At 41.7% G+C, this 133,640-nt stretch overlaps 1 protein-coding gene and 1 long non-coding RNA gene across 9 annotated transcripts in view; both read left to right on the forward strand.

Moving 5' to 3' along the window:
• The first annotated feature begins 50,032 nt into the window (after positions 1–50,032).
• On the forward strand, positions 50,033–121,239 carry mef2cb (myocyte enhancer factor 2cb). 8 transcript variants are annotated; one of them, XM_034090171.1, is made up of 12 exons: positions 50,033–50,288; positions 57,926–58,055; positions 81,355–81,569; positions 91,526–91,729; positions 105,690–105,833; positions 106,014–106,151; positions 108,861–109,041; positions 109,851–109,898; positions 115,105–115,277; positions 116,605–116,734; positions 117,110–117,245; positions 117,516–121,239. In XM_034090171.1, exons 3-12 carry the CDS (start codon positions 81,516–81,518, stop codon positions 117,856–117,858), a joined length of 1,551 nt encoding a protein of 516 aa, XP_033946062.1. In that variant the 5' UTR covers positions 50,033–50,288; positions 57,926–58,055; positions 81,355–81,515; the 3' UTR covers positions 117,859–121,239. The 8 variants fall into 8 exon arrangements, with proteins under 8 accessions (XP_033946062.1, XP_033946065.1, XP_033946064.1 ...); XM_034090174.1 differs by having other exon boundaries at positions 116,605–116,728; XM_034090173.1 differs by having other exon boundaries at positions 108,864–109,041.
• A 6,264-nt stretch (positions 121,240–127,503) lies between these two features.
• The window catches only part of LOC117452873 (uncharacterized), a 36,624-nt gene continuing 30,487 nt past the window's right edge, over positions 127,504–133,640 (forward strand). Inside the window, exon 1 of the long non-coding RNA XR_004552802.2 lies at positions 127,504–127,732. This is a non-coding gene — a long non-coding RNA (uncharacterized lncRNA). The remainder of the gene's footprint in view (positions 127,733–133,640) is intronic.

Consider the following 133,640-nt stretch of genomic DNA (forward strand, 5'->3'; position numbering starts at 1 on the left):
ACTTTATTAGAAAAACTACTGAGAGTAACTAGAGCTTTATGATCGGGCAAAATCTAGAAGTTAATGGAGTTAGGCAATAAGCCACAAGAGGCAGTGATTTACTCCACTCTGCTCTGCGTTTTGCCTCACAACGTCCCTTAGCTGTTTTAAAACCTCCGTAAATCACAAACTCGGGTGGTTTACTGCTTTCATATTACAGTTTCTACATATACCTGGCAAGAAAATAAACATAAAGCATAAAATAAAGATACAAAATGGTCAGAAAAGATTTGGCAACACCGGTAAGGTACTGATGCAGTATGTAGGATAACAACTTAAAAATATTATTATCTTAATTACATTTGACTATATTTACCCCTTCAATCTGACCTGCATATTCTTTGATTTAGCTTTATCCACAAATCACCGTCAAATGCAGGACTTTGCTACAGTACAGTTTCTCTGGTAGTGTTTCTTTAGTGCGTTAGGAGAAGGAACACTTTTGACAAAGCAGTAAAGTTACTTTTAAGTAGATATTTACACTTTTTGGAAAAAACATATCTTGTCTACTTCAGCTGACATATTTACAATGTAAATATTGAATGTGCTAAGCCTTCATTTTGTAGACATTCATATTTATTAGTGTAAGCCACACGGGTTGAGTCTTAAGTATTTGTTCAATGCTGCATTTTGGCTACTGTGCACTTTAAACTAAATAGAAGCTTGGCCATCATTCTTTTTTTCTTATAAACAGTCAGATAATGGCTGCCTGACTCTACGACTGCAGCTTTCAACTTCACTTGTATATTTTGGACTCTTTTCTTCCAAACATCTTGTATGCCAAATTCTAGGAAGAATAAAGGCACATTTTATTAACTGACTGGGAAGTCTGAGCAGCTAACCCAAATCAGAGAAATAGGAAAATATTGCTTGATTGTCTGAACATTTGTCAGCTTAGTGTTCACAATTAATTTACAGTCCATCCACTTACAAAACCAAACCCCGTCCTCTTTTGTCATCCACAGAAATCAATTTAGGAACCACAGAATGGCCTCTCTTGCCCACTCATTATCCTAGCATACGATGTTGCATTTGTAATTCTCATGTAATCAAAATTGTCATTGATGTGTGCTCTCGTCCCTCTGGCAAGGCAATTCATGAAACATAGAGGTAATCACAATAACTGTGTAGTGACAGAATATGCTGATTATGTGATTAAGTGTGCATGTAATTGGCATTATTGTTATTTTTAGCTAGAAGTTAATTGCTAATGGAGATCCTAGTAATTGGATCACCGAATGGCAACACTGCAAATCTATTAGCTCCTAATAATTGCTGCAAAGTGAGAACAGAAAGAGGGGGTGGAAGGTGTTTATGGGGGGATAAGTAGCTGTCTCTGTGCCGTAGAAGGGATACAAATAGCATATTTGTCAAATTTTGAATATACATCATTACACTTAAAATGGGTAAGGTCTAATGGTGGATCAGTTGGTAAGATGGTATCCAAATAAAGTTTTCATTTTTTTTGTATTTAGTGTTTATGAATATGATGTGTGTTCAACAGAAGGACATCAGGGGAACGCATTTGTGTTGAAGACTAATACTGTACATGAGCTGGAAAAAAGAAAAGAAGAAAGAACCGAATAGAAAGAGAAACACAGAGAGAGAAAGAGAAAGACAGGAGCCTGTACTGTATCATTTGACAGGGGACCTCTCCAGTGCTATCAGATGGAGGCGACAGAATGATCAGTCTCACACACATACACACACTCTCTCTCCCTTTCTCTGTCTGCCCAGCTTTCCCCTTGTCTCCTTCCAGAGCGGGGACCAGTCGTTCGCTGATAGAACAGGCCCATTAGGATCCTGCTATCGCCCTCCACAGCGGAGAGATTGAAAGGCCCTGATAGCTGCTCTGCGATCCCCACAGTCCCGGGAAAATCACTCCGTATCAGTCATTGGATCCCTTGCCTGAGACAGAGGGAAGGAGGGAGCAGACAGAAAGGATGAATGAAAGGCAGGTTAGACACCTAGTGAGAGTTAAAGAGGGAAAACACTAAGAGGCAAAAGCTGAGAGGAAATGACAGAGACTGTCAAAGAGAGAGACAAAAGGAAAATAAGTGTGTGAGTCTTTGTCTTACTGCCTACATGCAGTTTACCAAAAGGAGACAGCAGCAGATATCGGGAACGGCACTTGAGCTCTTTCTGAAGTCATACCGTGCGACAGAGAAGAATCGTATCTACCAACACAAAGTGTCATGATTGTATGCATCTCACAGTGACAACAACTAAAGGTTTCAGACAACCTTGTGCTTTCCTGTAGTGCAGATATCCTTGCTTGCAGGCTCTTACTTCGCCTTCTCCTCACTGCCAACAGGGACTGCTGGTCATTTAGGCTGCGGGGCAAAGGTCTGCAGGTCAGGCCGGGGCAGGGTGGAGGACAGGACAGTTGGACAGGGTACAAAGGCATGTCCTTGTATGGGTAGACACTTGACTGGCATGGCAGAGGCCAGCTCAGTGGTGCTAAGCTGTATGGCCTCCTATCTGTGGGGACACAGAAGCAGCCAGATCCAGGGCACTTAGTGGATGACTTCCAGAGAACAGACCATGATAAACTTTGTGTCTGTCTGTGCTGTGTGTAAAAGCTATTGTGCACATTTTGTGAGTGACAAACAAACGCGCGTATATTCATAAACCTTTGTGTTTTTGCAAAAGGGGGTTGCTGAAATGATCTGAGTCACATTTATGACGACAAGAAATTGACTCACTGAATGACTATGAAAACCACAGTTGTCTGGACGCTCCAAAGCAACGTTTTAAATTACTGTGTATGCATAAACTGTGTGTGTGTGTGTTAGTTTGTACTATGTGTGTGTGAGGCAATGTAATGTAACAGACAAAAAACTGTGAGTCTGGGATTTTGGCGGCTCTAATAACATCTTGCCATTGAGAGGTAAATGTAGCATGGCTGCTTTCTTCATCCTGATAGAGAATGAGGGCATACACACACACACACACACACACACACACACACACACACACACACACACACACACACACACACACACACACACACACACACACACACACACACACACACACACACACACACACACACACACACACACACACACACACACACACACACACACACACACACACACACACACACACACACACACACACACACACACACACACACACACACACACACACACACACACACGATGCAGAACAAGAGCTCTCTGGAGGTCACTATAGCGTATGTGACTTCAAATATCTTCTGTACATCTGCAATTGTAAGGAAGAATGAGAGGGGAATCTAGCAGGGGTGACAGTTTCCCAGCGGTTTGCCTTGCTTCGACTGTAAGGGTCGGTGGGTTTGCGCTGCTTAGACCTCAGGATGCCTCCTGTACTGCCCGGGGGGCCTGTTTGAAGAGCAGGAGCTGATGAGGCTTCACTATGAAGCCACATAGTGGTTTAACGGTGCAACTAATACGCCCGACTCCCGGAGTCGACCCAGCCAAAGTAGCAATTCCACGGAACGGTAGATTTCTATTAATTAAATCATAATTGGGTTTTATATATTTATTTGGTGGAGACATTGGCAGGGAGAGGAGTAAGATTAGGCAGAGATTTGCATGTAAAATGTACGAGCTTCATTACACTACCTTGGCAAAGACGGAATAATTCGCCTGCCTGCGGGGCACACAGATGGCTCTGTATGTTTGCTAATTTGCTCTCCTTTCAAGGTCATTAGTTCTGTTTGGGGAACTATCGAAAAGTTTATTTGAGGTGGGTAAGTTCCTGAAATATTTGCGATGGGATCCTTTGTTGTGGGACTTACTTACAAGATTACAGGAAAATTGTTATCATCATCAAGTATCAGAACAATGCAAGTCTCCAAGATTTAAAAAAACCAAAATGTAATACAATTTAAATCCAAATGAATTGACATTTATAATCAAATGCATAAAAAGTACATTTAGAATCCCAATAAAAGGAAAAAATGTGTCTTTGCAATACTGTCTATATAACGCATCAGCATATGTATTATTTTGTTTTCTTCACATTTTCTCCTCACCAACCATAATGAGTACTGTACAGACATAGTGTACTACCTTTATGTTATCTAAGCAGCAGCCAGCCACGTCTCTCACAAGCTCATTACTCAGTGGAGGTCTGGACAGCTGAATCAATTTTTCAAAGTGCAATATTCACCATTTTCTCTTTTCTCTTTAGACAGGTCCTGCTTAGTTTTCTTATGCAGGAAATTAGTTTTGACATAATGGATTTTTGCCCAGCATCACATAAACACTGCCAGCACTGGCGCTGTGTGCCGCGCAGGTTGCTAAGGCTTTGTTTGCCCAAAAGCCTACTGGCCCTCCTGTCACTCAAATACGGTTGTAAATTATCTACAGTACTTTTTTTCAACATTTATTACAAACAAAATATTTGCCTGTCAGAGAGCTAGACAAGTTTTTGGCAAATACAAACCTGAACGCAACGGTTTGAATGTGCAGAACTGTAAATTCCATTGGCTGCTACAGTATGTATTAAAAACATATGAGCGAAACTGTAAAGTAAATCATGAGCTGTGAACCACCCAGCATGTTGTTGCTTTTCCTTTTCTTTGTAGTTTTAAGTCTGAATCATTGATGAGCTGAGTTTGATGACAGCTATCATTGCCAATATTGTCTTTGACATTTGACGGACTACTTTCAACAAAGACCTGGGTAAAACTTGCACAAAAAAATCTGAATCCACGAAAATCAAAGCCATGTCAGCATCTTGTGCAGTTTAAATGGAAATATATACATATATGGCTCTAGATTGGTCACGTCTTGTCAGTGGAATTGATTTAAAAACCCAAGAACACAATAGGATTTGTTAACTAGAGAATAAAAGAGATAGTTGTGGGCATATCTTTTTTGTATGGCGCTACTGTAAGTGTGATAATTCAAAATTAGCATGTCGAATTCTCTCTCTTCTGAGATAGGCAATAGCAGTGTGTCTTATAGGGCTATGTTTCATTTAATAATGAAATAGACGAGGGAAAAGTTTAATCAGCCGGGGTATTATTGAGGATATAGTGCAGACACTCTTGCCTAGTAGACATAGAATAAAAAAGAATCACTTTTATTACTATCTAACTGCAATTAGTTTAACCCTTTTATCTCTCACCATTTGTAACGCTATTTGGACCATTTCACAGAGCCTGGAAATTTGGGCAGTAACAGTGAAATTGATATAGTGAGGGAGATATCATCAGCCCAGAGGGAAGGGTCGGGTGGGGAGTGGGGGGCCCTGCTTATTTCACAGTCTGTCCCTATGGTTTAAATCCAGCCAGCTACTAGCCACGGAAGAGTCTCTTTTATACAGTAACACATCATGTTGTAAATCTAGAGTTTATCCATCTTTATTTGTCTCTATTTAAAATAATGATTTGAAATCCTCAAGCATAGATGGTCATGAGGAAATGCACTGGTGTCACCTCAGTACATGTAACCCCACAAATCCTTACAGAGCTTTACAACCCACCCTTGACCTTACAAATAGGTCTGTGCTTGACATGTCTTAATCCAAACAAATCCTCTGTTCTTTTTCACAAGATTTAGGAGATGGAAATTAAAATATTCTTTTCCCAAATAATAATATGACTAAGACATCTAATTAGCATACAGTGCAGGGAAGAAGTCTTTAATGAAGGTATCAGAAGGATCTTATTGTCTGGGGATTAACACTTTCTTTTTCTTAAAAGCCATTATTCAACATTGACTAATGAACGTATTGTATTTATTTGTGTTATTTTTGGTCTTTTCTTCATGTTAATTGGCTGTTTTCACATTTCTTCTTTTTGTTTTTTTTCAAAATAGGGCATTGCAATTATTTCATTTTTCGCTGTATAATTAGAGGTTAGATGTATTTGTTTATCTCAGTGCAACTTTAAACTGGAGATTGACAACAACTGAAAAATTATATCGGAGGCGTAGCTATTGACATTTTTAGACCCTTGCAAAACGAACAATGAATATGAGTGGATTTAGAGTAAACAGTTGAGGTTGTGCGTGAGGAAAAATAACCCAAAACCAAATAATATATAAACGTTGTGTATTTTGGTGCATTAAGCCTTTAGTGCACCACAGAATGAATGCAATTTAAGTCAAATATGTTGAAATCAACACAATTATTCTTTGCAACTGAAAGCATAGGGTGAAAATCTTATGGTGCTCGGGCAGAGATTGTGAGTCATTTAAAATCTGCCTGTTTTCTTGCTGTTCATTAGTAACTCTACACACAAGTGTACAACATCTCGTTTTGTTAACCTTAACAAAAGCTAAATAGATGAGTAATACAATCTAACAAAAAATATGATCATTTTAACCCATGCCTATATCTGTTTTACATGTGTCAGAGATATTACCCACAATGCTCATAAAGGTGTCCTTATGTAAAAAAAGATATTGGCAGATGAAAGGTGGTGTGACTGTCCACACTAGGGATTAATCAACACAACATTTGCAACTTTGAAGCAAAAATGGCTGAAAGTAATTTAGTCTTTTTTGCCTCTTACTGAACACACAGGAAGTGTGGCAAGATGCTAACACTGCCCTTGCAAAAAATGACCAGTTTACATTTCTCCAGACCTCTACTGTTCACGCAGAAGGTGTGAGATTGGACGTTCGGGAGTGTAAAACAAATGACAAGATTTGCAACTCTTTCACCAAGTGAGGAGAATGTGTCGCGATCATTGGCAGGGGAAATGAGCAAGGCACCGTGCCACATGACCAAAGACTGTGAGCCCACTATTGGCAGCTTCGGAGGGGATGGCTACCTTCCAGTCGTCACTCAGGGCAGGGTGGCACAATAAGCCTGCAACTACAATGTGAATTAAAAATGAAAAACAAAAATCAAGAAAATTACGAATTTCTAAAAACTGATCTTGAAATTGCCCCCCCCCCCCCCCCCCCCACAAATTAAATTAATAATGTTATCATTACGAAGCACAGCATTTAATTTTATGTCGTGCCATAAAAATTCAGTGTCTGAAACAATTCAACGAATCTTCTGGTTAATGGTCCTGGTTTCAGTGGTTCAGTGGTGCATTGCACATTTAAATTTACACAATTCAAATGTCATTTCTGCTGTGTTCTCTCTCTTTATCTCTCTCACTTTTTCTCCCTATACATACATAATAATAATAATAATACACAATGTAGCAATAATGTGGAGTATTTGTATCCAACTAGTTAAAGAATAGAATGCAAATACAAATGCCCTCTTTTCTTCTTTGCCCGACCATCACCATTCTAAAAAAAACACATAATGATGATTCAGTTTTTCATTAGACTTATCAATGCTCAGATGTCAGAGTTCAATCTGAAATGGCAAAAACGACCCAATCATATTACATTCAAAATGGGAGTTGTTATCCTTTTGCTTCCTAAAAAAAATGTTAATTTTCCGTTTTGGAAACTCCCCTGACTCCCTGTCACTGGGAAATATATAGTACATAGGGATTTATTCTTGTCTCAGGTCAGATGTTAAAGACTGCACAAACTTCCTGGTTTGTGAGTGATCCAAAAAAAACGCTCTCACAAGCTTGTTTCCTCCACAATGTTTGTGTGTAAATGTTTTTAGACGCTCCTGATTAGTTAAACGTTAATTAGTTATACTTTTACATAATGTTGGTACACTGCATGGTGATACTCAATATTACCTTCGACATTATATTTTTATTTCAATGCAAATGGGTTTTTGGTATATGTGATCATTTGTGGGAATGTGTGTTGTGTCTGTGTGTATGTGTGTGAGTTTGTGTGTGTGACCAGCCGAGCTCTAATGGCTTTGTGTGTGAGATAGGCCAGACTGTACTGCTCTGACAGTGAAGAGGATAACAGGAAGATGAGGAGCAGAGAGAGAAATACAGAGAAAGGGAGAGAGAAAGAGAGCGGCACTCAGATACTCATTAGCCACCAGACGCTATCTGGAGTGTGTCAATAGAGTCATGTTAGTGGGGTGTTAAAGCATTGACCAAGATACGCAGAGAGAGGCAGAGAAAGACAGAGGGTGGGGGGGGGGGTGAGGGGGGGATAGCGAGCGCTCCCCCACCATTGCAGCACCTGTCACACCTTGAGATAATCATCCATCATGCCTCGCCAGTGACTGGAGAGTGTGTGGTCCTTTTTAATGGCCGCCATTGACACGATTCGTCTTCCCCTCCGCCCACAGCCTGTCACCAAATTGCTGCTCTTGCAGCAGGGATTCATTTTATTGCACCTGTGCTAAGATGAGATGTGTGCATTCTTGGCTCTAAGAACTTTTGCTGAAAAAGACGAGATTCCTATGTGCTGATAGAAGGTAAATAAAGTAGTCATTTCGATTGTCAAACTATGGCAACTTGGGAGCTCATCAACTGACAATGTATGACAAAAAAAGTTCCGTATTCAATCTGCAATAGCAAAACTGACATTGAACCATCTGAATGATTACTTTCCAACTAAAAGGAGCTCTTAAGCTAAAAGTTACAAGTATATGATCAAATAAATCTGGCTCTGATGAGCTAAAGGAGCTGGGCAGACAGGTGGTAAAGCCATGACACCATGTGAATGAATAGGCACAATGTCCCTCCTTTGCAGTTGATAACTGGCCTTCACACAAAGACACCGTTGTTTCTTAAGGGTGCATTCACACCTGATAGTCCGTTTTCTGGTGCGAACCAGAGGACAGTTTGTTACATTGTTTCATTTTTCAGAAGGTTCAGTTTGCGTTCACACGGGCAAAACTCAAACGGACTATAAACTTTAAACACAAGTCATGAGCACGGAAATGCTGTTCATTAATGGGGTAAAAACGCAAATGCAAAGGAGGGGCGTTTCACCGACCACAGGTGTTCTTACTTTTATGTAGCTGACGGAGAATTTTTACATTACACGACACTGTTCAAAACTTCATTCTGCTTCACTCTTTAACTAAACAACCGCGGATGTCTTGAAAGACTCTTTCGCTAAAGATTTTTGAAGATATCCGCATTCTTGTGACACGTAAATACTACGCTTCCTATGTTTTGGTGCGGACTGCGTTCAAACCAGCAATTAACCGCTCCAGAGTTCGCAAGCAAGCACTCCGAGACCACCTATTTTAGCGGACCAGAGTCCGGTTGTTTAGTTCACTTGAGAGTTCTCGGATTGTGTTCACACCGACCCAAATGAACCGCACCAAGCGGCTAAACGCACCAGGGTTTCAACCGGACTATACAAGGCAGGTGTGAACGCACCCTAAGTAGCATGCATGAGAATAACCTGCCGAAAGTGCCGATGCTCCATGGCGGAGGCTCCGGTAGAAATTGCCGGGATTTGCGTTTTTACCCCCTTAATGTCTGACCAATGGTTGAATAGCATTTCCGTGCACATGACTTGTGTTTAAAGTTTATAGTCCGTTTGAGTTTTGCCCGTGTGAACGCAAATCGAACCTTCTGGAAAATGAAACAATGTAACAAACTGTCGTCTGGTGCGCACCAGAAAACGGACTATTAGGTGTGAATGCACCCTTAGAGACCGGCCTCCAACTTAGCATAGGTCTAGCTCAGCACCACAACAGATGTGTATGCAGTGTTTCCCACAGATCTGAAATATACTTGGGGGGGGGGGGGGGTTGAGGTGACGTGGAACAACATTAACCTGTCTGTTGGTTGCTTGTTAGCAGACCCTTCACGCGATGGCAGAGCGAACAGGTACAGGCAGGGCCCATAGTGATAGCCCTATAGTTTCAATCTACTACCCACAAAAAAACATATGGTCATGGATTACTATTTTTTTTTTAAAATGGTAAATGTATTTAGGAACCTATCAATGTGATTTTAAGTGGGGGTAGACCTCAAATCCTCTAGGGGAGTCCGGGGGCATGCTCCCCCGGTAAGATTTGTTTTTAAATGTTGGAGTTAAATGCATCAATCTGGTGCACTTTGAGGGGAAAATAAAGAGAATAGATCTATGGAAACACCTATATGAAACATAACTTAAACATTTCAATAATCATAAAATCATAATAACATCCCATTTCCAATATGAAAAAAACACTGAAACTTGTTTATTTATTTATTTTTGGTTCATTTATAGTTGTGAGTGTGTGTGTGCATGGCCGTATCCACCATTGAGGTCACCGAGGTCCGGACCTCGGTAATCTTTTCCGGGCTGTGTATAACAAAACTTGTGAAATAATTGCACTAAACGGGATTCTTTGTAGTACTTCCATTTACTGACGATGGGGGCGCTGCATAACTACGTAGCCTCGATTAAAGCAAACAGAAGAAGACGACATGTATCAGAGGGTATCAACCGGTATCAACAAACCACCGCAGCCCGTACTTGAACCGGAGCAGCGAAGGAGTGATGAGGTATCTAGAGATCTGAGTCCAGCGGGCTGCTTGTGTTTCTGTTCCTCAGGACATCATATGAGCAGCAGATCCTGTGTGAACGCTCTACGTTAGTCAGTGGACGTCCGACAACATGCACACTAACTTATATTGCAGCTATAGGCTATACTTTGGTTTATATTGCGTGAATAAATTAGCTAGAGAGATAAAGTTAATTACGTTCATCCAATGTCAGAAGGATTACCTTTTTAACAAACGTTGTAATGCTTTTCTTTCATTTCAATTTGAGTAAAACATTGAAGATATAACATTGTATTGTTTTCTTTTTACACTGACTCAGATATAATGAAAAGACTACGTCAGTCGAAGCTCAGCTTTGGTAAGAGAGAGAGAGAGAGAGAGAGAGAGAGAGAGAGAGAGAGAGAGAGAGAGAGGTCAGGGAGGAACTGCAGGTACAGTCACACAAAAGAATGTAGGCTTAATAACCCCATCTATCTATCCATCCATCTATCTATAACAATAGTCTTCATTTACAATATAGACAATAGGCATAATTGTAAAACAACATACATCTATTGCAGTTATGATGTCATAATAACATACAATTGTATAAAACACAATTTGCTTACATCTTTGTTCTCTTTTGAGAATCAAACAAAATAGATTTAAATAAAACAAAAAGTGCAAACAAACAAGGGAAATTAACTAAATGGCTGAATTGCTTTTGATTCACTGGCAGGAGCAACAAGTGAGGAGGAGCAAAAGGTGAATAATGAGGGAGAGATTGAACAAAGAGAAAGAGTAGAGGACAGAGAGAGTAATGAACAGGAAGAAGACAGAGAGACTAAAGAAGATGGAAGAGAGGGGGCCGGTTATGGAAAGGAGAGAGACATGGAAAATGAATGTTGACAATGTGTTGTGATCATTTTAGCCTCTTCTGCATGTCCAGATCATTAATAGTAATCAACTGATTCTTATGCATTACACTTTCAAAAATAATTGATGCTGACATTGTCAGCCCACTGACATAGTTTGAAATCAATATATTATCCAATGTGTGACCCCCCACAGGACTTAAAAAGCACCTAAGTAGATCATGAAAATCCCCAAAATCTCGGGGGGTATCCCCCGAACCCCCTTAGTATGTTTGGACCTCGGTATTTAGGAAATCCTGGATACGGCCCTGTGTGCTCCTGAATCAGCCTCTCCTGTCTCCCTCCTCTCCTCCCGTCTCCTTTGAAGCAGCAGCAAAGACTAGTTTTAGCTCTCAACAAGTTTTAAAAGTGTATCTACATGACAGTGGCCATGTCGGCAGGCCACATCATGTAGACAGCCAGTCACCCTGTGTGAGGCAGGCCACTTAACAAAAAAAAAGAAAACCTAAATGGGTCGCGAAATATACTTGGGCGGCCGTTAATATACCTGGGCGGCCCGCCCAAGTATAGTCTATGTGTGGGAAACCCTGGTGTATGTTGTCTAGAGCAGAGTTGGGTGTAACGCGTTATAAGTCATATCACACTGACAGACAAGAGGGGTTTCCGCCGCAGGTTTATATGTACGTAATCTGCACGTCCACATCTCCATGTGCAGTGCTGCATAAACATGGCTGAGTCAGCGATAACTTTCGAGGGGTGGAGGTATGCCCATTATTTTGAGTTCGTCCGAAGAATAGACAGGAATGTGACGGTGAGGTGCAAACTGTGTCCAGGCCAGAAGCTGTTATCCACTGCTGTGAACACCACGTCAAACCTCAACAAACACCTGCAAAGAACACATGCTAAGGTGAGGCTAATAACTAAGGACCCCGAACCCAGAGTGAGGATGTTGTGAGTGCGCCGCTGCCGACTGTGAAGCAGCAACAATTAGAATTTGGAGGACCGGTAACCAAAGCAGAAATGGACAGGCTTGTAGCATCCTTCATAGTAGAGGAAATGTTGCCCATTTGCACAGTGGAATCACCATCGTTCAGAGATATATTGCACAAAATACAGATAGCAGGAGACAGAGGACAGCCATGGTCAGATAGGAAAACATTCAGGAGCTATCTGGATCAGTCTTATGCGACAATGGAAACTGAACTAAAGAGAACACTTTAAACTAGCAGCCTGCGTCAGTGGCATAAAAAGGTTGTGATTGGCCCCGGTGCAAATATTGTTTTGGGGCCCCAAACATAATCGCACGCTGATGCGCTCACACACGCACGGACTTACACAACCACTCAGAAGCGCCACATGTATAGGCTATCAACAACAGCCTGTCTCTGGGGAATGGGCCTACATAGACCGGTTGCTATGATATAGCTTTTGATCTTGGCGTCGGGGGTCTCAATAGCACCATAGAGTCCCCTATTGGTTGGGGCCCTTGGGCGAACTGTTGGACCACCCCTGGGCACAGCCAAATCCAGCCTCTCCTCCTGGCTGGCTGGAGAAGAAGGTTGCACAGCCACGGATACAGCTTCACTTGTGGAGCTAGATGGCAATGATGGTGGTGAGCTATCGTTAGCCTCCGGCTCCGGCTGCCGCTGCACGTCAACATTGCTAACGTTAGCGCTCGATTTCGAGGACGATGTATGACAAAAAAAACGGTCTAATTTTGTCAGTTTAGCTGTTACATCTCCTTGTTCTCTCTTGTCTTTTCTCTTTGAGCGCTGCTCTTGTGCTTTGGTTTGCTGTACATTATAAATGCAAGCTATTACATTTTTTATAATGCTGCCGAACTTGCTGCTGCTAGCTACAGTACAGTACAGGTTGATTAAACGGTTCGCTCGTCACGCAAGGTATCACAGGACATGAAAGGGAGCAAGGTCATTGGACAGACAAATAAAAAATTAATTTAGGTTGCTTAGTTACTTTGAAGACTGCGTGAACCGGCAATGCCATTGGGGCATATATATATATATATATATATATAAATATATATAAAAAAAGAATATTAAAATACTTTTTTCTTTTTTTTGTTGCATTTGCCCTATGCCGGCTCCAACGACCCCATCTCTGGTCTAGAGGCACGAACGTCTAAATGTGAGACTGCTAATGTGAGGAATTTTTAAGTGTATAGGTAAAAGTCTCCCATGTGTTAATATGCTCTTGTATGCACATTACTTTAAATCTGTAGTGTGAATATGAGGATATGTAACTCACCGGGATCCTACCAGGTTTTCTACTCCGCATGATTGCTCTTCCTGGGGAAACTGTGGTAAGGTGAGCTCAGACATTGGAACAGGCGTTAATAGCGCATCTAACATAACTAGATGTCCCATGGTGCAGCTGGGCACGCGAACGGAAGAGGCCTTGCTAATGGTAGGACCCCGGTGGGAGGGTGGCACGCACCCAGGGCCTCTGGCGGTCCTTTAATAGAGGACCATGGAGATGCCTGCCTGCTGTGGTTTCTGGGATTTAGATGATTCTAGTTTCAGGTGACATGCCTCATGCTCTATTAGCAGACTCTTCCGACCACAGTTTTCTTTGGCAGCCTCACAGTTTCAGACTGCAGCAGCTCCTAGCGAGACTAGTTTTCCACACGCCACCTTTCTCCTGCTCCGTCAGATACACACAAATAAACGTATGCAGACACATACCCACACACACACGCGTGGGCATACCAACACATACAAATCAAAATCTCTATTTCATTAATATATACAGTTGGAGACACATAATCAAACATAATCATGCACAGACACTGACAGACAAGCCCCACCATTAGTCTCCCTGGTAAATAGAGGTCTGTTGATGTACATAGACAGGTAGGGAGTCCAGCACACAGACATCCATATATTTTGTCTGAGCCAATACTGTAAGTCGGCCTTGACATGGTGGCAGTAGAGGATTTAGGCTCCAGTGGTGTTTGTGAAGTACAGAGCTGTGTCCAAACATCCTGCTCATTCCTGTGAAGTGGTCGGATGCTGGTCCCTCTCTCTCTGCCCTTTTTCAGCACTCTGGCATGCGTTCTGGGTGGCATCAGGTCTCAGGCTTCAGTCAAAGGGCCGTCTCCTTGCCTCCTGCTATGCTTCATTCTCTCCTCTCACCTTCTCTGACCGTTTCTCTGTCTGACTCTCAGTAAAAAAGCTCAGACTTTATAATTTGGTTCTCTATTTCAAAGAATACTGTGAGACTCTATAATGCTCAAATCAAGCCAATGTGTAATTTCTGCAGATTGCATTGAAATCTACAGAGAAATGTGAAAATTAGTTTTATGTTCTGCTGACTTTTTGTCTTTTGTCATTGTGACAAGTGTATGATAGCACCATATTTTACACACACAAAGGCGTTCTTTGTACTGTTCAAATCACAGTTCCTTACGTTTTTGTTCAGTGATATTGTTTGGTGATCTATACGAGTTTTTTACTAGTGATGTCTCAGTTATCATCTCAGTTGGATATTGGCTTTCAAGTGAATTTCCATCTTCTGTATTGTGAAGCCATTCTAGTCATTCACAATTGTGCTTTTGTCAAAAAACTTTCCATGTATTTCAGTTTTGAAAAGAGCAACTTTATTAATGAAATAAATGGCACACTGTGTGACAGTTGCACAGTGGTTTCTCTTTGGCATGTGATGTATGTCTGGACATCCAAAGATTTGCTGATTCAACTAATTAAACCAAGAGGACAGCTGCCATTGGTAGAAACTCCTCTTGGCTTTTAAAATGATTTGGACACTTTTTGTCACAGGCTACATCGAGTGTCTGTTTACACATGTCAAAACCTCTGCTTGTTTTTTCAGGCAGTGCGTAACGGCAAACAGTAAATATTCCAAAACCAAATGGCTGTGAGTGAAGAAGGCATTTGGTCAAGTAAAAGCTCCCTAGCAGCTATTCCTGAGGCTAAACGAAAGAAGATGTTATGCCCTAGCAAGCGCTCAATGCACGCTTAGCTGCTGAATGCTTTATTTCCTAAAGTATAAAAATAATTTAGTATTGGTTTCATATTTCCAAACCTTTTACTGATGTTAAGTTCTTTGAATAGGACCTAGGCAGTAAATCCATGTCAATCACTTGTAAAGACATTCATAATGAATGTTGGCATGTTGTGTATTGAAACCATTTATCTCAAAAGCTGATGAGAGACATCGGTGTAGGTTCTTTGATGTAAAGAGAGATCATTTTGACAACAATGCGGGTGTTCATGAATCAGTGCACTGATATGTGTTTATGTCTGTTTGCTGTATATTTGCTGTATAATCCGCATGGAATCGCGATTTTCTACGGAGGATATTTTCATCCGGGATGATCTGATTTTAATAAAGGCCTCTGTCACTCATATGGATAACCTGTGAAATTTGCTATGTACTTTGGCCTGAGGGAAAATGGCTGGCGAAAAGGCCTATAATGTTCAGGTGAGACCACGCACTCAGAGGAAGAAAAACGTATACATACAAACAGGAATTGCATGGTTATTATTTTTAGTTGCGTACATGATATACCTGTTACACCATTTCATAACGATACATACCTTACATAAAAATAAATACAAGCAGTGTCCCTCTAATTTATAATGACCCGCTAATATGCAATTTAAACATGTCACCTCATCACAAAAATAGCTCCACATTTGCACACAAAATTACCACTTCAACTATAAACAAGCGCGTTTCCTTTGAACGTGGCCAGTGTGATGGCTCAGTTGACCAAAGAGGAGCCCGACCAGCTGGCTCACGTGACCGACATGGACCGTGCTATTTACACTCAGCCCATGGCGAGCTGTTTGCTGAGAGGGATAATTTGACAGTCAGATAAACAGACAGACAGACAGACGGATAAACAGAGTGTTGGCTACTGACAGAGATCTCACTGTCAGTCTCACTGCCACTCTGTTCCTCTCTCAAGCCCAACAGCCACGGGGCAATATTTGAGCAGACAGTCACCAAGTCTTCCAAATATTGAACAACATGCAGTAGCTGTTTTTTTTCCAAGTGATTTTTGGACTCGCTGTCTCTGTTTGCTTCTTCTTCTTCTTCTTGTGGTGCAATGTTGGCAGGACACGGGGGGCTTTAACAAGTCTCTCCTTTTTTATTTCTCTCTGTCATCCCTCTTTCTAGCTTTATTTATCTTTTCATTTTAATGTTAGATTTAAAATAATCTAAAAACTCCTTATAATATTGTTTTTTACTTCACATTATTTAATTTTTTTAATTGTATTAGAGTATTAAAGTGACACAAGGTACATGTTTGCAAAGAGATTTTCTTGCTGTAAACACATAGTTAAATACATTTTCACAATATATACATTTTTGATCTACTGTTTTTCCAAGTAACCTTAATGCCCAGATATGATAAGTCATGACAGATATATGTCTTACAGTATTTGAGCGTCTGTTTTGTAGGCGTGATAGTTTTGCAATATTAGATGGTGTGGGCGCTTGTCTTTGTGTCTCCCTTCGGAGTGTCTGTATGTGTGCATGCATATATGTATCAATTGTGTGGCCATGTGTACTGTGTGTGTCTGCGTGTGTGTGTGTGTGTGTGTGTGTGTGTGTGTGTGTGTGTGTGTGTGTGTGTGTGTGTGTGTGTGTGTGTGTGTGTGTGTGTGCGTGCTCACATGTGTGTTCAGTGTTCTGCGCCTGCTGTATCCAGTGACGTTGTCACACCTCTCTTGGTGTCCTGCTGTGTTTCCCGCGGCGTCCTGAGGTCCTGGATGCTGTCTCAGTATCGCTGCTGAGGATGGTGGGCGTCTGGCACAGATAACTCTCTGATAGCGCACTGATGGACAGCAGGGAAACTTTTCCCTTTACTCTCCTTTCCCCATCCCCCTCTGAACGCTATGACAACCTGCTGTAAATGGAGCTCAGAGGTGTGTGTGTGTGTGTGTGTGTGTGTGTGTGTGTGTGTGTGTGTGTGTGTGTGTGTGTGTGTGTGTGTGTGTGTGTGTGTGTGTGTGTGTGTGTGTGTGTGTGTGTGTGTGTGTGTGTGTGTGTGTGTGTGTGTGTGTGTGCACTTACACTTATGATTGCAGGATTAGGTGGGGGTGGGCTTTATTTGATAGTACATTATAAATTGAAATCATGTCTTGAAAAAAAAACCTTGGAATTAAGAAAAACAGTCTCCCTGAAACTCGAAACAGCGGGATAAGAAAAAAAAAACGGCCATACATAAAACAAAGATCTTTTAATAAGAAATGCGAATACATTTTCCTTTTTATTCCTCTTTCTTTTTCCTTTGTATTAGCAGTTTTTTTCCTTTCTCAATTACGTAAAAAACTGCAGCTTAACTTGCTAGTAGGTTTTCAGTGGTTGTTTGGTTATTCACAAATGTCATTGGCATCCTTTTTTTCTCCCCTTGTGGTGGCCTGTGGGGGAAAGGCTAATATCTTGTGTGTCAATTCGCAGCAGGAAACTTTTAGATCTATATAAGGTTACACAGAACTTATTTTCTAAGAGAGAAAAGAAATCCATTATTTATGAACATATTCCCAGTCCATGGCTAATTGTTTATTTTCTTCACAATTGCTTTGATGTAACCAGCTAGACACTTATAGAAGTCTGTCGAAAGCTGAATATTTTCTATTACACTAATGTATGATTATTATGTGTCATTCCAATAAAAGTTTATTTTAGTTCACTGTTTCCCACATGAGGGTTTGAGTAAATGTAATAGATATGCTCTGTCCTGCTCTAAAAGGTGTCAGTATGATTTTATGTTCAAACATTTGTAGTTTCCTTTCCCTGCCACAAGACTATTGTCTTTTATCTACATTGTGGTAGGAACCCATTAACTTCCTTTGGTTGTGCTTGTAAATCAAAATAGAGAAATCACTCGCCTGGCACTGAGTAAAATAACGGAAACTGCTTTTTGAGTGAGCTGGGCGGAAGGCGCTGTGTTCTCCACGGGTCTTTCTGTAATTAAGCGGGCTGTACATTCCTCAGTTAACATTACGTCTGAAGTTGCCTGATCAGCACTCTGCAGTATTTAGAGAAGTTTAGGGTGGGAGCGGACGCCCTGGCCGCAGAAGAAATCAAACAGTCGTAACATTTGTTTAAACTACAAAAAGAAAATGGCCCCTGTAATTAGATTAGAGAAACATAAAACATAAAAAGAAAGCAGGGTTGTGTTTATGCAATCTGCCAATCAAACGTCTATACAATACTCTGGAGCTGGGCTATTGGATAGTTAGGGGAACAATAGAAGTCATCCCAAAGTGGTTTTACAATAGTTTGTTATTGTTTTGGATCCCAGCAAACAGTATTGAAAAGAGGATAATTATGCATCACTGTTTCTCCCATGCCAGTGATGCTATTTTCTTTGCTAAATATGTCTTTTATATCAGTTTCAGCAAATGCATTGCTATAGCCTGTGATGATAAGGAACATTAACAGGAAATGAGCATTGTAAGATAGTGATTTGAAGACATGTTGTCAACACAAATAATTTTTGAAATGTTTTTTAATACATCACATTGTAGAAATCATGGCATCATAGTTGAACTGGACAAAGTATTGTTATAACAAATCAGTTAATAACAACTTTTCGTTTGTTACCTCTCAGGTAGGATCGGCTCTTTACACTTGCTCCACCTGTCTAGACGTAACGTTCCCAGCTGGCAGGCTATAGGGGAATGGCCTCTTCACTGAGGCTTTACACAGAGCCATGTCGTTCAAATGCCAGGGTGCCCAGTGGCGGGATCTGTAGCTCTGTTCTGGATATCAGCTTTCATAGGATCAAAGCACTGGCAGCGATATCCTCCCCCTCATCAGCCGAGCAGCAGTGCAAAGACCCAAGGGATACGATCGGTGGAGGGGAGGGGATTAGAGAGAGAGAGAGAGAGAGAGAGAGAGACTGGTGAAGGGGGGGGGGGGGGTTTAAGGGATAGGGAGATGAGAGCTAGGTTAAGGGCCTGCAGGGCTGGGGAGGACGGGAGTGGGTGAGAAAAGACTTGGAGGATGGAGAAAAAGGTTGTTAGAGATGTTTGAAGACAGCGGGGGAAGTGCTGATGGGAGAGCGATGCAAGCAAAGGGGGAAGGGATAAGAGGGCTGGGCGATGTGTGTGTAAACGAGACAGATTCACCAGTCTCATCAACATATAGGGCCTGGGTCTGAAGATGGAGCCCTAACAGCTGAGTTCCCCCCCCCCTGCACAACGGCATCTGTGCGTTTCCATCCCTCCGTTTGCCTCACCTTCCTTCAGCACCCCTTACGCCCATGAGTCTATTTACTCACCCGCTTGTTTGCCGAGAGCGACAGCATACCACCCCTCCTCCACCAACAGCGCCCCCCCCCAACCTCCACCCAGACACCCTCCGCTCCAGCTCCCTTCCTCCCCCCCTCTTCCTATCCCCTCTATCATCTTCCTTAGAGATATGAGGAGCGAGGTGCAACACTTTACTCTTCCTGCTCTCCTCCCTCTCTCCAGGCGCTTTTTGATTTCTCCTCTCACCTCCTCTTTTTCTCTTCCCCTTTCATATCCCAGAGTGCTTCTTTTCTTCTGTTCATCTCTTCCGATCGCAAGTTCTCCTCAAGGTATCAGTGTGTGGTATAGAGTTGTGGCGGAGTCTTTTCTTAAAAGTGCTAGCTCATTAAGGAGTGGGAGTGTTTGGATATGCGTAGTTTGTATTTTTAGTGTGTTTGTTTGTGCCGCTGTGCCGGGGCTGTGTTCTCGGTTCGTCTGTGTGTGTGTGTGTGTGTGTGTGTGTGTGTGTGTGTGTGTGTGTGTGTGTGTGTGTGTGTGTGTGGCGTGTGTGCGTGTTGGGTGTAAAGTAGAGTTAGGAACAGTGCTGAGTCTGATTCTTTCTGTTCCACCGTGGCGTTTGGGAAGCACAAACTTTATTCCTGTACAGCAATAACATCTGTTTACAGTGTCGAACATACTGAACACCAGGCGAGGTGAAACAACAAGATGTTTAAAAATCTTTCTGCATAATGTAAGGATGTGATGGTACAGTATATGGTGTTGGTTCAAACTTTGTTGCACATCCGTTTCTTATTATAGCAGTAGGAAATGTAGCATCGACATTGTGATAGCGTAAACAAACACGTAGGTTTTTCAACATTGAACGAGAAGCAATGAACACATAAAAAAATAATAAAATGCTTTGTCCCTTAATCAAATAAATTCCCCCCCTGAAAAAACAGGGCTTGACTTTTTCTGCAACTTTAAACTGTACTCTGTCCTTCCCTATTTAGAAGACCTTCACATATATTATATGATATCCAATTACAGTAAATGAAGTTTTAAGAATACTGCCATTTATTTAAGTTTTTCTTTATATATTTTTTCATACTAAAAGGTATTATCCCCATACATGTATTTCAAAGTCTTCTTATTGACATTCAACCATAGTATTCAGCGATAGGCCATGAAATGTGCTGAAGAAACTGTCAAAATGTGTCATTTTCTACAGTGCATTATGTCATTTTATGTATATGTTTTGTATTTCTCGTAAATGTTACCACTCACTTAGCAGGTTTTCCTTTTTTCCTTTGTGTATTTGCATAAAAAATTAAAAGCGTCATATTTAACAGTTCGTCCATTACACCTCATCCTGGAAATTGCTTTTAAATTGCACAGTATACTGTCAGTCTTAGACAAAATACCACACAATGACGATGGGAATTATTTCTGTGGCATGCCGTCATTCACACAGGCGGGGACACTGGAACAGCGGCAGCCTACGTGCAGTCTACAGAGTTCACCTTCAATGTTTTCTCTTTGTTAAGACAGCAACTGTCCAAGGTAGGAGAAGAACTAGCTCCAGAGGGAAAAGGAATCAGTCCTGTTGAAGAGTAGGGAGTTATTATAAGGGGGAGTCAGTAATGGAGGTACGTTTTTTTTTACTTTAGCTAGAACTTTCACAATGTTATAAATATTTTGACATGTAATACCCTCTCATATATTATTTCCAAAATAGTGAAACCACAGTAGTGAGTTTAATTGTTACATTTGATGTGTAATAATAATATTTATGTTTAAGGCCCAAACTATACACGCAAAAATGGGCCTGAACTGGCACTGGGATGTAAATAACCTCGGGCCCTGTCGGGTTTTGGCCGAGTTGGCAGCCATATATTAACGAGGAGACTCAAAATGGCTATGTCTGTGTACCCAGTTTCTGTCACCTTATCTCCTGACAACAGATTGTTTCACACACACACACACACACACACACACACACACACACACACACACACACACACACACACACACACACACACACACACACACACACACACACACACACACACACACACACACACACACACACCAGGAAGTGTAGTTGCCCCAGCTCAGCTCTGCACCCCAGCAACAGGCTGGCAGCTCCCAGTTTGGAGGTCTGTTCCAGTGAGAATGTGTGTGTGTGTGTGTGTGTGTGTGTGTGTGTGTGTGTGTGTGTGTGTGTGTGTGTGTGTGTGTGTGTGTGTGTGTGTGTGTGTGTGTGTGTGTGTGTGATAGAGCCTCCTCCATGAATATTTCTGCCTTGACCCAGTTCCTCCATGCTAGGGATGTCCTGTCCTCACCAGAGGAGACGTGGTGTCATATATTCCAGGTGGTTAACTGAGTCACTGTGTGCACTGTGACATATCAACCCACTTCCACGTAATTCATATGCAATCAGGATTATACTGTGTGTCAACCAATACTGTGCAGGCCTGTTCAGTGATGTATATTCATTACAGACAAAATGCCTCCAAGTCACTTCTATTATATTCATATAATACATGGTATATAGTGGTCCTTTGACTTACTTAAAGTACAGTACATAAGTGTGAAAGACACACCGACTCTCCCTGACTTCTGAGTTCATAGACTATGCACACATTCTTTAAGATGTGTACAACACACACGCGCAAACACACACAAACAAACTTGATACAATGAGATGCCTTGAGGTCTATCCTGTATGTGCAGAGTCTTCCTGGAAAGAGGAAGGTAGCAGTAGCTGGCAGGCTCGCTGCTACGGATCGATACAGGACTGCTTTTACTGCTGTTTGTGGACGCCTCCTCTCCACTGTGTTATTTTATCCTTCACTGAGCTCTGTTCATGTGTTGTTCATTTGCTCTGCTTTGTTGGTTCAATACATCTTATATCATCTTTGTTTTCCCCCCATTACAAATAGACGGCTCTCCTTTGCCAGGTCGGCCACAGTATGTCGACTCGTCCTCAGCAGTTATTGTCTTTCCAACGTTATCTGGCAGGCCCATCTGTGAGCTGGGGGAACAGATTTAATAAAAGCGTGTGATATACAGGCAATAAGACAATTATATTTACATACACACATAACACATGCAAATATACAATGTGCTTTGAAACAATACATGAATGCATACAAATGCTCAGATATACACATTGCACCCCTGATCCTGCACACACACACATATATACACATACACATATGCTATAGCTGACCTGCCATAAGCCCCATTTAGGTCACATTCTGCCTGGCCACAGGTGGTCTTCCTGTCACATCTAGTGGACCATGACCGTGAAGGATTAGTCTGGGAAGCTAGAGTAGCACAAAACACATTTTATATTAGACAGGAGACTGAAAAGCTTATGTTTCAATAAAAACAAGAGAGAAAGATGGTATGATGTGGGACTGTAATGTAGGAGAGGAGACAGAGTTTTCTCTCCGTCCACCAGACTCCTACAAACAGAGGGTGCTAGGCTTGCCAGGGAAGCTGTCACTGCTGACAACCCCGGTGCCACCCGCCTCTGTTTGTGTTTTATTCCCCTGCTTCCTCGTCATGGCAACCTGCTAAGTTTCCTCACCATCCTTCTCGTCTCTTCTCTCCACCTCGTTGCCTCTTTTTCTCCATGTAAAGTGATTCTCCAGGTGAAGGTTGGCGTTTTGGAAGCTTGTGGACTGGCAGTCGACTGGTACGCGGTTTCTCCTTGAACCCATGCTCACCCTAGGGACTGAGGCCCACGGGGCTCTGGAGGCTCAGTGTGGCTTATGTCCAGCATCTCCTCATCGAGTAAGACCGCCGCTTGGCCACACTTAGCGCTCCAAGCTCCAAACAAAGGCTGCCATGTCCTGTAAAGACTGTCACAAGCGGTTAGGAGTTACATTGATGGATGATTAATTTCCCTCAAAGTTTGGGCACAAACCAGATTTGCCTATGGAAAGAAATGATATGACCTTATTTGCCACCATTCAGCAATTTTCCACCGTCTGGATGTGTGCAGTATCTGAGGGTGTGAATGAGCAGTACATGACAGTTTGATTTACCTCCTATTCATCAGTGCAACAGTGAAAACCTTCAATTTGTTTCAGTCTGTTTGTAGTGCGTTGTCTGTGTGTGTGTGTGTGTGTGTGTGTGTGTGTGTGTGTGTGTGTGTGTGTGTGTGTGTGTGTGTGTGTGTGTGTGTGTGTCTTTGGAAGTGTGTGTTGTGGAACAGAAGATCACCTTGACTGTGGCCAGTCAGAGAGAGCCGTGGGCACTAAAACTGAGAAGGAGGGGTCGAGCTGGCTCCCAGAAGGCCGTTCCGTCTGCAGCTCCCCGTTAGACTCTCTCTATCCCTCTCTTTCTCTATCTCGCTCACATGTACATACACCCCCCCCCCCTCCAGCTGGGAGGTCCTGGGAGGTAGTGAGGCTCACTGACTGATTAGGTCCCAGGTAAAGCACTGCCCGGGAGCCTGCTATGAAGCCAAAGTCAATGACCATGCTCACACGTGCACACACACATGCACACCTACTGTTCACTGCTTCCCATGTATTTTACAGCACATGCACACACACACAGCTGCTCATGCAGTCTGCTCACCACTGGGATTTCCCTGTATTGTATATGATATAATGATATTATTCCCTCTATTTGTTGGGTAGTTAGGCACCATGCCAGGCGGCTCACTTATGAAATTGGGATAAAAGCACAATGTTATTCCAGGATACGAAATGGCTATGGAGTGGCACTGATAAAGGGTCTTATTTGGACCCTCTGCATTTTGCATCTCCCCCTGTTTTACAATAATAACTTTTCTCTTTCTCTTCTTGATGTCCTCTTCTCAAAATGATCAAATGATCTTGCCTTTAACAAAAGCCCACATTTATAAACCATGCACCACAGTGCAAATCAGGAAGTTGCTGGACAATAGCAGCACTCCCCTCCAATCCACAGGCAGTAAAACGTCTGTGATTCTATTCTCTGCTCTCTGCCATTTTACAGTCTGTCAGTAGCTCTGTAGTTCGAAGCCTAGACCGGAACCCTCCGATGCTATTTCCAGCACTTTTCTGAAAACCCGCTATTGTGGAGGTATAATTACAGGCCTATATGCTGTGCTTAATTCTCAAACAATAGGGTATACTTTTACACAAGGACATGAAATTACTCTCCATTCAGAACATGCTTGACTACACAACAGAGCTCTTCATGTTCAGAGGGCATTTATGCTGTTGTAACGATGCTGTGCAAAAGCCAGACTGCAAGTCTCTTCCTGTTGTTCCTTTTCATTTCTTTAATGTTCTCCTAACACAGGGTGTCCGCGGGGTCTTAAAAAGTATTAAAAGTTGATAAATCAATTTAGCGAAAATTAAGGCTATTAAAAAGTATTACACGGCATTTTCCAAGGTATTAAGAAGGTCCACAGCAACGACAACATGAAACACCCTTTAATTTACTGAAACAACATGTCGGGAAACCCCCTCAAGGTGGCCCCATGCATAGCGTGCCATAAAATGCTGCTTCTCATTTTAAGTTTCGTTGCCTTGCTCCGCTCTGTGTGGGGGGGGGGGGGTTATCTGCTGGTGGACTACCTGAGAGATTTACAGCAGGAGAACACTCCGTCCACCGCGGAGAATAAACAGAAGGGCAACCACGACAACCATGCTCCGGGGTCTTCTTCGCTGCTTTTGGTGTATTTTGTGGCGGCAGCAGCGCCACTTACAGGCCTGGCATATGCACTACAGCGTTTCCAGCATTTCCAGCGGTCTAGTGTGACCGGACACGTTAATGAATCGAATGCGTCCTCGTGGGGCCGGGGTCTAAGCCAAACTATATCCGGTCATTAGAGATCTGCTATTTTAAAGTAAGGTCAACACATATCGACCCTAAATATAGTCTATATTAAGAACGAGAAAAGTCTTAACATATATATCGTTTTTTGTAAACATATGACAAATGTGTGAGGGTGATGACGACAGAGCATCGTCCTATGTGCCGGGCTTGGCCCCGGACAGCCCCAGCCCAATTTAACCCCTGGGTATTTGTGAGGGAGCTCCTATATGGCATTACCCCGCTGAAGCTCACCAAAGTTTAATATATTTCATAGTTCAAAGTTTTGTCAATTATTTTGTTTATTGGTCAAATAATGGTTTCTGAGGAGTTTTACTGGAATGAAAGAGCACAGAGTACAATGGCAACAAAGCAGCATACTGCATTAAACCTGACCTTCACAGAGAGGTTGAAGTTCATGTGGAGAGGAGGCTTCAGTAGTCTGTCTGCACTCTGTTTAGTTGTGCTATATTACAATCAATATAGTAAATGTGAGGTAAAGTGTGTCGCCAATGTAACCGCTTAGAACTCGAAGTTGCGATGAGGTCTTAAAAATGTATGGAAAGGGTCTTAAAAAAGGTCTTAAAAGGTATTACATTTGACTTCAGGATTCCTGCATATACCCTGTAACACCACACTGTTGATAGCAATGATGAGTCAGGTAGTACGATTATTTTTCCTCTATCTGTGTATCGACTGTATATTTTTTCAATCCAACTGTTAAATGTCAGAAAAAAGGAAGGGAGCGACCTAAGTCTTGTGTGTTTCAGGAAAATAAATCCAAGTTGCAAACGTCAGCAAGCCTATGTGGCAGATTCTGCTTTTTCTTTTTAATTTATTCCCCTTTTTTTAAGTTTCATTTATGAATGTTCACAAAGTTCCCTGATTAGTGACCACAAGCAACTGTCACTGGAATGAAATGTCTCTCTTACATTCGATTGTTCTCACTGTCTTTCCTAAGATTTGTCCTCATACCGCAGTTCTGTTGTCCCTCAGTGGTCGAAGCTGTGTGTCTGACAGTGATGGTGTTGTTCCTCTGTTCTCTGTTGGCCTTCTCCTCCGACAGGCACCCAGCTCCTGACTCCTAATTGGTGGTAATGCTAGCAGCATCTGGTTCTGGTGAGCGTCTTTGTCGACGACGGCGGTTATCCAGCCTTTTGACAGCTGGTTGCCATAACGTCATCACCTTGGCGACAGGCTGGACTCTGGCGCTGTTCTGGAGTACCTGCCACTCAGCATTACCAGCCGCCCTCACAGAAGAGACAGGGCATTTCATGCATCCAAGAATTGGGGCAGTTTTGAGAGTGAAATTTGATAATAAGCTTATTTCAGCCCCCACCACAACACAAGACAGCAAACAGCCCTTCCAGCTCTCCATGACTAACCCCAGCCTGTGGAAACAGGGCTAATATTTTAGTGGATGAATTATACGGCCTGTTAACTTTAAAAGATTCTGTCGACAGCGCGTAGTGTCAGAATGCCATTTCGAATAATGCCATTTCATTTCTCTACTTTTCACTGTAAGATTCCAGCATTACTAACGATAGGGAAGGCAAAAGCCTTGTTGGCCTGGAAAAGAGAACAGAGGGGAATTAGGTCTTTGGGAATTCTCTCTTTTCCCCTCATCTCTCTTTCGAACCCTTACACTCTAGTCCTCTCCTCTCAGCTCTCTTCATAACCCTGTGGCCTCAGCCATAGTATTCCAGGAATACTCAGGCTCCATGCTCGTTTGTGTCAGTGCAAGATACTGGTGCATCTTCTGCAGCTGATGTAGTCATTGTTGTCTGGCAACAATGACTGTATTTGATGCTTTCTGTGCACTGAAATAACAGAGTTGGTTCAAATTAAACTGGATGATTTGTTCAAACAATGGAATTAAACAAAAGCCTTATGTTCGTGGGAAAAAAACATTGAAGCTGTCTTTAGTGACGGTGAACGTTCACTCAAGACATACAGTATGTTATTTATTTGCATTCATTATATTTTTCTGCAATTTGGCCAGTTTTGGTTTGGTTGAAAGTGAAATATTAAATACCATTTAAATCTGAAAAACAAAGTTAAAAGCATAAACCATTATATGTGCTACCGCTTGGCCCAAGGAATACATCCAGACTGTTTACACACTACTTTAGCAGGATATGAACAGAACATTCATCAAAATCAAATCAGAGGAAATACAGCCACTACCCATTTCTGTGATAAATAATGTATGGTCTTTACTCATATTTCTACCAAGATTGTCAGGAGTTAGACAAACATAGACACATAAAAAAAACTTCATAAAGTAAAATAAACATGCACCTTGGTTCCTGCAAGGTGGCACTCATTTCCACACATCACATCATATTTGCTGCTATTTCATATCCACGCATGAGCAAACACAGTGCTGGCCATACAGGAGAGGAGGCGGCAGAGGAGCAAACAACACGAGGGCACCGTGTTCAAACTGTGGTGACCAGTGGCTCCTGCCTGTCCGTGGTCTCGCAGCGTTGCCTCTGCCCCAGTGGCTCAATGCAGGTATTCACTAACCGGATTCCAGTGGCCACCAAAATATCTAGCCCAAATGGACACATTGACTCTTCTAGGTAAATAGCGGCCTGTGCCAAAATCTAAAACGTTATGGCCTCTCTTTCTCTGTAAATATCTCTGTCTCATTTTCTAGTACTCTCTGGCTTTGTTTCCCTCTGCAGCCTTTGCCAGCCTAAAAATGAAATTGAGCATGCTGTGTAACAGACCTCACAACTCACATCCTGGAATTAAATGCTCCCAGTCAGTAATAAATGTAAATGCTGTGTTGGTGCTATTTCCTTCCATGAAAAGGAACTAATGATGATTTGGGGGAAGATTTACTTCAAAACTAGGTTTCTAAAAAGATTAATCGAATGACATTATATTGTGAAAAAGAACAAACATGTTAAGCAATAGAGAGTCATTTCCTTCCTTTATTGTTAAATTGTGTAATTATTGTTCTACATTTAGTGTCTCACCTAAGCAGCTGTAGAAAGCTCCAGGAGACTTGATGATTTTGCACACTTTTAGCAGATACAAGAGGCGAGATGGGGCTATGGAATAGACAGACAGCTCATGAGAGACCAAACCACAGAGAGAGAAATCAAATCTAAGCACAGAGCGAAACCAGACAGCCCATCTCCCTGTACGCCTTGGCTCAGATTGCACTTATTGTTTACTTGGCTACTGAACTGATTGGTTTTATTGGTTACAATCCAAGCTGGGAGTGTAATGATCTGAAGTTAGATGTTTCACAGTTCGGGAAGTCTTTGTAAGTATTCAAAAGTTTTTTATAACGCCCCTGCATGTAGGCTTTTTATTATTCACCGTCGCATAATTAATTCATTTAAAGTAAATAGACAGGCATTGTTATCTACATTTCAGCCTAGCCTTGATTTAACAACTAGGTGATAGATGTGTGGACTTGACTTGACACTGATCTGACATTAGTGTGATTATGACGCAGTCAATCCATACAAATTAAAGCAAATACATCCTTCAACAGTATTGTTGAAATTGAAACTTTCTTTATTTTTGCATTTTGTTCACCTTGGTTTCCCTCATTGTTTACTTTAGATAATTGTTCTTCAATATTAATCAATACATTATTCAGGTGTAGTTGAGTATGCACATTCAAAACAGCTGTTCAAAATCATGTTAAAAAGCATTTATCATACAATAAGAAAACCTTTAAATCTGATATTTTTTGTTTTAGTTTTGGAGACGTCCCATGGCCCCAAACAGAACTGGATGGACCTAATCAAATTCATATTTAAATTGTTGGTAATAATATTTTAAACTGTTAAAGACCTTATATTATATAAAACCAAATGTCTGTAGTAGGTTCTGGGAATTCACCTGCAATTACATCAAGTATTTCTCATTAACCTCTCTTCATGATTTATTGGCTATGACATAAGTAGCGACTGGTGTATTTTTGTAGGAGCCTCAGCATCGTCTGGCTACGGCAAGCAGTGGTCTACAGGCTTTCCACATTTATCGAGCATAATTGCTGCTTAAAGTCTTAAATTATTTATTATTGTGAGATCTGACAGTGCTGCTCAGAAGCAAATTGGGATCATCTTCCATGACCACCAAGGATTTGCAGATTGGAGGCATAACTAAGTTTATTTCCTCCGCTCTGCTTTTATCCCTGCAAACGAAGCGTTTAAAAGGATCACCCGCGACAGATAACCACGTTACTGTACAGACGAATAACGCCGCTGCTCTTAAGATCCTGATTTTGTCTGTGGGTTTTTTCTCTCTCTTCCCTTCACCCCAGTCTAATTGTGCTGATGCTCTCCCTGTGGGTTTTAATGTTTGACACGGCGAAACGCTCTTAAATCCTCCACACTGCTCCCTCCCTTATGAGGCCCAGTATCTTAAAAGCAAAAAGGATGTATGTCTAATTCACAAATTTATCACTTCGCAAAATGATGCATTAAATGAGAGGGGACACGCTCTGATTTGAAATGCTGACTTTAGAAAAGAAGTTCCGATTTTCAAAATGAGTTTAGATGGGCTCCCTTCACCCCTCACCCACCCGCTCGCCTCCCACGTCCTCTTGCTTTCTCAGTTGTATCACTCCCCCTCCTTGAGATGGGAGGCCATGCAGATCTCTCTTTGTCTGGTTGTCTTCTTCACTTTAACTTTCTGTCTCTCTCTCTCTCCCTCTCTTTTTCAAACGCACACACACACACACACACACACACACACACACACACACACACACACACACACACACACACACACACACACACACACACACACACACACACACACACACACACACACACACTCAAACATATAGCATTCATTTTATTGCTTGGTTTTGCTGGTTGTCAATTTAAAATGTGTTTGTATGTGTTTTTTTCACATGTGCTTATGTGGCTGCATACACATGTGCCGCACTCTAAATACTGTTCCTACATCTCTTTCCTTTTCAAGATTACCCTCACACGATTGCCTGCATGCAATTATCTTTGCTTTTGAGGACAAGGCGATAGAGATACTCCCTCTTTCACAAACCATGACTGATTTGTATTTCTCCAGCCTTGAGAAACTCGGCACTTACAGTGTCTGCTTAAGTTTAACATATCAGACTTGTTGCAACAGAGTGTCCTCACCTTATTGTCTATCAAGGACTTCATCAGATGTGATTGTGTTCATTGTGTTAGACTTCTCTCATTTAATATTGGCGTGTGGCGTAGTGGTTTAGTGCGTTGGTGTTCGGATCAGGGGAGCACAGGTTCAATCCCCACTGCAGTCAGCATGTCGTTGTGTCCCTGGGCAAGACACTTCACCCCAAATTGCTCCTGTGGGGATTGCCCACAGTATTGAGTATGTAAGTCGCTTTGGATAAAAGCGTCTAACAAGTAACGTGTAATGTTATGTAATAAAAAAGAAAGCAGGCAACTCGCTAAAAGCAGACAAAACACACATTCTCGTTAAAACCCAGGTAGTACTAATAATAATAATGACACATGATATTTATATAGCGCTTTTCCCAGTGCTCAAAGAGGCTTCAAGGTGGAATGGATGGTAGTATCTGTCAAATTAACTAGCCCTTGTGAAGTCATAATTAAGATTCATGATTGTATTGACATCATTTGTTTGCTCATTTTGCACACACTTCACAAATGTATTATTTGCTTTTTATTTAATTTCCTTATTATTATTATATTTTATACTCTCAAGTTTAGCGTCGACAGAAAAGCTGCTCTCTAGAGTATTTTGTGCTCCCTAGAGGCTGAAACCAGAAAAGGCATCTTTGAACACAGTTCCAACAGCTTTTGAACGCAGCTCAACTGGCTGTGAGGCTCCGTGGGCTTCCTCTCGACAGGTCAACCTGCCAGGAAACAAGTTAAAAAGGAAAGAAACAGTGTCTAAAGAGTAAATGTAAATGTCTGCTCAAGAAGCATATGATCCCTGGAGATGTGTAAAAACAAAGGCGAGAACTAAACTGATGACAACTCCGTCCGCATGGCCTACACCGTGGAGGGAAAAAGAAAGACACGCTTAGATTTAGGAGCTGCTCACTTTACAGGGTAATGACAGTGTTAAGCTACTGGTAAAATCATGATGGAGAAGAGTGGGAGCTGTGTTGGGACAAAGTACATTATTTGCTTTTATCTTTTGTTTAATTTGAAAGTTTTATATTCAAATAGAGCAACACAAAACATGAAAGTTAACCATTGCTGTAGTGAGATAACGCTCAACATAAAATTCATAAATGCAATACATTTAGCTGTTACAAGAACAGTACATTTATTCTAATTAACATTTTAATTGTTGATGATTATAATATTCAACATCTGATTTTAATAATAATATAAAGGGGGGGGGGGGGGGAGACCTCTGACTATGTTATTACAATATTGTCCATATGATACAATGTGCTTGTTGTTTCATAACCACATTATAACGCTGTAACATTCTGTTATGGTAGCAAGTTGTTTTCCACTCTTAAATTGGATTTAAATATCCTTTCGATGTATATATATATATATATATATTAGTCACTACTTTATGAGCTTAGCTTGTCACACATCCTTGGTAACCTGAGGTGGGGGGGATGATACTTTTTTCAGCAGGCTAACTATAGATATGCTAGCTTGCTAGGCTCATAAACATGCTAATACTAAAATACTAAAGCACACTAAGCAACCATGTTTGATTTGTCTGACCTTGCTGCAGGAATGGACTACTAAACTATAAGTGGGAAGGACCCTCAAGAGCCTCCAATATTATTTCACACTAATAATTGAGGCCAAACTGTTCATTAAGCTGAAAGAGTAAAGGTTTACTAAAAGCTAATAACATTAAGATTATTGCTGATAATAACAACGGAGCATATATATGTTCTTCCTCTATTCCCCTAACTACAACACCCCTTATCAAAATAAAGACAACACACCAGTTATAAGCTACAGGACAACATTTAGATTTACAACTCGGCTGTTGACATATTTTAACAGTTTTAAAGTGTGAAATTCCTCAGAATTTCTGTCATTTAAACCACACATTCACAGAGTTAGTCTTTCAAACTGAAAATCCAGCCGTGACACACTAGTTATTTGTCTCTTCCCTTTTAGTATGGTATATGGTGGATGCAAGGGGGTCTAATAAATGGTGCACAGTGTCAAGTTACCGGGCAGTCAGAGTTCTTTGGCTACTCACCAGAAATAAAGCTGTAAATCAGAGAGACTTAGGAGATCAGCGAAGCATGGAGCGTGGTTAGAGGCTGGCTGCAGGTGTGTGTTCTCTAACACGAACGACGAAGGAGTAAGACATGAAAAAAAGCCATAACAGAACTGAGAGTGGACTTGGTTGCTGGTCACTTCCCTCGATTCTCCAGGTGCAGGAGGATTGTGTGTTTGGGAGTAAAACTATCTCGCCAGCCTCTTTCGTTTTTATCTTTTTCTACGACTACAAGTATGGGATAGAAAAAATAATATATACGCATAGTCACATACATAAATGATCAAAACAAGGGCTTCTTCAAAACATGGCCACTCTTTGGTTTGTGTTGTTTTCCCAATTGATTAAGATGCTAGAATGCACAGTCTATATGTGTTTTAGTGCAAACAGTGTGTGTGTGTGTGTGTGTGTGTGTGTGTGTGTGTGTGTGTGTGTGTGTGTGTGTGTGTGTGTGTGTGTGTGTGTGTGTGTATGAAGGAGTCCCAGAGGGTGCATCATGGTCTATGTTGCACACTGTTTCATCCTTCACTGTTTGTGACTCAAACGCCGCTGTTCCCATCCGTGTTTATGCATCCCTCCCTCTTGATCGAGGCAAACACAGCCTCATTAGACGCACTTGCTCACAAACGCATGGAAAGATACAAGCAGTATGCATAATGAACACGGAGCCTTAGAGTCGAACGACCTTCTTCTCTCTCTGGGTTCAGAAGGTGAACCTATTTTGCCATCAGGTGCCACCAAGTATGATTAAATACTTCAGTCGTTGAATAGCAGATGGGCACAATATAAGTGTGTGTGTATGTTGGCGGAGAGTACTTACAGGCATGTTAAGTGTTAATCTTCAATGCACAAACTACACAATAGCGCTCACACATCCATGGGAATTTCACCTGAACAAGAGATTAGCACATCTGTTTGTATCTTATGGATTTGCAAGTACACAGGCAGCTGGTGTTTTCTCAACTTTATCTGAGACAAGGAGAAGTGAAAGAAAAAAAAACCTACACCACCAGTCTCCATGAACCCAATGGGTATAAGCAGCGGGTGGGGGAGAGTTTGAAGAGACTGTAAAGGTGAACAGGTGAAAGAGAAAAGCAGACGAGTGTAGCTTTGCCTGCCACCTCTCCGCCCTGCGCTGCTCCCCCATGCCTGCATCACCTCGCCTCGGGGGGTTGAACAACTGCTCTTGAAGGGGGGGGCAAGTGTTCTCTCTGTTCTTTCCCAGCGCCTCTGGGTGTACTACCGACTCTCACTACCCTGGCGATCTCCTGCCGCCTCACACTCTCAGACTTTCACACACACGGAAACACAAACACACGTACGAGCACACAAGCGCGCTGCAGCATCTGAACTCTCTTCTCTCCCTGCTCCCTCTCATCTTCCTATGTGGGGCTCTTTGTAGCTGCTGTGCCTGAGCATGGTAAGGAGAACAAAGCTAGGGAAGAGGGAAGGATGGAGGAAAGAGGACTGAGGTGGTGGTGGTGGTGCATGAAGAGGAGATGGGAGAGAGAGAGGGAAGGAGCTAATGTTGCGTTTGGAGTGTCGCCTGTTGTTGCTCTCAGAACATGGGTCGGTGAGGGTTTGTGCGCCACAGCTTGATTTGGGGGTTGTACCCAGCTGCGCATGGAGACTGCAGTACGGAGACGTGGCAGAGACTCTAATTAGACGGGCCTAAGTGTGCTGAACTGAGGGAGAACCCTGGAGCGCCAGCAACCGCTGCTCAGCCCCCCTGCAAACAGAGCGGGAGGAGACCCCCAGCAGTAATTACAACATTACACAAACCAAGCAAGACACCTCCAGGAAGTTTTCAATCAGAAAAATCCTCTTCAACTCACTAGGGAGCTGAGAGGAGTTGCAGTCCATTAGCCCTCACCATAGGGTCCTTTTTAAAAGAGGGCGGATTAAGCTTTTTGACTAGAGGAGGTCATCCTGTTGCATCTGTTGCAATGTCATACTGTGAACTGTGAATCAGTGCTGCTGGCGAAAATAGGTTAGACACAGCATCTCCAAGGAAAACTGTAACATCTCAGCAAAGATTATATCAAATCGTAGTACTCATGATGGGTACACTGAAGATATGCAAAATGCCTTTTTTTGGGCACTGGAAACATTAAAGTCCTGTTTGAGGAGGTGTCGGCTGCATTAAAGTGCTACCTTCCCTGCCCGCCCAGAAAAGAATGACTGCCCAGATTAGAAAAACGTAGTGATTTTGTTGTTGTTGTGATTGTTCTAAGAGTCAGATTTCTAGTTGATAAAACATATGTACTTTAAATGAGAATATGTACAATTTTAAGGCAAACAAATAATATCTTTCAGTGGCTTTTAAATGCATACTTCAGGTATTGTTTATAAGCCATTATAATAAGTTACTGAACAGTATAGGGAAAGTTGCACAATATACAATGCAGACTGTATATATATATATATATACCCCACTGGTTGGATTGATGTTCATAACTGAAGAGTGTGTGTCACTCGCGCTGTGCCTCTAGTTTGTGTGTGTGAGTTTTTTTCTTACAGTATGTGATAAAAACATCCGCAGCAAAGGTGTGAAGGCACTTTCACCTGTATGAAGCCAGAAGCATTCCAATCCTCCACACATTCACACAAATGCATACACAGACACATAATACGTATAGTGGCATGTGTCACTGAAAACAGATGTGCAAAGAACAACACTGCATCAATTATCCCACCAAGTTCACTTAGTCAATTAGAAAGGGATAATTATGTCGTACTTATTTTTCTACCCTGTCTATCTTTTTCACTTTGTCTTCATTCAATTCGTTTTTTTGGCATGGGTCGTGGCAGTTGTCACGGAGTGCATGTAAAATTAACCGTGCAGGTACAAAATGTCTAATCTATGCTTTCCCTGTTGGGATTAGCTAAGGATGTTGTGGTACGGCTGTCACAAAGTGTTGGGGGGGGGGAAGGGACAAGAGCAATATGGGACACATACGAGTCTATTGCACGACCGAATTCTCTACAGAAAAAGTTTAAATAAAGGTAACACACTCGAACATACTGATTTGGTGTTTCAGCAGTTTATTCATTTAAAAAACATCTTGTAATGTTGCATTAATAATGGTTATTATATAAATTGAAATTATTCTTCAGTGATATATGCATAAGTAACCCTCTTTTCACATACATGTTTCCATATATTATTTACTAACATCTGAAACATTAATTTGTATTAGCTTTATCTGCTCTTCCTCACTAAACCCACATGTTTTTACTTCACCGCAGTGATGGTAATTACAAACACACTAAATAGGCTTGAACCGTATCAGAAATTAATTAATATCACATTTATTTGGGTTATCCATTGCTAAAACACACGGTTTTTGCACATATTTTAAAGCATTCGTGCAATTCAATTACTTGGGAATATCATTAAAGGCAACAAATTTACAGTTTAATTTGTGTGGACTATTTAAGTCGCTACAGAGCTCCAGAATCCCCTTCCTCTATAAGTGGATTAATTAATTTGAATCAATAAAGTCTCTTAGTCGGCTTGCACAACTCCCCCAAAAAAATAACTCAGTCCACACAAAGCCTCATCAGCTGCAGCGTCCAAGGTCCAAACCCTTGCTTTTCAGCTCAAGAAGGAAGTTTCCTTGAGACAATTACCAGCAGACAATTTCCGCCCTGCCTTTTTTTGCTCTTTCAGCTTTTAGAATCCGTGCAGATTGGTAATTTGTTTGCGCGCTTGTTATTGCAGAATGTTTTGTGATATTGCTTTTATACAGGCAATTCGAAGCTGGTACATGCAGCACTCTTTGTATTCACTGTATGGTAAACATTTAATATGCACATTTAGTATGAGTATTTAAACTAGAGTTGTAATGTTCTTACTTATAGATATACTAATACATGCATCTCGATATAAAAAAGGGATAATAAGTAAGAACACTAATCACACGGTGCTCGAATAACCCTATGGTAATAACCCCATTCAGCACAGTTGAAAAGTTGTGTTAAATGCTGCTCTTCCCTTTTTCCGCAAATCTGCCATTTTAAGACATATTTTTTAAATCTTGACACATTGCGGAAACATTCAACTTTTTAGATTTGAAAGAAAATACAACAATATAAAAAGAAAACAAAAAGAAATAGATATAAAAACACTTTCTATTTCCATTTGACAGGTTTCTTGAAAAACAGCAGGAGATTGAGCTTGATGAGTCACTATGACTACCCTGCAATGTAAAATTCATGTAAGGACAATATTCTGCCTCCACATGTCAGCGTTAAACATTGGTGTTGCTGTTTTAGTGTCATTTTACATTATTGGAAAAGCATAAAAGTGTCTCGCTACGCCTTAACACATGAAACAGCTCCATTGGATTACTTCACATTTCTGTGTGCTCATGTTCATGGTTCATTTACTTCCTACTTTCAATCAAGGATTAAGAACAGCTGTCTTTAAACATAAAGATTATAATATGTGATGTGTGTCAACTTACTTTGGTTCTTAAAAAGAGAGCTTGGTTTAGTTTTGATACTCGCAGGAGAGTGGACATATTGTTGATATATGACTCCAATCGTATGGTGTTATGACCCGTGTGAGAACAACATGTTCATCAGTGCACTGATCCTGGTGCTTTCTGAAAAGACAGGTAACAGCACCTTCTTATATGAGTGTGTTTATACACTGTATTGTATATATGCATTAGTGCCCACACTATGTCTGTTCACTCCTCTCCCCAACCCTCTCCCTTCTTTCTTCAGCCGTAGTGAGGAATCTGATGCAGAGGTGTTGCATTTCTGTTTGTGTTGGAGCCCGTCAGAAGTCCAGTTGGGAAAATCAGCTACACTTGTCCTTAAACAGAGAGCTGTTTAACACGGAAGGCTTATGACAGGAAGCATTATTTATCAGCTAAGCAAATCCTGCATGTGTAGAGAATCTGAGGGAAGGAGAACTGTGAGGAAGCATGTTAGTGTAGACGAGGATGAGATCAATAAAGATTTGTGCAAACTTGCCTGAGGCACTGTTTGTTTTTCTCTGTCTGTCCTTTGTCAGCCATAGATGCATTTTTAAAAGCTGTTGAAAAATATTTCCCTATATTTTAATTCCTTATCAGCCTTTTATTATAAGCCAGATGTAAAAATAATATCCTCGGCTGTTTTGTTTACTTTTTGACCAACACACGCACCCTGGCAAATTTCTACTCGTCACTCAGCAATATGAAACTGCCTGTGAGAAGTGGTGACTGACACTAAATATAACATGGGACCAAACAGATGCTTACAAAAGAAAGACTATGTTCTGATGAGGAGACCACACTGTTAAATTGTCACATCTGTGTAGTAAAGCTGCAGCCAAACCTGCTCCTTGGAATTTAATCAAACTCTGCAGGAAATGGAGTTCAGAGGGAGAAATGAAAGGCGTAGGAATATCAGTGGATGTCCTCCACTTTCAGAAGGATACACTGACTCTGAATAGAAGAGATCAAATAAACATGTTTGCAAGATGCAGATATTAATTCTAAGTTGTCAATTGCTGGCTCTGTGATGTTTACTATTGAGGGCAAATCAGCCAACTCGGGAGTATCCTTAAAAAAATCCCACTCTGTAGTAATGAAAGACCAGTTGCAAAACATTATTTTAATATTGAAAATTATAAATATCAACAACTACTTACCCTTAGTTATTGTGACATGTTCGACATGACAGTTGAATGGATATGACAGTTTACTTGTTTACATAATAGGTGTATCATTCAGGTTAGTTTTTGCTTACAGCTTATCACCAAGGTGTTTATCTGGTAAACGTTTTGACACATCTGGATACAGCACTATAGTTCACTTCCTTCTCCCACCTGTCTGTGGTATTTTAGTAGTGAGTAGCATTGAATTCATTAATTCTGTCATCATAATACAACCAGCCATGGCCTTCATCCTTTGTTGATCCTGATACAAGAGCGTGAAAACTTTGAGACAACGGCAGAAGTTAACCTGTGACTGCTTAGAAAAAACTAAAATAGATTTGTTTTTCATTCAGTGCAATGCACCAATGTAGTCGTACATCGTTACAGCCCTCATGGCTTTCAAAACGCTCTATGGAGGCTTACTGCATACATATTATATCATTAGACATGCATTAAAATGCAAATATGAAGATGTATATTTATTATATTACAATTTTTGGGTTTCATTGAAAGCGTTGCCTTGTCCTATTCTAATCTTTTGTATATTTCTCCATTGACTCTTTGCAGGGGAAAGAGTCCTGATGTGCTGGTCTTGGCTCCGGCTCACTCTGATGGATTGGATCAGGTACTTGAGTGAGATTCTTAAAGGTGTTATTATTCCAATGAGTCACAAACCACAAGCTAAACTCGTGTAATTTGCCAGAGAAATCGAAGCATTGGTTTTATATATCAGTCTCTGTATGTCTGCGTGTGTTGGACCAGTCTTTGAAAATGACTGTGGAAGTTATTGCCACTGATATCTTATTTCTGTCCTCGGAGACAAACTGATTACATTTTCATTTATCCTAATGAGGCTTTTGAAAGTGTTGCTTTTTATTGTTAACTAAGTCATTATAGACTTTTCTTCTATCTATTTGATATGACTATAAAACAATTACACATTAAAAGTGAAATACAGCAAATGTGGCTAAACGTTTCTAGTAAAGCAGTATTTTCAGTCCTGAAAAAGAAGAAAACAAAAAAAGCAGAGGGTGCCCTTCTCCATTCACTGTCCTTTTAGGTTATTTTTTTGAGTTAGTTGAGTGGTGGGCAGTTGGGCACTTTAACCTAAAACACTGTAATCGGTGTCGACTCCTGGTTATATAGCACTCCACATCTATCTACTCTGCACTACCAGAAACTAAGCTCAACAAAAAGCTGCCCTTTCAAAATGCTTTTACCCTTCAGTAACTCTACACAAAGGCACTCATTTCTGGACTTCTGGAATGGAAGGAAATCAATACTGAGTAGAATCTGAGATTCTGCAAGCACAAATAATCACTGTATAAAACTTATACGTCGACATGTGTAAAGCTAAACCACCTACACTGAACAAAAATATAAATGCAACACTTTTGTTTTTGCTCCCATTTTTCATGAGATGAACTCAAAGACCTAAAACATTTTCTATATACACAAAATAACCATTTCTCTCAAATATTGTTCACAAATCTGAACAAATCTGTGATAGTGAGCACTTCTCCTTTGCCGAGATAATCCATCCCACCTCACAGGTGTGGCATATCAAGATGCTGATTAGACAGCATGATTATTGCACAAGTGTGCCTTAGGCTGGCCACAATAAAAGGCCACTCTGAAATGTTCAGTTGTATCACACAGCACAATGCCACAGATGTCGCAAGTTTTGAGGGAGCGTGCAATTGGCATGCTGACAGCAGGAATGTCCACCAGAGCTGTTGCCCGTGAATTGAATGTTCATTTCTCTACCATAAGCCGTCTCCAAAGGCGTTTCAGAGAATTTGGCAGTACATCCAACCGGCCTCACAACCGCAGACCACGTGTAACCACACCAGCCCAGGACCTCCACATTCAGCATGTTCACCTCCAAGATCGTCTGAGACCAGCCACTCGGACAGCTGCTGCAACAATCGGTTTGCATAACCGAAGAATTTCTGCACAAACTGTCAGAAACCGTCTCAGGGAAGCTCATCTGCATGCTCGTCGTCCTCATCGGGGTCTCCACCTGACTCCGGTTCGTCGTCGTAACCGACTTGAGTGGGCAAATGCTCACATTCGATGGCATCTGGCACGTTGGAGAGGTGTTCTCTTCACGGATGAATCCCGGTTTTCACTGTTCAGGGCAGATGGCAGACAGCGTGTGCGGCGTCGTGTGGGTGAGCGGTTTACTGATGTCAATGTTGTGAATCGAGTGGCCCATGGTGGTGGTGGGGTTATGGTATGGGCAGGCGTATGTTATGGACGACGAACACAGGTGCATTTTATTGATGGCATTGTGAATGCACAGATATACCGTGACGAGATCCTGAGGCCCATTGTTGTGCCATTCATCCACGACCATCACCTCATGTTGCAGCATGATAATGCACGGCCCCATGTTGCAAGGATCTGTACACAATTCCTGGAGGCTGAAAACATCCCAGTTCTTGCATGACCAGCATATTCTCACCGGACATGTCACCCATTGAGCATGTTTGGGATGCTCTGGATCGGCGTATACAACAGCGTGTTCTAGTTCCTGCCAATATCCAGCAACTCCGCACAGCCATTGAAGAGGAGTGGACCAACATTCCACAGGCCACAATCAACAACCTGATCAACTCTATGCGAAGGAGATGTGTTGCACTGCGTGAGGCAAATGGTGGTCATACCAGATACTGACTGGTTTTCGGACCCCCCCAGACCCCCCCAATAAAGCAAAACTGCACGTTTCAGAGTGGCCTTTTATTGTGGCCAGCCTAAGGCACACCTGTGCAATAATCATGCTGTCTAATCAGCATCTTGATATGCCACACCTGTGAGGTGGGATGGATTATCTCGGCAAAGGAGAAGTGCTCACTCTCACAGATTTTTTCAGATTTGTGAACAATATTTGAGAGAAATGGTTATTTTGTGTATATAGAAAATGTTTTAGATCTTTGAGTTCATCTCATGAAAAATGGGAGCAAAAACAAAAGTGTTGCATTTATATTTTTGTTCAGTGTATAAAATACAATTTCCCAATTTTGTTTTCTTTGTGCCAATTGTTAACAGGTTATTTTTTCATCTTGAGCCTTGTATCAAGCTTGTATTCCTGCTTTGCTTTTATTGTATAAAGAAATACATGGTTGCCAAAAGGAAAAACGGTTGCTCGTACTTCTAATAATGATAGGGAAAATCCATCCGGATGTGACCATAATCCACCAGCAGTGCCAGGGCATGGAAGATCCAGAGACATGCCTCTCCATCTTGGTGGATCCATCTGTCAGTCTTTGGCGGTGCTTTGCTGCTTTCTTTGGCACATTTGACAGCCCCACGCCTCGGCTAGATTAGAAAATTATACAAATGTAAGGTTGGAAAGGTGTAATTGAAGATGGCAAAGGGCTGATTGGGAGACATTTAAATGATTATTCTCCAGTGTTCAACATGGAGGGCGTGTAGCCGAGGCCACAGAGAGAAACACTTTGAAATGATTACTGCTCCTGACAGGTGGATGACAAGTCTTTATGTGTGAACCTGTGCATACATTGTCAGTGTATATTCTGTGTGTATGCGTGAGCTTGTACTCGCTGTGTGTGTTTGTGTGCTTTATGTGTGTCTTTGCCTCCGTGCTTTTATCAGGATGTGTGAATGTGTGTGATGCGGCTGGCGGGCATGTGTATGAGCCCTGCGGAGTCCCTTACTCAGAGCCAGCACAAAGCAGAGAGGATTTACATCAGACAGATTAGAGCACTGCCACCATGACAGCATCTAATGGAAGAAACAAGACACCTTTTAATGCAGACGCTAATTTAAGAAATACCACACAGTGCTCTGAAATATAAATCATAAATATAAATAGATCCGACGAAGATGGGATGCAACAGCGGAGGGAAGACATGTCCTGACACAGGGAGGTCCCTCTAGATCTTACCTAATGATGCCCTTCAAATAAAGTTTGTTCCTCTTAAATTACTACTTTATTTTAAAACAAACATAGAATATCTGTCATATTTATTATAATTATATATCTAGCATGAAATATGAAACATATGTAATTTAATAATCAATTCAATAAATATTATATATATATATATATATATATATAAAACAATCAAGATGTTCATGTAATGTTGTCTGTGTGCAGATAGTATGCATGTATCCTTTTTTGTGCAAATAGATCAACACAACAATAATACAAAACAAATCTTACCCCATTCTTATAAATCTGTGTATAGACTGTAATCCTCACAGTATTTTTAAACAAGTTCCGACTTTCTTTTCTTTGCATGCGTGGCAGCCATACAGAATATGCCACAATGAAACAAATGACATATCACTTTTTCCCCTGACATAGTCAGAAGTTTTCTATCGATGTGGTCTGAGTCAGAGTTGTGTTCTGTCATGTTAAATGCAGTTGACAGAAGAGCCAGGCACCACCCTAAACCTCTGGCCTGAGACTTTGTTTTTCCCTGGGCACGAAGCACTGTATTCCCTCTGGCTTTGGTCTGCTGTGAGCTGCAGGCTGTGGCTGTTGTACTGTACTCAGTCATGTCATACATTTAACATGAATGAGTGTTACACTCCTTTGTCATCATAATCTCAAAGGGTGTAGCCACGTATGGATTTACCTCAGCAGTCAAGAACGTACACACTAGGGCTGCTGACAATAGATTTCCTAAATATATATTACTAAGAATATTACAAAGGGTGTGAAGACAAAGATAGACATTTATTATATGTCCTTTTTCTCGTATCAACATTCAAATATTCCAATGTGACATTTGGAAATTAAATCTGGAAGTACCATACAAAGTTTATTTCACATTTAATTCTACAGCAATGTGTGTCTGTTAATAAAAGGGCACGTCATACTTACAACCAACAAAATAGAATAAGAGAAGGACAGAACATTTGACTTTCCTCAGTTGGCTAGGACAAAAGAAAATGGTGATTGTTGTTAGCGTTTATGGAGAAAAACACATTTCAGTCCTAAAGTGTGGTTGCAGCTCGGCAGGAAGAGAGCAGATGCCATTTCGGACACGGATGGCTGGCTAATTAGCAAGGTAGTGTCACCGAAGTGAGGAAGAGTTTTGACCCAGAACAGTTTGACCCAGAACAGTTCCAAGCCACCATGGTTCCTGTTTTTACTGCAAAACCTCACCTCAGAGAGTCTGCTACTTGTTGAGAGGGTTTTTGTGGCAGTAAGCCAGTTGTGATTGATGCAATAGCAACAGTACAGAGTGATTTTAGTCAACATATGAGTTTTTTCCGACTGGGTTGATTGTTTTCTGTTACGGTTGAGTGAAGGAAGCAGGACCCAAATGCAGATAACCCTTTATTTCAAGGATAATGAAAATAACTCAAGATAAAACAGAACACACACCGGTGAACTCAGTCACCAACAAAAGACGAACCAACACTGAACACAGGAAGAGACTAAATACAGGGAGGGGTAATCACAGGACGAGAAACAGCCGGGCAGGGGAGGAGAAACACAAGGGCCACAGGTGAACACAATCAGACAATAAGACACACCAGGGAAACTAACGACAGGGAGGAAAAACACAGATAGAGGGACCAGACAAGACACAAGGGAGACAGGGGCCCCGTCTCAGGTCGGTTAAAATGAAATCCTTGCTTCCCTCACTTGCGTCGTTTCCCTGCGTCTAGTCCCTCCCACCAGGGAAGCATGGAGGGACGCAAGGAAACCACGAGAAGCAGGGAAATGAGTTTTAAGAGCAATGGGACGTCCTTTCCTCCGGAGCTCAGGTGAAGCGACGTCCGTTTGTGATGACGCTGCACAGCTGATCGTCTGACAGCAGCTCTGTGTTGTTTTCACAAACACGCCTACACATTTACTGACACAAACATTTGTATCATCTGTTATAGACCCCAATAAATAAAATAAAATAAGAACTCATTCTCAAAAAAGATAAACGCCATTCTTAAAATGTATAAAAGAACAATAGTTAGATTAATATTGATTAGAGTGCACAATAGAAATAAAATAATTGAGAGAAGAAAAAGAGATATGTTATCTATCAAAACCCAGTTAGATTAACATTCATTGGATTGCACACTTTGTTTGTTTGTGTGGATATGTAGCACATTAACATTTTAATAGCACTTAATGACTGACTGAATGGAAATGACAATAAATGAAAATGTAAAACGAAAAAAGCAATAATGAAAATGTTTCCAATAAATGAATACAATTATTTTTGCCCACTTTGTTGTTCAGATATATCACATATTTGTAATTAAATGATACATTAATTGAAATAAAACACAGTATAAACTGAGGAGTGACTCCCGTGAGGTTCATGTATTTTCTTCACTCCGCTGGGAAACGGCTCTCATGTCAAGAAGCATCAGATCAGTGCATGCACTGCATCGTCCAATCAATGAGCGATACACAGTAAGGGGGCGGGGCGAGTATCTGAGGATTTCATCGGAGGATGGTCTGGTGGTTCCTCAGTTATCGCTCCTCCATTATCGCTCCTCGATCCTCGGTCCTCCGGCAGAAATAAGAGCCATGGGACGGTACTCAAGATGGCGCAGACAAATCAACTTCCGGTGAGACCGAGGAGCGAGGACATCAAAATAGTCGACCTGAGACGGGGCCAGGGAGAACCGAACAGCAAAATAACTCAAACTTAGACATACAAAACTAAAAACGTGACATAACATGAGAATCGTGACATTTTCAACATTTTGTTCTTAGTTTGAATTAGCTCCAAGGGGCCGAGGGTCAACTAAAACGTCCTCTTCCACACCAAATACATAAAACATAAGTTGAAGCAAAACCACAAAGACCTTTTTCGCAAAATGAAAACCGTAGCTGTTGAAAGTGATAAATGAATTGGATGTTGGTGGTAATGTGTATTTGATAAACATTGAAAATGAGCTATCAAAGTGACATATCACTTACAACAAAGCACGGAAATAATGGGTTAGATAACATGAAAGTGTGAATTTCCTGTGAGGTGTCTAATGAGAAATAAAGCAAACACATTTCTCTCCCATTAGAGGTTGCCAATAACTACAAAGTTGCTGTGCTTGTCAAAGCGGTGTGTCTGTCAGACAAAACAATGTAAACTCTTAATACACTTGACTCCCCATCCTGTGTGAAATGTAAAACTATAGATTAATTTAAGAAAATGTTCTTAATTAGGCTTCCTCTTTTGGGTAGCATAGAGGTTTAGCACATTGACCAACAGTACTCATGAGACGTATACTATGCAGACCATGGTAATGATAATGTTAATTGTGCACACCAATTCTCAGATAATTCATAATATATACTGCTGTTTTTCAGGCAATGCTGTTATCTTACTTTCATTTAAAGAACCTACAACCCGTGTACGAATAGAAAAGGAAATATTCTTAAACAAAGATGATATGCATGGTTAATTACACTGACATGTATGGTTCTGGTAGAGTATGCAATGCGCCAATTCAACAAGCTTAGGATCAACCCTTACAGTATGTGTTGCTCCTAAATATAGCCTTACTTTGAAAAGTGCACTAATAGGCAATTTCTTGCTTGGCATGCGTTCAAAGGAAATCAGGATCATATACTGAGTTAATATAGCATTATTGAATACGGTACAGTATGTAGTTTAGTTGGGTTCATATGGCATCACAAGTGTATCACTGTCTCCGTTCCTATTGGCTTTTAAACAACATCTGCCATGGAGGTTTAGTCAGGGGTGAGAACACTCAAAGGGCAAAATGAGGAGAAAATGAGAGTTTAAAGCATTGAGATTTAATTGATTGATATCGTTTCTTGGTATTTAACGTCAGTGATTACATTTTAAAGCGTGAATATTAATCAAGTGCTTCATTTTGATGTTGTGAATTTGGTCCAATATACTGTACTTGTGAAAGCTTATGAGATGTAGCTAATCGAGAAGTCATCCTATTCTTTTCTTATTCTTTTGCCAATATCTTTGATGTTCGGCCTAAATTGCAGATATGGTAGTGACGTTTCAAATGGACTGCCCGTCCCTTGAAAATTGTGCCTTAGGCCATAGTTTGAATCACAGTATGGGAGAAAAGGAGGGGAGGCTGTGGCTCAGTGGATAGTGTGCTGTATTTGGAATCAGGGGATAGCAAGTTTGAGTCCCACTGCAGTCAGCATGTCGTTGTGTCCCTGGGCAAGACACTTCACCCCAAATTGCTCCTGTGGGGATTGCCCACAGTAGTGAATGTATGTAAGTCGCTTTGGATAAAAACGTCTAACAAATTACATGCAATGTAATGTAATGAGTAGAGCTTCTGTGTTAAATCGCTTCTTAAATCCCACCTCTTCTCCTTAGCGTTTTAACATTTGGCGTTTCAACATCTTTTAGAGTGTTGCTTTTTTGCATTTAAATTGTTTTTTGTTTTTACTTGTACTTGTTTTATGGTGTGTGAGCTGAGCTGTGTTTTATCTATTTGCCTGTATAGCACTTTGGTCTGAAGGTTTAAAGTGCTTTATAAATAAAGTTGTATTGTGTATTGTATTGTATTCTACTGCCACTCACATCTCTGAGTTCAGAAAGTACCGCAGTAAATCTATTTCATTATTTATTTTACAAATATTTAATTTATCGCATCTGTTAATTTGATCTTCAATTAAAACATGCGCAACGTTTGTGTGATTTACATTCTGAGTTCCTGGTACAGGACTTACATTTATTTCCTGTACAACTATCCTTTAGGAAAAAATGTCAGAGTGGACTTACAGAAGGAACAGTGTGGGATAAAGAGTTAGACATGGCACCAGTCATAATCCACCCTTCAAAAGAGCCAGATGGAGAGGGTAAGGTTTCAGTCAAAATATTGTTTTTGGATTGAGGTGTGGACTTGCTCTCTCACTCTCTGGCTCTCTCAATCTCCCTATGTCCTTGTCTCTCTCAATCTCTCTCTCTCTCTTGTACTCTCCAGCTCTCTTTCAAACCCTCCTCCTGCTGTGTTTTATCAGATCCTGTCACAGGGGGCCTCTTATAAAACCAACAGAGCTCATCAGGATAGAGCTCCAGAGGACCGGTTCGGTCAACCCTCGTTAATCTACTGCGGTCCGGGTTGAGTTAAGGCCTCAGCTGGTATTTACCAAGCATCAGATTTTGAGTGCTGATTTAAACTCAGCGCTCGAAAACCTTTTCATTGAGAGTGATTCGCGATGAAAACGATGGTTAAAGGGACCTGAGCAGTGGTGCTAAATCAGCAGTCTTGCCCTGAGACGCTTGATAAACATACAGCCCCTGGGTTTGTGTCTGGGCTGGTGGGGCTGTGGGGCAGAAAGGTATGTGCTTAGTGGTGATTGTGCGCCGTGGCCTCCCCTCATTCTCCGAGGCCGAACACACACAGAGCGACCTTGTGTGGAGCAGAGGGCTGGGCAGACACGCTGAAGTCAGCTCACACCATGCAGTGTACTGTAGGCACAAGAAGAAATTATCCTTCTGGATTACACACGCACACATGCATTACTTCTACCATGGTTTTCTGCATCATTATCATTTAAAAAACTAAAATATGGCACGTTTTCTTTTTTTTTTACAATTGATTCTCAAAATCCTTCTCTTTAAGTCGGTCTGTAGGGCTGCCTAGGACTACTGTAGAGTTCTTACAGGAGCACTCGTAAATCCACCCAGTTCCATAAACTTGTCAGTGGGTTCGTTACAATAATTGCTTTAATTTTCTGTTGATGATTTAACGATAAAGCAACAGAAAAAGAGAGGACATAAAACAGAGTGAAAGGAGTCTTCAGAGGAGATGCCGTGCCACGTTTCCTGTAGAGCGCCTGTCACCTCTCAGCTGACATAACACTTTGTTTAACTGTTGGCGTAGCCCGAAGTGTTGTGAGCCACAGCACGGACACACGGCCTCACCCTCCGGACACACACTAATATGCGCAAGAACACACACATTTGCACTAATGAGTGAATTTGATAATTACAATACACTTTCATGAACACACACATATATAAATAGGCCACACAAAGTTTATACATCTAAATCAAACAGAGTGTATTTGCACTGAGCAGTCTCCGTTTGATTAGGACAGGATGTACTCTTAAAGTTAACGGACTGTACTGCTGCCACGCCGGCTTCTTGTGGTCGACAGTGTGCAACAGAGTGCCATGCGACTCGCTGTTTTTCCCCTTCTTGACCGTGCCACAGTCATAAAAAGACAGCCAGCCTTTAGTCCTCTATCCCTTAAGTCCCTTCACAAGCCCCATTAAAAGGCAGACAGAGCTAAAAATGCCCTCTCACTGGCAAAGCAGTATATTCAGAGGAAGTCTTTAGTCAAAATACACAAGGTAATACAAATGAAAGCAGCACACTGTGGATATGTGTGTACATGCAAATGATTGTGTCTAATTCTCGGTTGTATCGAGAACAACAAGCTGGCACAACACAGATCACGTCACCATGGTTAAGCTTTGATCAAGTCAAGTATCCCTCTGTGCTATTGGGATGTCTAATTAAATTAACTCCCACCAAAATCCATCAAACCCCCAAAGACATCCCTGAATTCCTGTCCATGAGGTCATCACAAATGCCAGACTGGGCAGACACTGATCATTCAATGTATAGCGGGTTGTCATGGCGACAGACATTTCCCAAAACAAAAAGATGAGTTGATTACCTGTGCCCAGAAACATGTAAACAATACAACCGGATCAATACAAAATATATTTCACTGTCAGAAGAGTTTGAATACCTATCGTCAAGGGAACACCTCTGTTTTATCTCTTCTGACGCAGATTCCCTATTTTGGATATTTTCTGGGAATTTTCCAATCTATAATCTACTCATCTTTCATTTATTTCATCACTCTCCACATTCACAAATCGGTTGATTTAAGAGGGATACATAAAACACTCATTTGTGTGTATGATTCAGTGTCATTATCTGCATTAGATTTTGGCATCAGGTATAAAACCTTGACTGGAAAATACTTGATCAAAAATACAATTATCCCTGTGCCACCCCCACACAACTCTAATGTGAAAACAGTCACAACAGATATTATGCTTTAAGCTTGTTGATACTTAAATTCTACTGAATGTATCATTTAGAAGGAGAAATGGCTTACAGTCAGGATGCCAGCAGCAGAGGGAAACTCAAAACTTTTCTGTTGGATGGAAATGTATGATTTTTATCAGGTATTAATGGAAAAATGACATTTCCTGGGCATTGCGGTTCTTTGAAAAAACAAGACTGTAGGCGGATTGTAGTCATAGATAAACTTGGGTAAATGAGTTTATAATTACCAAATTATAGGTGTATACCATTACACCTGGTATTTAGACATTGGAGAAGATGCTATCAATGTCGGCTAATCTCTTCTGTTGAGTAATTTATTTATGATTCACATAGATTACACTGTTGCTTGTTATAAAAGTGGTGAAACGGTATTTGTACAGCAAAGTTTATTTAATAGGTTTTGCAAGGTCATCAAATTACAGAAATAATAACATTGTAAATGAGCTCCTAAGCGGAAATCCACTGTTTTACAAGGGCTAAAGATCCGGGTCATTTAATACAGTCATTTTCTGTCAGATGTATACAGAAAGGTTAAGGAAACACACTGTTGCGGATCTGTTTTAAAAGATGAATGTCATCTGAACAGTTTCAAGTTGTGGATGTGTGAAGGGGGTAAAAAGGGGAGGGGAATCTTTTTTTGCCACTGTGAAGACGGTGGCATTCTTTGGGGGGGCAATAATCCCCGGCATATATGCCAGTGCTGACAAAGATATGGGGTGTGTATGTGTGTTTGCTTGGAAGGGGAGTGTGGGGGGGGGGGGTGTCACTGATCCCTCAGAAGGCTAAATTTACCCATGAGTGATGGGGGCAGGTGGATTCAGCTGGGACAGTGGGGTGTAGGGGTGGTGGGGGGGTGGGGGGGTGGTTAGGCAGCACCGGACCTGGTTTCAGTTCAGACGGAGATCGTTGGAAACACACAACCCAAATCGGGGTTTCTATTCAAAGCCAGCTGGTCTGGCTTTATCACATGCAGGACATTAATTTGAAGCCATTTGTTGGTATATTTTTGTATTTCTTTGGTCAACTATCTCTTTAGTTTTCCTTTCTTTTTTAAAACTTTTGAACTTTTGAGTTAAGCTGGGCCTTAGCTGGTGCTGCGGGGTGTAACTTCCTGGGGAAGCAGAGGAACGGCACGGGTGAGTTTTCACAGCACACTATTCCCTTCCTTTCCCCCTCTCCTCTGGATCTGATTCTGCTGGTGGAAAACCTGTCTCTGCCAAGATTTCAAAACATTCACAGTTGGGTCGTGACATGTTAAACAGATTAAGCCTTAATTTTGATATGTGAGCTGCTCAATTTCACAATCCTACACTGTTTCCTAATTGTTACATTATAGCCTTGCTGGATTTAGTGAATGCTGTCTTTGTCATGTGATCCAATATGAAAAAAAACAGTGTGAACTAGGCAAAAAGATACTCTTAATTGTTATTTACTTAGACTTGTTCCTGCTCTTGACAACAAGCCCCCAGAGAAGCTCTAAATCTGCTGAAGGAGGAGTCAGGGCTCAGCTGTTGCCAATCACCTCCGTGGAGCACTTGGGGAATAGCCTATTAAGGCTCCTGTGTGTTTAAGTTTTAAAAGTCTACATTTTTATTTCTTTCATGCAAGACAAATGTTTTCAGGCACTTAAGTGAAACTTTATATTGTGTTGTTTCCCTGCTTCTAATTCTTCACAGTCAGTTTATGTTACCGGTACTTTTAAGGGTAATTGCTTAGAACTCATTGCACAATCTGGAATTATCAGCGAGAGAAAAGAGCATAGCCTTAACATGCTGTTTGCTTTAGAAATGACTCATTCCCTCAAGGTAGCTACCTAAGTGGCTAAGACACACTTCAGTAGCAATATGTTTCTCACAGTTTGGAGTTTAAGTAAGACATATTGGGCAAACTTTTGAAACAAAGGAGTAAACTTTTTGTCATATTAAAAGAACAAAGAGGTGTTTATCCCTAACCGAATGGAGACATTAGAAAGGGGCTCTACTGGGCACTCGTCCCAAAACAACCAAATGGAATTTCATACTAGAGCAAAGGCTTTGTTTGATTTTAATGAGTGGTGAAAGCCTCCGTTGGACATTTTCCTTCAACTTTTGATTTCACCATAGGTTTTGGATCAAATAAGAGAAGTAATATTGTTCCTGAATTTGATATCCTCGTATTTCGAGTACATTTTATTTCTGACTTGAGATACTGTACAATATGCTACTATTAACTATGGTAGCAATGGAAATAAAACCCTTAACAAGCTAAAATAGAATATTGTATAAAAATGTATATTGTACAAGTGGACATTCACTTGTGTCCCTTTTTTCATGAAGAGTTACTTGTCCTCTTGCTATTAACCCAAAGAGGCAGGACTTGAAAAACTTCGACCCAGTTTACAGGAACCGCTTAGTCTTCACATATTAGTTTTTCTGCCCCTGAATTCCACGGCTTTGATGGTCAGCCGAGTTGAGGAAACGCGTTGTTTTCCCTCTCTGTAGGGTGGCGAGCGCTCTTACGCAGTTGCTTCTCTGCCTTTGAAACTCTTCTCATCCTGTCACTTCACCTTCACACTCTGCTATTAGTTTCATTGTTGCTGTTCTTTGTGCAGTATGAAAAGCAGAGCGACGTTTCTTTATCTTCACTGAAATGTGAATAAAGATTAAATCAAATGTTATTCAAGGCCTTAACATGAATGTTGAAAATGGCTTAAATGTATTAAAGACATGAAGATTAGTGGTTACTTCCTGTTTCAGTCTGTTTAACTTTGAGTAAAATATATTTGTATTTGATGTTTCCACTGGTGTTTTTGTGTAAATGAATAGGATTATTAAGATACAGTGTGAGTAATTTGCTGTTTATTTATTCTGTAACAGTTGCTGACAGAAGCATAGCAGAAGTTAGGGCAAACGTTTCCATAGTTATTTAGTTGGCTGTACTGATCCAGATTCTCTTGAGTTACCTAAGTATTTAATAATAAAAGGTGTATTACATTTTAAAACAAATTATCAAGACGTATTACACATACAGTATGGAAGTGAATGGGATGGCATGAAAGTGCAAGTTAGTTTCACTCTAATGGGTGACAGTATGGCATAGTGACTTTCTCTTATTTTTCCTTTTCATTCTCCTCCATTATCCCTATTATTTAATGTTCGAAGATTTCCAGCAGTAGTCCAACCTCCTGTATAAACACTCTCTTTCCATCTACCCCCATGAGCACTGCCGAGGCCAGAAAACAGTATGACGCTCTGCCGCCACTATGCAACGCCTGTGCGCCAGGGCCGCCTAAATCTACAAAACACGAGTGCTGGCGCGAGGCAGCTCCTTTGATCTGCAGCTAATCTCAGTTGCCTGCCTCCCCTCTGATCATGTCTGAATAAGAATGAGTTGGGGTGATCCTGCAGGCACAAAGAGCTTTAGACGCCGCTGCTCGTCTGCCGCGCTCCACCGTGTAACACGGGCCTGCGCCGATGGTCGCTAGGACGCGCTATCACACATCAGAGCTGGGAAACCCTCATTTAGACACACATTATATTCCGCTCCACTTTCTTTTCCTCACATTGAGATGCTATCAGCTGCTTGTAGAGAGTGTGGGAGAAGTTGCATAGCCATGCTGAGTGATCTTTAATTGTCAAGGGAATTGGCTGAGGTCAACAGCTGCAGGACGGACTTCTGCTGTGTAATGGTTACTATGGGAATTGGAAACAGTGATGACTGTAGGCTTTAATGCCGTATCTGTATGTATTACAGCACATTTGTTAGACTACTGTCAGTCTAACACATTTCCAGTAAAATGGTGATCATAAGATGACCTACACAGGTATATACTCCAAATCATGATCTGAAATCACTGAGATCACACTACATTTAACATAGTCTGAAATTAAGATTTGGTTAAGGAAATATGGTGGTTTTATTTTAAAAACAACTATTTCTAAAGTTTGGAGAACTATCTGTTTGAATTCTACAGGAAATGGTCAACAAACTGCTTTTTATTTTTGATTGATATAGAAAGAGAGGGGATATTGCTATTGTGGTCTATTAATTCTGGTCTTAAAATCTCAAATCGTGACAGCGCTTATTGTCATTTTAAATTTCACATTTTGATCTATTTTATTTCTGCATTATTATATACTAGTTATGTTTCAGTCACACCTTTTGCATCACTTCATGAAACACCAGAGGACACCCCTTTGGACAGAGATAAATACAATCTAACATTGGCATCTCCCCTTTATGGGCACAATTAGAGAAGGGCAGTGAGAACAATGTGAGAACTGTGCCTGTGTTGGAGCAGTTCAGAGCCTAAGTGTTCAACCATTCAAAAGGAGGAACAATTACACTAGAGTCTGGAGAACACACAGGATGAGGAGAGGGGAGTCAGGGATTGGTATAAAAAGGAAGAACATTGAAATAACAGTAATTTAAATGTTTGCATAAGGAATAATTATAAGAAATTTGGAATTTCTGTTCAATTAAAATTAATATTCTTAAATCTTTAGATGATTCTTCTAAATGAAAATGTTATTATGGTATCCCCTGAATAACGATAACATTGAGTAAAAATAAATACTGGTTAAACTTTGCATGGGGGATACCTGCAGTTAACCCGTGTGGTACACCAGATTGTTCTGTGCTGGGAAGGATGCAGAGCTCCCCTGCAGGCAGCACATTTAATTACACAGCAGCGTAATGTGGAGGTGCCCTGAATGCACCTTGACAGGCAAAATGTGCCCTTCATATGTAGCAGGTGGCACACGGATGGCACCTGTCACATATACATGTATGACATATATGATATTACAGCATTTTGATTTTATAATTAGCAAGCAGTTTTGACAGTTTAATCAAGCTAATTGATCAGCAGATTTTAAGCCAGTAATCAAATAATAGGCAATATGTAGTCAACAGCTGCTTTTCCCTTTAACTATCAAAATGTTATTTGAAAATGTGTCTTGTGGGAATAATTCATTATCATTAATTACATTTAATTGATGGCATGTGTATTCGTTACATTTTGAAGATTAATATAAATCAAACACATGTGAATTTTCTTAGTAGGCACCACTGTAAGTCACAGTGTGTGTGTCTAGATATTCACATAGGCATGACAGTAGAACATGCAAGAAAAAGCAACAGGTCTGATCAACAGCGTGGCCAGCGGCATCTCAGCAGTCAGGGCAGTCACAGGACTATGGGGCTTTTCCTATGATGTAACAGGAGCATCAGGCAGAACAAAGGGAGGGCTTGTTGTTCAGCTTGTGCCTCATCCATAATGCATACAAGGTGTACAGACAGAATACTGTTGGTTAAACACGACACATGCAAATCACCAGCGCTGTCTCTCGTTTGACTCCGCTCGGTGAGGGGTCCTTATGTGGCTATAAGAATGTCAGAGGCCTTCAGATTTGTTGTTATTGCATTGAGTCAGTTCTGTATGGTTAGATTCAACTGTTCTTAAACTGAACTATAAGGGCAAGGAAATATATGAAATGGAACAGTGAATTTACTGCTGGCCAGACTCAGTTTAATGGCCAAACCACACAGACAAATGCTTATTGAAAATAAGGCACTGCATGCTTTCAGTGAAAAATGAGTCATACCATTATAAAACGGCAGCTAATGATAAGTAGACATAACTCTTTTCCTTCGCTTTTTCTCTTAGCCGACCAAAGCAGTAACATTTAAAACTACCGAGGTGGCGTCTGGTTTATGAGAAATGTGGGATCACTAAATATCCAGATCAGAAATGTATTAATTTCTGAGTGATTTAATTTAGATTGTTTAAAGTTATACAGATGAAAAGAAATGAAATGGCTCTGTTTAATAAGCTTTTATTCAAGACTTGATAATTTAAAGCAATTTAAAAGGTAACTTATTGGCATAACATATCCATAAATACTATATTTACATTACAACTATTTTTCTAAAAATATATGGTTTGGAAGACATATACAGATAAACTGTTTTCAGTGGTATAATAATCAAGGTGATATTAAGGCAATCAAAGTTTAGAAAGGGAACTTCACCTTTATATTACTAAAGCTAATTTGACTGTACAAATAAATACTTCCCCAGAATCCTGAATTCCTTTGTTTTATATATTTTGTAATATGAGGACAAATGATTTCAGTTAATTAAAACAAGATTTTCTCACCTTTCCTTCCGTAATTATACTGTACAGTGGTATAATTCCTGCAACTATAATTACTGATGATATTGCCCTCTGAGTTTCATTATAAACCTTATTAACAAGGATCTCTGAAACTGGTGTAATATAACACTTTTGATGACTTACACGTAGACCAAGCAGGGATCGGCAGGGACATGTCTCACATCTCTCCTACAAAGTGTGAGATTACTTCTAAAGTAGCTCTGTTTTCCCTGAGAACAGAACCCAGATGTGCTGGCGGATCAAGTCCTGTACATTATGGATGTCATATGTTAATATATGTAAGATGATGCCGATTAAATTCATATTTTATTCAACAATAATATGTTTGTGTCATAAATAAACCAGAAGGTGTTTCACAGTGCTGATATTACACATTATATGTTACTTTTGGAAATGACTAATTTATTTCCTTAGGTTTCCCCAGTGTTCACAACTTAATATAAACAGCAAATGAATGAGGCATGACATTTGTAACGCCTTCAAATGCTCTTCCAGTCTGACAATAGTAATGTAATATAAAATAATTATATGTATTTATTTACAATATCACAATTTAATATCAGCACAATGTAATAAGACATCAGTCTTAAAATGATTCAGGAAGACGCATGAATACACACACACACACACACACACACACACACACACACACACACACACACACACACACACACACACACACACACACACACACACACACACACACACACACACACACACACACACACACACACACACACTGATCCATAGATCCCCAGCTGAGCCTGTGAGTTAAATTGGCCTGCAGGTCTATCTGTAACCCCCGAGAAACTTGGTCGTCACATCATGTCGCATCAATCTAGTGTCAGAACACCAAATGTCTCTCAAATCCATTAGGGAACCAACACAGAAAGAATGACTGAAAGCAGTAAATACCAGATAGAAGATGGAAGCATCCCTCAAACATGTCTGACACACAACAAGCAATCCATGTGTCTCGTAGTGCTTCTGTTATAGCTGGCTAATTCTCAGGAGCAGTGATGCAGAGTGCTTGACAACATCATCTACTGTGACAGGCAGATTGTGTTTTCACGTGAGCGTGATCGACAACAGATTGCACTGAGCCCGGGCTGTTCCTGTTTGCCCTGGAAATGTGTTAGTGTTTATCTGTTGCTTGAGAGGCATTCCTTTCTTTCTCCTTCCGTTACAAAAAACCACATTTTCAGGCGAGCTTTTTTACATGTGTGTGTGTATGCGTATGACACACACTGTGAAGTGACTGCCAGCAGAGGCTTAAGAAACAATCCAAGCAAGATCAATATCAGCAAACCGCACTTATGTGTTTGACTTAACATGCAGTCGCAGTTTCCCCTCTTCCCTTTTTATACACAGCTGATGCCAAACCTCACAAAATTGCATTTACCCAAACGCCTAAAGTGTGTGTATACACAATGTGACATATTTGAAATGACATAATTGTTTTGGCAAACTGTTGATTTTTCTACATCAGGCTTTGATGAGACTCACACTTGAACACAAACACACACACACACACACACACACACACACACACACACACACACACACACACACACACACACACACACACACACACACACACACACACACACACACACACACACACACACACACACACACACACACATACACACATACACACACACACACACACACACACACACACCAGTACACAAGTTTGGGTTTGCATGTTCTAAGAGTAGTAGTGAGTGACTAATGATGAGTTGAACATGGAAAGTTTCAGACAAAAAAAAAAAAAAAACTAAATAAACTAATAATCTAGTCTGTTTTAATTAAACATAACATAATTTAGATTCACAAACACAAAAGCAGCAAATATTTCACTTACAATATTTAACTTACAATTATAACTCTACAGATATTTAAGTTACAATGCACTATGCTTGCACACACTTATTGGTTACCTCACTCTAAATGTATTAAGTGTAAAAGGCATAATGTGACTTACTCTGAACAACATTATAAAATGTTACAATGATCTGGCTATAATGCTTTGAGTTTTTTTCTATCATATTCAAATGTATCCAAAGACCCCCACTTGGTAGTCTCAAGAGCAAAATATACATAAGGTCTTCCCTACTTTGCATTAAATGTGTGAGAATAAAACGAGGCTGTAAGCATGCCTTCACCATAAGTTTATCCCTGCAGACAAGTCAGACAGCCATTTATGAATATGCATGAACCAAGTGTTTGCCTCGTTTAATGATTTTTTTCTTTAACATTCATATATATTCAGTCTATTCCCCCCCATTTATTTCACTGTTCTTCATATGGACCTTAAACATACACACACACACACACACACACACACACACACACACACACACACACACACACACACACACACACACACACACACACACACACACACACACACACACACACACACACACACACACACACACACACACACACACACACACACACACACACACACACACACACACACACACACACACACATAGATGTTAACAAGGATCCTGCTCACTATGTGCAAGGTGCATGCAAACAATTACCATTTCACTGGCAGGTTCTCTCTCCCCTCCTCACACTTCCCTATGTTACTTCTCCTCACAGGTGCCAACCTAAGACAACCTCAAGCATTGTGAACACTGAAAGGACCTATCTAATGAACCACTGACAGACAGCAAAGAAAGCTTCAGGACTGAGGGCTCGCGAGACGGCAAAAGAAGGAACATTGAACGTGGTATGTACAATTATCCAGACACTCATAGGTGACATATTTAATGCAATTGTCGCATGTGCGCAACTGAGGATTTGTCTATTGTAGTTGTCAAATCTGTATGTTTCACACGAGGCAATATGTGATGCCATTGATATCTGTCATGTTGCATTTATGAACCTATGTGTCTAACATACTACACCTTATTGATTATTATGGAGGTCTGGGGGCCAGAGGAAATGCTATTAAAGATTAAAGGGTCAGGTGATGTGAAGGTGGTATTCCAGGTCATCAGACACCAGCGGGTTCAGTTACAGGCTGTAATGTCCGGCCGTCAACAAAATTAGCTTGATTTATTTATTAACTGATTTCATGTCCTGCCATTTCCTACCCTGACTGACAGGGTGACTGGCTGCATACATGGCTTATGCTTCACAGGTGAACTTCAAAGGAAGGGAAAGATTAGGATGCTGCTTGGTGTCCACTTACACTTCACGCAGTCTAGTGAGAGGCATGTTCTGCAAAGCTATAAGCTTATAAGGGTAATATTTGTTGTTTGTCTGCATTTGGATACAAGTTCAGAAGTTGGACATTTACATGTTCTCTAGTAAGATAGGATGATTCAATATACAATTATAGTGAGGATATCATTAAAAGTCCAAACAAATATAGCCATTTTTTTCAACATCTTGAATGTTTTTAGTGTGGAAATGATCAAAGATCCTAACTCTATTTTAAACGTTGACCATCCAAAAAACCCTTCAAAGCTCTATGTAAATCAAAACCCAGTTGATTCTGTTTCTGAGGATGGGTTGATAAAAAAACTAAAGTGAGATCTGATTATGTATTTCAGTATAACAGGCTCCATTCAATACAACCTTTCTTTAAACTGATACTACACCCATATAATGCGAGTATAAAAGAAGCACAGTATTACAAGGCGTATCATGGGAAACATCTCTGTACAGACTGCCTGTCTGTGTCTTATCTGAAGTGGCAAACTTGCTGTTCTAATTGTTATCTTCACACTAATAGAGTGGATGTTTTGAAATCATTTGGTTGGATGGATAAAGGCTTGGTAATTCCCCCATGCTTACTGTCTGTGTCAGTGCTTATCTGGAGGAGATAGCTGGGTCCTGGAGAATGATTGGCGGCTCGCAGGAGGGGGAACGTTTGTAAGTGACTGAGAAAGAAGGCAGCATTTATGTTCCTCAGGCGTGGAAGAAATCAGTTTAGAACTAAATGGTGGGATTATGTATGGTTTATTGGACAAAATAAATTAGTTGAATCTACTTTTAACAATATATTTAAAACAGGTTTTTACCTTCAAATAAGCTTGGAGTGGATAATTCATTTTGCAAACTGTTTCATGTTCTTTCTACCAGTTTCTTGATTAAAGAGACTTGCCTTTTCTGGGTTGTTCTTGTGTGCATGCTTGAAACAAAAGGCCACAGCAAAAACATGAACTTTACCGGCTGGATTTAGCTTTCGAAGTCTGCTAAAGATGCTTAACGTGCCCTCCGTTGGATCATTAGTTTAAGCATTCCTCATGATCTTCCTCTAGTGGTCCTCGGAGCGCTTAATTGTGCGTCCACCCTATCGGGGCTGGCGCGATAATAAAGCAATACGAGCTCGTTCATTAAAGTAGAGTTGGGAACATGTGAGCCCGCCCCCTTTCAGGAGTCAAAAAAAGAGGAAATAAATCGATTATTTCTCTTCGCGCTGGGAGAGGAAAGGGTTTGGGGGAAATACTCGGCCAGGGTTTCTCGAAGGAACAGAACCAGCGATCACCATAAGGCTCCAGACGTCCAGCAGTACTCCACCTCCACGGCTCCACCACCGCTCCACCAGGTCCATCTCCGCTCACCGGCACCTCGCGGAGAGAGAGCAGCCCTCAGCGCCTCCTGAGCAGACACTGCCCGATCAGAGAGAGAGCGAGGGAGAGAGAGAGAGGGCGAGGGAGAGAGAGAGAGAGAGAGAGAGAGAGAGAGAGAGAGAGAGAGAGAGAGAGAGAGAGAGAGAGAGAGAGAGAGAGAGAGCAGTTGTCTCTGACATTATAGAGACTCCTACCACGTACTGTAGGTTACTTTTTTTTTCCTCCCGGCGACGTCCTCAGCTAAGTTGCGCTCCTGGATTTTAAGTGCGTCTTGGCGAAAGTCCGTCACCACCGAGCAGCAGCTTCAGCCTTCCTGTCAACCGGCCGGACCCAACAAGCGGCGGACCGCTTGAATCTTTCACTTCACCCCGACAAGATTTCACGCGAAATAAAGTAAGTACCGCGCTCACACTCACTCACAAACATCAAGGAGACACGTTGCGTCATATGATCTGTATTTTTATTCTTCCCGAGCGAAACTTGAGGGTCTATTTTGATGCGCGCTTCCTCAACAACAAAGTACAGTAACTGCGTTTATTGATTGGTTGTGACCCTGATCGACTTATGGCGGTGACAACTCTGTCATATAACTACAGCCTGACATCAAATAGCTGTTTATGATCTATTAGGAGAATTAAGGACTGTCTCGTGTTTTAGGTAGTGGTACTGTTTTGTCGACCTTGTGTAGCTTTCGCATGTCCACATGCAGGCGCACAGCCACAGCTACTGAATACGCTGCCCTCCTTAATGTATGATACAACTATGTTAAACCATACTGCGCTTTTGGTGGCATATTAAAAGTTACATTTTCACTTTAAAATGTAGTGTTTAATCAACTTGATGTTTTCAATTTTACAAAATAATATAATAAATAAAAAAGAATCTTTAAAAAAAGAAAATTACATGCAGTTCAAATGTTTTTAATTGTCAGATAATTAGCTTAATTAAAGCAACAGTATGCAGTGTAACTCACTGTACATATAATGGCCTTACTTTGTGAATATGCAAAAAAAAAGTCATCAGTGGTTTAAACTACTAATCTGAGTAGCAGTCATTATCAACATTATCATATTATTATGCATGGAAATCAGGATAACTTGCATAGCAAACTTTCATAAAAACATAAAAAAATGACTGAATGATGTAAATATGAATCATTTCCAAAGTACAATACAGGAGAACACAGTTTTCCAGACTTATTTTAACGTTAGTTCACACAGACAAGAGACACAGTAAACACTAAAGTAGTGTTTTATAAAAGGTTTGACACGTTCAGACTTAATTATAATTTCTTCTCTTTGAATTTATGACTGACATTGTTTCAACTTGTTTTAATAAAGTGAGAATTGCATATTTTTACAGTTAAGTTATGTCTTGTGTGGCTCAATTGAACCTGTTGCAGTTAGAGCATTAATAATGACACCATAATTAACCTGTGGCAACTTTCACAGGTTGCAGCTTAAGATATCTAATTGGATTTATTTGTTTTATTCTTTAAGTATTTGAATAAGGCCCACTGATCAAATGTGCACACATTTCTCCATCACACTTTATTATATTTTAGAATATGGTTGAACTGACTAGGCTGTGTGCATTTAACTTACGTTCATTAATACAAACATAAAAGTCATTATCTTTACCCATATGCTTCTGATTTTGTTATAAAGTTAAAGAGCAATTATTTGTAACTGAAACAATACAATCTATTTGAACAGTTAAAGATGCTATGAATGTTGAGATACAGTAGTGGCATTTTTTATCTAAATAAATACAAGTTTCACTGCACATTTTGGGATTTAAAAAAATGGTTACATTTGAAATAGTCTGTTATTGAGATATTTATTATGCAAAGTACATTTTTAAAGTGATAAAGTGTTGCTGCCTACTACAGTTTATCAATCTAATTTGTGGCTTTGTAAAAAGCGTACTGCATTCTCTCAGTCACTTAATGCGTTATTGCGTTTCACAGTTAGTATTTAAAAATAAATATGCAGCCTACATGACTTTAAGTTATATGCAACCTTTGAGGTACATTTTATTTGAATAAGATATAGTCTCCTGTGTATTGTCCCATCACTTTTTTTTTAATCATCTTTATTTTATATGAGTTGTTTACTCTTGAAAAATATGTAAAACTGTATATAGATTTTACACATGGCCTTCCCTCTTCTGCCCATCGTCAATGAAGTTGTTCTGTGTGGCCTGTCTGGCCTGTTGCTCTCTTGGGATTTAGCGTTAGGTTAATCCGCTCAGAGGAAGGTGAGCGCTCGCATGTGGACCCACGATTACACACAGAGGACTCTGTCAGCCAAGCTCTGTAATCTCAGAGACCCTGTACAAACACACACACACACACACACACACACACACACACACACACACACACACACACACACACACACACACACACACACACACACGCACGCACGCGCCCGCACGTATGCAGTAGCACAGAAACTCACACAAATGCCTAAGCCAAAGCATGGTCTTCCTCCTTTCTCTGTCTTTTTATTACACACACACACACCGACACCCACACAATCTGGCCTGCGCAGCTTTTGTTTCTCTTATTCTCTTGATACCTCTCCCTCTTCACAAATCATTTGAGATTTTGTGTGCTGATTCACAAAACCAACATTGACAACAAACTCTTACCCCTTCACACAGAGAGGGATTAGAAGGTCACGTGTCCCTGTGATTGGCCAGGGCATTGAGCCGATTGTCAGGGCACTTTGCTGTACACCAGGGGCTCAGTAGAGCTTTAGTTAAGTGAAGGGAAGGAACACATTGTGTGCCATGCTCAGGGTTTGGACATGTGTTTTAAACATTGCCAAACTAAATATGCATTGGGTGGACTGTTGTTTATATCTTAAATCATATATATCTAATATATGAGCCATTAATGAGTAATGTAAAATATGTGCTTTCAAGCCTGCCTCATTTTTTTAAGGAAGTAAAGTATACCACTGTGCTGCCTGACAGCATTGGCATTTAATACTGTACAGAAGGCACTTTTCAAGATAACCTCCTTCAATGAAAACATTATTCTTAATGGAAACATCAGAAACATTTATGTTTAAGCAAACAATTTAACTTTTGCTATGCTGTTGCTTTAACGTTTTTTTTCACTAATGATTTCAAATATTTTGGAAGGGGTTAGCAGAGTTTACTCAGTTCAACATCAGTAAAACACTCATTTGCAGATTGCAGGTTGGCAAGATCTGCTGGTAGATATAGAAGTACTGTAATTGGACTTCATGCCCTTTGGCTCAAATGCGAAAGGTAATATAAGAGTCAATCGTAGGGAATCATATTTACCCCATATATAAGGGGCATATAATAACTTAAACTGTCAAGAGACACCCCTGTAAATAATGCAGTATACTTTGCTCTACGTTCTTTCAAATAAATGTACCATGAAGCACCAACTACCCAGATTCATAGAAAACAAGACAACCTCTGTGTTTAGTGAATGTATCTCACACAAATAGTGTAGAATTGTAAGCCATTTCATAAGAGTCACTTTTTACTGCCTGTTAATAAGCAGATGAAAATACTTTATTTTTACAATACCTCAAGGGCATGTTGTATTCGTACGTACTGCTCATGCTGGTGTTAGCTTTTGCTGCATGAAGGAAAAAGTATCTTTTTGGTTTCCATACATTTTAATAGTACTAATGAAAAGTGTAGGGCTCAAACACACCATGTGTTAATTGACTTATTTTAAACAGATCTCCCTGTCTTTGTCCTAACTGTTGTGTATGTCAAGCAAATTGCCTTAAGATAACTGTCTGTATATCTTCATAAGAGCTGCAATTACTCATAGAACTTAGAAAAAAATAATTTAAAGTAAATAACAAAGTCCTTGAATGGTTTATGGTGGAGTGAATGCATATATTTGAACATGTCCTGGTTTTTGCATAATGATGCAAAGTCTTCTTCTGTCTCTATCTAGTAATTAGCGGTGACGTTCAGCAACTTTCTCTGTATGCTGTAAGTGGATGGGGGTGTATGGGGTTTGTTCACTGGGGTGTTAAAGATCACAGAGGAATATATCAGCCTTTGATGTTTAATTGTATTGTAAAACACACTTTAGAATATTTCTGCATAAAGTAGAGTTCTGACTGTGCTGTGCTTTGTGTTTGCTGTGTCTTTGTGTGTTTGTCTGTCAGTATGTGCTGTGTGTCTGGGAGGTGTGTGTGCGTGCGTGCGTGCATTCAAGTTTGTGTGTCGTCCCTGTCTGTTTGCGCGTCGAAATGTTTGTGCTTTTGTGTTTTTTTGTCTGAGTTTTGTGGGGTTGTTGCTGGTGTTTATTCAAATGGAAATGTGTGTATTTATTTTCTTCCTTTATTCTCACACTGAAGAGGGTAGGATTTGATGTTTTGGATGATGGAGCAGTCTGGAAAACAGTGTCAGTGTGAGGGCTGAAAAGGCAAACTGAGAAGACGGATGCGAGAGAGACACAGAAAGACACCCACAGAGAGAAAACGCAGTTAGAAATGTATTTGGGCTTAGGCGATTCAAGAGCAGAATGACAATATATCTGGCCTCCACTCAGGTATTCTTCATTAAAAAGTGATGCCTTCGTGATGTCATTTTTAACAAAGCGATCTAGATGAACAGGATGTCCTGCCTTCTTCTTCCTGTTTCCTGTTTCCTGCCCGGCCTGTTGGCCATTATGGCTGCAGCTGCCTGCTGGGTGGTCTTTGCTCAGTAGTGCTGACCACACAATCATATCGTCAGCTGCAGCCCACCTAAAGAGACACCCAAAACACCTCACCATACTTGAGGCCTGCTCCCTGAAATATTTGGACAAGGAGAAAGTCCTGGGAGGCAAGAAGGCAGACGTTATAAAGACAGCAGAGGACTGAATGATAAGACAAAGAGAAACATTTAGAGTAGGACTGAGGTTGGATTTCTTTGTCTAAACAGTGGATATCAGAATGAATGCCTCAGCATCTAAGCATGAAGCTTAACATAAGAGTTAAATTAACATGTTTATAAATGAGTTCATTAACTTCCCCAGCAGACACTTACTTTAGCTGCCTTCCTCTGAGAATTTTCATCTTTATTCAGTAGCAGTGTAACTGACAGAATCCTAGCAGCCTAGTCTGTAATGCCCCTTACAGTGTATATCTGTAATAGCTGCTCTAAACATGTTTTGCGGTAAATCCAGAATGAACTGGGAATCCTTTTTTAGTGAGTTCTAGAGGTTATTTTGTGGGAGAGGTGTTTGCTGTCCATGTCCATAAATCTGGCGACAGAAGACATGTTCCATCATAAAACACAGTGCCTGACCTGTGAATGGTGTGGGGCAACTTCTTACCCCTAATATATTTTCAGAGAGAGAGCCTTCACCATCTCCCTTTAGTGTGGCACACATTTGGATTAGACCCAATGCCAAGAAAAAGAAAAGAGGTGTGGAGACGGGGAGAGAGTGAGAAAAAAAAATGTAGAAATGTTTTCCAGTGGCTGTAATTTATCTTTGTCACGACTGCAACATAGCCGAGTCATTCTGCAACATAGTCCAGTGAGACGCACAGAGGTAGCTCTGTGCCTTGATTTCACACAAGCTCACATCCATCTGAAACCCCTGTTCACTCGGCTGCCACAATCTGCGCCGCTGCCGCCACTGCTCCCAATCCACGCTGCTGCCAAGCTTCACATGGTTATTGCATATTTTTAGCAGGTCTTGTGTTCACACCAGATTCAGAGGAATAAGAACTTGCATTTTACTCAGTCAGGCTTTTGTGTGAGGTTGCTTTTGTAAAGAAAGAGTCTCACACTAAATTGCCACTAATAGGCGGCACGATTGATACATTTTTCTCCTTTTTCTCTCTATGAAAGAATATAACGGTTTTAAATGTGATGCTTGTTTTTCACTTTTTTAGTCTCAGATGTCAGGGCAAAGTCTGTAAGATCAGGAGGCTTGCTGCTAAACTCCGAGGGGAGCATGCTGTTGAAAATGCTAACACCGTCTAAGTTGAGAAAAAGCTAAGAATCCATGCTCAGTTCTCTCCCTCTTCTGCACACCACACAGCTTCACCAGGCGGTGTCCTGCCAAAGTCCACACCAGTGTTCCTTTCCACTGTCATCTGTGCCATTCCCACACCAAAGGCCAGCCTGTAAAAGAATGCGCAGCCCAGGACTGACCGTAAAAAGAGTCCGAAAAAAGTCAGGACAAAGAATACTAGAAAAAGAAAACGGGTGTCACTGCTACATAATGACATTTGAAATAAAAAAATGAATTGTGCTCAAACCTTTTAGCTCAAGTGTATCTAAAATTAAACGTAATAACACACCATAACATACGGCGATATGAAATGCCCTGAGGGTGGAGAAGGGTGAAGCAACACCCACCCCCTACACACACACACACACACACACACACACACACACACACACACACACACACACACACACACACACACACACACACACACACACACACACACACACACACACACACACACACACACACACACACACACACACACACACACACACACACACACACACACACACACACACACACACACACACACACACACACACACACACACACCTCTCTTCTCTCTCTCCGTACATTTTTTTGTATTCTTTTTCTTTTAGAATTCTTTTTTTTCCGTTTCAACTCCTTCTGCCCCGTGATGTATGGCTTTTTCCTACAGTGGCTCTTCCAAAGTGCAGCTCGTGATGTCATTAATTTTATTCATACTTTATGGATGCTCTGTCTGGAAAAAAAAAAAAAAAAAAACGAGACAAAAAGGAGAGGGACGATGTGAGGAGAGAAGGAGCAAGATAGAGAGGAAGATAGAGGCAGAGTGAGAGAGGAGAAGAGATGGTGTTGCGGAAGGAGAATTCCAGTGCAGTTGCATGTATAATGAATGAGGGGGCACTTTGTTTGAAACTCCAGCCCGGCGCTTCACTTCAAGGTTTGCTGGGCAGAGTGGGGCCTTGTGATCTCACACCAGCCACTCTCTTTATCCTGCCAATAGATGCTTTCACCTGGCACTGTGGTTCGACCCAATGGAAACACAAATAACCTTGTGTGTGTATAACAGAATCACACAGAGGGAGAGAGAGCACTGACAATGGAGCAAGGGGTTGGGTGGAAAGGGTGAGGAGCGGGTGAGAGAGGAAAGAGGTGAGTTTGTATAACAGCAGCAGTGCAATGACGCCCAGACGATACTGAGGAGAATACTGGCACCCAGCCCACACTTCCTAAATAGTGCTCTCTACAGAAATAGCTCAGCCTTGATATTGACTTTTGTCTGGTGTGTGTGTGTGTGTGTGTGTGTGTGTGTGTGTGTGTGTGTGTGTGTGTGTGTGTGTGTGTGTGTGTGTGTGTGTGTGTGTGTGTGTGTGTGTGTGTGTGGATGTTCACGTTTGAGCCTGCTCAATATGAGGATAGAGAGGTATCATCGTCTAGTAAGTAGTTTTTCACTTTGTTAGTATCTGTTGCTAATTCTCGTACAGTGTGGGTAGATATGTTTCGCTCATTGTGCGTGTTTTAGTGTACGAACAATAAATGTGTGTATGTGTAAAGAAGCTAGCCAACTTTGTTATTTGGGATAAAAATGGCCTCTGTCTTATTTTTGGACCTGCTGGACTCATGGTTTTATAAATAGCTGAGGAAGTGCGGGGGATACCTGTCGTGGCTCCAGCCTCCCTGCAGCAGAGTCCCAGTGCCTCGACGTCACATCCATCCAACGCCGGCCCACTCCGGGCGACAGAGCAGCCGCCTCGGGGCCAAGCAAACAGGATGGGACTCAAATTGAGGGTGGGAGAAAATCCGTCTCTGGAGTAAAACACAAAGGAGCTTGCAGTTCAGCATAAGGAGCCTCGCTGACACTGTCAGATTTTGTAGGGATTAAAAAAACACTACTAAGTTAATTCCTTTTCACAAACACTGAGCTGAGTATAATGCTTTGATAGGAGTGTCAAAATGGCAACACAATAGAATGTCTTCAAAATGAGAAGTGTGTTTTTTCGACACTTAGTCTCTGAGTGTAAGGTCATAGGGTGGTTTTCTCTCCTCTCTGCCATCTGTGTGCCGAGGTGTCTTGTTAATTTCATTTCTGCTTCTCAGGCATATGCCATGTGAACAGCACTCCGAGTGTTAACTTTCTCTCTTTTCTCTCAATGTTGTACACTGTTTCCCTCACATTCCGCTCTCACTTTCTTACGGGAGGATCTGGCTCCACATTTTAAAGGGTCTAATCAGTGTTTTTTGGGATAACGTAGCGCTGAATAAATCTCCGAATACATCTCTGAATACATCTCTGAATAAACTGTCTTCACTGGAAATTATGTTTGAGAGTAGATTTTAAATATTAAAACGTGTTTATAGTTTATCTAACAGTTATTTATTCATGGGAAATGTCAGATATTCTAAAGAAAAACTGATATTTAATGACTTAATCACGTGGACCGATAACAGTTGTCTTGTGTATTCTTCCTATTCATCTCCTTCACTGGGCATCACATTCCTCCATAATCATTTGGTTTGAATCCACATTATCACCCTGAGATGCTCTTTTATCTGTTTATCTGTCATCCACCAGAAGTGGAGTCTGTCTTGAAGAAAGTGGAAAAACCGCACCAGTTATGCCCATAATTCCATTAAACATGAGCATCATCCCTGCTGCATCTAGCCCGAGATATTGTTCACCCTCCAAATGAGTGGCACTCTACATCTCTGCCCCTCATAAAAGGGTCCTAATAATCACATTACGAATGGGACAGATAGAGAGAAACATAGAAAGGGAGAAATCTTTGATAAGCTTTACGGCCCTTGGTGGACTGTCTCTGAAAAAAGAAAAATCATTTATTTTTTCCCTCTTTCTCTGTGAAGGGAATTGTGTTGCCTGTTATTAATGTGCTTTTGACAGCTTAATTTGATAAGCGGGCTACTTGTTAAAGAAGCCTTGGATTGTTCTCATAGAAAGAACACGCTTTTTTTCCCCTTCCCTGTTCTTCAAAATGCTGCCGCACAGTCTGTCGATGACCCAGTTCTAAGAGATGGTCGAAAACAAGGAAGAGCAGCTCAAAATCCACAGGGAAAAGCGAGGAGAAAGGCAGGAGGGTATAGCGGGAGAGGCAGAGAGAAGTATAGAGAGAAGGGATACTTTAAGTAAAAAAGGCACTTGTGGGAAGTTAACTCAAATGCTTTCCTTTCTTCTCTCTCCCTCTCGCCTCCTCTTCACTCTTCTTCCTCGTGCACTGAGCAGCCTACCTTCTTGCGATCCTCTTCCCTGTAGCCTAATCGGAAAAGAGAAACGCTAGGAACGATAACGGGGATTAACTTCCACTGCTTACCGGCTCCCCTTGGTTAAGTACACGTGTAATGAGTTGTTTATATGGGATAATGCTCAGTAGGTGCAGCAGAAGCCCAGAGCTGCCCTCACCTCCCTCCTCCTCTGCTTACATAGACACACACACACACACACACACACACACACACACACACACACACACACACACACACACACACACACACACACACACACACACACACACACACACACACACACACACACACACACACACACACACACGGACAACCAAAATATACACACCAAGTACATGTATAAACGCATTCGGTAACACAGTAATGTACAGGCAGCATATGCGGTGTGAACATTGATGTACGCAGGTATGTGCAAATACATATATTCACACACTCAACTCTCACAAACACACCCACTCGTAGAAATTCCCACACACAGCTGTGATGCAGGTCACTTGCTGTGCAGGGGTGAACAGAGGGAGAAAAAAAGTTTGGAGTTGAAGGGGTGGGTTTAGTGTGTTTGTGTGTGTCAGTCTGTGGCCGGGGGGGGCTATCGTTCTCAGGCCTACATGGGTCATAAGGCCAGGGGATTTTTCTCAGGGTGAAGAGAAGGGGAAGAAATTGAATGATATGAGAAAATATGAAGGGAAGGAACCCGAGAGAAGGCAAAGGGATACATTGTGCCCGTCTGCGCGTGTGTTCAACGATCTTGTGTGCGCGTACGCCAAGTTTGTGTGTATGTACATGAAGTGGAAAAAGCTGCTGCCTTGTGGAGGGGACGTGCTCTGCTATCATTAGCAGGGGGGGGGTGTAGGAGGGGGCAGTGGAGGTTATGTGAACGGTGCAGCTGTGCTCGCAGCAGAGGGATTTGAGTGGAGGGGGGGAACTCCAGGCAGCCAGGTCCTTCGCTGAACCACCAGCTCGCAACACAGAGGAGAAGAGAAGACAACAATTCAACCAAGCAGCGAGTCTTGTGAACCAAACACAACTCGCCACCGCCCCCTCTGTCCGCCATCCCTCCATCCCCCACTCCTTCACTCCTCCGCTTCTCCACTCTAGCCCTTTACTTCCCAAATAGGAAAAATAAATAAATAACGATTGATGCTTGATGGCAAGGATAAGAGTGGAAGAGGAGGAAAAAAGAAACAAGTCATGATTTATATATATATAGTGAAGGCTTTTCTTTTCTGTCCACCACTTGTTGTTTTTCTGTCCATTTTATTCTCTGACTTCCGTCTAAATAACGTTCAATTCATTTTACAACAATGTTTATTTCAAAACTGTATTAGAAATACAGCAGTGTTGTTTAAGTTTTCTGCCTTTTTATTTGGGGGGATTTCCCCACGACTTGACGTACAAACCCAAAATCACTCAAATGTGTTTAAAGCTTCCTCCCCTCTCTTATTTTGCACGTGAAAAGAGTCGGAGCCCACGTAGCGAAGGATGGCGCGGCAGACGAAGACCCAAACTTGCTTGTCAGCCCGTGTGATCAGGCGCAGTAGAGACGAGGCAGAGGTGGCTGAGAGACGACAGAACACAGAATGGCATTGGCGCGCACTGCTAATGCATTCAGCTGCCATCATATCCAACAACAAGGAAAAATATCACACAACTCACTTCACAAGATGTTCCTACAACAACAACATCAACAATAACAGACATATAAATGCACACACACGCGCAGACACACAGTCGCACACATGCATAAATAACCACACTGCGTGTTAAAAACCAACCATGAGGAACAAGAATTTGAAAGCAAACAAACAAGTGAGAATGTAAGCAACTTGTCTGAGACTTTGTGACAGAAAAATAAATGAAAAAACACCTTTTTGTTTCTTGAGAAAGGGAGCTAAATATCTGTGGCGTACCGAGCATTCAAATGTTGATTTAAAAGAGGTAAAACACTGTGAACAACATTAAGCACAATGGTTCGCACTGAGCCAAAAATAGAGCGTGGTCAAACAGCAAGAGGGCCATCTCCGAGTGATACAGTGGCCGTCACTGGAGCCACATATTGAGAGGAGAGGCACTCTGCCAAAGCATGTAGCTTCACAGCAGTCATTTAATATTTGTTTGTCTCTATTATTTCATTCACCCTCTCTCTCCTTCTCCCTCTCTCCCTTTGCTTATGGGGGTTAAGTAACAGTACGCTTTATCAGATTACTGGGTCTGAGGTCTCTTTCAAACCACTCTTTGCCATCTTGATTTTGTGCAGCTGTGCAGACTCTTTAATCATACGCTATCTTTTTTCACTCGCCCTCCCCTCCTCTCCTCCCTTCCTCACGTCGTGCCTCCTCCCTTAACATATGTTAATTGGCTGCTTTCTGTGACAAATTACGAGCGCTCGCTTTGATGAGGTCGGGTTGTGATGGTGCTGGGAGTGGAGTATAGTGGGACTGCCAGACCCTCGCCGGTTCCCCCCTAACCACTCCAAAAGGGAACGCGGCACCCAGCCGATGACTAATGAGAGGCTTGGACTGGGTCTGGCCCGCTCTGGCCTTGGTGGGCCACTCCCCTAAACAGAGGCTGATCTGTAGGTACCACCACACACTCCAGTCAACCTTTATCCTCATCCACCCCTCGCTGGGAACTGTAAAGCACTGGGAGCGCAGTCCAGGCTACATGCTGCAACATAGTTATATCTTTAAGACCCTTATGTATGTCACATTTTTAACCAAAGAGACTGCAACAGTTTTCAAGAGAATAGTTTTTTATTCAATTTGCTTTCTTTTTATGTTTGACTTGAAACAGAAAACACGAGTAACATCAATTATAGATGCAATGCGTCCAACTTGTGTCTCAAGTTTACATTGTGTGTGTGTGTGTTTGTGTGTTTGTGTGTCTGTGGTAAAGAGACGGTGCCTGGAGACATTACACCAGCCTTGCTTAAACAAACACTAAGAGTGGAACAATCTCTGTTTAATGATGCGCAGCGTCAACAGGAAAACAATGCCCCCCAATAATCAGCACAATCAGCGTGCGGTAACCTGAAGAAGAAAAAAACTGAACCTGACATCATCCTAGTAAGGTTTAAAAAAAAAATACATTTTCAAGTGCTGGGTTGGGTGATGGGGTGTCATATTCTGACTCCCTTCAATATGCACTACTGCTTCTTTTTCTCTCTCTCTCTCTCTTTACTTCGGTCTCTCTCTTTCTCTGTCACATTCCCTCTCTCTCCCTACTCTACGATCTAGGTTACTTGGTTTCCTAGCGGAGCACAGGGACCGGAGGAAGAAAAAAAAAAAAACAGAAGGTCGAATCTATGAAGGACATCCTTGTTGAAGTGTGCAACCTTCTACTTCTCTGCAAATTACCCGCACGCTGTGCATAGACTCAAAGCAGTGTTCTGGCTCTCACGTCAGCGCAGCAAGGATGTGACCATGACACATAATGCTGTGGCAGTATCACAACTACAGGGAGAGGCAGAGTACTGAGCGAATGTTAACTGTAATTATTTTTAGTTTTTTAGTTTTTTTGAAGATATAGCCAAACCTGAAGACGTGTGTTCCCAGTGCCATACAAAGAGACTTATTTTATAGTTTATTTATGTACATAAGTTGAATCCCACAGCACATATAAACTCACAGCATTTAACAATAGAGAAGTAGAACAGCTTAAGTTTTCGCTTGTTACGGTCACAACTTCAAAAATAATCACTTCACGTAATAGTTTCATTGTGGATTCCAAATTTGCTGATCAAGCGAGACTATGAAAAATAGTAAATTCCACCACTTCCCTGTAAGGTTGCCCACATGCTGACTTAGTTACAAAAAGAAAAGAAAAAGGGAAATCATTTTATTTACCTCTTCCCATCAGCAAGGATGTAAAATAACAACCCATAAGTAGCACGATTTCCATACCCAGCGAGTTCATAGACACACACAGATGCACATTCATACACACATGCAGGGTGACAAAACGAAGAAAAAGGAAGTGCACTGGCACCTCGTGGTTACATGAGGGTTAGCCATTTTAGCATTAGCCTGCGGGCCTTAATTGAGGCCAGGAGGGAGCATTTAATAATTGCTGTCAGAAGATCAAATTTAATTCTCCTCTCTTCACAGCCACCACTGCTGTAGGGTAGAGTGAAACAAATTGTCATCAGAGATTTCTAAATTAACAAAGCTTTTAATTAGGGTGATTAGAATGCTGTGGAAAAGAGAAAGAGTAAGGGGTTGGGGTGTGATGAAATCATCATCATCTTATCCATGATGTTTGGTGTTGATACAATGTGGGTTTGGGGAAAAGCAGGAGGAGCAGGGGCACGCGACTACTGGGAAGTGTGCTTGAACATAAGTAAGCCTGGCCCAGGCAGCCCTTAGCCTCCGTTTCAGACCTCTGACACAAACACACACACATACACACACACACGCTCTGCCCTTCTCCCCCCACTGGAGAACATTGCTAACATCCTGAGACATTGTCATACTCGGCAGGGAACATAATTGGGTGAATATGTCAGTGCTTTGTGTTCTTAGTGACATGACTCCCGGCTGTTCCTGTGGGGGCTGGGTACACTCATTGAAGGGTTTATCCTGCAATTCCACTGCATTGGTTCGCTGTTCATTACAGTGTTGTTTTTCCCGTTGTTTTATGAACATGATAGATAAGCAGGGGATGAGTTATCAGTGCACCTCGACGCACATTTGTCCTCCTTCATGTAGGCCTACACGTGTGTGTTATTTTTCTGTTCTTCCCCTCACTGTCAGCACCTGGGTTCTGCAGCGAGCGGGGGCAACATGTGAATTAAAAAAAAACATGAGAGATTTATAAATGACTTTACAATGACTGGAAATAGATAGAGAAAGAGGAAGAAGTGAAATAAATCATGGCAGTGATGATAAAGTGAAACTTGAGAGAAGTGAGTTGCGTTTAGACATCATCTGTGCGTATCGCCACAATCTGCACCACTTCCATATTCAAATCCATTTGAATACTTTGCTTTTTAACCTTCTGCCCAACTTCTCTTTGTTTCCTCCTTGTACCGTGTCACCTTTATTAATTTGATTATTTATTTTCTATCATCTTTTCTATATCTACTTTATACCTCATTGCGTCCATTGCCCCTCCTTATGCTCATGCCATGGAAAGACTGAATGCACTAAATGGTGATTCATTCCAGTCTTTCCGGGGCCTCTGCAAATTGTGGCTTGCCTATGCTTCTGCTTTTTCTTTCCTTCTCCTTTTTCTGATACCATTTTTCCAGCTTGGCACAGGGGTATGTGTGTGGTGCTCCTCTTAGTTTATTTGTTTTTATAAACCACAACACAAAGCTGCAGACAATCGACAGGGAATGCTTTTCAACCACACCGGCTACTCTTTTTCCCTGTTCATATCCAACTAGATTTGCCTGGCATTCACATTTGTGCTCTTGTCCGTCTGCCTTTTGCCAGCAGCTGTGGCTATACAGCCCTTGGCCTACGTTCAAAACGGGGGGTTGACGCAATGTGTCAAGTCATTTTGTCCTTGGGGAAGTCAGCAATGGGCTATGGAAAGATGGTTCTCACCTGCCCCTATACTTGCTCTGACGGATGGCTACCTGCCTTCATTGCGGCTGTGATGGCCCAAGGCCTCTGTCTACTGGTGCTGAATGAGACGTGCAGCTGCCCAAACCAAGGGCAGGGCTACGTACTCCCCCCCTTATACTATCATACAGCAGTTGGCAAAACTCTAATCTAAAACTTATAAATCTAAAAATACATACCAGAATTAATAATATTAAATTGAACCCAAAGTCTTTTACATCAACAACAGGAAATTAAATAAAAACTGGAAATACAGCTAGATTCAGCCGGGACCTTTAGAAGAAAGTACATTTTCTTTGGACCGTAGTGAAATGCTACAGAGGCCAAGTGAGGAAACATACAAAGAAAAATACCTTTTGAATTCATAATTAAAAAAATAGATCGTATACAGTATAGTGTATAAAAAAGATGTATAATTTTATATCATATTTTACATTACACATAAGTAATTATAACACATCGTCTTTGTCTGAATAGTAATTCTATTTCTTATTCAATGTGAAGACAGGTACAAAAAAATAATTGCTCTTTTAATCAAAACGGTTTTATTTAGTTCAAAAGGCTCATCCTGTTATAGTTTGATTGCCGTTGCGATGAAGAACTAGTGCAGCTAAAGGGAAAAACCTATAGCGTGAAAATATGTTAATGCCAATGTTTTAATCTCATAGTGGGACCAATCAGAGGGACATATTTACTCAAACATATGTTTCATACAAGGTTCAATACCTTAAATGTACTCAAAAGTTAAGGCAACATTTTTCTTTCCGTTTTGTACTTTTCCTTTTTCAAGCCAGTTTCCCAGTTAGTGTTTTCACAGAATGATGTGTCGCTTCATTGACGTTCTTTACTTATGTGACCGCTTTAAACAAAATCAGTAATCTAGGGATATTTGTATTTCATATTCAGAGAGCCTATTTGTTCAGTTAATTTGCACTCAACATCGGAGCCTGAGGAGTGTATTTTGATTCCCAATTTCTTCTCTCTTAAGAGAGAAGTTTACGGAAGGAAGCACCTTTAGCACCTTTGATTGTCTTAGCCTGCTGATGTCACATCCTTCCGCTAAGTGTGTGTGTTTGTGTGTGTCCGTGTTTCCTGTCCTTCTAGACCCCGTAGCTGTTGGATTGAGGGATAAGAGACAAAAGTGCTGGCAGAGTCTCATTAGTATGAAATCAATTATGTTTAAAGTTAAATATAAAGTTTTTAAGTTGAGGAATTATTCGCCACAAATTCAGAGTTAATCTTGTAGCACTTGAGCTGCTACCTACATCAATATAGTTTCTTCCATAATGTCAATCACACATATAAGTGCTTGACAGTGTTAACACTCGTGCCAACCACAGGCTATTGGCTCACTCTCCTCCTCATCTATAGACAGGTGTCTCAGTTCTAAGTCGCATTGAGATTGAAAATAGAATACATGTAAAACCGTCTCTGTCTCACTAATGATACAAGTAAACCATGAGTTAATAGAGAGAGACAGGTGAAGACGTATCTCCTGCAGTACACACATAAGAACGCACACACACACACCACCACCTCTCAAATTCAAGTTTAGCCAGAACGCTCACTGGGAAAAAAGAGGAATGAACACATAATAAGATGATCCACCACTATCACTCTAATCCCCAGATGTACATGTTGCTAATCTCTTTAGCCGCTAACATGTTAAATTAGCCCTAATATCTGCTGAAATGCACAGCCATAGAGGCCCACCTACGCGTGGGCTACCACCCAGGTTTAGGTCACTCTTTTCCCTCAGCACTTGAAAAAGATACGGATATTGGAGTGGGGGTTGGGGTGGTGGGGGCTGAAGGAAGTAGCTGTGATAGCCATTCGTCACCCTGCCTATCTCACTCTGACAGATGGGGAGTGCAGCGTGCCACGTAGAGGAGTCACTGCCTGTAATGACATTAGAGGCACAATGAGATCTGATACACATTTTTCCTGCTCCCATTCTGCCTGGCCATCGACTCGCTCCTTTGCTTGATCCTTCCCCTCCTCTCATTTCTGCTGGTACTTCTCCATCCATCCTGACAGGAGATAAAGTGCTGTGTACCTCTACATCCAAATAAAGCACACACTCACATCGATGCACCCACAGACACTGGCACACGCGTAAATACCTACATCAAAAGCAGAACTAATACACCTCCAAAAATCTACACATCTGAAAAAGAAACAACTTAAATGTTCTTTAGGAAACGATCTTCTACATGACAGACATGCTCAAGTAAAAATGGAGCACTGTGAGTGTGTACTGACATTCAGATTGTATTTGGAAAACCATGTTAAAGCTCTTTTTTTCCTCCTCCTCCTCTTCAAGGAAATGGGAGTTTATTTAAAAAGAGAGAGCGTTTATTTAATGTACCATACACCTCCTAAAAGGTTTACTTACTGCAGTGTAATATGTTATTTCAAATCCTCACAACCACATTTCCTTGGAGGATAGGGGATACTGGCGTTATATATATATTTATTTTTTTCAGGACACATGCTATTACCAAATGTGTTGCAGATGTACCATGAGCCGAGGCTGTGCTGCCGAGGTGGGGTTTCTTGGAAAAACATCGCCAATCGTGTCGTGATAAATCACCTTCCCCAATTTGCTATAACGTGTAGAATTAGGATTGCAGAACTGCGGCATCAGCAGAATTCTACACACGTTGCATTTGCAGGCGTGCCAGTTTCATCTGAACATGTCCTCACAGTCCAATTCTGCAGAAGTGATCGGATACATGATTGGGCGAAACTTTTGTTCTTGGACCTTGTGTTCATCTGCACTTCTTCGACGTTTGCCTAGTTGTTTTCTAAAGTGACGAATTAGTCTCAAGAGTGAGTCAAGCTAAAGGTCCTCTTCCCCCACCCCCTTGATTCAAAGGAGTCATCTTCAGTGCCTGTCCTCAATAACAAAGCGACATTAACAAGCACCCTATAGACCGTCTATTAGAATGTGAAAAAGCGCCATGTGCTGTATATTAGTTTTCAGTGACTAAACACTTGGGAGAGAGGCGACCTAGAATCAAGGCTTGTGGTGCACTGAGTGTATATGTTCTCATCGTCCTCTCAGCTCCACTTCTGAGACTCGGAGAGAGAGAGTGTGCTCATTAGATCTATGTGCTGAATCTCTGCTCCCTCTCCATCTCTCCCATCCTCCCCCAACCTTCATCCCTCTCTCTCTCTCTCTCTCCGTCCGTCTGCTTAACAGATGGGAGGGTCGTGGGTACAGCTCTTCCCCTCCCCCTGGAGAGGCCTGGTGCCTGTTCAAAAAGATCCCTCTTTATGCTTCTCTCTATTTCCCTCTCGTCTCTGCTTTTCTCTGTTTTCCTTTCTCCACTCTCCTTCTCTTTCATCGTCACCTCTCCAACTCAAAGCACAGAGAGTTGAGACCGAGGTTATAAAACAAGCGGAGGGGCAGCCGTTGTCTTTCTGTCTGTCTCGGTGCCAGCGTGCTCTCTGACCCTAGCAGTCGCTCGCTCAAGCTCCCTTCCAGTTACCAGGCGTGTGTGAATGTAGGCATACCATAAGTCAGACTCCGCAGAGAAGATAAATACATTGATACATTGTGAGGTGTATTCTTCATTGTCCACGGCTTATTCCCTCTACCCCTACGCCTTACTTTGGGATTAGTTAATTGGCTTAATGTGACCAAGCCTGTTAGGTCTTTCTTTTCCTCTGTCTGTCCTCATTTCTCCTCTTGTTTCTTTCTCACCTCATGTGCCCTCTCAAGGTCAGGTGTCAGTGTCAGTCCCCTGCGAAAAAATTCCTGTTGAAGATTACTACCTTGCGCCACTTGACCGTGTTCACTAAGCAGTGCTTGTTTCCTGCATTTCCCCACCTTTTGCTGTCTTAGCGTCATGAGGCTAAATTGGATTGAGTGATTCAGTGGTAATCTGTTAAGTTAACTGATGCTCTATCCACCACGAGGGGAAGGAGAGGGAAGGCAGCCCGATGAGGAGGTGGGCACTCGGTCCTTATCCAGAAATTGCCTGGCACTCATGTGGGACGGGGGCGGGTGTGAGGAAAAGTGGGGGGTGTTGGCAGAGCGAGAAAGGGGGGACGTGGGGAAGGGATCGTTGTGTAGGAGGAGGTAGAGGAGGCAAGAGTGAGAAGGGATGGGGAAGGAGGGGGTGGCTGAGGAGGGGAGGCGCCGACACGGGGCTAAGCGGCAGCAGAGCCTCACCTCGGGGAGCGTTGGCTGGTGCTGGGAGCCAAAAGCAGGGATTAAATGTTCAGGACACGGGCTTAGTCTTAGCGTTAATGTTGCGTAAGGCCTAAGGTGTTGCCCCAGCGGTTGTTGACATTGAGAGGTTCAGCTCGCTCAGTGGGCTGTGGGAGGAACGAGGTGGAGGCGGAGGCCAGGAGGCAGGGATCACCAAGGTAACGCCTCCTTGTTTGGAGCGGTGCCCGGGCTGGGAACTGTTGAGCACAAAGACTGGGAGGGGATACTGCTGTCAGCATGTGATTGAAGTATGCCGGCTTGATTGATATCCTTGTCTGGCTGTTTTGTGCCAAGCGCCTTAGTGTTGGCTTGTAATCCTAGTTTGTCTGACACGATCCTTCTTTGTTTTCTTCCAGGGGGCAGCTCTTTGTTGTTCTGTCTGTGGATGGGTGTGTTTGCCGAAGCAATGCTAAAATATTTTGGATAGCCTCTTCAGAGCTGCCACAGATTTATTTGAGATATTGTTGTTATTATGATGGTGCAGTCCGGCTGTTGTCCCAACTGCCAAACGATGTGTTTATGTTTGTTTTTCATTCTTCCATAAGTGGGTGTATTCCAAACCATCAACTCAGGAAGTTGTCTGTCATGAATTTAATCATTGTTCAAATTGTATTGTTTCATTTGTTTTTGTTTGATTCTTTGTGTGACGGAGGTTTTTGGTAGAGAAAATTCTAAAGAACGTTTACCAAATCTTTGTTATGCATATGGGATTTAAAAGTACACATACTTATTTTAGTCTTAGCTCTAACTAAACTGAAGTTTAAACTAACAAATGCTAGATTTTGAAATAACAAATGGGTAGTTCACAGCCTGTGTTTTCTGTTGAAATAAAAAAATACAGTTAATCTCTACTGCTACAGGCCTCCGTCTGTCACTAAGACACACAGCATCCCTCGATGTCCCTATTACGCGCTTTCATTATCAATGTCCTACTCTCCAGCACAAAGAGGTCAAGTGCATAGCAATGTGCTGCACTCACCTCAGGGGTTTAGTGCTTTCTTTTGCTTTCTCATGCATGTTACTCAATAAATACATGGATTCAGGTTAGGTGAAGATAAGGAAAAAGGAAATGCATTACAATATGCATGCATGTGTGCGGGAATGTGCAAAAGAGAGAATATGAGAGAGTGAAGAAGAGAGCAAGGGTGCATGAGAGAAAAGAGAGAGAGAGTGATCGAGAGAGAGAGAGACTGAGAATGACATGTCTTTTGGTGAAGCGGTGTCGTCTTCCACATCAATGTCTGATGCTTGTGCTGCCAGGTGCCGGAAATCTGGTTCAGAAAGGAGAGAAGAGAGAAGAAGGGGAAAGTAGAGAAAAAAAGGCAGGGTAGATGGAGGATTTTTTTATTTATTTTTATGTGACGGCGGTGACAGCTCCCCTGCATTGCACTGAGCTTAAATAATGGGATGCTCATTTGCATAACGAGGGACGTTATCACCTCTACTGTCAAAAGAAAACACAACAACAGTTCTTCTGCTCCTCCCTGAGATAGATTGGGTTGGCCTACTTTAGCACTCTGGAGAGATGCACTGGAGCTCTGGCTTAGCCAAGCTCACACAAGAGCGCACACATGTGCACACTCACACACACGGATGCACGGACACACGGTAACACACTTACTCAAACTTTTTAGAGCGCAGGTTCTTTCTTTGCACATGCTGTCCAGCTCATCAGTTTCTGGCCTCAACTCCTGAACAGGGGTAAACACACGTTGCCGTGCGCTCATAAACAAATGTGTTAATTCGGATGCCCCTCAGATGCTCTCATTGACATGTCTCCAGCTGGATTTAGTTTGTGTTGGAATTCTCTTTGAATTCTGTCTCAAAGAAATATGATTTTACTGTGTTTTAAAAGATCAGTCTCTGCACTGTTCTTCTTTTTTATTATTTTGGCTTTATGTTGCCAGTATATGGCAAGACTGAACTCAGTTTTACAGTACATCTGTAATCTATCCTGCAACCATTTTGGAGATGAGCTGCAGGAAGAGTAGAGAAATCTGTGTCTGGCAGTTCCACCGTCAACACAGTGCAGTTCGTGGGAAGAAACAAAATGTATTTCTCAGTCTGGAGGTAATGTTACAGTGTCGGTGATTAGAGCGTTTAAGTTAGCGGCACATCCAAAACACTGTCAAACTCTCTGTGAATGAAGCGAGATCCTGACAGCGCTGTCTCCTCTCATAGTCGGTGCCTGGGAGGAAAAAAATGGAAAAACTGATTTGCATGATATCGACAGTGAAAAACACAGCAGTTCTCACAACATTGTTGACAGATTCTTTGTCTTTCTTCACCCTCCCTTGTGGCTGCCATGATGCCACTTTTATTATTTTTTCTCTCAGTATTTTGCCATATTTCATTTCATTTAATGCTGATCCTCTCCTCTCCTCCCCCTCCCCATTTCTTTCTTGCAGGTACGGATGCTGAAATCTTTGAGTTGATTGGAACAAATAGAAAGCAGAAAAAAAGACAGATAAAGGAAGAGCAGAAGATTGAAGAGAAAGAAGAAGAAGGAGGACAGAGAAGAAAGCATAAAGTTCTTTAGAAAGAGGAGAGAAAGAAAGAGACTGGGACGATGGGGAGGAAAAAGATTCAGATCACGCGGATTATGGATGAACGCAACAGACAGGTAAGTCCTAGGGGGAAGGGAGGATGGATGAGTGTGAGGGTGAGGGAGAGGAGGGGTGGAGGATGGAGGAAGGAGAAACACCCTACACCCCACATAGCCCTACAACAATGAAGGTCTTCTGGGAGTCTGGGCAATATGTGCACTGGGCGACAGAGGAGTGTATGTGGGAATAGCACAGTTATTGCTTTGGGTGGAAGACTTCCATTGGGTTATAACAGCAGGCCTGTTTCCCCTATATCTAACAACCCAGTGTGATCGCACCAGTAGGGATTTTTTTTCTCCAAAAAAGGAATTTGCATGAGGATTCTGCAAAACCGTTCTGCATATCACTGCTTGTTATGAGCGCTGCAGCCTACACATACGCACACGCTTCACACACCCAACCTCTCACACCATGCCACCCAGTTTAGGTCACTGGCAGTGGAATATTACCGGGAAGAGGGTGGTAGCACCGGAGAGTCAGGGTGGGAAAAAACATAAACAAACAACCAAACAGAGATGGGATGGTCTATAGAGACACACTGTGTTGGGCCAACAGGGTGGAGATGAAGGGCAGCCTGGCAGACAAACACTGAAACTGTATGCTTTCCTCTGCAAAGCACAAGTGGTACATTTTCAAACCAGCAATACTGTACAAACAATCCTGATAAAATAACACGAGACAAAATGAGACACTTTTTAACAGCAGCTGGCATTACTTGAGAGAGAGACATAATCCATTGTGGGCTGCTTGATTCAAGCAGACACCACCTTCTGTGGCAGGAAATAGATAGAGACAGAGCTCTCCCACTGCCCTGGAGGCACACAATTGATCACTTCCTGTGGCACGACTGACCACTGACACTCTGTCAGCTTCCTGGCAGCCCAATTGGATCCATACGCTGCTAACGTGGCCCCTGAATCACAGGTCAAACACGCACACAGGCACACACACCTTGTCTGAACACACAGGCCCACTTCATCGCTTCTTATCGGACATCCACAAGAATAGTCAACAACAGTTTCTCACTGTGTGCTTTATCAAACACAGTCATTTGCAGCCAGAGTAGTGACATAAAAAGGCTTAAGGAATCGATTGGGCAATACTGGAGGAGTAATTGAAACAGATTGCAACCTCTCTCATGACTGATCTCAATGATTGTGATTGCAAGTAACAAGAGGATAGTGAGAGGGGAGTGAGGATGTAACTGAGATGAAGACGAAAATGCCCCAGTAATCATGATTTGACTATTGCTGGTACACAGCGTGTTCATCTTGAAAACAGAGTGACTTTAGAGTGCAAACAAAAGAAGGAGAGTGAGAAAAATACATAGGAAGAAATGTTTAATAAAGTGGACACAGCATGTGACAGCATGCACCTATGTGCTCTATAGTCTGATTCATGTGTTTTGGTTTTGAAAGAAAGACGTGCAAACAGAGACAAGAGCGAGGAGGAGGAGGTCACAGAGTTTCAGATGAGGACTAAAGCGATCGTGTTGCTGCAGCACCCACACTTCCTCCTTGCTGTTATCTCAGCCCTTCTCTCTCATCCCACCTTGGACTGAGCCCGCCAGTTGCAAAAGGCTCTCCGGCTCCTGCGGATAAGGAGGGAAAGAGAGGGACAGGAAGGACACCTGAGGGGAATCGATGCCTGAGATATCCGGGCTTTACTTACAGAGCGAGGAGGGAGCAGAGAAGGGAGAAAGGGTTCAGGGAAAGGCAAATCAATATATCACTGGATTTTGTAATTCTGATCCCTTATTTGATAGATTACGTATTTATTTGTTTGTTCCTACTAATATGATGTCATGAAATCACGAGGAACATATTGCATACATGATGAGCAAAAGGCGTTTGGCTTCATTGCACCTACACCCTAAATAAATGACATCACTGCATTTTGTGAAGGCAGATATCACAAGACAGAGACTGACACAGAAACTCACATTTTCCTTCTTAAAGGGGGAAAAAATCAAACGGAAGCTTTGCATATTTTCACTTCCTTTTTAAGGAAGCCAAATAAACACTGGAGGAATTTGTTGCGTTGTTTTCAACCTCAGATTCTTCTCGTCAGATTTTTGATTTCTAAAACCTTTTTCTTTAATTAAGTATTTGGCTCTAAGACATTTGGTCCTATCTGATTGACATATTGATATTTTTGTAATGATCAGTGCAACATATAGGTGAAACTAGTTTGACATAATATTAACATCCAACAGCTCATAAAGTTATATATAACAGAATATAGAACACTTCCTGTTCGAGTCCAAAATAGCAAATTACAGCTACTGTAACATTTCCACAGATTTGTACATGCTTCTTACGGCAATCCTCTTCGGAGTGGCACCACTCGGTGTTCCTGTCAACGCTACCTTGCCACCTACAGGGCAACACAGCCCCCCCCCTGCCCTCCCTGAAGCGGCAGTATCACAGTGGGCACAGGGCCTGGCTCTCTCTGGGCGGCCACTTTGGGCTGCCACCCCCAGACCCCGAAACACTTCCCCAGAGCAGGGGCAGAAGGGCCAGGCCTCCCTGGCGTTGACTGGCTGCCCGGAGCTCCGGACAGTGGGCAGCAGTGTGTGAGCCCTGGCTCCAAGCCCCCCGACCACTCAGACCCTCTCCCAGCCTCGGGCACATGAAAGGGCCCCCTGTGCCATAAACTCATGGGCTGCACACAGAGAGCAGACTCTCTTGCACCAGCTAGTACACAGAAACACACACACACACCTACAGTACAAGATGTATCCATGTGTGTGTTTTTGTGCACACACATTAATATGAATTTGAGAAATAGCAGATTATACACTCAGACACACACTTAGATAGTGTATTTAGTGCTTTGTTTAAACAGCTTGTGAGCACATGTACACATCTAAAACGCATCTAACTCTCTAGAGTCGGTCTTTGGGATCGACTAATTTGCCGCAGTTGGCTCTAATTAGTGTTACCTCTCCAGCCAGTACACTCAGTGGGTTTAATTTAGGATGACTTGTTTTGGCAAATCTGTGTGTGTGTGTGTGTGTGTGTGTGTGTGTGTGTGTGTGTGTGTGTGTGTGTGTGTGTGTGTGTGTGTGTGTGTGTGTGTGTGTGTGTGTGTGTGTGTGTGTGTGTGTGTGTGTGTGTGTGTGTGTGTGTGTGTGTGTGTGTGTGTGTGTTTTCCCAAAGGGGAAGGGGCCAAAGGTTAAACATGGATCAGGTCATCAGTGACAGGAAGTAAAACGACAGGATCTCCTAACTCCCCCAAACAACAGTCAATATAACATACTTGGCTGGAGAAGATAAGAACAAAAAAACAACATTATTTGTCATGTCTTTCACCATATGGCGCTTCTTTTCCCTCACTACGTTAACTGCAGCGCTGCCAGTGAAACAAGGGGTCTTTTTGTTTCAACGACAAAGCATTATTTTCTCTAATCAACAGCACTGGGGTGAGAAAATTAACAGCAGGAAAATAATGAGGCCCACAGGGTAAATCCTCACCCCCGCGCCCCTCATCTAATTCCATGTTTCCCACCTTCTCGCATCTCCTTCTTTTACCACAGCGTGTGGGCTCCGCTCTGTCATATTATGTTCAGCGCCTTGAGACCTCACCTGTAAAGGGCTTACTAGGCTCGCACCTTCTCTCTGCTGTATTGTTATTCTCTTTTGCCTTCCCAGCTCCTGCCTGGTTTCTTTTCACGTTCACATGTTCTACACTTGGTTCATTTTGCTCTCTCTCCTCTCTTCTCTTAATTTTCGCTCACTTTAAACAAAGTCTTTCGGCCGTCCACACGACGGCGTGCGTTGAAGCTTCAACACTTCTGCCCATTCACTTTGAATGGGGTAACGTCACGCTTTGCCGAACTGCATTGTGGTTCCGTCGCTTCGCTTTGCTCGCTTCAAAAGTTGAGCAATGTTCAACTTTTGAAGCTTTGACGGAAGCATCAGCCAATCAAATCATATGCCAGTACAAGCTCTAGCCAATCAAACCGTGTGCTTATGTGTCGGGGGCGGGAGATTCATGTGATTGGTTGTTGGTCGAGTTTCAGACACGCCCGCCGGCAAGCTTCAACGCACGCCGCCGTGTGGACTTTGCGTTAATGTTTCATCTGGCTTAGCCTCGTGTTTTTCTTTACCTGCTATAATGCTCATTATGTTATGTTTTCATTTTCAAAGTAAATAATTGTAAATACAGGAATAGGTAAGAATTATATTATAAAAATATGTTTGATTTGTATGCAATCTATAGAGTGGCCATTAATGAATTCCTCTCCAGCCCCCCCTTTTTAACAATTACATTGAGGGACTGGCTCATCATCTACAGCTCATTAGCATATTTTCTCCATATTTCCTTTAGTTTTTTACTACGAGAGGCCAATTCTGAGCTGTGCTTGTCATAAAAAGACTTCACTTAGTGAAAACTGAGGTTAATAGGGTAGCAGCATACATCTATTAAATGTGTTCGGAAATACAATATGTGTGAAAACCAGATTAAACAAACTAAATATTAGATGAAAAGTGAAATAATGTGCCTCTAGCTAAAAGTGGCAGCCTTAGTGCCACGACAAAAGTTTAGCCACCGCAAATGAATGACAACAAAGTTATTTTTGTCATTCCGGCCACTAACTTGGGCCTTGCAATGTAACATCCACTTTTTATTTTAGTCAGTGGGCATACCCTTTTCAAGTTGTGGTTTTTCAACATAAACCGGAGCATACCAAGAAGGAACCGTTACAGTGCTGTCCTGAAATATAATTATGAGTTTAGGTTAGAAGAAGAATCGGAACTGGCATGTATTTTAGGACACCATAACTCAAATCTGCACAATTAAGACACTGCTCAATCAGCTCCACAGGTTAGCTTTTAGCTACTCAAAGTAGAGACTTTCGATTCAGACACTGAATGAAGAAATGTTTGGAGTGTGCTGCTTCCTTTTCAGACTGTATAATGAGGCACACTCAAAAAGGTTGATAAGTGTTTGAGGAGAGAGAAGAGCAAAGCATATATTAGAGGTTGGACAAAGCCTCTTTTGTCGTAATGCCCCTCTTAACAGCTTCTTTGGCTGCGAGGCAGAGTTCAGGTCCAGGTCCTGGGCTCCTCTTATTCCTTTTGCGTAAGCCCGTGTCTTCCTGCTTGGCCCCTGACAATGGGATAAGTGTTTGTCTCAAGACAAATCGTGCTGCTCCATGGTTGACTGACATTTATGTGAGTGTGTGTGTGTTTGTGTTTGCGTGTGTGTGTGTCCCACACGGCCATGTTTGGTTTGTTAACCAGCAGTTTTTGGTGCCTGTCTCTCCACTCCTCCTCTTCCTCCACCTCCTCCTCCCCCAGGGAAGCAGGCAGGAGGTGGGAAGCAGAAGCGAAGCCATTGTGAAGGGGAAGCCACTGGCCTCTTCCTGTTATGAGAGGAAATGCATACAAATGTGCTTCCTGTGCGTCCGCCCCCTCTCTTCTCCCTCCACTCTTTCTCTCTCCCCTCTCACCCATGTGGCAGAGAATCAGCCACTATCCCTCCTTTGTCCTCGTCCCTCTGTTTATCCTTACCATTTGTTCTCCCATGTTTGCCAGAGGAAATGTGACAGGTCAATTGTGCAGATCACAACTGATTGTTTTCATTTTTATAATTATGTTGTTCTTCTGTTGGTTCTCCAGCTATAGCATACGTAATATATTATAACATATAATCATTCATATGTGGAAATAAAAAAGAATATTAAACAAAAAGGCATTCAAATGTGTTAAATACAATTTTACAATATAGAGGCATATGCTCTGAAAGGATATGTGACGGTAACAAGTTTAGGTGTTTACATGGGTGTGTGTCTGAATGCATTTGTGTGTGCATGTGTCAGAATCTCCCTTGGGATGCGGTTGTGGAGGAGGTTAGGGGTGAACGAATAAGGCTGGTGTGTTACTCTGAGTGTACAGTGTATGCCTATGACTGAGTGCTAATAATGAGCCAAAATACATTTGATATATACTATAAAGTGTAAGAGTAACAATTATTTTTGAAGGAAAATATTGGCCCAGCTCTGATCGTTGTTTCACGCTTTTCCATAACTGAGTAATCTTTTGGAATCTTAAAATTTGTTTAGTTTTGATCATGGAGAGGTTAAAAAGTTATTAGGATTTTTCTGCTGTTAGACATGTAAATAAAGAAAATGTGTCACAAGAACACTTTGATAGTCCTGGAAACGTACAATACATACAAACATACAAGTTAAGTGACCTAACATGACATGGTTTAGTCTTTACCTCAACTAATGCCAAAAATGGTGTATCACATGATTTTGTGTATGTGTGTGTGTGTGTGTGTGTGTGTGTGTGTGTGTGTGTGTGTGTGTGTGTGTGTGTGTGTGTGTGTGTGTGTGTGTGTGTGTGTGTGTGTGTGTGTGTGAGAGAAGATAGGTTACCAATTTAGTGTGACAATACACACTCACACTGGTCTCTTTTACCAGTATGCACAGTTGCAAATGTGCTTTACCGTCATTCCCTGTGTTATTAACACAGTGGTGTCAAACAGCACCCACCAAACAACAAAACAAAAAGTACACCCACACTGACACACGAGTGGTTTACAATGTGTTTTTTTGGTTTAACAACAAGGACAGGGGCCTCAAGAAAAGGCTATACACCATTACACCACATTATTTCATTATCATAGACTATAAGATCTACTTTATTGATTACTTAATATTTTTGCCGATAAAGGTTTCAGGGTCAGGTATCTTCAATTGTTTTAAGATAAGGTGTGCCATTCATAAGCATCTGTTTTACTTCTCCACTCAAGACACAGAGCAGTCGCTTATCAATTACAGATCCAGCGCAGTATTTAGCAGCTGCTGTGTGGGCCGGGAGATGTTTTGGGCTTACACAAAAAAGGCCAGTGGTGACAACACCAGCATGAGTGTTGATGGGCTGAAAGGATCACATGACAGCATCATGTGAAGTCACGACAAAGTTACCTCTTTCAGTGAAATTGAAAACAGAATATAATATTTGTTAGCACGTTAGCACATTAGCACATTTCACATGATGTTCGGCACCATCATTTACCTACAGGACAGTATTGATGTCCAACTGTCCTTTAAAATGGGTGTTAATGTTACTGTATATTTGCCTGTGTATTCATGGATCTATAGGCATAGCATTAGTAATATATGTGATTTTGAAGTAGGCATGTTGTACGTGTCAGATTGAGATATGGGGGTGCAGTGTGATATTTATGTAGGTGTTATTGTTTGGTCAGTTGAGGCTTTTCATAATCACACTCATTTTCATCCTGTGGTGTTGTTAAAGTCACTCTATGTGAGAATTATATATTATGTGGGAATTGCACACTCAGTTCCTTATTTAAAGTGTGAGGCTCAAGACAACTTTGATTGGATTGTGTTTTAAAATTTTTTACATGTTGAATTTAGAAGCAGCACAAAAGTGGGTTTCAAGTTAAAACGTACAAACACTGCTTTGTTTGTATGTGTCTGCGGTTGTGCTGATGTTTGCAAGTGGTCAACTAATATGAGCTATCTAAGCCTGCATGTGGACCTCCCTTATGGGACACGCTGCTATGGACCTCTGGGACTAACACCCAGCCCACTGTGTGTGCCACGTGCCACCTTTTAAAACATTAATGGCCGCTGCAGAGTGTGAGACTGAGTGTGTGGGTGATAACGGATCTGGGCCGGCAGCTAGCTGTGCCCTGCGTTTGCCCAAGTGCCCCTTGAATCAAAACACTAGGGGAAGACAACACTCGACATGTCCCCGAATAGTCTGTTTTGACCTTTTGTCCTACAGTCCTGTCGTCTTATTGACACTCAATACAATTTGCACTGTAGCTCTGCGGTTCTAAGGCTGGCAGACCTCTTTGGAGTGAGTGCTTTTTCAGTTTCAGACAATACAGCTCAGGGTAGGTTGCATATATGACAATTAATTATATTGTCACAAGATGCCTTTTGATCTTTCAGCGTTAAGAATGAGGCTTGTTTCTTTTCATATTTCAGTGAGACTGTGTAAATGTCAGCTTGGTATTTACAGCCCAGGGGAGTTTTCTCCGCTGATGTCGTCGGTGAATAAGATGTGTGTTTGTGCCGAGGTAAAATAACCTGACATTGCACAATGCTTTGCAAGGAGTAAGAATGTCGTCCGTGTCTCTGGTTTCAGCCTCTTCGGGCTGACACATAGCTTGGCGTGACGCAATGACATCACTGTGAAACTTTAAGCGGAAGCTGGTCGAGGTTACCAGCGTTTTACCCACTCTCAGTGAAGAAGAAGAAGAAGAAGAAGAAGAAGAAGAAGAAGAAGAAGAAGAAGAAGAAGAAGAAGAAGAAGAAGAAGAAGAAGAAGAAGACAGGGTGGAGTTCATGGTTTGATATTCAGTTTCTCTGGTGCATCCTGGGAGATATGATTTCAGGAAATTCAAAACTACCTATCAATATCAATCCAACCCTATCTCCTCTTTCAGGCCCCCGAGTTGTAAAGAGAAAATGTGAAAGGCAATCCATGATAGATTAATGCCGCAAGATCGATTCCTGCATTACCCTGGTCGACCACACACACACAGATCTCTTATTTAAAGGCTGTCTTTGTAATGGTTTTTAGAGCCTTTTACAATTGTATTCAGAGCATGTTTAATGAGTGTAGGGAGGTTTTCATTCTGTGATTTTTGGCCCACTTAAGTGTCAGAAGAGAATAGACAAACATGCAGTTAATCAACAAACTGAGATCATTAGCTACCAGCTGGGCACAGTTCTGGCAGTATTTCCTCTCTGTAAGAAAAAAGCTTTGTCAATACAGATCTCCAATGTAAATAATACACACAGTCACTGAAGGAAATGAAAGAAATCTCAATATTAAAAAAGCTGTGTTGCTCAGGGAAGAAAGCTGGCAGTGGCACATTTTCTCGTTTTCCCGTTCAGCCAAAGAGCGTGCACACATGGCTTGGAGAAGAAGCCAGGTGCAGCTCACTGGAATTAACTCACTTTCAATGCTCTAGTTTTGAACCAAACAATAGAGGAATAGTGGCTGTTCTATTTTGACAATGTGGCACTTGTATGCGTGTTATTAAATGTACCAGTATTGGGCCTCAGACACATACAAACACACACACACACACACACACACACACACACACACACACACACACACACACACACACACACACACACACACACACACACACACACACACACACACACACACACACACACACACACACACACACACACACTTACAAATACCCAGAGAGAAAGAGAGAGAAAATAAATTGAGAAAAAGAGACAGAGGGAACGAGAGAAAAATACCCTATTAGAGATTTCTTTTTGTGTGGTTTAAGTAGAGTGCATTGTCATTATTTGAACACTCACAAATAGCTTCAAGCACAGACAGGGAACCCATCCACCCAGGTGGTTCATTGGGCAACAAAACAACTTAACAATGTGTGTAAATGTCACAATGAAATTCACATTTTGTTTTGGATTATAGTTATAGGTCATTCTCCTAGTGTAAAAGCATGACTGAGCGTGAGAGCCCAGTAGGGGTATTTAAAATGGAGAATTTAACATTACATATTTTCCAAGATGAACGTCTGTGAGCTTTGATGTACTAGCATTAACTGATCTTCTTTACCGTTATCTGTCTGAGACACAGTATTTTCAGTTCCTTAAAAACAAGCCCAACTTCTTTTTTTCTTCTTTTCCTGGTAGAGTAGGGTGTTGAACTATCAGCAGACTTCACTTTCCTTTAATTCAGTTTCTCTGAGAATTACTCATTTTATTGAGGAAAAGTTGTCACGTCGGATTTCTATGTATTCCCTTATTACAGAGAACATGTTGAGGGTGGGGGACTTTTGTAGCTGTAATTTAATGATGAGTACCATTTAGGGGGGAACAAAGATTGATTTGATTATAGGTGAGCCAATTTCAGTTCAGTGACTGTATGTGTGAACATAAATCTTCCGTGCCTCTGCCTAACTATTTGTTTTCTATCCGCTTCTTTTTTAGGTGACATTTACAAAGCGAAAGTTTGGCCTGATGAAGAAGGCGTATGAGCTGAGTGTGCTGTGTGACTGTGAGATTGCCCTGATCATCTTCAATAGCACCAACAAGCTGTTCCAGTATGCCAGCACAGACATGGACAAGGTCCTGCTTAAATACACCGAGTACAACGAGCCCCATGAGAGCAGGACCAACTCCGATATTGTGGAGGTAAGTTACAAAAATGATGCACACGGCACTCTTGTATGCACGCACAGGAGCACACACACACACACACACACACACACACACACACACACACACACACACACACACACACACACACACACACACACACACACACACACACACACATGCACAGGCTCAAAAACACAGAAACACATAAACAGACAGATGGTTACAGCATTGTGACTCATTCAGCAAACCATTACTTCTCTTTTGGTCTTCACACTTCACATAGTGTAAGAAATAATTGCTCCCATAGGTTGTGTGTCTTCCCCAAGGGTGAAGTGCCCATATCAATAATGAATTATAGTAGGGCTATCAAATAAATGTAAAGAAAATGTGTTAATTTAAATTGCTTCTTTTTGTTGTGTACTACTTTTTATCAAAATAAGTGGTAGCCTATCCGTGATTTGGACCTCTTAGTCTGTCCCCTGCGGGGTGCAATAACCAGCCCCTGCCCTCTGTGTCTTTACGCCGTTACGTGCCTCAGACAAGGATGTCGCTTTGGACAAATGTCGCTACTGTGGCTCAAGGTGATGTTAAACAGCGCTGTAAGGCCAGCCAGTAGGCAGGTAGATAAAGCAGGAAATGACGCTGACCCCTTCCAGGATCCTTAAGCTCTCAACATGAACCTGTTATGCAACATTCACACTGTCGCTCTGACAAACCCTATGGGCCACACACACGCATTCATGCATAGTTTATCCCTTTCTCTTGCACTCTCAACGTGCTTGCTGCTTATCTGCACCTGTCCCACAAAACTAATGTTAAATACATGTTATTTGTCTGCTTGTTGCATTAATTATTTAAAGCAACTTTGCAAACCCAATTACATTTTTAATGCTTCCTGACATTAAATATATTTTGTTCTTGTTTTACACTATAAAGGTTAGAAATTCCAAATAATAATACATATAAAATCTCAAAACTGTCTATATCCACTTTTTTTGTCAATGTTTTTTGTCTGTGATTCAACAGACACCTGATGGCGACAAATTGTTAACATTTTACTTGATCACAATTAATGCATAACACATTCGTCTCCCATTCTTAGCCTAGCATTTAATTATGTTTTACATTATACCCTTATAAAACATGCACACCTGCTGGCTGGCCGATCTGACACAGGATCAAACAGCATGAGGCATGTTTTTATCTTTTCACATGGGTGTTGCTGGGCTTGTCGCCCGCCCACGGGTGGACAAACCCACCGGGAACAGTCCTGCCATTCCAGATGGCACTCTGCACCTGAACACAAACCTTCTGAATTACCATATTCATATCAAATGTATTTTGTTTTAGAAGAGATTTCGCCTTACGTTGTTGCCATCCTTATATAATTACCTCTTCCTTCATATCATGTTTGGAGGTTCAAAAGCAGCATAAATAAATATTGTCTGCTGTTGTTATTATTGCTTTGGTTCCATCACCATTTCAATTTGGTGCAGTCAAATATGTACTGGGTAAATGTCGCTCATACATCAAGGGATACAGCACGCAACATATGGCTAACCTTAATGACGAGAGAGAATGGACTAGGTGCATTAACATGGAAAGCCTTTAGAAACACAAATAAATGCAATAGAGGCAGCATGACAGCTTATATTCCTGTTTACAATGCATTGTATGCTTTAATTAACTTCCTATAACTCATCTTATTGAGTTTTTGAATTGTAAATGTGGCTGAGGCTAAAACTTTGTAAGCTTTAAAACATCAATGTATTTTTTTTAATAGTTACAATATCATATGCAACTCTTTAATGCAAAACAATTATTAAAGCTGTTTACATCTATGATCTGTCCCCAAAGCTTAGTTTGAGTTTTATTAGAAATCTAAATGAATTGCCACGAGAGCTCCCTGCTTTGAATCTCTCTCTTTAACTGTGTCTCCATTAGAGAGCAGAGGATGGCTAACGTGTAAACAGCCGTGTCAGGGGAAGATGCTAAAGAGCCTAGTGGGAGAGAGAGTGCTGTGGAGCACTACCTACACTGTGATCCCTTGAGGACTCTGAGCGAGTCACAGCGGGATAAATCGATCTGAAGAGGCCTTCAGCCTTAGCAGCGGTGTGCTAACAGGATTGGCCACAGGGCTGACACTAGCACGTTTAGCATGGGTGGGAGGCGGTTCTGTGGAGAGAGAGGGCGAGCGAGGGGAAAAGGGGGGTGGATGTCTCCTGCCGAGCCTTGTGTGCCGCTGCTAGGCTACGTCACAGGTGCAGGAACATGGGTGGGTTGTTGAGTTTAGGGGGAGGCACGAGCGAAGCGGACTTCCTGCTGAGATGGCAGGATGATGAGGAGGAGGTCAAGAACAACATGGACAGCTGGATTTAGGGGTGTCGACAGAGAAGCAATTAGGCTTTAGATTTGACATCTGTCTGTGACATATTTAATTTTCAATTTGTAGGAAAGCTCATGTCTTTAGAAGTATACAAACTGCTTGCATCTCTCTCCCTCTGCTGCTGCTGTGCCTGAAGGTGTAGTGGGAGGAGAGGCAGAGGTAGGGGAGCGGAGCTCAGAGTGTGGGCGGCTGGCATAGAGGCCTGCTACATTAGCAATAAAGCTCTATGTAATTAGCATGTCTTTGGTTGATAATTAGCGTTGTTGAGAGAGTGGCACTGTGAGCGTTGCACAGCCTCTCTAGCTACAGCATGTTTACAAGAGGCTGGAGGCCTTTTTTCTATCATTCCCTCGCTTTTTTTCTATTCATTGTTTTTCATTGAACATATACAAGCTTTAAGAGATTGTTTTGCATTAGGTTGAATGTAAGCATGGGTGGGGGAATGAAAAAGAAAGAGAGAGAGAGAGGTAAAGAAGGTCTTGATGACTCAGTTGAAACAGTCTCAGTTGGGAATGACACTTCCATAAATATCTCTGGAAGCAAAAGCCAAAGAAACCAAAGCCAACCCTTCTCTGAGACAGTGGTAAAACAAAAGAAAACATCAGCCATCAAATTGACTGCACATTAAGTATTATTATTATCTCAATGTATGACATCAAGAAACTCTTAACAATCACATTAACACAGTGGCATCCAAAACATATTTTAATCTATTTTTGTAATGTTTTAAATGCTTTCATTTAATCACAAACATGTATTGCCATGCAGGATACAGTAATATCTCACTTCGCAGAGACTCCCCCAAGAGACTTTGATCAAATATGTAGTACACAATCATCCCAGCTGGTATATAGTAGGGATGTCCACTTAATTAAAGCTAATTGTTCAAAGTAAGCCCAAACGTGATGAAAGCAAACACAGAGGTGGATCCGCCCATCGTCTGATGTCAAAGCTGGTTCCAAATGTGTCGTCCTGGCAGGTCTACAGTACACTCTGAGTCTGGCTCCAGATAAAACAGTCAAACACGCAGATAGATTTCCTATACTTGCTGTCTGCCAGGCCGGTTTCCTGGACATGCGAACAGCATTAGAGGAGAAATGGGGATCTGTGTTGGGAAATGACAAGAGAACAGATCCATCTCTCCTTTTTCCTCTTTTCTCCCCGGCTTAAGAACAATCACTTTCAGCTCTTATTGGTGATTTATTATGCGGGAACGGGGCTTGCTAATTGCAATAGCACATGAAAGAGTCATTTATTTCCCCCCCCCCTCATGATTGCAGATCAACCCCAGGCCCCAGACCTAAGCGGCATTGGCTGGTTCTTTCTGTGAATGCCCCAAATCCAACAACACACTTGGGCTGTGCCAAATCCCTGTTCCACAATGTGTTTGTTTTCCCCTCTGTTGAAACAAAGAACGCAGGTTTTTGAAACAACTAAAGGGTTAGTAACTGAGGTGTGAAAAAATGATATCTCCTCAATGCCTGGATATACCTGTGCTAAGACGTTAAACCATTCCTGTGTACTGTATGTGCAAATAAACTGTGCCTATTTTCACACAGAAAAAGGGTGTTTGGCCTTTGTAAGTGTGTGTTTGAAAAGACTGCACTGCATGGGTGACAATTAGCTTGAACCCTGCAGAGCCAACGGCATTGTGATGACCTCAGCCACAAAGCACACTCTGGCTCAAGTATCACATGGAATGGCACATGCCTCTTGGTTCTGGGCTGACCTGCCTACCTGCCAGAGGAAAGGCTGTTGGCCAATCCCATTTCCAGCAGATTAACCTAATCTGAAAATTCAGCTCACCCTGTAATCTTAAACAGCAGCAGCAGGGACCTGCCTCACCACCCATCCTCAACTCATTTCTCTCCCTTCTTTTCTCCTTCTCTTCCTCTGCCCTCACCTAGAAGGAACTATCGAGTTAGAATGAGAAGGGGAAGGGGAGGGACAGAGGGATGGATGAGTGCAAGAATAGGAGGGAGGGAAAGAGGGATGGAGGGAGGAAGGCTGGTAATTATTTCCAAAGGTCATTCTGTTAATGACTACCCGCTTGGCTAATGAGATTCAGCAAAGCTCCCTCACCATGTTTCACCCTGCGTATGTTTCACCCGTGTGCTGAGATGTGTGAGAGGCACAGGTGTGATTTCAGCCCAGTGACAGTCCACTGGAGGGAGGGAGGGAGGGTGGTAGAGAAAGGAGGCGTTGGGGGCTGGGGTGAAAATGATAAAACATAAAGAGAAAATAAATCAAGCAGGTATGTCTGGGAGATGGCAAAAAGAAAACGAGTAATGAAGCGCACCCACACCAGTTCACGTCATGCCTTGCTTGCACAATGCTTCAATTGGCAATAAAATATAATTTTCCGCACATAAAAAATACTACAGATATTCTTTCAGATTATTTCACTGTCATGTACCTTAAAAATTCCGTTCTTTATTAATTTAAACCCTCTGCTTTCTCATAATATTCTCGCAAGTCAACACAACATGTGATCTCCCCCTCCGAAGTGCCAGTGGGCTCATGTTCTGCCGCGCTCTTGTGAAAATATTTTCCAGCATGTGTGCTATTCTGTATGCTTATTTGGTTTCTAAACAAGCATGGAGAACATTAGCCTTAAGGAATGTTCTGTATTGATCAGGCCACTGAATGACTTATTCTCATGGCTCTGAAACCCTGTATAATTACTCTGGCCTGAATGCCTTCTCTAATTTATCCTGAACGACTTTAACATGTGTCAGCATCCAAAAGAAATAAGGGCGTCAGGTCATATCTCCTGCCTTACAGTTGTCCATAGTAATTTTGTGGAGAGTCGTTTAGAGGTTTTCATGTTTCATGTGGTGAAACTTGAAGGTAAGGCGTGGGCGGGGTAGTCAAATAGATCACAGTACCTCAGTGTTTACTGGCGACAGAGATCAGCAACTTGACTTGTTTTTCCCTGTGAGCTGAGAATTAAGGTCTGAAGCTGCTTTCACTGACTAAGTAAATTAACCTTGTGACATTGGAAAGCTAACAGTATCAGTTTGTTAAAACAAAGAGTCTGATGACAGTCTGTGTACACGCCACAGCACATCTTTTAAAAGATATTAGTGGAGAATTACATGTTGAAGAGTGGGTGACAGAAATCGGATAACTGTTAGTAACTTTTCCCACACCTCTACCCATGTATTTACAGTGTTAACGATAATGGAAAAGTTGGCCCTTAAAGTCCTTCACAGAGTTACAACAAGCTTTAAGGTTGGTAGAAACTATTAACAAGCACAACATATGATATATATATATATATATACTGTGTGTGAAACCTCTTTCCGGTGTTCAAAGTGTGGTGAATTCCACAAACAGAGGCGAACCTTTGCCCTCCTCCTCTTCCCGTCTACACCCGCCTCACCTCTTCGGTTTGGACTTGAGGCTTCCAGATAATTGTTTCTTGTATTGCATAGCAAAGGGCGTTGACAAAAAACAAGGCAAAACACGTGTACACATTTAGTTCCTACATTTCTTTTTTTCTTTTAACATAAACAATATATAATGGTATGTTAAAAATAAAGAACGAACCCCCAATAAAACCACCAATATCACTCATTTGTTTGATCTACGATTAAGTGCCTCAAAAAGTGGTAGTGGTCTAAAAATAGTGTGTGGTGAAGCTAAAAATAGTCGCCTAGCTGGCGGTCCTTGCTCGAGAGGGTAGAAGAATAGGCATGGAATATCTCTCTCTCTTTCACTCCCCCCTCTTTGTGTTTCAAACAGGGTGGGTGGGGGTTGTTTTTGAAACTATGGCGTGAGTAAGCGAAGTGTCAGAGTACTCATTCAGCCTCCGTCTCCCTTTCCAAGGAGCGACTTGCCCTTCGGCGACCACATGCATAAGACCATTGATCTGAGACCCTGCTGTGCCTATAAATATTTGATCCCTTGGATAAAGAAGTCTATTATTTAATTGACTTGTTTTTCTACGCCCCATATCTTACCAAACAAGAGGTTTCCTGTCTGGTTGTTTACGAAACATTTTATAAAAGAGAAAATACATTTCTGGCAAGTTATATTATCTACGTCAATAGCATCAAGAGCATTTTGATTCAGCCAGTCTGCCTATGATACGAGTGAAAATGCTATCACAAACATATTAGTCTCCTCACACGGCTGAACCCTGTCTGCTCCAAGTTTCAAGCTGGCACATGAGAACACATCTGTCTGCGGCGCCAGCCTCAGACATAAAGAGAGCAAGTTTACTGAGGTCCTATTTTATAGACTATATGCCTCTTCCACTTCTTAAGCCTGGCTAAAAGCAAGATGACAGATAAAGTATGTGATCTACGGGCTCAGCATTATATTCCACATCAGACGGCCGCTGCCCAGAAAAGCAGAACCTCAGACAAGCAACTAAGTACCACTTGGATCTCCGTCAGAGGTGTTTCTTAAGGTCAATATACTGAAGCGGAAGTCTGAGGTACTCACACAACAACAAGAAGAGGTTTTATAAATAGACTGTTTGAAATGTGCCAATATGTGGTCCCTGTGGTGTGGAGCGTTGAAAAAGGCAGGCCACTTCTGAGGCCACGCTGCCAAATGCAAGGCTTTTCCATTACACAGCCCAAAACAATTCACGCCAGCCATTAAGATGAAATGATGCCTTGTTCTTTGAAACTATTTGTGGAAAATTCAGAATAATGAAGGCTATTTTTATAGATGGCATTCCCTGCCCTGCCTGGAGCTTCCCCCCTGGCCTCAGCCCCTCCCATGCCATGATTGCTGCTTTGGACAGGGTGTGGAAACTCAAGGTCACACTATAGAGGTCAACCGGCTGGACATTGTTACTCAAGGCCTCCCTCAGGCTCCCTTTTCCTGCTGTGGCACCACGCGATAAGAGACAGTGAGACAAAAGACGATAAGTGACGATTGGTGGGGGGACAAAGAAGGAATAGAGCGTGGCTGGAGTACTTGAAGTTTTGCACATAGAGAACTGAAGTGATTTTTCTGAGGATGTTACAGTGTTTCTATTTGATAATGACTTAATATAAGCAATTGAAGACCTTATTGTTAATATTACAGTGCAGTAAAATAGTGGTGCGTGAATAACTGAAACAAACTGCTCATAAAGCGTTGCAAAGTAAGTATGAGAGTATTTTCCACACATAATTGAGCCTTGGCAAATAGATTTTTATGTTGAATCAGAAATATAAAGACTCATGCCCATTCATCTCATGTGAAGAGAGACAAATTATGCATCTGGAGCACAGACAGGATGAAAGATGGGTAGGTTGAGGGTACAGACATAAGTGCCCTCTTTATCCAGTTTTACTGAGCTGGCATTGTGTCTCATAATGTCTATCTGGGTAATTATACAGTGCACTGACTAGTGTGAATGACCACTTTGTTCCCAAGGCTAGGATGCTGCTGGAGCAAACAGTGTTGGATTCTGACATGTGCTCAGTGTTTGTCTATTCCATATGGGAAACACTGCACCATCTGGTATTGTGCCGTGTACTGGCTAGCTAAGACTGTCTGTCTGCTAGTGGGCTCTCATCCACACTGGGCTCTGCAATGGTGAATTCAGCACATGCACCATCACAATGTCACAGTTTGGAGAAATGTGAAGGAACATTAACACGCACAGTCTCTCTTACATACTCTTGATCATTTTCACAAATGTTTGCTCTACTTCTTACTCGCTCTTTTTAATGTTTAGTCAATCAAGTAATCCCTAGACAGCAAGTAATTACATACTCAGTTAGCCAGCGTTACTGAACACACGACCACTTTGCCAGAGATGATGGATCCCAGGCGCCAGCCTTTGATTCCTGATTATAGTGCAGCAGGGCACCAGGAGTAAGGGGCTTCAAAGCCACCAATTCACTGAAAAGTCATTGATGCATAGTTCTTCAAAAGTCGCCTCAACCAGTGCATTGGGATGCACAGATGATGACTGAAAAAAAAGAAAGGGACAGCCTGTGATTTGGGGGTCCCATTCCTCAGATCGGTAACCTACAAAATCAACCATCTCCCTCCCAAATGCTCACTCACACACATGCACACACTCATACACACCATGTAGCCATCATCCATGGGCATGCCCCTCGACATGGTCCTGGCATGTTCAAACCACGCTTCATGAAACTGTGGCCTTCTTGCCTTTGGTCTGCCATCTGCTTCCAATAAGCTAAGCCAGCCTGATCCCTCTGATGTTCCCTCCACGCTGAAAAGCACAGAGAAAGAAAGAGTGAGCGAGAGAGACAGAGAGAGTGAGGGGGAGAGACAAAAAATGAGAGCAAGTAAGATTGAGCCAGACAGACAGAAAAAGAAATAAAAGTAGAATTAAAGCGAATGAGAGCACATATCAAACATACGACTACTCCATCTCCATCTCGCAAGCCCACCCTGAGTGTGCGTATTGGTCAGTGGTTCTGTGGGGTCTTAGTACACTGCAGGTCTACTTCATGACCACCTTCGTCTTGTTATTTGTGATGAAAAGGGACAACGTTTCTCCCCACTGCCTCAGTCCTACTGACACTGAGCCACACGGCTCTCAACCAATCTGTCTTGACAAAATTGAGTTAGCCAATAGGTTAGAGCAAGGGAGCTCCCTGATGTCCAGTGGTGTTCCAAACGTCTTCTCTTTACCCATCTTTTTCCACTTTGAAAGTCATGCTCTAAATGGGTTTGTAATTTAGTGTAAAGACCAGTCAAAAAGATGTACTGTATATTTGGTAAGGTTAACCCATCTATATTTTATTCAGATTATCATACGTTGTCTGATTTTAAAGAAGCCTGAATTATTATTGTAGCCCTAAACTTTAGATTTTCTTAAAGATTATTTGGGAGCCTTTTAAATTCCATTGTGATTCAGTCTTGGGTCTTAAACTAGTTACTGAGAAGACTGTAGTGCCCACTGTAGATGCACTCCCTGGTTACACTCAACATACACACATTCTCAGACATTATGAACACAGGTCTGTATCATTTGCATACTGTCGTTTCTTCAAGGAGTGATTCTGATAGTCAGAGTGAATTGATCTGTTCTGTACACTTTTTCACATTGTGACAGAGGCTGAGACCCTGCCAGGCAAAGCTGTGTATTATAGTACAATTGTATTATACTTTAACAGCACAGCAAACATTATTAACCATAAGTGGCACCGTTATAAATGATTTTATATTCTGCTTGTCTGCAACTTGTTTTCCATCGACTGCTGTAATATACTGCAAAACCATAAAATGCTCCATTTATTGGGGGGAATCTTTGTGCTCTAGTACTATAGTGTCTTCTTTTATAAGTCTTTGTTTTGCTTACAATGGTATGTGTATTCTGAAGACCATACAATGTTGGCAAATATATAAAAGGGCTATTATAAACTGGCTGTTTTTGTTGAGGGTTTTTTCACTGATGCTGTCAGCCATTGGGTTGAAGACATTGAGAAACATTCACTGGCCTGGCCGTCGCCAATAGCCATACACACAATATTGAATGTGTCGTACCCTTCAGCCACTGCCAAAATAACTGCAGAGGGGAATGGTCAGCAATCAAGTTCTTTCCAAACACAACCCATCCACTAGCCCGAGTCTTTCAGAAATAAAGATGTAGCCATCAAGCCAACAATGTTTTGATTCAGCTTCTGTTGAGCCGTGGTATTATTGCAGAAAATGAGGAGAAGAGGACAGTGGTAGGGAGACAGAGACATACTGAGCAGCAGGACAAGACAGAAAGAAGGGGGCAGAAAGATGGATAGAGAGGGTGAGCAGGGTGGCAGAATGCCGAGCAGACGGATCCTGGTATGGCAGGGGCTCTGGGCAGGCGTCAGCTGTCCCTAGCAGACCCCCTGGGGCCACCCAGAATTCACACCCAAATACCCTCCACAGTTTTTCTCAAGAGCGACATGAAGTTATTACCCACACCCCAAACTATGAAATTAGTATAAGGCTGGACCTTTTCCTGCAATTAAAACATCAGAGAACTCAAATCTTTGACAGATGTACTAACACCAAGCAATATATTCAATACAAATCAGTTCCCCTGTAGCTCATTCCTGCTTCTAGTAGCCTTTTATCGTCTTAATCCAGCCCAGGTTGCCTTGCTAAATGTAGTAATATAGCCCATCTTAGCCCAGCCCAGTGTAGGCCAGCCTAGCTGAGGGTGCAAAGCTGAAGGGTACCAATGAGACGGGTGTCTAAATATGTAGGACACTGTGTCTATGCTGCGCCTGCTTCACACAGGCCCTGTGACAAGTCAACTCATGAGGGAGCATCATGAAGAAGGAGTTTAATTAGGAGCAAGCCTCCAAAGGGGCCACAGAGAAAGACACTGAGACGAGCAAGCATACACAGGTTTCTTTGCAGTTTTCCTCTCTGTAATACGTTTTTCTCCTTTCTCTTCTTTGACTAAATTCAATGTGTGTACGAAGCCTGGTGACTTCGCATTGTAGTAGTTTATAGCTTGTTATTTTCCCATCAGTCTTTCCCTCTTATGGACAGTTTGCTTACTTCATTTCATAACATATCATTTTAAACAGCAGGAGCAAGGGTAAAGGATATGTTAATGTGGTTCTTAGTTCTAAGGTAATTAGCTAAGCTGACACGTCAAAAAGATGATTGGGTAAGAGTAAAAAACAATACTTGTATGTAAACAGAGGCAATACAATTGCTACAAACTTAGTTAATGATCAACAAACAAGTGTTCCTTGTATGACAGCAGTCATTTTGTAAGAATAAAAATAATGAGCATGTCCATGTGATATCAAAAACCCCAGTTACTTGTGAAATTTAGTTAAAGAATAACCGAAATGTGTGGGAATATTTTGTTCATAGAATTATTGGCACAAGTGAACTGCACCGAAGTGTTTTCGTTTAATCCTCATCCTATTAACATATTCCCCAAAGACTCTATTTTGATGCCAGCTCTTCATACCCAGGGTAAGGGTAGCAGCTTCTTTTCCAATGATCATTATTCTCTACTTCATTTTGAAATGTATGTTTGTGATGTGTTCTTTCATATAGTCATGATGTCACTGAATAACAGACGCCAAGCCATTTTTGGAGCAGCATTCGATGACTTTGTGGCGCAGAGCCATGAAACACAACACATTGAGGGCACAGATTAAGCAATGGGCTATTAAAGAAGGGGGAAACATATAGGATGACGAGATTAGAGCGGTAGGGTGGTGAGGTGAAGAGCGCAAGAGGGCCCTTCTATGGCTATATGAGCACTCCAACAGATCTGATTGGTTGTTGGGTTGTGTGTCAGTCTTTGGCAACAGGTGTGATGTCTTAAAACAGGTGGGCATAACTGGGATGAGCAGCATACCATCCTTGTACCCAACCCTCAATGTGTTCAGCCCTGGGCCACATGCTTCAAAGTCATATAACACTCAAGCTCCCTGCACCCAATCAACACCCAACGCAACCGCTGCCCAACCCCCTGCGAGACCACCAGCTCAGTTTCCCCCATTTGGGTGTCACCGTTACCCAAGCCCTAGTTCTCCTCTTCCAGCAATGCCCCACTGCTAGTCTTCCTAGAATGGAAGTGAATCCCTCATGCACTCTGTGCTGGTGGGGGTAGCTGGAGGAAAGCTGTGCAAGTAGGAAGAAAAGTTCTTTCTTGCATGCATTCTCATGCGAAAAGAAAAGGCCAGTGGTTCAGCACTTGTCAGTTCGATATGATGCATCGCCAGGGCCAGAATGAAACTACACAAAAGAAATAGCAAAAGTTTTACATCTCACGCCTTTGCCAAAAAAGACAGTGTGCGAAACCTCTGCAACCCCTTTGTTCTTTTGACTCATCCACCTCTGATAGAGCAAGAGTGCCTGATTCACTGAAGGTCTGTTGGAAGTCAGATCTCCTGCAACGCCTCGGTTGATTTGTTTGGTGTGATTTCCTGAAGACTGTCAAAGATGTGAGAGACACTTTCAAATTCTGAATTCCAGATTTCCACTCTGGGGGCCAAGTGAGGATTCAGAGAGAGAAGAGGAGAGCCAGCAAATGTTGACACGCTTACAGTAGCTGCCTCGCCACGAGACGCCTCAGGAATCAAACAGTTATCACACACACAAAAGAAGCCCTCTAAGTTCACTAAAACCACACTCAAAACAGGCCTTTGTTGTGCTGACATGAGAGATGACTGCATTGCTATTTGTTTTCTAAGCAGGCAGATCGCTCCCTGTCACATCTGCCGCTGGTTGTGATGGAGGAGCTAGCACTCGTATCTCCTCCATGAGTGAGTACTGACGGAGACAAACAAATGAGAGGAAGAAGTTCACTGAGATTAACTTATCTTAGCATCTATCTTCCTCCTTGCTCCTGCTCAGTCTCTCTTTCTTTTTTCTTGACGCTAACACCCACTCTCACACACCCACACATGCACAGACTCATTCCCCTCTTTCCCCTCCCACACACACACACACTCACTCACACCAGTAGACACATACACACACTCCAACATGTACAGAGAAAGACACACACACTTGATCAGCATCAAATACAGGGTGTGCTAAAGTAAATTTAATTACGTCTGTCTGATATGGAGCTTCAGATGAAAGTAGGAGCGCGCAGTGTGAAGCGACGACTGCACAGACAGGAGCAGGCCCGTGATATTCCTCCTGTAGACTAATATCCCTTTATTAAAGCCAGGAGGAGAGAGGGGAGGAGGAGGAGAGTGAAAGTGGGGTGTAGTGGAGGGGAGGGGGGTGCCTTTGATGAGATCTCTAACTGTCAGCTACTGTACTTTTCTTCTTTTCCGCTTCGTCTTTGTCTCTCACTTTACGAGGCAAATGAACGGAGCACCTATCGCTACATGCCTACTTGCTCAAGCAAACATACCCTTGTGCTATCACACTCAGTAATGTGCTCTGAAACGGATCCCTGTTGTTATGGTTGTCAACAATATCTAAAAAAGGACAGAGGCAGCTCCACCGCTCGCTCTCTCTCTCCCTCTTCTTCTCTTTGTCGGTGTCTCTCTTCCTCTCAGTGAGTGGAGAGTGCGCTTTCTGCCGGTCTGCTGTTTTCTGGCCACTGTAATGGTGGCAGGTGGCCATCAGGTGGCCAAAACAGAAACTGCCACATGTAATAGCACATATACCACAGAAATGTACTCCACATTAACTGTATTTTATTTCCGTTTCATGACACACCAATAATTATGGTTAATAAAATATGTTTTATTTGTATTCCTTTTCCCTGTGTTATTATGAGGTTTCAAGGGCCCGTGATTTGTCATTTGGTCAAGAGTTTGATCACTTTGTATGTCTCAATCATTTGTGCCATCTTGAATGTTTGGCTGCATGCTTTCTTGTTGACAATGCAGCCAATGTATCCTCTTGCCACGCCAACATGATGGATGTCTTTGTAGAACAATGTCTCGGGAACAGACCATAATTGTAATAGAGAAGAAGTACTTTTGTAATGTGTTAAATTAAAACAAATCAATATACTACTTTATAATACTTTATATATAATACTTTTGTTAAATGGTTTACAAAACTTCTTCTAATTGGTATTTGTCAGGGTTGATTCCAAATGGAAGCTCCTCACAGTGCATCTGCATTCGTCCATCCCAAGCTGTTTGACTTCACTTTTTCTTACCAAAGCCCTTCAACTATGTTGTGCAAATGCTCTGTTTGCAGACATTGAGAAAGAAGGGCCTAAACGGCTGTGACAGCCCAGACCCCGACGCAGACGACTCAGTCGGCCACAGCCCCGAGTCCGAGGACAAGTACAGGAAAATAAACGAGGACATTGATCTGATGATCAGCAGACAGAGACTTTGTGTAAGTACCTCTTGTTAAATCCCTCTCACCTTTCTTTCCTCTGTCTCCCTTTTTCCCCCTATGCTTTCTGTCGCTACGGCCTCGTCTCCTCGTTTTTGTCATCTGTATCTACCACCCCATCTCTCCGTCCCTTCACCTGTGTCTCCCTCCGTCCGTCTCTGTGGTTGTGGGACCTGGCAGGCATTAAGCAAGAAGGAGAACAAAGGCGGCGAAAGCCCGGAGCTCGAGTCTACTCTCATCCTCACCCCACGCACAGAGGAGAAATACAAACAGATTAATGAGGAGTTTGATCACATGATTCAAACTCATAAGATACCTGTAAGTACTGGGTGACGCTAGCCGCTTCCTCAGCAGGCTAACAAAATGCTGACTGGCCAGTAACTGTTGAGCTAACCCAGCTAACCACAAATGTTTGCCGCTAGACTAAATACACAAAGTGAGAGTGAGTGTAAGACTAGAATGAAATTATATTGTATACTTACATTGAAAAATAACAGTCCTTTGATATAGCTTAATTACAGTTGAGGAACGGTCCTCTAATTTAACCTAACTGTAACCGTAACTAGCAGGCATTTTGCTATAGTAATTGCAGACTCTCTCTCATGACAAATTTTAACCTTACTGGGTTCCCTCCTTGAACCTGTTACCCATAATGCCTTGCCTGGCTCTCAGGGGAGGTGTGGTCTGCATGCGCTTTTCCTTTCCTTCACCAAAACACAGCGCTCAGTCAACCGAAAAAACAAGGACATGCAGTGTGGCAATGAAACAGCAGCAGACATTAAAAACGCTTAAGCACATCTCCTACTTTACAAAACTCAATTATCTCTCCTCATTACGGAAATAATTGAAGGCAAAGTCTTTGATAGCCTTTAACGCATCTTTGTTAATAGACTCGGAAGTGTCAAGACATGTGAATCGCTGGATTTAAAATATATAGTGTTAATTTATCAAAAGAACCAAATCTGTAGACAGCTGCCAGAGACCTCAAAATAAAGGCTGCTTTCTATGTAAACTGAGCCTGCATTTCATTCAGAAAGCACCATATTGGAATGGTTAGTGCTCTAGACTTACAGAGAAAGAGATCATTCCATGGTAGCTCATTTAGAGATGAACAGTAGTGTCTAAGCTGCGGGGAGAAGGGGGATATGTGGTTAGAAGCAAGGCAGGGGTAAGTGAGATGGGATGGTGTGGCGGTGTATGGTGGGCTTGGGATCGGAGCTGGATGGGGGTTGGAACAGAAGGGGTGGTGGTGTTTTGGGGGGTGGGGGGGTTGACTACACACAACAAGTGGCAGTTCAGTGTGTGGTCAGGGTGGCTGCCAAGCACTGGGCCTCTGGATTGCAGGGGACTGTTGAGGGGACTGTGGGGAGAGGCGGAGGAGGAAGATGAGTGAAAACAGGAAGGATGGCACCAGTTAAAGGACAGCTTACAGATGGGGGCCTTACAACCAGCAAAAGGGATGTGTGCGCACGCAAATGTGTGCACAGAGACAGCTCGCCCACTCTTAGAAAACACTGCATAGGGAATTCATGAGGTATAACATCTCCAACAAGGAATCCGAGATGGAAGAAATGACTGAGAGTCTTCAGAAAATAAAACAGAACCAGAGACAGCTCTTGAATGGTTATAAAAGAAAGCTTCCATAGCGTTTGGCTAGCCCACCGCTTCATAAAGTTGCAGTAAAAGCGAAACGTTCACAGCGCCGCAATAAAATAATATTTGGCCTGCAGAAAGAACATTAGCAAAAGGGAGAAAATTGAAGACGACGAAGCAGCGCTATAAGGCACATATCCCACTTCCACATAAGCCGGGCTGATGATCCCCTGATGCGCTCCCTCTGTGGCTCTGAGACACATGGCAATAATTTAGGGCCCTATTTTCTACTTCCTAAAGCTAACATGCAGGATCAACCACTTCCAGGGCACTCTCAAGGTTAAGCCCTTCTGCCAAGTGACACAATAAACATGACAAACTAGACGCCTGGGGCCGACAGGCTACCTCTACTCATGTTGCTGATGATACTGCTGACGGATCTGAGTCTACCCTTTAATACTTTGCATTAGCTCCATGTGACAGTAAAACAAATGATTCCTAATTACATGCAGTTATCCAGTGTTGAAGCTACTTTAGCAAAAGTAGTGTAGCCTTTTTTTACTGAGGGGAAGACAGACAGGTGCCATTGACTTTTCCTCTGAGTAAACCATAGCCTTCTGATGTAATCGAACAAACCAGGAAAGTTTTCGGGGGAAATATAAATGAGTGACAACAACATAATATTTCCTTAGGTTATCCTTTTGCCTTGACAATGAATATGTCACAACATGTTTGGAGGAAAACAAGAGTTCCTTACAGTACATAGGACTCGTCTTATACTATTTCCATTGTGTAGTCTTCATATGAAATATGTTTGGGGGAAACTGTGTATGTCACTGTTTGTCCAGGAATTACAAGAGATAATTTATCTCCCAAAGACTCCACTGGCTCAAAAAGGAGTAAACAAAAACATATATAAATACATTTATATTATCTTATATCCAAAGAAGCCTACCAAATCAAGATCAAGTTTGAGTGACAAACAATTGCCAACCCATACATCATCTCCTGGGCAAATGAGTACCTCTGAGAGGAGTCTTCTAGGCGCCTACCCTTTTAATTTCAGTGCCCCCCTCCTAATTCCATGCTCACTCATATTTTTAGTTCTTGTTTTAGTTGTTCTCTGTACAATTCATCTATGCATGTCTATTGTTAGTTGTCCATTTGTCCTTTTGAACTTGGCTGTCTGTCTTTTTTTCTTTTGTGTTTGACTGCTTTGACTGTAGAAAGTCAAACAATTTAAAATGCCTTTGTGTTCCTGGAGTGTTTCCGAGTTGTCATGTCTCTTTCTCTCTTTCTGTGTCCATTTCTTTTCTTGAAAGCCTTGTTGTACTTTTTCACTCACTGCAATCATTAGTGTCCTTAGTCTAATCCAACTTCTCTCTGGTTCTTTTTTTCCCTCTCTCTCTCTCTCTCTCTCTCTCTCTCTCTCAGCAGGCCGTGCCCCAATCGAACTATGACATGTCTGTGTCCATTCCTATTAGCAACCAGAACAATCTCATTTACAGCCATCCTGGTGGTTCCCTTGGCAACCACAACCTGTTGCCACTTGCGCACCATGGCCTACAGAGAAACAGCATGTCCCCCGGAGTTACACACAGACCCCCCAGTGCAGGTAACCCAGAAGGGCATCACCCGCACTCATGCACCCATGTACACGCTGTTATCCCATCTGTCTATCTGTGCCCTTGTCTGTCTAGCTAATGGACTCACACGTCTACCCACAATATGTCCCCTTAAGGCAGAAAATGAATCCAAAGTCCCTCCTATATATAGTCACATATTGCCTGCTCAGTATTTTGTTCAAACTAAGGTAAACATTTAATATCATAATAAATCCCTGCCCTGAATCTTGTTGATTCAGTGTTCTAAATATGGGATGTTTTGCACTATGTATAGGATTTAAGTTGCCGGTGACATAAGCAAATCAGGTCTGTTGGTTTGTTATTGTTGTCCAAAGTCCTTTTTCTTTCCCTCTGGTCTGAAGGCTGCTGCCCACACCCTCACCCTGTCATTACAACTGGATGTTAGAGGCGGTAGCACAAACTCAATATGAGTTTTGGCGCTCATAGCATCCACACCAAACCGCACACGTTCTCGACCCTCCCACTCTTCCACCTCACATGGCTTAAGAATAATAATGTATCATTTTTCTTGGACGGTAGCTTAATGTATCCACTCACAGTGTCCAGTTGCTTAGAGTGTTACTGTTTGAGTGGAAAGGAGTATAACCTCTGGTATCCATACACATATAAAAGTGACACACAAACACGAGCACATGCACACACTGTGGATTGTGATTAAATTGAGTTAGCTTCTGAAAGGCCAGCAAGGTAACAAACAGGAGGCTTAGTGGATGGTATGTGGGTGTCTATCCTCTAATGGTTTTCTCTCTTTTGCTCTCCTATCTCTTTCATCTTTCAGGTGGCCTCATGGGTGCTGACCTCACCACTGGCGCAGGCACCAGTGCTGGTAAGAATGGCCTCTTCTCGCTCACAGTTGTCTGCTAATATGCACACACACTCACACTCACCCACACATACACACACACACACACACACACACACACACACACACACACACACACACACACACACACACACACACACACACACACACACACACACACACACACACACACACACACACACACACACACATGGCACCCACTCACCCACTCTGGGCCATAAAATGCATGAGTAATAGTAACCCAAACCCAAGTGGAGATTTTGTCCATGATGTGTTGATGTTAGTGGTCGTGGAGTTCATCTGGGAATGTTTGCCTAGTGCTGGGGCTGTGACACATCCTGCCTGGGTTCAGCTATAAAATGGTAGAACAAGTGTGTGGAAACAGAAATAAAATCACACTAAATACTGAAGCAGCAAATTGACTGACGTGCAGTCAGAACATATGGACTTTTGAATGTAGAGCTGAATTCTCTGTTTCTCTATATGATGAGCCGTCCTTTTTATATTTACCACATCTTGGATTTAGATGTAAATTCAAAATGACAACACCCATAGCTCCCATTTGGAGCACACACAAACGTGTTGCTCAGTAACTGCTAGCATATGTCTGCAACTAAATTAATTCAATGTTTGGAGTGGCTCACCACGCCATAATGATCCCTTGGAGAGTGGAGCAACCCATGTTTAAGGAACATGTGTAAGAAATCGTATGTGTTAGCTTCTGTGTGTCAATGGATTTTCATCCCTAAGGACATGTCAGGCACAAGTTTATGGAAAGAGACTCCCTATTAAAGGGTTACATTTTACAGCCTACGTACAGTGCCGAGTGTCAAAATGGAGAGTGTTGGGGTCAGAGGGGTACAGCTGGGTAGCCTTGTCTGGCCCCTAGGGCTCCATCACAAGAGGTCAATGCCTGGTTTCTCTGTCTGGTCGCTCATCACACACACAACAGGACCATTTGTTATGGCGTGTGTTCCGTCCACGGCGTGCTGCAGAGCATGCTTCAAATGTACCCTTTGTGTCACCGTGTTGAAGGAACAGAGGCGCTCTGTGTGAGCGGCGCGTCGCTCAGCAGCAGCGAAAAACACGGCGTGGAGAGAGAGTCATGTGGGAGCTAAAAGATTCCATTCAAAGCTCTCTTAAATCTCATCTAGGGGGGAGAGAAAGAGAGTGTGGGGAGGGGGGAACCCCAGTGATGAATATCCACTGATGGTGGAGGCATGTGTGCAAAGAAGAAACACTGGGGAAACACAGATGGAAGTGTTCTGTGAACTTGGTCAGCCATTTTAATGATGTTCCTCTAAGTGACTCAGTGTGAGGTGGCCCAGCCACTGTGGCACCACAAAGGCTGTTTTAATGTTCCTCTTCTCTCCACTGTAAGTTTTGATAAAATGATTGTATAAGTAGCTGTCTGGCTCGTGTTTGAGTGTCTTAAGTGTCGTGGCCCAAGTGGCATAGGAAGATGATGCCTTTTGTGTGTGTTTTCTGTAGAAGTGTGTATGAGTGTGTGATTCAGACATGCATATACACACAACACCTCCTTTGTGCTTTAGTCATGGTTCCACTGTCTATAAAGACAGTGAAGAGCAAAGATTACAACACACATGTATTTAGCATTACATGGGGTCCTCATGTAGTCCGTAAGGATTTTAGAATTAATGTATGCCTTAGTCCAGTAAGAATCTGCAATGTCTTCAATTTGTAAAGTTATATTTCCACAGCTACCACATTAAACCAAACACAGGTCAACTGAGTAAACAACAGTTTTATATGTTATCAGTGTCCATAACATATTCCCCTATTTGTTTCCTTTCGCTGGGATAACATTGATGAAGTAGGATTATGAGATTTGATGGCTTTTTAAAGGGACAATTCTACTGGCTCATGTAACTATAATGTATGGCGACATGGAGTCATATTTTCCACATTCGTAAGAACAGTGCAAATGGCTTCAGGCTGTTTCACAAGTTGTGACACAAACTGAATTAGTTTTTAAATGTCCCAGACCAGTACTTGAATGTCCTGTACTCAACTTCCCATGTTCGTTTTCATTGCAGAATGAGCGTGAATATGACTTTTCAATCCTATCTGTTGATAATCCTCCGATGTGGCAAGTCAAATGAATTAAGACACAGGCTTTTTGTTTATCCTGTGCAAAATCCCGACATACTGGTAAAGTCTAGATCACACAAGGTCCCTAGGTAATTCCAGTCCATTGGAAATGGGGCATGTTACTGAAAGGCTGAGTCATCATGTCTCTTCTATGGAAATATTATGAGAAGTGTATACGTGTATAAGTCCGCTCATTTATATACTGTATGTGTTCAATCTGTCATCTCCTTTACTGGCTAGAAGAGAGTGTGAAATGAGGGAAGAGACAGAAAGTGAGCGAAGGAGAAAAAGAGAGCTGATGAAGGGAGCTTAGTCTGGACCAAGGCCCTAGCTTGTAGAAACCTCCCACCTTCATTTGTGCAATTATGCAGCTGTCATCTATGCTCCGATCAGCACTCTGCTCACCAAAGCACTGCGAGAAATTAACAAGAACCTCTTGTCACCTCTCACCTTGTTCACACACCAATTACTCCCTCAAATGAGTTCCATTCAAGCTACATCTTTAAGACATCTCTGGTCAAAATAACTCAGGCTAAAAAGCACACATAGAAGAACTGACAACAATGTGTGTCTCAATCTTGGCAGCACCTCACACCAACTGTACAAGTTTTAAGCGTGAGCGTGACACCTTATTTCAGTTGGAGAATTCAGGGTTGAATGCACGTTTGGCCAAACCGCAACGGAAGAGTGTGTGTGTATGGGGAATAGAATGGAGCACGCCTGTTAGACCACAACAGGACATCAGTAATTTGTTCAGTAACAGTAAAATGTACATGAGTTTAACCACACCTCTCCTCCGTGTGTGTGTGTGTGTGTGTGTGTGTGTGTGTGTGTGTGTGTGTGTGTGTGTGTGTGTGTGTGTGTGTGTGTGTGTGTGTGTGTGTGTGTGTGTGTGTGTGTGTGTGTGTGTGTGTGTGTGTGTGTGTGTGTGTGTGTGTGTGTGACAGTGGGAGGATGAAGACTAGGGGTGGCTTATCAAACACATGGCTTTCGAAGTGCGATGGTTGTAACCATGGCACCTATAGTGACATCTTCCCCTCAGATGTCCCCTCCACACCTCAGGATTAGCAAAGTGCTGTGTATCTGAATCACAGATCTGATGTCGATCTCTATGTGTGATCTTTATGCAGCAGCAAAACAGACTAAAGGCTGTGCTGTGTTTAATTTTGGTACTTCCTGTAAACGGTTGACGCCAGCCTGTCCCACAGCTCCACCGTGCAAAGTCGCATTAGAGAAGCAGAGTGTAAATTAACTCTGGATATCATGTCCTCCGCTGGTGTGATACTCGAGCAAATGAATTGAATCAGAGTGATCAAGCTACAGTACAAAAAGATTTCAGTCTGCATTTCCTTAATTAGCCAATGATTTTACTTTTGAAGTGCTTAGGGACTGGCCTATGCCACTCATGATCATATCATCGAGCAGATAATTGACTGGACTGCAGCCCTCTTCACGGGGTGGCAATACACAGATGTCTGATTAACTGTCACTGAGATGAAGTCTGTGTCATCTCGACCAAAGTGTGTATAAATGTCTCTCTTTAGCTCAGTCATCTGTATTCATTTGTACAGAAACACTGATGTACTTCCTGCTGGGTTATTTACTAAAGTGTGTGTATGTGTGCTGTGTGTGTGTGTTTTATGTGTGTGTGAGGTCTTATTCATCTATCTCCACATGCACCCACTCGATCCCACAAAGGGCCAGCCATGAGAATGAGAGAGCGGGAAAACTGAAGAGGCAGCTGCCTCTTAGCTAATGTGAGATTGACATTGGAACTAAGAGGGTCCAATACAAAACACACATGTGCATCCAAATGCATGGCTTGCGTATAAGCAGTCATACAGAATGTCTCATAGAGTCTCGAGTCGCACTGTGCTTATGTGCACTCAGTGTGAAAAAAAAAATGCTTATGTAGAATCATACTCATGCAACATTTTATAAAGTTTAACATACAATAAGGACAAAGTCTGTGTTGTTAACACCAACTTCTATGTCTCACACATCACACATGCCAGCAGAGGAACTGCTGGAGTGACTGCGAGTGTATGTATGTACACACTCCAGCAGTCACACACTGTTTTTCTCGTTTTCTGTCAGACGGCCTCATTTTCTCTCACCGCTAGCGGTCGTTTACTCTTCAGATTGTTCAAATTGAGCTTTTGAGACTTTTCATTTCCAAACAACAAAAACCTCGCTCTCAAATTAAACAAAGATCAGCGAGGGAAATTGCCCAGGAAGACATCTGCGACTCATTTTCCCCTGGAGTATATGATTAGGAAATTCATTTATGTCTAACGTATAATTCCTGCCCGTCTTTCAAGTGGGAACGTCCACACAGTGCCCTGTGTTCTACCCCTTGGAAGAAGGAAGCCGAAGTAAGGGAAAAAACAGCCTGTGGGATTGGGTTAGAAACAAAGACTATGTTGCTTGCAAGAATGCTCTACTCTTAGTTATTTTAATGATGTTGCTGGGATTACGCCCCACCGGTTGTTAGGAGGAAATGGGTGCTGCACTGGGCCCTCCATATTTAGGGGAATGCAGTTCTGGTGGCAACTCCAAGGCAGGGTCTTTGTCTCAGAGAACCACACGTGTCTTTAGCTCTGATGGCTAAATGATGGGTCCCATCCCTCTGTGGTCTTGCTAGCCATAATTAGATGTTTTTACACAATTTGCTGGCTGTTGCAGGGCACACGTAGCCTTAACTGACAGTGACAGAGGTGGAGGGTGAGGTCCCCTTAAGTGGGTGCCTTCATTGTATGTCTGCCTAGCAAACAGCGGTGATCATCAAGGCAAAAACAATACGCTTGTTTGACTATATGCCCCACCAACCAGCTCCACTTTCATGACACACCATTTACAACTCCTGGTCTCTTTAGCCTGAGATTATACAATGTCTACCACAGGAAGTGGAGATGAGACGGAAACACTGAAACGGAGCACGAAGTGTAACTTGATTTCTGTAGTTCTTCATTAGAGTTTCCAGCATTCAACTTTTGTAACAAGTTTATAACATATAGATGGGTCTTTGGTTAATTGATCTTTAAAGTATTTAATGATTCTTTGTCTCTTTCTCCCCAACCTTTATTTACTTTTTTAGGAAATGGATATGGGAATCACCGCAACTCGCCCGGTCTGCTGGTCTCTCCTGGTGGCATGAACAAGAACATGCAGGCTAAGTCTCCCCCGCCCATGAACTTAGGCATGAACAACCGCAAACCTGACCTACGTGTGCTCATCCCCCCTGGCGTCAAGAACAACATGCCCTCCATCGTGAGTAATCTCTCCCTCTTTTCATTTCCCTACTGTATATCTTCCCTATCTATGGGGGGTCTTTATTTGTGTGTGCTATTGTTGATTTCCTTTCATGTCGCCTCCGCTGCTTTCATCTCCTCATATCAGACTTGGGTTGATGAGGTTATGTTTGTGATAAGCTGGACTTTTGGCACATTGTGTTTATATCATGTGCCTGGGCAGCTTCTTAAACTAACATCCTTTTAGAAAAAAAAATACATTTGGCCCATGTCTGATATACTGTCAGATATTTTTCCTCCGCTGTGTCTGTGTGTGTCTGTGATTTCTTATATATTAGACCCTGATATTTTTCCTTCATCTCTTTCCACGTATTAAGTTACTATAGTTACAATTGTTTCTCGCATCCTCGCTGCGGTATTTGTATTTCCGTGTGACTAAAACCTATAGCAGCTCCCTAGGTCCAACACTTCTATTTTCTCACTCACTAATTTGAATGTATTGCCCTCCCCTTTTAATGCCGTCAGTCTGAGGATTTGGACCTGCTATTGGTAAGTCAGACTGCCACTCAGATTTAGAGTTTAAAACAAATTACAAATTGGAAAGGAGACACTGGTTATCAAGAGTATGCCTCATAGAACTGAGAGTATTGCTGTCATCTAAGTCTGACGTCTTGATTCACACTAGATTTTTTCCATCACTTCTGAGATTATTAGAGCTAGATACAGTTTTTTTTGGAAAATGTTACTTTCACCTTTATTCTTGCTGACTCTGCTGAAGGCTCCAACGTCACCTCTCACTACATTTTGTGAGGGCACAGTGCCATCCGGTGGAGAGTCAGAGTAAAAGCAGCCTGGCCTCTTTTCTGCCTCAGCCCTTGTGTATCTACTCCTCCCTTCCTTAATTGTATCTTTCCGACTGAGTCTTGCGCCGCACACGTACAGCTCACAGTTTTTATTACTCAGAATGTACAAATGAAGGACGACAAAGGAGTCATTTTGCATCAAACCTCCATTATTTTCTGCCAAACCCTCCCCTCTGCTAAAGTAAATTGCCTCTCCCTTACCGTCGCTACCCTGCGTTGCCTTGGAGACCAATGGTGTTACTATAGCGACAGTGGGCCCTCGGAAAGGGTGGTAAATGATAGGGTTGGCAGGGTTCAGCCGTGCCGCATGTCAAGTGATTAATTTCCCCTGAAGTTGGCATCACATCCATTCTCTCAGCATCTGTTGAGTAAAAGAAAGAAATGAAAGGGAAAAAAACTTTCTTGGTTTATGTAGTTTTCTGTTTGTTTTGTCTGGGAGTTGACTTTGTGTTTTAAAGCTTCTCCCGTCTCTCTTGTTCACAGAACCAGAGAATAAACAACTCCCAGTCTGCTCAGTCATTGGCCACCCCAGTGGTATCAGTAGCAACTCCAACTCTACCAGGACAAGGCATGGGTGGTTACCCGTCTGCCATCTCTACTTCTTATGGTACCGGTATGTACTGTTTGTACATCTTTATACACTCATTTCAAATGTGTCCATTATACACATTCACTCTAATAAGCTTTTATTTATTTTTAGATAATAAGTTAAAGTAAGCCTGTTGCATACCATTAAGCACAACACATTTACTTTATTTTGAGATGTGTAAAATGTGTGATTTCATTTCATTATATAGTATATGTGCTTCTTTTGAAACCTACTTCTCAAAAGTGTTATACAGCGCTCTGACAGCAGAGGGTGCTATTGCCACGCCAATCACAGCAGCATTTATCAGAGCTGCATTCTCTTTGCTACCTTACTTGAACTTCTTTGAACAACCTCTAATTGTCATCGTCCTCTTCCTTTCTCCTCGTTGTTTGTGCACAGAGTATTCCCTGAATAGCGCAGACTTGTCCTCCCTGTCTGGCTTCAACAGCGGCAGCTCCCTTCACCTCGGCTCAATGAGCGGGTGGCAACAGCAACACCTTCAGAACATGCAGCATTCAGCCCTCGGCCAGCTAGGGTGAGTGCATTGAACTTAATTTGAGGTGTTGTGTTGTTGTGAAATGCATGATTGACACATCAAGAGTCCTTCACTGTTTCAACTTTCACTTGCGAGGTCCAACACAAATATCACACCTCCTTGTTTCATGAATACGAGTGTTTGTGTGTATGTGTGTCTGTGTGTGTGTGTTTGCGCCTGCATGCATGTTTGCGTGCGACAGTCTGACTTTGAAATCACTCTGTTTCTTGCTCTATAACTCTGTAACCCCTTTTCCTTTCCTTCCTACAGAAATTGCTCTAACTCTCACTTATGTCAGGGTTCAAATCTCTCCCTGCCCTCTGCTCAAAGCCTGCACATCAAGTCCGAACCTGTTTCTCCTCCTAGAGATCGCACCAGCAGCACGGGGTGCTACGGTGGGGTGCCACAACCCCAGAACCCCTCTTCCCGCCTGGACTCGGGACGCTCCCCTGTTGATAGCCTGAGCAGTTGTAGCAGCTCCCATGAGGGCAGCGACCGTGATGAGCACAGGAATGAGTTCCACTCCCCTCTGGGACTGACCCGGCCCTCCCTGGACGAGCGCGAGAGCCCCTCCATCAAACGGGTGCGCATGTCAGAAGGATGGGCCACATGATAGCCCTGTCCTCTCCCCGGCAATGCCCCGAGTTGCCCTGAGCCCCCCGACAACGCAGCGCTACGATGCCCCCACGTCAGCTCCCTCCTCTTCCTCGATATCACAAGCCACCCACCACCCGACCCCATGGCCTCCCTCTTTTTATCTATTTAACGCTGAAGGAAAGAAAAGGGACAGCCCTTTTCTAAAATATGTTTGTAATTTCTTTTCCTTTTTTCTTTTCTTTTTGCTGAGTGTGTGTGCTATACATATTGACATTATATAAACCAGTGGGGTGTTGTAATGGGGGTTTTAGGGGAGGGTCGGTGTTGGTTGGGATGGGATCTTGGGGTGTTTTTGTTGGGGAACTATGCATAAATTGTATTGTGTGTGGCTAAAAAGAATCACGTATGCATATATCTTTACACGTGTGTGTATATATATATGCATATCAACAAATAAACAAAAAAATAGTCAGGTACTCTGTTTCATAAAACGTACTTACACTTTGCCTCAGCGATATATCAGTGACTAGAGAAAAAAAAACAAAAAAAAACGAATTACCTTGAGAGTGAGTGTGTCCAATGGAAAACACCTTAGCACTTGATTTGGACAAACAGTACATGTGTACAGTGTTGGTTTCATTGCTATATACCTTCTCTGCAGTTCTCCCTTGCAAAAATGTGTGTTAACATTAGATGATGTCATGTTGCAGGTTCAACGTATTTATGTAAATAGAGGGTCAAGGGGGGAAGGGCAGGAGTCAAAAGTTGCCAGACATTACAAGATTTATTTACTCACTAAATGAAAAGCTATTATGCAACATTTGAAGGATTGTACAGGTAAACAGGCAGACCCAATGCTAGACGTGTGGAACCTTTGATCATTTTAGCGCTCCCATTAAAGAACGGAGCTGAGTGAGGACCACCCTTTGATCTAAGAGCCTCGTTAGTGTAATCAAGAAAACTCTGGATCTAGTATTAATATTCAGTATTAATAAACAAAAAAAGTAAAACAAAATAAAAAACAATTGTACGATACACTTGCTTATATTTTCATATGAAAGGAATACAATGCAAAGCATTTTTGTGGCTTTTTGTAGTTTCTATAAGCCAGAATGTGTTTTTGATAGCTTTGCTAATAAGAGATGGATAGTTCGCCCAGAGGGGAAATGACAGGGCTCCGCAGTCCTAAGCCATGAAAAACAGACTGAGATCCAATGCTTTGCTGAACTGTTTTATCTTTGTAGAGGTTTGTTTTTAAACGTGTATTTCTAATTATATATAATAATGGTAATATTAAGATTCTTTTAAAAAAAAATCTGTGAAATTAACATGCTTGTGTATAGCTTTCTAATATATAAATATATATACTAATGATTTTGGTTGGTTTCTTAGTGGAGTTTCTATGTGCAGTTGCACATGTTGTCTGGTTTGTTTAATTTGAGCCCTGAGCAGTGCTGTTCAGGCGTGTATTTAGTCTAACCTTAAAAACCAGCTGGAAAGCATTGCCAGGGTTTGTGTGACGGAGGAAAGACAGGCCTGAATGCTAAAACACAACCTGTTAGTGGGAAATGTCACGAGACTGGAACTGGGGACGACACAGAAATAAATGTAGACACATGATGTACATGATTGTCACACTGATGAAGAGATATGACCCAACCTCACTCCATGTATAGATGCATTTGAATGCATCAGATATGTCATTCTTAACTTGAATTATATAATTTAATATATTTAATCTCATCAAACATGATTTTGACGTTAGCGATGTTCAGTTCCATCTTAAATCTTTACCACTTGAGATTTTGCACAAGCCAAGATCAAATATATACAACATTCATTTTGAATCATGTAATATAATTTAGCAAAGTGCATTGTGATAAATTATCCGCATCATTTGCAAACCTAATTTGATTTGACGTCGTCCTGTGACTCCTCATGTTCCAGTCTTCAAAACAGGGCTCCACATCATTTACCAAATGTCACATAACAGCTCAGAGTCAGATACACAAGGACAGATTGATCATGCTGGTATGAAAGAAGCACAATTGTTTATTTTAAATAAATAGCTGTTTGATTTCTCTTTTTTAAACAATGAAACTATCCACATATCTCTCTGCCTCCCACTCCCGTATCTGCTGTCACTTAAGTGTTATAATCTTTCTGTGTGCATATTTCATGCAGGTTCACTATGTTGTTACTGTATACAGTCTGTGTAGTCAAACAGGGGCAGAGCCTCTATGGTGTTCTTCTCTTTTTTTTTTATTCAATACAAAAAGGTTGAGAAAAAAATAAACATGATGTTTCAGGCAGCATAAGTGTGGAGAAACCAAAGCCAGTGGCATTTCTTTGTTGTAAACCCAACTTTTATTTTCACATTCATTTATGGTTTTTGCAAGCATTGAAACAAGACAATAAAAGAATTTGCTCAAATGTACAATTGGTTTCACAGTTCAATCTCAGTCATAAAAACGTAGCTTTAGATCTTATACCAACCACAGTAATGTACCTGTTTTGTTGCTCATTTGTCTCCCTGTGCAATGAAAAGGTTATATTAAAAAATCTATTTTGTTTCTACAATTTGTAATTTACTGAAAATCAACTGAATCATTTAGGTCTCATCATGTGAATCGCTTGCTTGCTGTCCACTCGATCAAAACACACTACACAAATTGTCATGCTAATAATGGATTCAAAATATACCAACATGTCCTGATGGTTGATTAGAGTACTGTCGTTTTGACAATAAGTTTAACCAAAGACACAGAGAAAACTTGTCTTTATATCTCTGTTTTTTCTTCTTCTTGTGTTTGTTACATTTAAAGGCGTTATTTTTCATCACCTGTTGATCAGTGGTTCTTTGTCATTCTTATAATAGATGCAATGTTGGTACCTCAGAAGTGACACAAGCAGTACCTCAGCTGGTGTTTTGATTAAAGGGGAGACCTGTACAGCCATGTGTAATAACCATGTAATAACATTGCTTGAGGTCCCTACATTCACATGGGATTCTTTGTTGCTCCACTGTGTTTGTGGTTTATTTAAGTTGTATTCGAAAGCTCAAAAAAAGTTTTTTTCTTTAAAAGGTAATATGTTAAAATGCTTAAAAAGTCAGCCTGTAGTATCAAATGTAGCTTGTATAAACCTGAAAATGGGGAGGTTGGAGCTAAGGTTTTCTGGAACGCAAGAGCGGCTTTTAGCGGCATAAGCTGGCCTTTGTCGCCACTTGAGACTAAGATGGTATTAAATTAAATCCACATCTCTGTAACTCAAGGGACTTGATTCAGCTGTATGTAGTGAAAACCTATGGGGATGAAAAACAAAATCTGCTCTGCTGGAGGGAAAGGCTAATTGTATTTTGCAGAGATTTCAGTAAAGTTACTGGCTTTCTTAGTTATCCTGATGTGACTTGGTGTGAATTCATTGTGTGTGACTTGTTTCTGCATGCATCTCCGACTAATGGAAACTGTATAAACCAAAAACATAAAAAAAACTTCTGTCTGCATGTTGACACATGGCAGCCTTACAATAGGAGACATTTTATGATATTGAAATAATGACAACAGCATATTTTGTACATTTGCTTCTTCCCATTTACATTTAAAAGTAATGACATTTTGACATAAGTATTCATACTGAAGACATGTATTTGACATTTAAAGCCAAGGTTTATCTCACTTAACATTCAGTAGCATTATATTTCTCAGTGTTACATTATTCCTCAGACAACATACATTCACAGGGGAAAACATGTTCATAAACAATGGAAACAAAGTATGCTGCTCTTACCATTTTAAAGAGATGTAAAAAAAGAAGAAGAAATCCCTGAACACACACATTCAAATGGTCAAGGCCTGCTACAGGACAACCTTGAGTTCCAGAATTAAAAAAGACGAGAAATAGAAAATATCGAATACAAACATAATTTTCACAGTGTGGCACTTTTTAATGCAAACAAACTGTAGTGGAACTGTAAAGAACTGCATATTAATAATAATGGCAATCATCAAATGTTTAATTTTTTTTCATTCAAGTGATGAAGATAAAAACAAGCAAACAAACAGACATTCGATAGCGAGCTGTTCTTACTCTTTTGTTTTACGAAGTTTCTCTTCTATATTGTAACTATTAATGATGTTAAGGGGCTTTTTTGTTTGAGTCGTAGATGGTAAATGTTTTAAAGACCAATTGAAATAATTATCCTGCATGCTGACTCCTCCGAAGACCAACCAAGCTTGAGGATACGTTTGTCTTTCAAATAATTGTCGAGTTCGTTACAGGCCGGTTTGTTTATCTGAATAAATCCGGTTCATTATATTGAATCATTTTAAACGAAAAGTGTGTTAATGGAGCCAAAGCTGTAGGATGATAAAACATTCAAACCTTGTTTCATCATCAATGATTCATTTCAAATGTTTATTGTAGACTAAAAGCAACACAGTCAAGACATGTTATCTTTCAAAACATCCAAATAAACTCTCGATTTGTTTTTGTCTATTAGCGAAGCTTACAATTGAATTAAATGCAATTACATTTTCTGAAAGAAAGACCGAATGTATTAAAGGCCCTAAAGGGTATGATCAGAGTCCGGGTAGAGCCTCTGGACGTCGATTCTTCTTTTTTAAAGACGCGAAAATTGAAGAAAAATAGAAGTGATAACGTTGCATCAAAGGAGTGGATTCAACCCAATTTAATCTATTTACTTACCTCGAAATGATTGTAACGAAACACACACAGACGCGTCTCTATCATTACACTTGTGCACGAAATAACGAGAGATAACGAAACAATCATTTTAATTAAAGCCTTTAACATTCAACAGCAGGCTGCAGTCAAAACAATATAATGTTAATAAACGCTCAATGATTTACGTTCCTCAATAGTTGATGATATTACAGTAACGGTACATTTAATGTGCTGTAATATGCACTGCAGTATTCCGATAGGGATCCGTGTATATGCTATTAAACATTGAGTTGTATGGTCTTTTATGGTAGCCTATAGTATTTTTATCTTGTCAATATTCCTGCAGTAGCCTATTATGATTCCTTTATGGGTCTTCCAGGTTAATGTTTTGCGTGTTTGCAGGTTTTCATTAGGCCGCACTGCATGAAGTCCCTCCTCTATTAAGCTTCTCAATTATTTGAAGGGTTAAATTCAGTAGCCTGTGGTGAAGAAGACTGATACAGCCGATGGAGTCACATTATAATTTATTATCTGTCAGAAATAATCGATTGTGACAGCAGTTCTCACAATTTCTAAAAAGTTCAGACACGTCCCCGTTTTAACCGGCAAACAGCATCTGACCAATCTCTGGCGAAACACCTCAGATGCGGAGAACATCGGGGAAAAGTAGGCGATGCTCAGAGAATATGAAATAACGAGCACATTAAATATTCAATCTAAATAATTAAAACATATTTAATTCACCTATTCACCTAATAATGTTTAAAGACTACATGAACCATAAGGAATTATGTCCCAGTCACGTGCAGGAACTGTAATGTGTAGCACATTTGACTGAGCTGTAGCAATTAAACATTTCCACAAAAACAGCACTTTATTGAAGGTGCTCTTATGCTATGATTATGGATAGTTTCACGCACTCATTTGGGTGTGGCCAGCAGGTGTATGTTGGGTATTTCAGTGACCGTGCAGGCCGGCCACGTTTTCCTCATTAACACTCCCTACATCCACCACTAGATGTCACCATTTAGTCGTCTAACCGAACCTCCAGAACCTCCTCCCTCCTCATCCTCAGTCTCTAAATCTATTCATGTAGATCCACCATACATAAATAATCCTTTGTACTCTCCTCTAACTGTTTCATGACATATATAAATATTCCACTCAGAATATTTAAATATACACATTATTTTTTTCAACATTCGATTTTGATAAGAAGGGTATACTGTGAAAGAAAATACTGAGTAGTGATAATAAATAATAAATAATAATAATAATAATAATAATAATAATAAGGAATGTAGACTTTCACATTGAAATGCAGTGGTCTATAAAAACGATAGTGCATTATTGTTCCCAATTAATGAGATGCAACGTTTAAAAAAGGAGACAAAAAAATTGAATCGGTGCATGGTCTATGGTGCGTAGACACGTTGCGTCGGTAACTACAGGTATGATATTGAAAAAGTATTCTGGCTGCTTCTTTAACTTGTAAGGGTTTCATTACATCAATGTCAAAGTACTGTTTGCCAGAAAAGGCTCGCCTGTTCCTGTTCCCATCTGCATTGTGAGCTGGTGTCTAGCCACAAATTCTAGGAAAAATATGTATTTTAATATGGGATTTGCTTCTTCACTGGACATTTCTGAGAATATTACCCCACAAGCTTATTGAGTTTTCCTCATTTTAAATCACACGTTGAGCCATATTATTTGCTCACATTACCATACGGGATGGAAATACAAAAATCGGTCTTATTTTGTTTGTCCCTGTTTGGAATCTGCAAGGCTGTTTTATTTCTTTGAATCGAGCACGCGGCCCTTGTGGATGTATTGTCACAAAACGGCGTAATATTGCAACCAAGTCGATTAATCATGAAGAACCTAGAGAATACACGGTTTCCATAGATTGTGTGTCTGCTATACATGATTTAAATGAGGATCACTGAGCAGCACAGCGGGCTGCTTTCCTCGCTAACTCCCATTACAGAAGCTGGTCCTTCAGGCAACAGAAATATAGGAGAGACAAATAAAATAATAATAACGTTTACCCTGCTAATGTTGAAGGTTCACCTTTTGCAGAAAAAGGGGATGTTAACAAACGTTTTTGTGTGAGAACATAACATGCATCAATCGATAGTAAGAGGTTACATTAGTTTTGTCAAATCATCTACTACCACCATCTTTTCTAAAACCGTACTCGCATCGAGCTGTCATTAAACAATATATTATATTGGAAGCATTCTAGTTTGATTGTATCAATAGCCAAATCATGAAACAATACACACTCTTAACACTTAATGAGCGGTTTTTTCCATATGTGCAAGTAAACGAATGTGTGTATCCTTTAGATGGGGATGAAATGTGGGTGATACAACAGAGGATGATGAGAGGACTATTTAAGTTTATACCAGTAACGTAATATTCTACAACAAGTAATAAGAAAATATGAGTTTTCAGAGTGAGGGACCTATAGGTGATGGACTCCTGGCTCTGAATATCTTTACGTGAGCCAGCCTGACCACTGGTGTTGAGCCACGAGCAGTTTAGAGCAAGGTTCAATGACGAGGGGAGTAGCCTATAGGGAATGTACGAGCTTTGGCTGAAACCAGAAAGTTTGCCCTTCTGGAAAACGTCCCACCAACTTGATAGAAACATCGCACTCAGTTCCAGCAGCTGCACCGTTGGATTTTGATAATTTGAGGTAAGTTATAATGTTTTTATTTAGGATTTGCTTTCTGTATGGACATCACAAAGATGAATTGTAAGTGATTCTACAATATAATCCAAGTAGAAGTGCTTGAATATATGTATTGTATTTTATATAATGTGGGAATAGATATTTTTCTGTAAACGCAATCTGCACCTGCATGGGCACGCTCGTCCCTGGTACCACTGTGCGCGTGCACGGAGACCGAGAAGACAGCCTGAGAAATTGTAGCCTAAATGTCAGCGCTGCGTCACGGATTTTGCTCCAAACTGGGCAAGGGACTTTTTGGTTATAAGTTTTTGCACAGCCAGTTCTCATGTTATGAGAATTAAAGTATCACCTCTTCAGCATTGCCTCTGAATCTCCTCCATTGTGTGCCCACCATAGAGCTCTTTGTTCATGCATGCTGTAAATCAGTATTCAAATGCTTTTGCCGATTCACATCATAGCACATTAAAGACAATTGTAACTATTAAGACCTCAACGCTGCCGGTATCGTGTCACTGCAACCAACATCACATTACCTGACAATTAGAGTGTTACATCTGAGATTTTAGGTAGGCTAATACATTTCATCGCTACAACAGAATTTACATCGATCCAAAAGCACAAACATGTAAAATAAACACTGAGCGACAAGTATAAAATGCAAATATACCCACTGAATATGCATCAATATTAAAAAATAATACGCACACCAGAGCCAACGGAGGAGAATGGAGGAGCGAGTCGTCTCATTATGCATGGGCGGTTTTCCACGCAGGAGCCACGGTTCTCCTCTTCATGCCTGCCTTCTGTCCCGTTCACGTTATCGAAGCCTTTTGGAAAAACAAACAAGACTAGGTTGGCTTTCAAATCGGCAATCAAACACCCAAGAACTGTCTTGGGGGGGGGATTACTCCGACTGCGGCCGGGCGGACTATGTAGCAAACGGGATTTGCATATTTTGATGCGCTAATTGCCTTGATGTATTTAAATATGGCTGCACGTAGCTGATATGCTTGTCTACGTCATAGAACGTGCCTCGCTGTTAAACTAAAACGTGAATCCGGTTGAATCTAATGGATACGCCTGCAATTAGGAAAAGAGGGAGGGGGTAATAACATATTTACGTTCCCAGTTTCTGTATTTTAAGTCACATGATGATTTCTTGAAATTATTTTTGCAATGACACATAAAGAAAATGAAAAAAAAAAAAAAAGAGAAGATGTTTCTAATATCTGAACAAATCAGAGCAGGTGTAGTCTGCTGCGTTTTCACCAAGGATAGAGGGAAGTTATATCAAAAGTGGTCCAACTCGTTTTGCAGAAAAGTTGAGCATTAGTAGCTAATATTCACAAAAACAGAAGAAAGCATGTCATCACCAAGAGAATTAGCTGAAGACACAGGCTACTGATAGGCTACTGATAAGTAGGTCACCTCATTCAAACTTTTTCTATGTGAAAGATCTTTCTTATCTTTATTTTCCCTTCTCTCTCAAGGGCTGTGTGTGTGTCAATGTGTATGTGTCCACTTTGGGAGGGGGCACGCGCCCGTGTGGGAGTCTTATACGATTACTTCTTATTAGGCTCATGGGAGCAAGGTTCAATTCACAAGTCCAGGGCCTGTACACACAGATCCAATCAAAACATTCTGAATGAAGTTTAAAGCCTTTTGTTTTTTCCCTTTTCTTTTTATTATAGACCTCATTCTAGACATAGTTTGGGAATTGCATGTAGCAAATCATTTCTCCTCTGTCTGAAAACTGGTAAATGCGTTCCGTTTGTCAAAGCGTGTTAGCGAAGTGCCTGCAGCAAATTCATTACCACCCAACTGCGAGGCTCACTCCGTAACCTGGTCAGGGGAAGGGACGGAGAGGTCCACGCCAAACCGCGAACAATGCTGCCTCAGTTCGTGCGTGCAACAAAAGAACCGAGGGAACTTGTTTGAATTTCAGAGCACGTCCTCTCCTCACACAGAAGGATGGACTTTACACCCCCCCCTCCTCCTCCTCCTCCTCCTCCTCCTCCTCATCCCCTCCTCCCTCCTCATCCCACCCCACCACCAACAGGGGGAAAAACTTGCACACTCTGAGAGCTTAACTGTGCATGCACTTTTCTATTTGGCGCTTGTAGACGTTATGGGAAAGTTGTCTCTCTCCCTCATCTCGCTCCCTCTCCCCATACCTCCCTCCTCCTCCTCCTCCTCCTCCTCCTCCTCCTCCTCCTCCTCCTCCTCCTCCTCCTCCTCCTCCTCCTCCTCCTCCTCTTCTTCTATCATGTGCTTGGGATATGTGCATGCTTTGCACAGAGCAGCCGAAGCACGTCTAATGCAGGCTACTGAGTGTTAGCGGCAATTTTAAAGTGATGCCCCCCCCTCCCAACCACATAATACGGCTGGGATACTTGAGGGGACCATATACCACATCACGGTACACACGGACCCAACTGAACACTGGTGTACGTCTCCTGCTTGGGACGCTTTCTGGACGATTGCAGTGAACTGACTCTCCTAGGAAGTAAGTGCAACTTTCTGCCGGTGTTAATAGACTGCGTAGAGGTAATTGTGTGCGCAAAGGTTTCCAATGTGCGTAAAAGTTAAATAAATGCTGTCGATTAGAAAAAGTAGGTGTAGTTGTTGTATCAATAGTTTATCAGGACTGTTGAGTCGTAGGGAAAGTGCACTTGTTTGGAATTAATTGTGAAGTTTGTGACTGTGAATGTTTTCTCAGTTTGGAATCAGCACACACTGATTAGACTTTTTGCGCATTTTAGCAGCAAATGTAAACTGACCGGTAACATCAGGTGTGTGAAATAAATGTATATCAATATAGTTGGATATGGTGTACTTTATGGACAGTTCTCGTTCATTCTGAAATAAAAGTCACTTTAGACTTTATTCGACAGTATCCAGAATGTGCAATATGTTCCTTTAACTTTAAAAAGGAACATCTTGTTAAAAGTGGTATTGCCTGAAATTATCATTATTATTAGATATGACAGCAAGACACTGTCTGTGGCTAGAGGGACTTGATAAAGTGTTAGTAATATGATTTCGGGAGCAAAGTGTGACTCATTTACGCGCAGAAACACTCCAGCAAACCACATACAAATTGCTTAGCAAGATGTTTTACATTTTAACAAGAGATTTGACAGGTAATAGCAATAGGTTGGGCTTATATGAAAAAAGGTCAGCAAAATTGCCACACAAGATATGTAACAAAGTGTGTATTGTATTGTTTATCCATGATATATTGCGCACTAATACCTTGTTTGTTTGAATAATATAGGTTACAATGCGAACAGAATAATGCACTTATGGTATTATTTTGGCATCTCGGCAATTAATTAACCCTCACGGATATACAGCTTATTAAAACTTCAAGTGGATCAGCAGGTTGTGCGTTTAAAAAATGGTGTGATGTGATTAAATCATGGCCTCTGTGTGGGAGGCCTATTTTGAAGCCTCCTTTACCCTAATGAGGGGAGCTTTATAATGTTGATCTTAATGATATCAGGTTGGCCTTACAGTCTCATATTCATCAGATCCAGATCAGGAGCACAAAATGATTGTGAACATGTGAAAATTGGCACACAAGAAATGAAGTGATGAAATACGCATGGATACGAGGATTTGGGGTAGTATGAATTACAGTTTATACATTCTTGTGTGTGGCAGGTGGATAGTTTATTTAGAAAGGAATGACTGAAACATAGAAATATGATTGCAATAGCTTTGGCTGGACATTTGAGAGACTAAGTGCTGTTTATAGTAAGTAGTTCCTTATTGAAATGCCAGGCCCTGTGACTCATATTTGCTCATTAAAACACCTCCGCTTGCCCCTCCCACCGACGAATCGAGAGTAAACTTGAAAGCGAGATTTCAAAAGTGAATGGGACACAAACAAAGAGGATGATGCCATTGACAAATAAACCGGTGTTAATTTGTCACCACCTGATACTTCTCCGTCACACGCGCACATATGCACTCTCGCACAAGCCCTACCTCTCCCACACACACATGCATTAAGTTGATTACTGTCAGAGGCTAACTTTTTGCTGAATATTAATTGATATATGGACATCCATAATCAAAGTTGTGCACAATGTACCTTAAACTGACCTGCAGTTTCATGTAATCCTGCGCATGGTGCATCGTATGTTTCACTGCTAGTTATTGTTGACCCACTTACAAATAGCCTATATATTAATCAATTAGTGCGAAGCATTCGTTCACTTCTTATACTTCTGTGGAAAAGTGAGCGGCTTGACACGCGTACACGGTAAAGCTCTTGGGCTTCATTTAGCTGTGAAGCGACATCGCCAGCCTACCTGAACAGCATTGTAGTCTACCGTTCGGATGCGACGATGAAAAAACACAGGGTTTGTAAGGAATCGACGCGAAATCGAGAACGTGAGAGCCATTTAACCACAGTGATGACTGTTAGACTAGAAAGAGCGCAATGAGCGAGCGAGTAGCGTGTTATTGCGATGAGAAAATGCAGCCTGCATTGGATAGAAAAAAGAAGCCCATGCAGCTCCAGGATGCTGTCTTCATAGAGTTGTTTCATTTGTATTGTTTATATAAATCTGATTACAGCTTCCCTTTAAAGCAGTTGAATCGCTCTCATTCTGTGTAAAAAAAAACATACGGTTGCCCTGCCATCCATTTTCATCCCTGTGTGAGAGAAGGTGTGCAGACTGCTCGATGCAAGGCGGACTTATTCCAGCGCGTTCAGTGTAATGGATGGATATTGTGCATGCATTGATAGGAGGGTGCATTTGCGATTTTTTTTTCATGACATCATCGCAGTTACATTGTCGTGGTCCGAGGCCTTTGACCTCACCGGGGTTGGTCCATATTTTGGCCACCCCCTATCGTGTGGGGATGGCCCTTATTCCCCCACTCTTTCCACACCGCCCGGCCGTGCAGCAGAACGGACCCTTTGGCTCAGTCATCGGCTTTATCTCTCCTTAAATACACGCTGGATGTGAACGGACAACATGACACTCTTTGGCCAAAAAACAAGCTCCTGTCTTCATAATCCGAAACATTTGCGTCGTAATTCCTTGTGCCGTTATTGCACTTTTCACAGGAAACCGGATTTCCCCCTTCACTACCGTGTTTCTTCTCCGCCGGCCTCACAGGATATCTATTGCTACTGCCACAACGATTTAATAGAGGCGAAAGAGCCTTTTGTGGAATTGGAGCTATTTGCATTGCAAATTAGGGCCCCCTGTGCAAGGATGACTGCACTTTATCAGCGATTTTCAAGGCCTACTTCAACTCAGTAATATGTGGTAATGTCAAGTGAATATGACATTAACATTGGGATTATATATCATTTTTTCCGAAGAATTGCTGCCCTTTTACGCCGGGTGTATAACAGTTCGGGCTGTGCAGTATGGTCTTCAATGGCAAAAAGGGAATATAAGGAATATAATGCACAATGTCACTTGAAAAAGCAACACTGATGACTTTTACATAATATATTTGATCTCGGAGAGATGGAAACACGGGGACCAGAAGAGGAAACCTACATGTGGATTATTGCTGAAGATTGGGAAGTAGGTTGTTATCTTTGGTTATCTAGCTGTATGAGTGTTCTGCTCGTCATAAAGCTAGATAACCGAAAGTAAAAACTACTTCCAAACTCATCGAGGACTTGTGGAGGACTCATGACATATAATGGAAAAGAGATGTAGATGCTATTCATAACTTTATTTTGATATTAGTTTTATTTTTGCTTCTCCCCCCCCCCCCATGTACATATGCATTTATAAATGTTCACCATTAAGGGGCATTTTTGTTTGTCCACTTTGCTTATTTGTTTGTTTGTTCCTATTGATTAATAACTTTCAGGTGGCATATGTAGGCTATACAATATTTTCGTAAACACACACACACACACACACACACACACACACACACACACACACACACACACACACACACACACACACACACACACACACACACACACACACACACACACACACACACACACACACACACACACACACACACACACACACACACACACACACACAGAGAGAGAGAGAGACACACACTTCTGTTAATACAGTTTATATTTTAAAAGTTATTAAATTCGCATGTTAATCTTAAGGTATGTCATGAGGATGAAAGAGTGACATTTAGGGTTTCTGTGGAAATCCACGTGCGACTCGCTGCCATGCAGCATGATCGAGCCCGGGCCAGGAAACGGCGCTGGCATCCCAAACAGTAATAATTAGGACGTATACAGAACTGACACAAATTGAGAGAGAGGGAGAGAGAGAGGTGGGGGAGTTGGGGTAGGAAAAGGAGGGAGGTGGCAGAAGAGGGAGGAGAGGAGAGGAGGGAGGGAGGGAGGGAGTGAGTGAGGGGATTGGGGAAATATGGGGGGGGGGGGGTCGGGCCTGCTTAATTGATTCCGTTAACCGCAGTGCAGGAGATGTGAACGACTGGACGATCCCATTCCCACGCTCGGTGGGGCAAGTGGCAATGCCATGCCCAGGCCCAATGTGACAGACAGCGCAGTGAGGGCCTGGAGGGGCTGGGAGGGGGGATGGGGGGCGACAGGGGTCATGAAAAGACGTCAAGTGCACCAGACTCATCTGCATCCCCAAAGAAAGAGGCGACGTTTCCCAGCCCCAGCCGACGCGGCGCTCCTAAACTTGGAGTAGTAACGGTCTTGAATGCGTAATGTCTCGCCAATTGTACTGATAATGAGGACTTTGGGTCATTATCTTAAAACTATGCGGGTTTATGAATTTGAAAGAGATGGGCTGCAACTCTGTAATCCTGCAGACCCACTTCACTGCGCGGATCCTGGCGTTATAGGCTTATTCTTCTAAGAATTAGTAAAAAGCACAGATAATGTTGCATCCATAAGTATGGGGCATTTTAATAGTGCCATTTATGTGCATTATTTGTATTTGATCTTGAACCCTAAACGGATTTAATATCAAGGTTGCTGAGAGGACATTTGTTAGCAGCATATTATTATAGCATATTATAGACAACATATATTTTTGGAACAAAAAAAGTGCAAATTGGATCAGCAGTTTTAAGGATAACCCTAACGCTCACTTTGAATGGTTTCCATTTTATCAGACAAAAGATTATTTGGCCGATCTCAGATATGCCTGAAAATATATATATATAAAAATATATATATATATATTATTATTATTTAATGTGCACAATTTAAAGCACAATACCACTGTAATAAGAATGTAACACTTATAGCTGAGTTGCACAATTGTATTATAAATAAGTGATATAGTCCTCCAATTTATCCACACAACGTGAGGTGGCTGTTGCACTTGGCGACTGTTTCATACGTCATAAGCTACTTCCGGTGCAAAACCACGTGTTTAAACCCGTCTTGATTAATTTAAAGACATGTCAAATAATTGTTTATCTTTCTATACATGTTTATGTATTATCATTTCCATGTTTTAAAATGTCTGATTGAGTCATACAGTAGTTGAAGTTCACACTATGTTCATAAATCTGTTCTTCTCTTTTTGCAACAGAGGATTATTCAAATGCAGTGTTAAACAGAGCCGCAGTGGCTGAATTCAACACCTCCTTTACTGAAAAGGTCTCTTGCCGACTTTCTCACACCGTCAGGCAAAACTAGTGTCTCTTGTTCCCGACCCCCATCAAAGAAGCCATACAATAACAGGTCGTTTACCAGAAAGAACATTTGAGAACACAGTTTGGGTTGAGCAGCGCTCAGAAAAACAAGTCTTATTGTCCTCGGTTAAGTCGATTAAAATAGTTGTCTAGTTTTATGAAAGGGAACACTGTTTTCAAGTCTGGGGGTCCCACTAAATGTCAACCCAGAGGACGAAATAACTCAGTATCTGTAGCCCCCAGCACATGCACATTTCCATTGCAGTTTGTTTTCTTACAAATGTATTCTTAAAACAGTGCCACATTTTGGTTCTTAACTCAAACAAGAAATGTAATTCAATTTATTTTTCTATTTTTATCAGATCCAATAGATTTGTAGATTTTAAGAAGTTTAAGTCAGTGTAAAAACCATAAACTAAATCACTGACTTTATCATCCCTCCACAAAACTAACCTTTCGGTCCATCCTTAAAAGCATAATATAAAAAGGACCTTAGTCCACTGAATGAAAAGCGAATGTGAAGCAATGCTGTGATGCACTGTACTGGCAGAGAGCAGCATCACATGTCTCAAACAGCTGCAAATCACACATGCATGCATCTCCCTTCACAGCCTCTTTTAGTACTCATGGGTTGCATGGAGGAGAGATGCAGTGTGGGTTGGCAGAGGTTAGCATGGTGCTTACTGTCTGTCTCTGCAGATTGAGTAAATCTTTCTAATATGGGTAACATTACTGCTTTTTATGAACACTGACAGCCACTGCTGCCTTAAAATAATGAACTG

The sequence above is a fragment of the Pseudochaenichthys georgianus genome, chromosome 9, assembly GCF_902827115.2.
Source record: "Pseudochaenichthys georgianus chromosome 9, fPseGeo1.2, whole genome shotgun sequence".
Taxonomy (NCBI): domain Eukaryota; kingdom Metazoa; phylum Chordata; class Actinopteri; order Perciformes; family Channichthyidae; genus Pseudochaenichthys; species Pseudochaenichthys georgianus.

What these genes read in the sequence shown, in the direction of transcription:
- mef2cb (XM_034090171.1), top strand. Translation starts at nt 81,516, where the DNA reads ATGGGGAGGAAAAAGATTCAGATCACGCGGATTATGGATGAACGCAAC. An exon ending in TTCAAACTCATAAGATACCT is followed by an intron (nt 106,152 to 108,860) that starts GTAAGTACTGGG and finishes TCTCTCTCTCAG; the next exon opens with CAGGCCGTGCCCCAATCGAA. An exon ending in ACACAGACCCCCCAGTGCAG is followed by an intron (nt 109,042 to 109,850) that starts GTAACCCAGAAG and finishes TTCATCTTTCAG; the next exon opens with GTGGCCTCATGGGTGCTGAC.